The 144,179-nt window shown below is 37.5% G+C and overlaps 5 protein-coding genes across 12 annotated transcripts; 3 read left to right on the forward strand and 2 right to left on the reverse strand.

Annotated features, from left to right (window-relative positions):
• Window positions 1-6,619: 6,619 nt before the first annotated feature.
• Window positions 6,620-9,972, forward strand: LOC306862323 (claudin-14-like). Of its 3 annotated transcripts, none has more exons than XM_079405072.1 (3): window positions 6,620-6,882; window positions 7,824-7,938; window positions 8,694-9,972. In XM_079405072.1, exon 3 carries the CDS (start codon window positions 8,727-8,729, stop codon window positions 9,540-9,542), a length of 816 nt encoding a protein of 271 aa, XP_079261198.1. In that variant the 5' UTR covers window positions 6,620-6,882; window positions 7,824-7,938; window positions 8,694-8,726; the 3' UTR covers window positions 9,543-9,972. The 3 variants fall into 3 exon arrangements, with proteins under 3 accessions (XP_079261198.1, XP_079261200.1, XP_079261199.1); XM_079405074.1 differs by lacking the exon at window positions 6,620-6,882 and adding an exon at window positions 6,998-7,073; XM_079405073.1 differs by lacking the exon at window positions 6,620-6,882 and adding an exon at window positions 7,189-7,467.
• A 1,349-nt stretch (window positions 9,973-11,321) lies between these two features.
• LOC306862222 (RNA-binding protein 41-like) lies at window positions 11,322-16,207 on the reverse strand. The gene is made up of 7 exons (XM_079404955.1): window positions 16,147-16,207; window positions 14,787-14,903; window positions 14,358-14,559; window positions 14,030-14,234; window positions 13,455-13,942; window positions 12,691-12,838; window positions 11,322-12,283 (listed from the first exon to the last, which is right to left on the reverse strand). Exons 1-7 carry the CDS (start codon window positions 16,152-16,154, stop codon window positions 12,096-12,098), a joined length of 1,356 nt encoding a protein of 451 aa, XP_079261081.1. The 5' UTR covers window positions 16,155-16,207; the 3' UTR covers window positions 11,322-12,095.
• Window positions 16,208-16,605: 398 nt separating this feature from the next.
• LOC306862223 (Krueppel-like factor 8) lies at window positions 16,606-56,064 on the forward strand (the record flags this gene model as incomplete). Of its 3 annotated transcripts, XM_079404956.1 has the most annotated exons (7): window positions 19,557-19,840; window positions 24,429-24,613; window positions 37,933-38,037; window positions 45,954-46,416; window positions 49,495-49,606; window positions 52,082-52,224; window positions 52,551-55,830. In XM_079404956.1, 6 exons carry the CDS (start codon window positions 24,569-24,571, stop codon window positions 52,730-52,732), a joined length of 1,050 nt encoding a protein of 349 aa, XP_079261082.1. In that variant the 3' UTR covers window positions 52,733-55,830. The 3 variants fall into 3 exon arrangements, with proteins under 3 accessions (XP_079261084.1, XP_079261083.1, XP_079261082.1); XM_079404958.1 differs by lacking the exons at window positions 19,557-19,840; window positions 24,429-24,613 and adding an exon at window positions 16,606-16,851 and having other exon boundaries at window positions 52,551-55,829; XM_079404957.1 differs by lacking the exon at window positions 24,429-24,613 and having other exon boundaries at window positions 19,379-19,840; window positions 52,551-56,064.
• A 1,374-nt stretch (window positions 56,065-57,438) lies between these two features.
• LOC306862094 (Krueppel-like factor 5) lies at window positions 57,439-70,172 on the reverse strand. 4 transcript variants are annotated; one of them, XR_013783527.1, is made up of 5 exons: window positions 69,878-70,144; window positions 64,437-65,223; window positions 64,266-64,325; window positions 64,048-64,161; window positions 57,462-58,775 (listed from the first exon to the last, which is right to left on the reverse strand). XR_013783527.1 is itself a non-coding variant. In XM_079404725.1 (4 exons), the coding sequence occupies exons 1-4, from the start codon at window positions 70,010-70,012 to the stop codon at window positions 58,597-58,599; spliced, it is 1,167 nt and encodes a 388-aa protein (XP_079260851.1). In that variant the 5' UTR covers window positions 70,013-70,172; the 3' UTR covers window positions 57,439-58,596. The 4 variants fall into 4 exon arrangements, 2 of the variants coding, with proteins under 2 accessions (XP_079260851.1, XP_079260852.1); XR_013783528.1 differs by having other exon boundaries at window positions 64,437-65,229; XM_079404725.1 differs by lacking the exon at window positions 64,048-64,161 and having other exon boundaries at window positions 57,439-58,775; window positions 64,437-65,229; window positions 69,878-70,172.
• A 63,308-nt stretch (window positions 70,173-133,480) lies between these two features.
• Window positions 133,481-136,174, forward strand: LOC306862345 (brain-specific homeobox/POU domain protein 3-like). Its single transcript, XM_079405108.1, has 2 exons — window positions 133,481-133,780; window positions 134,212-136,174. The coding sequence occupies exons 1-2, from the start codon at window positions 133,661-133,663 to the stop codon at window positions 135,118-135,120; spliced, it is 1,029 nt and encodes a 342-aa protein (XP_079261234.1). The 5' UTR covers window positions 133,481-133,660; the 3' UTR covers window positions 135,121-136,174.
• The last annotated feature ends 8,005 nt before the right edge of the window (window positions 136,175-144,179 follow it).

The raw sequence follows: 144,179 nt of genomic DNA on the forward strand, positions 1-144,179 counted from the left end.
CAGAGGTGTAAAAAGTACTCAAAAATTTTACTCAAGTGAAAGTAAAGATACTCAATGAAAATTTTACTCAATTAAAAGTACAAGTATCTGGCCAAAAACATACTTGAGTAAAAGTAAAAAAGTACAACTTTAAATTGTACTCAAGTATTAAAAAAGTAGAAGTACTTTTTTTCTGACAGACATACAGAAGTTTTGTTAAAGGGAGAAAAATACAGGTTTTTCAATTCAAATTTATTTGTATAGCGCTTTTCACGATACAAATCGTTGCAAAGCAGCTTTACAGAAAATTTAAGTTTCTACATTATATTTAGGAGTAAGTTATTGGTGGTACAGTAAAAATCATGCAGTTAGTTAAATTATATATATATATGACTTTAATTTATGAGATAAACACAAACTAAGATCTAAATCATCTAAACTAAATCATATTTTTTCATATATGAGTTCGGGACGTCCAAAAATGACACTTCAAAAATTACACAAAGTGAATATGACAGTAACTCATACAATGAATCAGTGTCTTCTTAAGTGAAACAATGAAAATGACAAATACTAATATTTTAAACGTGACCGTCGTGTTCACTTTGTGTTGTTTCTGAAGTGGTTCTGTCCCCTTGCATTATCTGGACTAAAAGTCTTTGCTTGTGTTCATCTGAAGAAAGAAAGTCATAAACATCTGAGACACATGATAATCTTAATTTTTGGGTGAAATATCACTTTTAATAACAATGTGATACAGAGGTTAGAAACTTATTCTAGACAGAATGTAAGAATGGGTTGAATTAATGAGGAGAGTCATAGAATTAAAGTCCAAATTTCTGCTCAATGCGTCATATAATGACACATTATTAATACAACTTATCCACTACCTGGTAAGAACGTCACTAAACATGAATTATAATTAAGTAAATATACAATGTTCATTTAAACACTTTTTTGAGATTTGTAACATTTAATTAAAAAATATTAATTCCCACAAAAATATTAATTGTATAAAAAATTTTATCACTGATTTTATTTGCACTCATTCTTGTGCATTCAGCCAATATATTACACAGCTAAGGGCTCTATCAAAACAAAGAATAATGAATAAACTTTTTTTGGGGGGGGAAATGCAGCTACCTCAACATGCTTCCTCAGATTTGATAGTGAACTTTTGAAGCCAGACATTGACCTGATGAAAGTCATAACTGAAGTAGAACTGTGTGCTTGATGTATGAAAACAATGATCATTAGTTCTCATGTCAAGCAAGCACGTTTGAGCTTCCATTTCCCATATTTAATGTGTATAAGATCAAATAAAAATGTAATGTACTTTTTAAGTTGAAATCAAATTGTAAGGAGTAAAAAGTACTGTTTTTTTCTTCAGAAATGTAATCAAGTAAAAGTACAATTAGTCAGTTTAAATTGTACTTGAATAAAGTAAAAATCCCCCAAAATAATACTTAAGTAAAGTAATCAAGTAAAATTATTCAAGAATTTTACACCTCTGTTGGTATAGCAGACATAGCCGGCTGAACGTACTTGTATCATTCTCTTTAAGTGCTCTTGATTGAATCGCTTTTGCAACTTTAGTAAAGATTATTCTTTAATTTATACAGTCAAATATGCAATGCTGTTTTACATTTGATTTATTCAACTGTACCTAAAAACTAATGCTATAGACCTAGTTTATAAATACTATATACTATTGTATTTATTTGTGCTGTTCCTTGTAGTTGGATAGATTATTCTTATTTTCTTTATTTTTATTTGACAATATATTTTTTCCATAAACATACCGAACCGTACCGAAACCATGACTATAAAAGCGTGATACATACAGAACCGTGAAAAAGTTCCACCCCTAGTCCCAACATTTCTGGAATTCAGGTTGTAGTTAAAAGTGAGAATTGGTCCCTAAACTATAGTGTTACTATATAATTATTGTTTTATAGTTAAACAATTTCTGAAACAAAATTGAAAAAAATAAAATAGTTTTATGATAACCGATAAGCATAATTTTTTATCACTATTTCTCAAAATTTAAATATAGATACAGATATAGATAGATAGCTAGATGATCACTGATGAATATGGTCCATGCAATATCACATGAACCAAGCTAGTCAATAATGAAATTATCATTGTCAAAATATCATTAGCTATTTTAGAGTAATTAATTGAGAAATTTCATTATTAAAAATACAGGTTCTTTATTGATATCCGTGGTTCCCTGAAGAACCTTTAACATCCATGGATATTTTTCATTGGACAAAACAGTTTTTTTTATTATTATTATTGTGGAAAAAAGGTTCTTTCAAAAAATGTTCTTCTCACTATGAAAAAACATGGTTCTAGTAAAAAGCTTATTCTATGGCATCACTGCAGAAGCCTTCTTTTGGAACCTTTATTTCGGAGTATAATATTATTAATAAATTGCTCACCAGAAGAAGTGTTGAAGCACAGTTTAAAAATGGTAATAGATTTGAATTAATTGATGCGTCTGCATCTGCTAAGAAATAACCAATAACAGAGAAGCCAATGGCTTTTTTTTTGCCATTTTTTTGTATATTTTTGAAAATATATTTTAAATATGTTTTTAAATATTAAGCATAAATGTAAAAAAAAAACACTAAATAAAATACAATATTTAAAAAAAAAACATTTAGAAATATATTTTGGTAAATGAAGGTTGAAACTAACTATTTCAAAAATATATTTCATTGAGCATCACTGTTTGCAAGATATGTTTAGGATATATTTCAAATGTATTTTGGCCACAAAAAAATTGATATTTTCTGCCATATGTGGTGTAGATCAAGGTAAACTTATTGATCTTTGTAGCTTAAGTGTGATATCATGATTGCTTTAATATTTACAACCCGAATTCTAGAAATGTTGGGACGTTTTTTAAATTTGAATAAAATGAAAACTAAACGAATTTTAAATCACATGAGCCAATATTTTATTCACAATAGAACATATAGATAGCATAACAAATGTTTAAACTGATAAATTGTACAATTTTATGCACAAAATGATCTCATTTCAAATTTGATGCATGCTACAGGTCTCAAAATAGTTGGGACGGGGGCATGTTTACCATGGTGTAGCATCTCCTCTTTTCAAAACAGTTTGAAGACGTCTGGGCATCGAGGTTATGAGTTTCTGGAGTTTTAGTGTTGGAATTTGGTCCCATTCTTGCCTGATATATGTTTCCAGCTGCTGAAGAGTTTGTGGTTGTCTTTGATGTATTTTTAGTTTAATGATGCACCAAATGTTCTCTATAGGTGAAAGATTTGGACTGCAGGCAGACTCTTCTACTACAAAGACATGCTGTTGTAATAGCTGCAGTATGTGGTTTTGCATCATCCTGCTGAAATACACGAGGCCTTCCCTGAAATAGACGTCGTCTGGAGGGGAGCATATGTTGCTCTAAAACATTTATATACCTTTCAGCATTCATAGTGCCTTCCAAAACATGCAAGCTGCCCATACCCTATGCACTTATGCAGCCCCATACCATCAGAGATGCTGGCTTTTGAACTGAACGCTGATAACACGCTGGAAGGTCTCCCTCCTCTATAGCCCGGAGGACACGCCGTCCGTGATTTCCAACAAGAATGTCAAGTTTGGACTCGTCTGACCATAGAACACTTTTCCACTTTGAAACAGTCCATTTTAAATGAGCCTTGGCCCACAGGACACGGCGGCGCTTCTGGACCATGTTCACATATGCTTCCTTTTTGCATGATAGAGCTTTAGTTAGCATCTATAGATGGCACGGTGGATTGTGTTTACCGACAGTGGTTTCTGGAAGTATTCCTGGGCCCATTTAGTAATGTCAATGAAAGAATCATGCTGATGAGTGCTGCAGTGTTGTCTGAGGGCCCGACGACCATGGGCATCCAACAAAGTCTTCGGCCTTGTTCCTTACGCACAGAGATTTCTCCAGTTTCTCTAAAATCTTTTGATGATGTTATGCACTGTAGATGATGAGATTTGCAAAGCCTTTGCAATTTGATGGTGAGGAACGTTGTTTTTAAAGTATTCCACAATCTTTTTACGCACTCTTTCACAGATTGGAGAGCCTCTGCCCATCTTTACTTCTGAGAGTCTCTGCCTCTCTAAGACCCTTTTATAGCTAATCAACCTGTAGCAGGCATCAAATTTGAAATGAGCTCATTTATTGGATAAAAGTGTAAAATTTCTCAGTTTAAACATTTGTTATGTTCTATTGTGAATAAAATATTGGATCATGTGATTTGAAAGTCTTTTAGTTTTCATTTTATTTAAATTTAAAAAACACCCCAACATTTCCGGAATTCGGGCTGTATGATTTCTATCACTGTGTAAACCGTTAACCAACATTGCTTTAAGCAATGACCATCTAGTGACCTTGTTCACTCATGTGCTTCTCACACCTCTCATCTTATCTAAGGAGGTGTTGAGGTGACACCAGCCTTCACACTACAGCTCATGGCCATTCTGCTCACTTTCTGCTCCAACACACATGCCCAGGTCAAGACACGGAGCCAGGGTGGCCATTCCCACATCAGCACCTACATACTCTTGACCTGGATGCTGACCTCAGATGTACACACTCCAGCACCCTTTGTTTCAATAGTTTTTTTGTCACACAAAGCCATGAAAGTTTTTGTGACCACTATTTGAGGTCAAAGAGATAGTTTAGATAAAGAACACAATCAACAGAGTTTTCAGGATTAGGTTGTGTTCTTGAGTGATAGGGTGCTAAGCCATAGCCTAGATAAGGAAAAATAAATGCTGATTAATTAGTGTTTAGCAATAGAATGCAATTAATTGGTGATACAGGGGCAGACCGTGGTTCTCAAATGGAAGGTTACAGGTCTGATCTAAGGGGAATAATTAGCTAGAAAAAAGTTTTAAATACATTTAAAATATATAAAGGTGCAATATATTGTGTTTAATTAATATTATAAATTAATACTTTTTCAGAAAATGTGCATTACATCGATCAAAACTGACTGTAAAGACGTATAAAATATTACAATAGATCTCTATTTCACATAAATGCTGTTCTTTTGAGCTTTCTATTAATCAAAGAATCTTGAAACAAATGAATTCAGGTTTCCTCAAAAATATGAATCAGCACAACTGTTTTCAACATTGACAATAATAAGAAACATTTCTTGAGCACCAAATCCAAAAGATTTCTAAAGGATCATGTGTCACTGAAGACTAAAAAAAACTATCTATCTATCTATCTATCTATCTATCTATCTATCTATCTATCTATCTATCTATCTATCTATCTATCTATCTATCTATCTATCTATCTATCTATCTATCTATCTATCTATCTATCTATCTATCTATCTATCTATCCCTAAAGGGCAGAGAAAAACTTTCCTATGCATATTATGTTAACATCAAAGGAAATAACTTATGAAAGATTAAATACGATAAGTAAGGCAAAACCAGTGAATAACCACTAAAAAAATAGCATAATCATGAACTCACGTTTGGTGAATTTGATTAAAATTTGGTGGATTTTTCGGAGTTTTGTGATTTGAAGCTTCATCCAGTGTCTATAGCACAAACAGTGTAGAGTTTATGAATTTCTCAATTAGAGGTTTGTTCAGTATACTGAGTTTTGTGGTGATCATATATAAATAAATATACAACATCTGATAAATGTAAATGAGATCATGGTAGGGTCAATGTGTGTCTAGAGATGAAGCGTGCAGGTGCTGGTGTGGGAACCTGGTACATGTCAGTATGGAAAGAACAGAGGAGAAGTGAGGGTGAGAGAAGTGTGTCTATGAAGGTGTGAGGACTGGTGTCATCCACACACACCTCCACAAATGAGTTCAACAGTGATGTGGTGAGAACAACAAGGTGATGGGATGGGACATCTCTGAAAACTGGCTTGCTGTATGACATGGATTGATGTTCGATATCTTATAAAAAAGACTTTTCATTTCAGCTACACTCTCTCATTTCCTGTGCAACTTTAGAAAAAGTCATCTTAAGTCATTTTTGATTCATTTTACCAGATTTTTTCAGTTTCCCCCCGATATTTATATCTAGTTTCCTCCTACCAACGCAGTTTATAAAATAGCATACTATAACTCATTATTTCAGTGTGTTTAACTCTAGCTTCAGGTCGTACGAGTCAAAGTAGGTGTTGATTAGGGAATAAACATTCAGACTCAGACTATCCTGCATTGTGTGTATCTCCACACCTCTGAGCTCATTTGTGGAGGTGTGTGTGGATGGCACCTCAGTAGACACACTCCTCTCACCCTCTCTGCTGTCGCTCTGGACTGGCACCTCATCCTCCGGGTCCAAACACAGTATCACCATTCCCACTACAGCACCTACACATCCCACCCCTGACCTGAGAGACCTCACTGTGACCCAGTGTAAATATCAGTCTTATTTCATCGATCATTAATCATTTTAATAACATTTAGCAAATTTGAATAATATTATTAAAAAGTTATTTGATTTGATTTATAGATTATATATATATATTTTAAAATAACTATAAAATTAGTATCAATAGTTTATTTTACTTTTAGTGCGATTTGGTACCTACAACCTGAAAACATTATAAATTAAAGCTACAAATTATAATGTTCAGAGTAATTTTGGTCGCATAAGTGGACAAACATGTCCTTGTCACATGAATCTATTGTTGGGTCACGGTTAACCCTTCCAGTAAATGGCTGGATTATTGGTATAATCTCATTACAGTGAGGTGATTTAACTGCGATTGAGTCAAGGGTTCGGCTGAAACCGGCTCAAACTATATCTGTACACACACACACACACACACACACACGCACTATTCTGTGATGTGATATTTCTGCAAAAGGACACACTTTTTGTTGACTTGATGAAATGTCTATCCAGGTACGTCTATGTTTGTTACACTGCAATTTCTGCATATTAATAAGTAATTGTTTGTTGTCTATTACATACAAATGATTTTAGAGCAAATCAGACAAAATGAATCAAACTCTTCTTTACAGCAATGTCCTTCTATGTGGCACATAGTTGGTCTATGACTTTGACTTACACTTTTAATAAATTACACAATAATGGTAGGTATTCATTTATATATATATATATATATATATATATATATATATAATACTATTGTGCTGTAAGCTTTTTTCGTTAAGTTAAATGCTAGTGTTTATTTTTTATGCAACAGTTAGGCTAGTTCCGGTCATTGAATTTGATTGGTCGTCAGCAGCATAGACATATAAAATATTTATTATGATTATGGTCAGCAGAGCCGTTGACGTGTTTGTCTTTTTAACGGCTTTGTGTGGTTTTTGTGTACTTTGATCGAGTCATTGAATCATTCCGAATCAAATGATTCGTTTGATTCAGCAGCACTGCTAGCCGGTTCTTTCTGCTGTGGCTGGTTTTCAAATATTTTCGTTGGTGGAGAAAAATAGACGACATATCTGGCAATATTGGGATTAAAATGTTAGTTACTCAATATCGGCTAACTGTTACTTGTTTATTAGCCTACATAATTGTATAAAAGCAATATCACTAACTAGCAACTAGCCTAGTCGTTTGATAGATGTATGTTTAATACATACAATATAATATATATAGCCAATAATGAAAATGCGTCGTTGTAGTATAACATTTAAATGTTATAAATCACAAAATATCTAATAGAGTCATTTTTACACTTCTGAAAAAAACAAATAACACTTGATTACTCACTGTGATTGATGCTGTCCTTTCCCACAGTGGCCTTGTTTTTGGGATGAACACAGAAAAGGTCATTTTTGGGGTGAGCAACGAGTAAATCTTTAACTTTTCTTTTCTAGAGGTGCCTATGTGTACATGGACAGGGGCAGCTCCTAATATCTACAGAGCAACAGAGATGGTAGGAGCACAATTAGAAGGACTGGGAACACAAGAACAACTGGAAACATATGTAGTGTGAGTACACTTGCCCCTCTTATTTTCTTGTGAAAATAATATGCTTAAATTTGAACTGAATGTAAATTAGCTAATGTAGTTTGTTAAATGTTAAACTTTTTTGACATAAGTAGGACTAAAGTACACCTTTATACATAATTTTATAATTTATTTTCTTTGAAATATGGTTAACGTGTACTGCCGAATCTATTGATAAGAGTTTATAGTAAACTAAAATGTACTTTAATGTAATTTCTGTTGAAATTGGTGTGTTATGGATTCAAATATATTTGTAAGTAAACATTTGTAATGATGTTGCAATTCGGTGCATTTAAAATGTATTAACTTTAAATGTATCGAATAACACACTTCATTTTAAATTATAATAAAGTACTTTACAAGCATTCTAGTAGTTAACACATCAAAATAAGTGTACTTCTTTAATACATGATAAATCATAATTTAAAATGTACTTAAAGTAAAACTTTTAAATTTGACATGATTACAAAGTGCACTTCCTAAAAGTGTACTTAAGTGTGTTGACAAATGTCATGAAAGTGTTCTCTCTTTAAGTAAACCTAAGTGGCATTTTATTCATTAATATGTTATCTGTAAGCACAGTTAAAAAAATAAAATAAAACAATACTATTAATATACTTTTAACACTACAAGTGCACATTCATTACAATTTAAGCACACTTTTTTTCACAAATGGACTTCTTCAGCTGAGAAAAATAGATTTATTTAGCTAACGTGTGTATTATTTTCCTTTACAGTAATCAACCAGAAGTTTTTTTACAGTGGGCGACATGGCGATAGCAGCGCTGGAGTTGATGGGTTTCTTTTTTGGCCTCTTTGGCATGCTTGGGACCTTTGTAGCCACTCTTCTGCCATATTGGGCAACGTCTGCACACGTTGGTCCCAACATCGTGACGGCGGTAGTCAGCATGAAAGGTCTATGGATGGAGTGTGTGTATCAGAGCACCGGAGTCTTCCAGTGTGAGACCTACAACACTCTTCTGGGGCTCACTACTGATCTACAAGCAGCCAGAGCCATGATGGTCATCTCCTCCATCTTTTCCGTCATGGCCTGCGCGGTATCCACTGTTGGCATGCAGTGCACCGTCTGCATGGATGGCTCTTCAGACAAGAGCAAGGTGGCTGGGGTAGGTGGTTCCCTTTTCCTCCTGGCAGGGCTCTTGTCGTTGATCCCTGTGTCTTGGAAGACCCATGAGGTGGTGCAGACCTTCTACATGCAGAACATGCCAGCCAGTCTAAAGTTTGAGATAGGTGACTGCCTATATGTGGGCTTGGCTTCTTCGCTTTTGTCCATGCTAGGTGGAGGGCTGTTGAGTGCATCCTGTTGTGACAATTTGGATGGTAGCAGAGAAACCAGACACCATTACCCCTACCCTGACCGCACCGGACAGCGTGGACCGTCCCATTTGATGCCCTACCATCCAGCCACGCTACATTCAACCACAAACCCCAACCTTGCCAACAAGAACCAGACCCTTAACAGCCATACAAGCACTAGTACCCACTCCACTATGCCAGCTCAGGATTCCAGGAAATCGGCTCGGCTTAACACAGCGGCCGGGTATGACGTCACCGGCTACGTTTGAGGATTTGTATTAGTTGTTCTGTACCATTTTTCCTAAAAGCACACAAGTGATTAATACTTGGACTGTTGAAAGACTCTTATAATAGGCGGGATGCTGGATTAAGGGTCAAGAGGAATGGATACACTGCCAGAGAAAGAGCAAATGTGTTTGATTGAATAGGATATGAGTTGCTTTTAGTTTCTTTTGCCAACAGACATTGCTGTTCTTCTTTTGTCTTTTCAGCTGCCCTCTCATAAAGCACTGTGTCAGTTAACCTTGTTAATTGCACTTAAAAATTTGAACTGTTTTTGTATTCTCATGTAGTATTTTGCATTGTTATTGTTTTTTATGACTGTTTTATTAACATTGTTTTAATTAGTTAATTACAGTAATCTTTATTCTTTATCTTTGGCCCCAAACTCTTTCCATAAAGCTCTTCTATTTTTTATTCTACTCAGCAGACACAGTAAACATCTCTCAATAGGCTGGTCAGAGGCCAACAGCTAAAAATCTTTTATGTTCCTCTTCCTTCCTCAGAAGCACCATCATAAATACACTATATTGCCAAAAGTATTGGGTCACCCCCTTCTAATGAAAATGTTTAACTACTTTAGTAATTTCTATGAGAACAAATCTTAATGTTTAAGCATATAATGATATTCTAAGGAATTATGTGCTTCTAATTTTATAGCAACAGTTTGGACAGGACCCTTTTCTATTCTAACATGACAGTACCTCTGTGTATAAGGCACGGTTCAAAAAGACATGATTGATTCAGTCAGTGTGGAAGAACTTGACTGGTCTACAGAAAGCCAAGTCCTGATCCCAGCTGAACACCTCTGGTGTGACTTTATATGCAGACCTGGAGCCAAAAACTCATCACCAAACACCAATGACTTGTACATTAGGGTACTGTCATTTTAGACACGTCCAAAACTGTTGCAACAGAGATGGAAATACAATTTTTAAATACATGAATTATGTTTCCATCTTTGTTGCCACTGTTTTCTTAGTGCCTTTTTCATTTCTAAAGAAGGGGGTGTCTCAACACCTTTGTCCTTATAGTGTCTATACAAGTCATTTGTGTTTGGTGATGAGTTTTTGGCTCAAGGTCTGCATTTAAAGTCACACCAGAGGAGTTCAGCTGGGATCAAGACATGGCTTTCTGCAGACCAGTCAAGTTCTTCCACACTGACTGAATCAATCATGTCTTTTTGAACCGTGCCTTATACACAGAGGCACTGTCATGTTAGAATAGAAAAGGGTCCTGTCCAAACTGTTGCTATAAAATTAGAAGCACATAATTCCTTAGAATATCATTATATGCTTAAACATTAAGATTTGTACTCATAGAAATTACTAAAGTAGTCAAACCTGTTCATTAGAAGGCGGTGACCCAATTAGTTTGGCAATATAGTGTATGTGATGATCTGGGTAATTATCCAAGCACCTGTACTGTATATTTTATAGTAAAAAAGTAGAAGGATGTGTTTTGAACAAGAGGACAGAGACTTCTGGTATACTTTGTAGTCCAAGAAAATTATGCTGGGCCCCAGCAGGAGTTTTCAAACCGGGGTCCAGGGACCCGCTAGGGGGCTGCGAGTGAATGTGAAAAACAGTGTACATTTAAGTAAAATAAATACATTTTAAAATGGCAAATAAATACTACAGTACTTAAAAGTTAAGAATATATTAAAAATATAACTGAAAAATATTTCCTAAGTAGTAGCTAATAATTAGTAAGATCTTAAATACTGCATTTACAATGATTTTTGTTATTTTACATTAATTCCAGCATGTAACATAGAATAAAAGCTCTTTATTTTTTTCATCTAATGTGCATCATGATGCAAAATAGGGAGAGGGAAAGAGGGAACTGCGATATGAACCAACCGTTTAGAGTATGAAATGGAGTTGGGGATGTGTTTTATGAATGTAGGTGCTGGCAGTGATTTAACTATCCTATTTGACTAAGAATAAAGAAAAGAATAGAGTGCATTATTAATGATTTAATGAGTCTTATGTAAATTTGCACATCTGTAGGGTGGGCTGAGCTTGTGATTCAATGGCGGCCCCTGCTCAAGTATTTGTTGTTCTAATGAAAGAGACACAAAAAAGAAAGTGCAAATGGGTCATTTTTTTTCACTTAGAATCCCAAAATGTCCTGCGCTGGCAACCACATTCAAAACGTGTAATTATGTTTATGTTGAGGTGACCTTATCATTTAAACAAATGATTTACAGTGAAGGCACTTGAACGTATAGACAAGCAAACAGCAGAGCTAGTGTACAGTCTTGCTGTGCTGCTGCTGGTGATTGTAGAATCATCCTGGAATGTCCTTTAGAATAATAATGTTTTATTAATATTTTTTTAGACATACATTCATAGCTCAGGACATGATGTCAGTAATGGAGAAATAGTGACAGCTGGTGGTGAACAAGCATTTCTTGAAATGCTTGTTTTGGGAACAGTCTGTCAAAAATTCTCAACGTGATTTTATTTCCAAATAAATAGCATATGAAATTAATCATTTACAATATTATTTACAAATAAATAAGAGCCTATCAAATGCATCTAGGCAGGTTTCTCGTTGCAGGATATTTTGTTCTTTTGTACTGAAGGGGTGTTGGGATGTACAGGGGGTCCATCAGTCTGTGCATCCGTTTCTTTACTTCTCTCTCTGCCAAACTCAATGATCAGTGGCTTTTCAAGCAGCTTGTAGCCATTTAACAAGTCTAGAGCTGCCTGGGCACTTTTGACGTCTGTGAAACACACAAAGGAAGTTAATCCAGATGTTATATAACAGTGGCAAAAAGAGGTTCACTTTCTGTATTTCCCTCCCAATTGTCCGGACAATACTTTTTTGAGAATAGTTAGAAATTACTATCTAGGCAGCAGTAGTACTTAGCAAAAGAAAAAGTCATATGTATGACAGAAAATAACTGTTGCATTCTCGTTTTAGCAAACATCTATTTAGCTGCTCATTGTGTTTCTGCAACTGTTAAAATGATGTCCTGTGGTCCAGTTGGAACCAAGCCAGGGCCTGCAGTCCACTATTTGAGGACCCGTGTTATATTATATAACATGCTGCAAATTGAATTTAAGCCCTATATGCTGGCTTGTTATGGGGGGGTAATGATGCACAACTTTTGTCAAATCTTTCTCTTACCAGAGAATGTAATGAAAGCTTGGCCCTTGAGTCGGCCAGTCAGCAAGCGGTACAGAATGGGCTGTGTGTCGTCTTTCTGAAACCTTGAAAAGAGAGCAACCAGCTGAGCCAGTGATGCCCGTGGACTCACGTTCTTTATGCACAGGACCTACACACACACAAGAGGGAGAGAGAAATGTTGTAGTCTGATGTCTAGAAATATCTTTGCATATATGACCATTCAAAAATTGGGATCAATAAGATATATTTTTTAAAGAAATTAATAATATTCTTATTTTACAAGGATGATCAATTGATCAAAAGTGACAGTAAAGATTTCCTTTTCAAACAAATGCTGCTCGTTAAAGAATTTTAAAGACACAAAAATATTAGGCAGTACAACTGTTTCAATACTGATAATAAGAAATGTTTCTTGAGCACCAAATCAGCATATTAGACTGATTTCTGAAGGATCATGTGACACTGAGGCCTGGAGTAATGCAGCTGACAATTCAGCTTTGCCATCACAGGATTGTAATAATATTTCACAATATATACTAATAATTTTTTTTTTACTTTTCAAAAAGGGCAATAATAAACTTAATTAAAAAATCTTATCGACCCCAAACATTTGAAGAGTAGTGTATATAATATGGCATAACATGATATAATACAAACCAATCTCTATTTGTTGTATTATACAGATATCATACTAATGTGTTATTTCTTTCGTAGACATTTTGTAACATTTCTAAAGCAGTTATGTTACTGTTATCCACACTTACATTAGATGGCGTTCCTCTCTGGTAGTTCTTATATCGTGGAATATTCCGTATGCTCTCTACAGTCTCCCGATTGTTCTTTATCTCTTCATCTGAAATTTCCTCTATCCTTCCACTTACAGTAACAGGCCCATCATGGCTTTGGGCAGAAGATGCACTTAGAGTGGCAATGGACTGGCTTAATGTCACTTTCATAAGTCTAATGCTTTTTTCTTGAGACTGAGGTTGGTTGACAGTGTCAGACACGGGGCTTGGTTCTGTGCATATGTGTTTGTCTTGGGTTGGGCTGGAATCATGGACTGTGTGAGTTTGTGATTGGACTGGTTTAGAGCTTGGCGATTCACACTGGATATTAGTGACAATTTTGGGTTGCAGCAAACGCTCTGAAATATCAGCAACATTTTTGTTCTGGTCTTCAAGAAAGTCTTTATAGAAATGGTCCATTGAGCTTGCGGATGTCGCCGCCTGCTGGCTGACTGGTGACTCTTCCTCTGTGGATAGAAGATAGAGCAAGGTTTCATACAGCAACAGTCAAAAAGTGACTAAAATACTACTTAGTATTACTGTATTCTGTTAACCTCTATGGTAAAGGGCAGTGAGGAAGCTGCAGCGGTCACTGCCTTGAAAAAGGGCCTTTTCGATTTCCATCTCCCTACGGGAAAGTGGCCGACTGCTTGAGAAACGCTGTGGTCTGGACAGCAGCTCCGCATGTGCTGCCATTTTATCCCGGATGGCCTGCAGACGCTCATTCTTCACCTCAGGTGCCACACAAACACCTCTGCCCTGAGAAAATTATGAATTGGGTCACATTGCATTGAGTGACTAACCTCCTTTAGATTTCTTACAATTCAGAATCTCACCATTTAGAACATGTCATGCTAAACTTGATCAAAATTAAGATCAGACCTTCCAAGAGCTTTCTGATTGATCCCTGCATCTCCATAGCTCTATCTCAGCATCTGTAAGACCCAGCTCTCTCAAAGCGGCCAGTTCCTGATCCCCGTCCTGCAAAGCCTGGAACTGGGACAGACTCCTCACACCAGCTGCCTGTTCCCCAAAAGGCTTGTATACTGCTGCTGGAGCAAAGCATTTCTTCTTTGCGACACACCTATAACAAATTAATATGAAAATGTGTAATGGAGGTAAATAAATAGGCACAATAAACAATAAAAAAAAATCAAATAAACTAATAAACAAATATTGACCAATTTATGTTCTAAAAAACATAACTCGGTAAAATAACCAACAGAGACCATCCAAACCAACTTATACATTGTGCGCCAGATTAAAAATTAATTGAAAATCTATTAAAATTCTTAGTAATATTTAACTTACTGGTCAATGTTTACATCTGTATCTAGTTGCTGCAGCAGCAGATTGTGCAGTTGTCTTTGGCCCTCTGTCTCTTGTTCTTCAGGGATGGGCACATCATCACAGGCATGACGAGTAATACTGAAAAAAACAAAAAACATTTCTGTCAACTGTTTTTCCCCTTTTCATTCCAGATACAATTAACTTTAAATTCTTCCCACCCCAAATGCTTTCAGATTTTTGTAAATTTTAGTATTTTTTCTTCAACCAGCATAAATTAAAGACAGTAAATCCATGTCACTATCATGATTTGTAAATATAATTAAAGTGATATATTTTAATAAAATTTTTAGCATTTCTTTGCACTCCTGTGTTCATGAGGTATAGTAAACGATCAGCTGAAAATTAACATGTCGAATTGCTTTATTTTTCCATTTTAAAAATTCATTTTTTATGTTAAAATGTAAAAGAAATTTGTGAAGCGAAGTGTTTGTTTTATTTGCTGGAAATGGTTGCAATTTAATTTTTAATTTCCATTTTTTCCCTATTTGCAGTTTAATGGTCCTACATATATTTTACAGTCTCTCAAAACAAAACAATCAATAAAAAACAATGCACACACACATATATGTGACCCTGGATCACAAAACCAGTCATAAGTAGCACAAGTATATTTGTAGAAACAGCCAAAGATACACTATATGGGTCAAAATTGTCCATTTGTCTTTTATGCCAAAAATCATTAAGATATTAAGTAAAGATCATGTTCCATGAAGATATTTTGTAAATTTCCTACTGTAAATATATCAAAACTTAATTTTTTATAAGTATTATACATTGCTAAGAACTTCATTTGGACAAATTTAAAGGTGATTTTCTCAATATTTTGATTTTCTTTCCAGATTGTCAAATAGTTATATCTCAGCCAAATATTGTCCTATCCAAACAAACCGTACATCAATGGAAAGCTTATTTATTCCGCTTTCAGATGATGTATAAATCTCAATTTCAAAAAATTGACCCTTACGACTGGTTTTGTGGTCCAGGGTCACATATATCAAATATGTTTTTCCCCTAAGCAAGCAATTTATCATTAAACTACTAACTTACGTACATGTAGAAATTAGAAACCGGTAGACCGTAACAACATTGCGAAAATCAACTCTATCGCAATCGGCTAACAGTTAGCTAGTGATAAAACTAGATTTAGCACGAGAGATATCGGCTCGTATCATATGCCACTGAAGGAATAAGTCTTTCCATGCCAAAATGCGGTCATAGTTTAGTATGCAGTAGTATTTTATTTTATTATTTGCAGTAGTAATAAGTATTTTCAGATCCGAATCAAACATTAAAACATAAAAAAACCTCAATCCTCCCTTACCGCTTCATGTTTACATTATGACCACACTTCCTGTTTCAACAGGAAGGACGCTTCTTGGGAGCTGTAGTTTAAATCAATAGACAAGTTAGGCATCTCACTGCTATGCAATTAGCAAATATCAGTAATTTAAGACGGTAGAGTATCACGACAAACAAATATAAATGATAAAATCATACTTTTTTCAAATTTCAATTTATTTTGAGTTTACTGTCCATTCTCACACAATGAAAAATACATCAGCCTCACCAAAAAACTCTTCGGTTTCACAAACACGGAAGCTAAGGTGATCATTTTATGATTTAAAAAGCCATTAAAAAGTATTGACGTTACAGCCATGAGCACATTAACATTTGATCTCCCACATTTATGACCCACCCAGTCATGGAGAAACTAAAAGGAGGTTAATATTATTTCTAAATATGTGAAGGAAAGCACATTGTTATTGTCGTCTGTATTTAAATGTGGGGGAAATCAATCAAACGCTGTGCCATCCCATTCCTGTCTCTGCACAGCCTCCCAAAGGATCCCAGCATCAGAAACGAATGGCTGAAGTTTCTCTTTACCTACAGTCCTACATTAACAATCTGTTCAGCGCATTTCAGTCCGGACTCATTTGTGAACCTATCACAGTTTAATGCACGCTATGCAAGTAAACTCTTACTGAAGAGTGCCGGGGAATTGGATCCGACACCAAATCCGCAATCGGTCTTTTTTTACGCGTGAGAAACCATACACTGTATTTACTCTTTACTCCTTATATAGCTTCAATTTTCCTATTGCACCCTTAACTTCCTGTTTCAATAGGAAGTGAGTGTAAGTGAAGTGGATTATGGGAAATGTAGTTGAAACCAACGGAAAAGGTAAAACACTTGAGAGATAACAGCTTTAAAAGTGATCATATCTACTGACCATTATTTTAAATCTTTTAATTACATTTTGAAATTTAGGCATATATATAAATAAATATTAAAAAAATCTTTTAAATATGGAATGTCATGGAAAATGGGAATGTTGCTAGAACTGTATATATATATATATATATATATATATATATATAGTTACAGTTCTCGCAACATTCCACATATATATTAAATGGCTTTTTTATATAAACTTCATAGAAACACCTGTCAATTATGTCGCCATCACATTTCGTGAAAAGGCATTCTCACATTTAAACAAATTTATTTAACCTCGAAGCATAAGAAAATTATATTAATATGTAAACTTATTAATTTAATATGCCAAAACTATATTAACATATGACCGCCCATATTTATGGCTCACCCACGCCCTCTCATGAAACAGTATTCTTCCTCATGGAAACCAAAAATAAGTCAGCTGGCATGTATCTGTGGAGGAAATTCATGAAACATTGTGCTATTCCCGGCTGTAGAATAACATCTGCATCTCGGCATTGCCTTCCAAAGTATCCCAATAGCTATTAGAAACAAGTAATCAATGACACTTTGGCTGAAGTGTTTTTTTTTTTAATGAAGTCCCTAAACGTTACAGTCTGGACCTGCTGGTTTATTTCATAGCAGCCTATTTTGTGAACCGCTCACAATTCAATGCAGGCTTCGCATAGAAACTGAAAGCACCAAACCTGCAGCATGTTAGTAATTTGTTAAAAACTCTTTGAACGGTCTCTTATAACAGATTTGTCCCTTATCATAGGAAGTGTAGTTTGAAAGGAGTGTGGGAAATGTAGTGGAAAACTGGGGAAAAGACATAACAGTCCTCTGCAAAGAAATATGTTATTCATCAAGACCAGATTATTATTGATAATTATATAGAAACACTTTCAATCATGAGGGGAAATATAAAGGAGGAAAATGAATCAAAACAGATTTTTAAAATGCAGGGGCATGAACATGTTTTTATGCAAAAAAACAACAACAAAAAACCCCAAAACAAATAATGATCCTTTTGCAAGAGATTCATTAATATTGTGAGAACTAATATAATGTTATAAAAAATATGTTTTTTCCATATAATATATATATATATATATAATAGTTTAATAAAATCATGAATATGGTAATTTAAGGTCAAAAGAAGTTATCTTTATTATTTGGTTTTAGGTTAACTTTATCTTTTACTTGTTTGACTAAGACTGTCAGTGGAATAAAATAATAACTGTTAATCTCCTCATTTCCACAGATGCAGAATGAAACTGTAACCACATCAAATTCGGTCAGTTTTCATTTTTTATGTTTATTTTTGTAAGATCCCTTAGTGGCCTCTGGACCATAGTTTGAAAACTCTTGATCAGTGTTGGGTAAGTTACTCTAAAAAAAAAAAAAAAAAAAAAAAAATTACTAGTTACTAATTACATCTTCAACAGGTAATTAGATTACTGTTCAAATTACTCTCTCCAAAAAGTATTTAATTACTTTCTAAATCCGATATCAACCTCGACAATGATAAGGATAGACATGAAACAGTTCTTTTAATTCTTTCAAATAAATAATCAGAATCAGACATCATAATTGATAACTACATAAATGATTCTGGTCACACTTAGATTAGAGTCCAGTTCTCACTATTTACTGTGATTGTTTCCTCAATATTCTCCTAATTACTGCTTATTAATACTTAGTAAAGTAGTTGTTAAGTTTAAGAATTGGGTAAGGTTAAGGATTTAGAATAAGGTCTTGCAGAATAAGACATTAATATGTGTTTTTTAGTAAGTAATAATAAACTGTCAATATCCCAGTAATATTCAATAGTGAGAAGTGTTACCAATATTTTTATTAACTCACCAAAACATTTAAAGTGAGAAGGGTACATAAAAAGCATGCATTTTAAGGTTAGACTTTCATTTTGATGTTAAATTTACTATTGTATTGTGTAAAAATGTTCTACAGTCTATTAATTACATAAGAAGGAAAAGTAATTAAATTACAGTAACTAATTACACCCAACACTGCTCTTGATATAGACTTTTGTCTTTATACAGCTACTTATATTAAAGCTTCTGCATTTTAGACAAAAAAATTAAATAATAATAATTAAAAAAAAATATTGGGGCATAAAGTTTTTGTATGTTTTAGCTTACTATATGGGCATTTTTGTCTTCAAACTATAGCTAAGTAATCTTCCATTCTCATTTACAAGCCAAAAGTCAAGGCAAACAATGAATGCTCATGTGGGGGGCATCATCTCGAACTCATGCAAAAAGACCACAATAGTTCAGCTCTGAACATCCGGTCTAACTTGACGTCATTAGGTTAGGTGACACAGAGTGCGATGAAGATTCTGAGGTTCTGTATCGCGCGCCGCTGCTGGTTTGGGCTGCACACACACACACACACACACACACACACACACACACACACGCGGGCTGTGATTGACACAGTGAAGGGGTGGGGACGCAGGGTGGGGTCAGCAGCAGGGAGAGGCGGAGGAGAGACTCACAGCTCGAGCCCAACCCTGAAACACGGCAACAAACACACACTGAAAGACGACCGGGGCGACGCAAAGAGGGTTTATTTCTCGACGCCGGGGATATGATTTCTGTGATCCGAAAAGGCAACGAGCGCACCTTTCTCCTCTAATACTGAGGTGGAAAAACTGACATCGAGCTCACTGTTATTCAAATATCACCCCTCCCGAGCCGATCGACCCCCCCTCCACTCCACCCCTTCACCGCCGCTTAGATACCGAGATGCACACGGAGACTCGGAACAAAAAAGTAAGTCCGTTTATCGTTCGCTATCGACTCATTTGGCAACGCAGCCGGTTGCTTTGGACGGCTGTCGCTGTCCTATTTCCATTCTGCAGGACTCCGCCTGAGTTCCTCATCTATGAGCAGTCACCCGGTTTCGGTTTGCTCGCCGTTAACCGTAATGAGCCGATAAGATCTGAGCTGCTGGGTGATTACTTCACTCCTGAGCCCGTGCTTATCCGAAAGCCTCCTAACGATAACGCTGGTGCATTTGAAATACTTGTGCAACTTGTGACAAAGTCGGTGTGTGGCACATCTGTCAGAGCCGTCGCTTATCTGCAGTGCTGTTTTAAAGCGGCGAAGGAAGGAAGGAAGCGCGCTGAATGCAGCTCGCTGGAGAGACACCATCTTAGCTGCTTTCTTAAAGGGACAGCAGCCTTGCATTTGCATGGGATGAAGAAATTCTCTTATATTGTTGCTGGCCTGTGATGCTGTATGCTATTGCCTTTTGTCATCCTCTTTCAGTTGTTAAAGGCTAAATATCAATGTGTTGTCGGCAGTTCATTGTTTATCAAGAGACTGCAGCATGTTTAGGACTGTAAGTTACTGAAAACTGTCATGAACATCCCATGATGCCAAGTAAGGAAGGTGGTCACATTTGTAGAGTATTTGATACTGTGTTTTGTACTAGAACTTTTAAGTAGGTTACATTGATAGCTAGAGATAGCTGCATGTCTATATATATGGTCAGCTTGTCACTGTCACAAAATAAGACCTAACAGGATCAGTGTGACCCAGCATATTGTAAAGAGGTCTTCGATGTGAAGGGGTTATTTTGTGATTTTGTTTGGTCTGTTGGTTGCATTTCAGAATGATTTACAGAATGAACGGTCATTTATACAGCAACGACCCAGACAACGGTCATTATTCAGAAACATTTGACAGCAGAATGCAGTGATTGGCCAATCAGAAGAGGTGTATAATTGATTAAAAAAATGATATATATATATATATAAATGGATATTGGATACAACTATCATCTCAATATTAGCCAAATAGTTTGCAATTAATTGGTCTGCCTGATATTGATCCATTACTGCAAAGAAGCATTGTTAAGAATGATTCTAATTAATTAATACACATTCAATATATTTTAATATTTTTGCAAAAAAATAAAATAGATATGTTTAACAGATAGATATTAAGATGGTCAAAAATCTTGCCATTTTGATCCATCCCTACAAATATTAATTTTTAAAATATAAACTTTAGTCAGGCTGGCACCACATTGAATTTTTGACAGAAATGAACACAAGGCTGAAAGGGATAAACGTACAGTGCATTCTAAGGACTGTACTGTTTTCAAACACTATACTGATTGTTTAGCTGATGAAACGACTTTCTATCCCGTACCGCATTAAATTCAATGTGGCGTCTAACCTGTCTGAGGTCTATTGCATCTTTTAGTCTACTCTACCTCTGTAGAGCTACCTGTTAGACCTAATTAATGTAATTGCACACCACTTTTGCCTTTAATATGGCATATTCTGCAGCTGAACTCATTCTTGGGACCAGAGTCTCCTGCATGAGTCGTTATTGACGGAGTCAGGGAGGTGAGTGGACTGAGGCATTATCACTGGAGGAACAGAGAGTGCTCTGGGTGTGCCAGATAGCTGGTAATCATTAACATCTATGGACAAACTTTGGTCAAAGTGGTTAAACGCACAGCTACCCTCTGTAGGTCTCAGCCTTTGGGTTTTATCAGGGTGACATCACTTCAGGAGGGTGTTATAGGTTTAGGCTTCCATTGGCAGCCTAATCAAGCCAACTAGCTGGGGGGTGATGTAAAGTGCATCTGTTTTTAGGAGTTGAGACAGTTAGGGACAGCCACTGTCCTAGAGCACAGTTATTTTTAGGAGAAGGGTGCAGTCGGCCCTGGGTGAGACTGAGGTTGTGTTTTTGCAGGGTGGCAGTGGTGCACGCCTAGCAGTTCCTCTCACTCCCTGTCTTAAATCGCCTCTCGTGTTATTGACTGCACTTAACCTGCGTCACACCCTTAACCCGTCCTAAAGCTTAGCTCTAAAAGTGCAACACAAATTAGTCAGTGTTCTGTTTTGTATAAACTTGATTCTGTATCATAAGAAGTAGAACACTTCCTCATTAGATTTTTGAGGTAAGTCAACAATATTTTGATTTGATTTGATTAACTTTATTAATCCCAAAGGGAAATTCACATGTCATTTCATATGGTGTAATGCCTCAACATCACTTGCTTTGTTGACCATGGCCCCTCTTAAAAGCCCATTATTTGTACTCTGTGTTAACCATATTATGAAGTTAGACAGACTGGTAATAGGACATTGTGCCACTGACACCTTCAGTTTAGGCCTTGTATTCTGAATACAGAGTGTGAATACAGATAAAGGTGGGACAGCCCAGCTTGTCTTTTACGACCCATTAATACAAGGGCATAAAAGACTCTCACACTTAGATGTAAAATCCTTTCATATTCTTACACCCTACGGCCTGGGGTCAACATTGCACCTGTAGATCTGAAGTTTTTCCTGTTGTTTATTGGACAGTCTTGGGAATCAAATTTCTATTTCTGGCTAGGGACCAGTCGTGTCTCTCTGTCACTTTTTTTAAAGAAATGTTATTCAATGTTGTTTAAAGCATATACATCTATTCTTTCAACTTATTCCATTTGATAGCATGCAGACAAAATACTTGTCCAGTGTCTGTGCTGTTTCTCTCCAGAAGTTCTGAGCGATAAGTTTTTGTAGGTGTTTACACTGCAGTTATTTAAATCAATGCAAGCGTTTATTGTTGTTGCATTACCACTATTTAGTTGTTCTGTCTCCACCATTTCTTTTCTGACTGTGAAACAACAGGCCACTTGTTGGCAACTTGTGGACTAATTAATAGGTGTGCTAATGGCGAAAGTCACATCTTCCCGGGTGTATGCATACCTTTGTGAATGCATGAAAAACAAAGTATATTTTGGGTTTAATTGACAAGCTTCAAACAGATGCATTCACATTTCTGTACGTTTTAGCATTTAACATATCACATGTTTCTGAAGAACATCATAAGAAGAAGCAAAATTCTTTGCAATGCTGAGGGGTTTTATAAGGTTTTCAAGCCTTTTTATATTCTTGAGAAAAGGAAATTGTATATATTCTCAAAGAAATTACAAATGAATCAGCCCTCAATGCCATCTGTAGATATGACAGTTCACTAGATGCAATAATCCAGACCTAGCTTGAGCTCAGAAAAATGACAATTTTAGTACCATTGACTTCAATGCTACCATCTGCCCCTTCATTCCGTTCTGTTTCTTGTCATCTTGGTTTCTGATAAGTCTATATTATATACTAATATCCACCATTTTTAGCTCACTGGCTGAGCACACGGTACTGAAAGGCCCTCAGTATTAAGTTAGTGAGCTAAGTGGACAGATTTAAGGTTATGTTTTTGGTCCTCCACTTTTAACACTGCTTTGAAATAGAGTTCACAACCCATTTTACATCCGTAATGTGACATATTTCCAAGTTAAACAGGATATTCAGTGAGAGAAGAGGGGTGGGACTTTGATTGGATCCTGAAAAGTGGTGAATCATAAAAAATGAAAAATAAGAGGGTTTGGTGGCATCGTTTTAGAGATGGAAGAAACATATTACTTTTGAAAAGATAGTTTATTTTCAATAATAACGCAATATGACCATTAACATGAATTAAGAAAGTAAATAGGGATGCACTGAATGATACCAATGCTAGTATTACAGATACTAGTACCAATACATCTGTTTACTAAACAAATTAAGCCATGTAATATGGTTCATATGCTTTTGGTTTCTCTACTAGGGCTTCTCTACTAAGACTGACGGAAAATGAAAAGTTGCGATTTTGTAGTCCGGTATGGCTAGGAAGTATACTCTCATTCTGGTGTAATAATCAAAGAACTTGGATACCATGGATGCAGCAGGCGCAATGATATTACGCAGCACCTGAAAGTAGTCCCCAGCTAACTAGTTATGATATAGCTGGGATCTACTTTCAGGCGCTGCATAATTCGCAACTTTTCATTTTCCGTCAGTCTTAGTACACGATGTAACTACAGAAGAGTCAAGTTTTAAAAAGGAAAAATATCAAAACTCTTTGGTCATTTTTGAGCGAGATGCTAACGGTCTAATCAGATTCAATGATCTATGCTAAGCTACGCTAAAAGTGCTACCGCCAGACCCAGAGATCGGCTGAATGGATTCAAAAATGGTAAAACTCAACTGTTTAACTCTAGGGGAGTTGGAAAATTAGCCTATTTTCAAAAAAATAAATAAAGTTCCTTTAAAGGGTTAGTTCACCCAAAAATGAAAATTACCCCATGTTTTACCCACCCTCAAAGCATCCTAGGTGTATATGACTTTCTTCTTTTTTCAGACGAATCCAATCAGAGTTATATTAAAAATTATCCTTGCTCTTTCAAGCGTTAGAATGGCAGTAGACGGGACGAGTCCAAAAGTAGTCAAATAAAGCGACTCAATGCATTTTTGTAAGAAAAATATCCATTTTTAAAATGTTATAAACACTTTTCTCTCACTTCTGCTAACTGTCATAGGCGGAAGCCGTTCCGGTGGACGACGTAGGTGTAGCACACTTGCCGGTGATTATTGATGAACACGGAAGTGCAGAGGAGAGACAGCAAAACAAAAAGCTGGTCAGGAATTAGAAGCACAAAATGAGGATTTGTAAAGAAGAATGTCGGAGGATTTCGATATAAGCCAAGAGGAGACTGGAGCTAAAGTAAGGAAACTTCGCTTCCTTTGCTCCTGTAAATAAACTCACGAGACTAGCATATCTCAAAGGTGCGCGCTACGCATATGTAATCTGCCTGGAACGGCTTGTATTTATGACAGTTAGTGGAAGTGAGAGAAAAGTGTTTTAAACATTTTAAATATGGATATTTTTCTTACAAAAACGCATTGATTCGCTACAGGAGGTCTTTATTCACAGGTTTATTATGGATGGATGCACTTTATTTGACTACTTTTGGAATGTTGAAACTTGGAAGAGCAAGGATCATTTTTAATATAACTCCGATTGGATTTGTCTGAAAAAAAAGTCATATACACCCAGGATCCCTTGAGGGCGAGTAAAACGGGCTAATTTAAATTTTTGGGTGAAATAACAAACCGTTTAATAAGGTCCAGATTATTTTATGCAACAGTAAAACATGGCTGTTCGCTTTCAGAAGTTGTAGTGATGCTTTCTTTTTGAAACATATGCTGGTTGTATCATTTTTTAAATATATTTTAATTTAAATCAATGTAAATAGATTTTAGAAGAAGAAATATCGTATCGCATATCGAATATTGCATTTTTATATTGGATGCTATTATATATTGCATCTATTTTGCATTGCAAATATTGCATGCTATCATATATTACATTTTTCTTAATGTGTAATCTGCAAGTACCAAAAATGAAAGTGTTGGTATCATACTAATTTTGGAAGAATTGGTAATTGTGCATCCCTAGAGTTAAATAAGGCACATTTTATTTAATGTTGCTTTGAAATAAAAATTAGATTAAGTTCAGCAAAAGCATTGAGAATGTGCTGGACTTTGTTTGTTGCTGGTGGCAGAAGAAACGAATGTACCTCAGATAAAATCAAGGTCTTTTCTTACTTTGAGAGCTGCCCGAGGAGGACTCGGTTGTCCAAGAGAGCAGAGGAAGTGAGGGACCAGCACACTGGCTGGAGGGAAAATGAGACTGAGAGGTTAAAGGGGACATGCAGCGTTACGTGGTTTACCTCCCAGACCTAAAGGAAGTAAAACAAGTTAGAGGTGAGGTTTTGCATGATTGGGGGCTCTGAGGTGTGCTTGTGTGTGTGGTATGGGACTGTAAGGATTTTGTCCATGTCTCCCCAGATTAGAGGCGATGTGACAGAATGACCCCCTACCATTGCAGCACAATCATTAACCAGGGAAAGAATCCCGTCCCCATAGCAACCCCTGCAGTTCTGCCAAACTGTCTGCAATGAAAAAGAGGGAGCGGGGGTGGGGTGCACAGGGTGGGGAGGGTGTGTCTCAATGTGTGTGTGACTATTGATGTTGGAAACAGCATGCGAGCCATTGCTCAGAATGTGAAAATTAAGTGATTTGCAAAACTAGTTGCGAAGCTCTATTTTCCTGAAGCCCCCGCTAAACGTATGCAAATGCTGAACATTTGCATTAGCCTTTAACTGTAGCTTAATTATAAGGAGAGAGAGGGAAAATTGTGTCCGTCTTGAGCAAATTCTTCCAAGGGAAGTACAGACTATCCACTCAGGTATGTTCTTTGGGAATTGCATCTTGAGTATGCCTTTAAAGTTGACATCACCAGCTCTCTCTTGCTGTTTTTCTCTCTCGGCGCAGCTCTGCAGCAGAGATGAGATGGCTCTCAGAAAGAGAGAAACTTCTTCCTTCCTGTCTTGGGTGCTCATCTGCTTCACGGGCATTAAATGGCTTGAGACGTTGAGGTTTGCATCACATTTGCAAGGCTACATTTCAGCCAAGCATCATGTGAAGAAACTTCATTTCTGCACGTATGCAGGACAGACCTTTCTTTTTTGAGTAAAAGAGGTAAAGGAGGTAAAGGAATGAGCATGTTAGGACTGTTATGTATGTGTGTGTGTGTGTGAGTGAGTGTGTGTTTTAGGGTGGGGAGGGCTGCCTATGGGAAGTAGCAGCAGAGTTTGCGTCAGAAGGGTGTGGTGAGATAAGTTCACTGCTATGGTGACTGTGCCAACCATAACGAGAAAGTCCTACGTGTGGGTTTGTTTGAATTTATTTGCAGCCAATGTACAATCCTAGCCATCACAGATGGTATTCTTAAAGAAACAGTACAGCCAAAAATGACAATTCAATGACAGAAATCTCTGTTTATTATGACCACTCTGACAAGTTTAAAAAAGGACCAAAAACATTTTGAAATAGCACTATATTAAAAATCTCCTGAAATTATATGACTAATTTCGTGACTACAAAGTGCTAATGCTATTGCTGTTTGATATGTTTTTTTTTTTTGCATGTCTTGTGTAAGGGTGCTCTGATCAGGTTTTTTTTTTTTTGCTGGAAGAAACGGAAGAAAAATTGACAGCAAAAATAATGTTACTAAAAAATTTTCTACTTTCAGTTTTTTATTTATTTATTTTTTACTTCTTGAACTTTCTATTCATCAAAGAATCCTGAAAAAATGTGTCATGGTTTATAAAAAATATTAAGCAGTACAACATTGATAATAATAAAAATAAGAGGTTTCTTGAGCACCAAATCAGCCTATTAGAATGATTTCTGAAGGATCATGTGACAATGAAGATCGGAGTATAGGAATAAATTATATTTAAAAAAATATTCAAATAGAAAAGGTTATTTTAAATTGTGGTAATATTTTATAACATCATTTCTTTTACGGTATATTGATCAAATAAAAAGTTAAATTAAATAAATGTAAAAATATATTTTTATAAAGAGAGGCTAACACAACAATTATTATTCAGACAGATAGGCTTATTAAGAAAAAGCCTACAATGCTAGATTGACGTTAATTTCTAACCCAGGGGTTTTATTAATTAATAATATTTTCTTCATCAGAATAACTTCAGAACACTTAGTGTGTGTATGCGTCACGTAAGATTGCAAAGTATCAAATAATAATAGAATTTTCATTTTTCTGAGTGAAGTGTTAAAATAGAGTGGTGTCCTTCTTTCAGACCCTTTGTAAGCCCTGTGTTTCCTGCTTCAGCCATTTAGTTTGCCTTGACCTATTCAGGTGATTCTTACATTGGTCTCAACTCTCACCTCAAAAACTCCTACGGTTGTCTTTTCGCAGCTTGCTTCTTCTCGTTTCATCCCCCAGCAGACTCTTCTGAGCCAGGCCCCTTCTTGTTGCACACAGCCCTTTTGTTCCACCACGACTTGTGTGTGTTTGAGGGTGACACGATGCTGTCTCACACATCTCGCTGAAGAGGAAGGGTGGAGTTGTAGGCAGCCTAGCAGCTTCACTCAAGGCAAGTCTCTGCTTTGGAGCGATGCAGTACTGAATCCAAAGATTTCCTATTTTTTGTAATCATAACCCATGTGCTGACCCAAAAGGAGCTGGCTTTTGAATTTTCTGTGTTGAAAAATTCTGACGAATAGATTTAACTTTACATTATATATAAATTTACATTACATATGCATTTTAGTTTACGTATTGTTTAAACAATTTCATCCTTTGTCACATTTACGGCGGTTACATTTATCGCGGTTTGGCTAATTTTCACAAGAGAAAGCTAGTCAATTTAGTTTCAATTTCATGTGTCTGCAAAACGTTTTTCCACCCACATTTCGCGACTGGTTTAAGTTTGTCACATGCTACATTGACCAAAAGATAGCTGCTTGGTTTGAAAGTGACTTCTATGTGAGCTGTGCTTCATACATCGCTAAACTATTGACAAAAGAAAGACCTTTTTTTTTTACCTGGAAAACTTTAAAATTTCTCTAATGGGACACTACCTTTAGTGTGCAGTGATTCTAAAATAAGCAGCAAAGTGGGCCAGACCTTATGGCAGTTGACAAAATTTAGACTAATATCAAAGTGCAATGGTATTACCATCGGAAACTATCACTGGCACCACAGCAGTACTTTCTAAGGACATAGTGCTTTACAGAGAGAAGCCTGACACACAGGGTGGTCTTTGGCCAAAGGGAGGCCTTGTACCTTTAAGAGGCTAACGGAAAGAACCAGAGGGTAGGACAGAGTCCTTGCACCACAGCCTGTGCTCTGTGTGTGTCACCAAACCCTCTGCCTGCTCATCCCCCTCACACACCCCATGCAGCTGTGACCTTACATGTGTATCCTCCCCTTCTGCCTCTTCCTTTCTCTCTCTCTCACTCTTTTTCTTTCTCTTCTTTTGCTTTTGGACCGATGAGTTGATTACACGGAGGGACGCGGTGACAGCACTGGCTGGTACACAGAACAAGACGTGCCCGAGGCCCCAACAGACTGCATTAAAATTACACTGTTCTGACATATTTAAAAAACAGCGGCAAACATGTACACGTACACACAGATCCGCACATGCATACACAACCAGAGACCTTATTTTCTTGACAAAAGAGTAGTCCCCCCCCCCCCAAGTGCTGGAGAGGCTGTCTTCTTCCATGAACACTAAAGGAAGATCTCATTTGTTTTCGTAGTTGGTCCCTGAACACCTTATTTGGCAGTGCATGGAGTTAGTGGAGCAGATCTGAGAAAAGCAATGACAAAGTAAGTTTACTTGTCAGTCAGTTAGTCTCTTAGAGTTTGGTTCACTTCACCCTCATAAACTTATTTTTACAGCTTACAAGAATGACATCAAATAGACTTGTCAAGTTTTAGCATGTTTTTACATGTAAATAGAGCTTGCATCCTAGAAAACTAAGATACTGTTACTTTACATGAGTGAAGATGACAGTAGAGAAAGGTGTAAAGTTACCATACCAAAAACGAGGACAGAAAAATATTCACAGAAACATTTTATAGAAAGCAGAGAGAACTTTATATTTAAAGTTTAACACAGTTGAACTTCCTATGCTAACATATTTCCTATTGAAACAGCAAGTCGGGATGGAATGTACTGTTGGGTTCTTTCTGTTTTATATATAAAAATAGCTTTAAGCTTATGTAACAGCTGTGAACCATTATTTGCTACATGCTATTGCTAATTTTATTGGACAGAAATTGGTATACTCCTAGATGAGTCATCATTTTGATGCACATAACTGCTAAAAGTGACAAAAATCCAAATATACCTAAAAAAATATATACCTGCTAAATGTTAATTTACATGAGCACATAGATCATTCCTCAAAGCCAAAAAAAAAAAGAATGTGCTGCATTCTGCAGAACAGTTTTAGCATAGTTGATCACTTTACATATTGGTCGAACAGCTTCCTCTTGTCTTAAGGTGTGGCCACATTCTCTGTTGCTTGGCAGATTTTCTCAGGGGAAATACAGTCACGATTGGGAATTTCACATAAGGGAAAGAATTAATAATAATTATGACTAAAACATTTTTTTTGAATATAAATAAATGTGAACATTCTTTGTTCAAACCAGGAAGTCATACACCACTAGTTTGCTTGCTGAATGCGAAAGTGTGTCACATCAGTTAACCAAGCAGCTTACCTGACATCCTTTAGAAAAGCTAAGTGCAAAAAAGCGCTGTCAGTGGAAGTGTGCAAATTAATGACTGGAAGGAATCCTGCAAACTAATGTACACCAAAATGTAAATTATGTATAAACAAAAAAGGTTGATCAAGCAAACAAGAGATTTTTGCCTACTAATTCAGATTAGGTTAGATTATTCCATCCTTGGAGACAAGATTTCACATCACTACTCTACCTTTGTATTCTCAAGTTTTGCTATGTACCATGTCACAAAATCTGATCTCAAATCAGTTTCTGCTGTCATATTTTTTGTGTTTACTCTGTATGAGATGAGAAAAAAGCTGATCTATAATTTTTATTCCTCTTATTTGAGCTTAAGGCTGGGACACACCAAGCTGACTTCAAAAAACTAGCAGCAGCAAAAGCCGACGGTGTTGTTTCCTTCCATCGGCAGCGTCTGGACCAAAAAGCTGCGCTTGAACACGCCGCTCAGACTACAGCCGACTGCAAAATAACCCATGCATTCTGTGCCTGTGTGAGAGGAATTAGCTGTCTATATCAGCAGTTATAAATAGTACATATTCCTCATTTAAAAGAAGAAACCGAAACCAGGATATACAGGATGTAGATATATGAAACGTAAACAAAGCAGCACTTGCTTAACATTTTGAATATGTAACTTTATTCATTTTAAGCGGCTCATGTTGTTATGAAGATATCCGCATATCGAAATACTTGGGAAAGATCACGAAACATTAGAATAGCCTTCTGTCTGTGTCGCCTTCATTTACTTGTTTTCATCACTTTCGATTTAATTCTCAGGCACTGACCCATTTACTAACCTGAACATCCAATCAGAGTTCTCACTCATGCTGACAGCCCCGACACCGATTCAAACTGCCCCTGACGTGAGCCGAGGTGTGAAACACACCAAACAAACTAGCTCGACAGATGCTCTAAATAATAACAGTTTATTAATAATGCAAAAATAACGACTTTATTCAACAATTCTTCTCCTCCTCATCCCGTCTGCAGCAACGCGCTGCCATTGTGGAGAAAGTATCACAACGCATACACTTGCTTCCGGTTCATGTAAACAATGCATGAGCTGCTCTCTCCACAATGGCGCCACATCGTTGAATAAAGTCGTTATTTTTGTTTTCTTTGCGCACAAAAATTATTCTCGTAGCTTCGTAAACTTCCGGTTGAACTGCTGATGTCACATGGACTATTTTACTGATGTCCTTGCTACGTTTCTGGGCCTTGATCATGGTAGTTCCCTTGTTCTCTATGGAGGGTCAGAGAGCTCTCGGATTTAATAAAAAATATCTTAATTTGTGTTCCGAAGATGAACAAATGTCTTATGGGTTTAGAACGACATGAGGGTGAGTAATTAATGACAGAATTTTCATTTTTGGGGGAACACACCCTTTAATGTAGGCCAGAGTGCTGAACCAGAAACAAGAGTTACTGTAGTTAGTTAACATTAAGATTGAAATTTTAAGTTGTATTTATTGAATCCTCGATGTGCTTTGTCTGGTTGGATGAGTAGCTACAATATTTAGTGCAATAATATCACTTTGGAATAAAATCTTTGAACATGGTGGATAGGGCTGGGTATCGTTCAAAAATTTTCGATATCGATACCGATACCGATACCTTGAGTTCGATACCGGTTCCTGAACGATACATTTTTCGATACCAGTTTTATGAAATCAGTTTTAATAAGATTACATTATCTCAAAAAACTATTTTTTTTAGCTTGTTGATATTTATACAGACTCAAAGCCTCATCTCCTGAGCACAAAGGAACAAAATATATCCAACACAATAAATAAATAAATAATTTTAATAAAGTTCAAATTGTTTTCAGTTTAACCATCTGTTAGGCTACGTTTACATTAGTGCGTGTTCATTTTAAAACACATAGCTCAGACAGAATCATCATTTCTAGGTTGTTAAAGACTTCAAGAAATTTTAAATCTTCATCCACTTTCATAAGTGGGTGTTTTATTTTCTTTCACCATATGTTTTATTGTTATTAAATTCTGGTGTAGTATGTCTAATTATTTGAATGCACAAAAACAACTTAGTTTATTTAAATGTATTCTTAAAATAGCCTTATGAAATGTTTTATTTTTCCTCTGTGTTCTGTATCTGGTTTTCAAATGAAGACATAAAACATTAATTTAATTTATCTTTAAATTATTGAAAATCAAAGTTTATTTATTTTGGCAAACAAAGGGGGGTTACTATTAAAATTAAAACATGGAATAACTGTTGTGTGATCATTACAAAAAAAAAAAAATTATAATTTTAATAGTAGCCTAGTAGTAGCAGTATGTACTGTCTGCTGAACAATATTAATATATTTCTGCCGCAGTCTTCCAAGTTAAACCGAACTTTTATTTTGACGGGTTGCCTGGAATACCTTTACAGTTCTGTGTGTATATGCTATGACGCTAGTTTTACTCGAATCAAACGGTAAAATGCTCATGAAGTGACTTTCAGAGCAGGTCTGGAGATGTTGTTCATGTCCTCATTTAGTTAGGCGGCAGACGCTGAAATGACCGCAAGCGTCACGCGAGCTTCAGTCTGTGTATAATAAACAAACCGCGCGATATAGAGAGCAGACTGCTCCGTGCGCTTTCGAAACGCTCTCGCGGATGTCAAACACTGATCAATCAGCACCGCGCCGCTTCTAGTCAAACATACCTAGTGCTGCAGGATTATTGGCTCACTGACGGTGATGAGATTAACCCCTTAGGTATCGAAATTTGGTACCAAACGACAAGACGTTTTTCAATACTCGATGGTATCGAGGCAATTCGGTCGGTGCCTAAAAAGTATCGAACTCGATACCCAGCCCTAATGGTGGATATGAGATACTCATTTTTCATGATGGAAAAAGGAGTCTTGGATTGGCTGTCATCTGCCACATCTCATCTTAAACTTGGAATGGTTTCACTACTAATTTCCCTCCTACTTCCATTTATAGTCATAGTCACCTTTATTTATATAGCGCTTTTAACAATACAGATTGTGTCAAAGCGCTTAACAGTATCAAATTGGAGGATAGAGTGTCAGTAATGTATAATAATAAGATTAAAGACTCAATTTTCAGTTAAAGGCATTTCATTATTGAATTCAGTGATGTCATTGTCTAGCTCAGTTTAGTTTAAATAGTACCTGTGAAATCAAATTGACGATAATCGCTAGAAATTAAGGGTCCCCAACTAAGCAAGCCAGAGGCGACAGTGGCAAGGATCCAAAACTCCTTCTGTGACAGAATGGAGAAAAAAACCTTGGGAGAAACCAGGCCCAGTTATTTACCTCAATGATTCAATGAAAGGACAAGGTCCTAGATTGGGGCAGCTCCTGCACTTTGTAATTTTGGCAAAGGTTTTACTTATGTACTTACAGCGGTCAGAGAAACTAGCTACACAACAGCAGGGGATGTGGAGAGGCCCTGCCTTTCCTCCCTGCTGCTAGGAAAACTGTCCCACACCGCTCAGAGAACAACTCCTACCTCCCTGCCCCCTCCGCATGTACTTCTCCTGCACCCTCTCAACCACTCCTCCTAGGGGGTCCAGTTGGGCCTAGCCGTGGTATGGAGCATGAGCCAACGTCCAATCTCTGGTTACACGATTGTGCAACATGCAGCTTTGAACACCCTTTCGGCCCTTCAGAGCTAAAGTCCTACTTCCTTCTCAGGGCCTCATGCATTATGAGTTTAGCCCCTTCTAGTCCTAGTAAGTCCCAGAGTAACATTCTTAAAGAGCAACAGTTTATAACAAGGTTCTGTTAACCTTAGGTGCCTAAAAAAAAAAAAAAAACTAAAACTGGAATTCAAGCCTGGGAAGCCCCTGATATTTTTTTGGAAGTGCCCAAGAAATATAATGCGTCATGGCATTAGGGCTGGGTTTGTACTGCTAACTGTTTCTGCAACAAATGCAACGGTCAATAATCTGGTGTGGTTTCCTTTCTTCCAGGTGTTTTTGTAAGAAAAACTTCTAAAAGTGTCCTGTGCTTATATGACTTCATCTGCATTTGAAAGCAGTTTTGGTTCAATTTTAGGACTTTTCCTAAAGGAATTGTACACAGTAAATTGTACTTTCTGATAAATCTTGCATTTCCATCATGAAACACCTGAAGTAGAAGATGATTACTTTTAACAATTTGGCATTGCACTATTTTTTTGTACTAGTTGCCCCAACATTTTGGTTTATATCATGTGGATTGTAGTACCGGTTCACCCAACCAACCTCCTCTTTCGGTTCCTCCTCTCCCCTCACGATGAGGATTGTTAGGTTCCGATAGAATTTCTACCATTGTTCAAGAAAGCCAATAATTCCTAAATATAAGTACCAAAGTCTGACTCTCTTTGGAGAAGGAGGGATGGACAGAAGGGCATGCATGGTGAGCTATGCAGTCCCAGACGGCAATTCTACCCTCACCGCACTGGGGCGGGGACTGGTTGCCAAGGGGGCTTGGGAGCGACTGAGTGAGAGAGAATGCTATGACCCAGATTGTGATGGTTCTCTCTTCCTCTTCCCCTCCACCCCCAATCATTGCTTCTCTTCTTCACATTTCCCCGTTCTTTTGTTTTCTACTCTCTGCTACTTTGTGTTTTCTCTCTAATCCTTGATGTTCCCTTTCTCAGTAATGAGAACCCCATCCTCTCTCCATAACTTCCTGCTGGGGCATAGAGGGACTGGGGTCACACCCACCCCACCCTCTTTTATTCCAAGAACTACCCACATCACAGCCTTTATACACACACACACACATACATACATATGCATATATTTACAGTGGTGTGAAAAAGTGTTGGCCACCTTCCTGATTTTTTATTTTATTGCATGTTTGTCACACTTTAATGCTTCAGATCATCAAACAAATTTAAATATTAATCAAAGATAACACAACATGCAGTTTTTAAATGAAGGGTTTTTTTTATGAAGGGAAAAAAAATCCAAACCCACATGGCCCTGTGTGAAAAAGTGCACCCCCCCCAGTCCCCCCACCCCCGTTAAAACATAACTGTGGTTTATCACACCTGAGTTCAGATTCTCTAGCCACACCCAGGCCTGATTACCTGATTAGCGACGACTCATCCAAGAGGTCACGAAAGACCCCACATCACCATCTAAAGAACTGCAGGCCTCACTTGCCTCAGTTAAGGTCAGTGTTCATGACTCCACCATAAGAAAGAAACTGGGCAAAAATGGCCTGCATGGCAGAGTTCCAAGACGAAAACCGCTACGGAGCAAAAAGAACATAAGGCTTGTCTCAGTTTTCCCAGAAAACATCTTGATGATCCCCAAGACTTTTGGGAAAATACTCTGTGGACTGATGAGACAAAAGTTGAAGAACAAGAAAAAGAAAAAGAACATCATACCAGCAGTAAAATATGGTGGTGGTAGTGTGATGGTCAGTGGCTGTTTTGCTGCTTCAGGACCTGGAAGACTTGCTGTGATCAATGGAACCATGAATTCAGCTGTCTACCAAAAAATCCAGAAGGACAATGTCCGGCCATCTGTTCGTGACCTCAAGCTGAAGCAAACTTGGGTTCTGCAGCAGGACAATGATCCAAAACACACCAGCAAATCCACCTCTGAATGGCTCAAGAAAAACAAAATGAAGACTTTGGAGTGGCCAAGTCAAAGTCCTGACTTGAATCCTATTGAGATGCTGTGGCATGACCTTACAAAGATGGCTGAATTACAACAATTCTGCCAAGATGAGTGGGCCAAAATTCCCCCACAGCGCTGTAACTGACTCATTGCAAGTTATCGCAAACGCTTGATTGCAGTTGTTGCCCAACCAGTTATTAGGTTTAGGGGGCAAGCACTTTTTCATACAGGGCCATGTGAGTTTGGATTTTGTTTTCCCTTCATAATAAAAAACTTAATTCAAAAACTGCATGTTGTGTTTACTTGTGTTATCTTTGATTAATATTTAAATGTGTTTGATGAACTGAAACATTAAAATGTGACAAACATGCTAAAAAATCAGGAAGGGGGCCAGCACTTTTTCACACCACTGTACACACACATATATATATATATATATATATATATATATATATATATATATATATACACACACACACACACACACACATACTCTGGTAAATGCTTCCTCACCAATATACGTCATCATCAGGATTTGCCAGTGAGCGAATGCTGCTCTCAATCATTGAAGTGCTCACATACTTCCATATTGCCGGAGCCGGTCTTGTGTGTATAACTTGCAGACAGAGTCCAAAAGTCACTTTCTGACAGTTGTGGGTGAATTAAGAAAAAAAAAACTTATCTGGCATTAAATTGTATTTTGCATTATGCTTTAGAATAAATTAAAAGATAATATACATGTTTATCTTTTGGGATTGTTTACATTGGTATTATTTAGCAGTGTTTTCATTGCATGTTTGAGACACTGTGAGTCTCCTTGCCCCAGTCTAGTTGCAGCTAAAACAGAAACATAAGCGTGCATCATATTTTCATCTTCGTGGCTCTATGCAAGGAATATTAGACATTGGTGTTGCCAAATAGAGTTTGAAAGTAAAAAAAAACTTTAGGCATCATACATAAACCAATGAGAATATTTCCAGGACAAAGGTCTTGAGCCTTTTTTGGGATTCCTTAATGGATGGAAAGATGTGTGGCGCAAGATCCTATCCCCTGCAGAGCCCCATCCCCCGATTTCATTGGCTGAGAGAACTTTTTATGGGTTTCATAAAAGTTATTCAGTGCTCATTAGAAATGCTAGAAAACGGTTTTACTGTGTATTTAGTTTTAATATTGAAAATTATATGTTATTAATTATTAATTGTTAATGTCTTTCAAAGCTAGAAATATTAAAATGGACCATTTTCAATTTCTTTGTGGTTCTCAAAAGAATCAAAAGGTGTCAGCCCATCATTCGTAACATTTGTCTTAAATGCGACAGTTCCTGCCCGTTACTGCCCGTTTTCAAGTACCACAATTTTATTTACTCTCCAAAGCCATTTGGTGAGTGCTTTTTACAGATGTTCTGCTCACATACAGTGTGCATGAAACGTTGGATAACGCTGGTGTTTATCAACCATCTCATACAACATTAGCCATCAAAAGGAATGCATATATGTGTGTTCACAGTGTGTCTGTGCCAGGTTGGGAGGAGGGGCACATTGAGGGCGGCCACACCCCAGTTTATGGGGGGCCACACCTCTTTGTGGAATCTACTGCAGCTGGGTCACATGACCCCCACTCCCACCCCCATGCCTAAGCATTACCACATTTCTCCCTTGCTCTCTCCACTAATACTGCTGCTCTACTCTGAGACTGGCCTGCTATTCGGTCTTAAAGAATTGGGTGTGACTCGGCTTGGCTCGAAGAGGGAGGCGACGCAGGATTGCTGACTACTCCTCCCTGCTGGTTCAATCTTTTTCTCCTCTTGTCTTTCTCCAGCTGGTCAGTCTTTAGAACCATCCTTTTACCTCTAATCTTGTCTTCTACACATTTGCCTTTAAGTTTCTAAAGGTACCGTATATGTAATATCTAAAGTACCTTTAATGCAGTCTTTTTGCCTTTCTCTTTTTTCTCATTTCTGTGATTCTCCCTCCATCTTCAAACATCCCCCCACATTTGATTGACCTGTACCTGATTTCCACTCATCATCTCTTTTGTTTCCTCCTCCCCCAACTAACTTGAGCTTAAGAGGCTAACTGTCCTCTGACTCTTCTCACATTGGTCTGGTGAAGATCATTAACATTACTCTCTCTGTAGTCTCATGCTAACTTTTCTTTCAAATTTAATTCTGAACTCGTGTCACTTTGTTCATGCGGATTGTAAATTTCTGAATCTGGTCAGAGGTTAGCATTTTGTTAACTCATGAGACTGTTGGTAAGACTACAACTTGATGCTCTGATTAGTTCTTAAGTGTTCTCTGTTTCTCCTTCACAGTGTCAGACGAGTCCGAAGAAATCCACTGCAGCCACCTCTGAGCCTGTTGAGGAGATGCCATCCATACAAATCAAGCCGGAGCCGGAGGAGGTGGCGTGTATGGTGGTGAGTGAGCTTTTGTAATGTGGCATATGTGTATGTGGGGGTTAAATTTAGTGAATTTAGTGAAGCTTGGAGTTATTGGAAAGGGGTGTGGTTGCAGTGTCACTAAGATGAAGTCAGTGGACCTCAGAGTTGCTCTAGACTTGGATCTCCACTTTCTAGATAAGGCCAGGGCACACCTAAATGTTATTCTACAAATGCATGTAATACGATCCTCTGGACTATTTGACTATTCAGGCATTAAAGTTCAAATGAAACCGAGGTAGCGACAGATCTTTTCTTTCAATAAAACATCTGTGTGAAATGGATTCTCAAAAAAGAGAAAAAAAGTTCGGTAGGGACTTGCTTCTTTACATTGGTTGTTAGGGGTGTGCGATATGACGATTTTTGATCGTGGACGATAAAAATGTCTCCACGATCTGCTTTTGAAGAAATATCGTAGTATCGCGCTACCGTGCACATTGTCAAATACAGTTCTGGCGCCGCCGTCTCTATGTACTGTACAACACGACATACAGCAGTAGAGTTACTCAGACAGGACACTGCACTTATTCGCGATCGCAAAAGTACATTATTTGCACACAAGCCTTGCTGGTTAAATGTTTAATTCGCGCGCTGGTCTGACGTGCGCTTGTTCTGAGCACATACACCTGAAGCACGCGCACTAAAACGCCTGTCTAACAGCGCCTGATTACTCAACTAAGTTATATTTTGCGCTAATACTGTCAAAACACACAAGGTTTACATACAGACTGAGTTGGTTATCTCTAAAATGAAAGTAAATAGTTAAGAGAGAAACGGATGCGTGCCTGTACTGTATATTAGATGCGTGCAGCTCTTAAAGGGACAGGACACTAAACATGCTGTCGACTGTCATTAAAGGGATAGTTCACCCTAAAATTTAATTTCTGTCATTATTTACTCAGTGGAAAACCAAACAGTTGCTGGTCTACATTGACTTTGATAGTAGGAAAGAAAAATCCTATGGAAGTCACTGAGGACCAGCAACTGTTTGGTTTTCCACCTTCTTCAAAATGGCATTTATAAATGTTCAGCAGAAGAAAGAAACTCATTCCGGTTTAAAACAACTTTTGAGTAAATGATGATATAAAAATACAACATTATGACAGAATTGACAGACAGATGACAGAATATTAATTTGTGGGGGAACTATTCATTTAACGTTAACAAAACAACAAAACACAAAGAGAAAAATCCCTCACTATTCTTGACTGAAAAACTTTAATACAGTTGCTTTAGGAATCAGTCTATCTAGTGTTTTATTTTTATATTTGTTCATTCAATTTCATTGAATGCTCTGCTAAATACACCTATTGTACCTGGAAATAAAGCACTGTTTGTTTTATTTGTATATTATGTGTATTTGTAATGTGTATCTTTGTTCTTATTTTTTAATAAGAAAAATAAAATAATGACAAAGATTTTTTATCTTCACCCACTTTGGCCTAAATATCTGCCATGCATCTTTGTCTTTCTAGTTTGGCTGTAATGCTCAGACAACTTGTAAAACCAAAATAGTAAAACTAACAAAGAATCGGGATAAAAACCGTGAATCGTGATATTTCTATAAAAAATCGTGATATGATATTTTTCCCATATCGCCCACCCCTATTGGTTGTTGATTGGATGGAGGGAGGTGTAAATGTGATCTTGCAGTTGATGGTCGGAAAGGAAGGGGGGGTGGGGTGGGGAGGGGGGTTTGCAGATTAAATGACTGGAGAAGTCCAGCATACTAGAGGGAATTTGTTTCATCAGAAGATCAAGTTATGATAGTTATGACATTTTAATAAAAAATTATGAGGTAATTTTTTAATGTAACATGCATGGATGAATTGGTCACATCGTCCCCGTTAAATTAAAATAGGGTAGAATTTTGTGGCTTTTTGTCCATATCTGCTTTGAGGCATCTTTGTAGATATGCATTGAAAATTTTGTTTTCTTCTGGGAAAACAGACCAAAAATCTTAATGACTACACATTTTTTGTCCAATCAAATGCTTTCTAGAATAAAACAAATCGCACAATGCTTGTCCTGGTTAAAAACCAACCAATTAGACAGGAAGGTGTTGTCTGAGCGAGATGTAAGGCGACCAGCCAAAGATTTTTGTGTGATGTTTACTTTCTACCTTGAACCCTTGCAAACTTTAACAAATACTCTATCAGAAAAGCTCATAGTAGCTGCCATGTAATTTATAAACGTTTCCTAGCAGACCAATATAAACCCGTGAACCCTGACCTATGGAAATTGTGCCAAGTCAGCCAATCACAGTTTGTTTTCGAAAAGCACTGCTGCAGATATGCAACTCATATGCGACTGAGACCAGGAAAGAGCTAAATAAATTCTTTGGAGACAGCTCCACTTATCAGTATTCCTTAAATCAATGATTTGTAGCTTGGAAATACATTTTTTTTCCATTGCTAAATATACAGGAGAGCATGAAGAAATAGAAGAGTGATCATTAACAGGAATTCCCTATGCCGGACTGTATCTTACAATCTGGAGTTCCTCATAAGGAGTCATAACATAATATTTTATGTATTAACATTACTCCTCCAGTGCTCTTTCCTCCTCACTTTGTTGTGGTATATTTGTGTACCTTTCCTTTTGTGTCCTTCTATCTTTCCTTCCAAGTCTCGCCAAGGCCCTAATAGGATACATAGAGGGAGGCTTCCGTTCTGCTGTAGTCATGGCAACGGGGCTCTGGCGGGAGTTGGAACGACTGTGATGTAGCCTCCCCACACCCCTCTGCCTGAACACACACACACACACTGACACACCACCCCACCCCCCCACAACACTCCCACTTCCTCACCATACACTCCTAAAGCCGTAAGACACACACAGAACACCACATACCTGCAGGGTTACACGCATGCTCGCATCCGCATACACCATACATGCTTGCCATGCACTCACTCTGGAGCTAACGGGAACATTTAGGCCCAAAGATGTGCTCCACACCCTTTTATTCTCATCCTCTTCACACACATACTGCCTACTCTGTGTCTAATGTGCTTTTACCCAGCCGACTTGACTCAGAAGCAATGTTTATTATACAACAGCTTTGCCACTGGTCAGAAATCTGTAGAAAGATTCATTGGGGAAAAGTCAAAAGCAACTGCTTTTCTTCATCGAGTTGTTCAGTTTGGGAAAAAGTACCTTGGAGTTGCCGTTAAGATCTGCTGTTGATTTCACCTGCACAATTTGCTACGGCAGGCGGTTGTGAAAAGGAAGTTAGGGGCTCGCCGTCGGTTGCCAGGTATTTCAAATTTGTGCGCTCAAACACATCACAGTTGGAGTAGGTCTTCGTAGACAACATGACATTGTAACCCGGTAGGTCGATGAGGGCCAGGGTGGGTAGTTGGTGAATTGTTTGTAGGAGAGGCTACATGACACTCCCTTTCAAATGCTAGGCAGGGCCATAAACCTGGACACTAATATTACCCTCAGCTACTACCGTTTCCTTCCACTCCTATATTTTATCATCCGTATCTGTACACCACACCTTGCAGAATCTGGTCTGACTTAACAACATGCATCCTAAACCTGCAACGGGCTGTCAGAAACTCTTGAGCTTGAGTTTAGGGTAGGATACACACTGGATTTTGTGTCAAGCGTGAATCCGGTCTGGTTATACTGACATTGAGTGGATTTAGCCGGGATGAGAGAAGAGAGTTATTACAGGGCTAGGTTTGCCTATGAACTTCAGGCAGTGTACTGGGGTCTTTGACAGTGGTTATCATTCTGACAGTTTAATGGTAGACTGGAGAGACAAAACAAGATGGGCTCTTATTTATGTTCTTGACGTAAGCAGACAGAAGTCTTACCGCTTTAGGTCTTTAAAGCAGCATGTACCAAATGTTAATTTCCAGCATAATGAGCAGAGCTCCAGACAACCGGACTAACATTTGACTGCAAGGATGTCAGGAATGCCGGTAATTGAAGCCTACATGCCATTGTTTGAGTGTGTTATTAGTTAGTCTATAACATTTTCAGTGTCTTGTGGTATCAAGAATCTTGATATGTCACTGGTATTGGTATTGGTTCCTGAAATTGATGACCATATTTGATGGTGCAGTATTATGCTTTTACAACATAAAATAGTTTGCATAGGGCAGCACCAGTGCTGGGTAGTAACTGATTAAATGTAATTTGGATTGCATAATCAGATACTAAAAATTGAGTACTTGTAATTGATTTCAAAGATTGCATTTCAAAGTACTCATAATCAGATTGCAGTTACTTTTCTATAGATTACAAGATTACATATTATTTTTTCCCCCTCTTAATTTACTTATATACATTCAGTAAGTGTTCCAGTTTTATGAAACTGCACCAGTACCAATTCAGGTGACTATAATCACACATAAATGGAGAGGTCACGCAATTAGTTTACTTTAACATTTTTATGATTTAATGAATTATTAGTTTTTCATCACCTCATGAACCCCATGCAACCCCAGTTTCAGAAAACTTGATGTTAATAAATGTTAAATGCACTTTATGAAGATAATAACGGAGTGAAAATAAATTCTGATGGGTTAGGTCAAAAGTAATCCAACAGTAGTCAGAAAACATGACCTAATATGTGTAATCCAACAGATTACTTACTACAATTTCCGTTATGTAATTTGTAATCAGTAATGAGCTACAATTTGTAAGTAATCTACCCAGCACAGTGAAACACCATTATCATATCTTGAGTAGTAGATGCAGCCCCTTCCTATTTTTGTAAGACGTAAAAACAATTGTCATTAACACGTAGAACTTCATGATCCAAGACAGAAATGCACGTAGTTGCAGTCAGTCATTTGTTGTTACCTAATTTGCAACAGAGCTTTTTCATCTCTCAGTACTGTGGTGGAATGTAAACTCTCCTGGGAATATTATTAATGGCCAATTTCCCCATTAATGGTTGTCGGTACGGTCAGCAGAGAGTCATACTGCCACCAGTCCATCATTCCTAACAATGTTCACCGGAAACTCGCATAATAGTTCTAGTTTCTTTCTCTTGCTCTCAATTTGTTCTGCATTTCTACACAGTGAGAAACAGGGAGCGGTTCTCTCTGCGCTGCCAACCTTTACCATGAGTAGTTGCTCTTATGTTTATGCCAATAGTTTCTCACTGGACTACTCTGTTCATATGTTGGCTGTTATTTTGTTTTGATTGGTTTGTCTGTGTTTTACCTGTGCGATTTGTTTATAATGCAGTACATCCACAGCCAGATCTTCTATCAGCTTTGTGTAGTGGGAGGAGCAACAGCAGACTCAGTGGGTGTGGCATCAACAGAGGAGCTGGTGTCCTCGTGAAGGCAGGTAGTGTCAAGGGATTGTAACCCAGGTAAAGGGAGGCCGAGTCCCTTTATATCAACATAACTGATAGGCTATTCAAAATTGTAAGCAAGTGCTGCTTTGTTTACATTTAGTATATCTGCGTATATCTCTTATATCCTTGTTTCGGTTTCTTCTTTTAAATGACAAATATTTACTATTAATTACTGCTGATATAGACAGCTAATTCCTCTCACACAGGCACAGAACGTACGGGTTAGTTTGCAGTCGGCTGTAGTCTGAGCGGTCCAGACGCTGCCGACCCGAGGTGACAGCACTGTCGGTTTTCGTCGCTGCTAGTTCTTTGAAGTCGGCTTGGTGTGTCCTGGCCCTAACGGCCATGGTGACGAGACTCCGTTTAATTCAGGTGTGCCTCATCACTCGCCACCTGTCCTGGTTGTTACCTTGCCTGTCCTCTCTCTCACACCCACACCTGTCAGGAACCTGATGAAGGGCGGTGATTTAAGGGATGGGGTGTGATAATAATAAGGGGGATGCCGCTGTTCCGTCACATTTGTTAATTATAAGGTAACAATTTTGTTTTGATGCATCATGCAACACTGCCATAGTGTAGCCAGTAGGTTACCGTTGTTGTGTACTGTCTTGGCCCTTTAATATTAATTTATTGGCTCTTTTATATTAGACTCAAACATGGCTCATCGACTCATTTACAGCACAAATCACTGTTGGATTGTATACAGTTACCATATACCAAAAATCCTGGTATAAATCATTGTAATAAGATTTTGGTCTTATAGGTACCATAATTATTATTACATTGGAGACCCAAACAAATGTTTGTAAAGTTGTCTGTTTAATTTTCAGAAAAAAAGCCAATAATGTGGTGACTTTGGTGTTGATTTGTGAAGAAACCTGTTTGTTTCTCACAATTAGTTTATGTTTTGTTTGCGTTAATCTAATTAACGCAACCCATACGTATAGCTAATATGAATGTTGTTGTAAAAGATCTCACAGATCAAACACAATTGGTTTTGATAATGACAGCCACAAGGCTCGTCCTCCTCACAACACTCACTTGCTGCCGCAGGCCTAGACAGTTTCCTACAACTGCTAATAGATATTGAACACACTCAATTAACCTCCCACACAGCACGCTAGTGATAATTGGGTCATTTATCGACGTTGTTCTCCCGACTCCAGCGCTACATCTTTATGTGATTTCTTTGAGTTTGAGCAATGGAAAACAACTCAAGACGACGAGAAAGGTGGAGTGGATGAAGGGTGGGGATGCAGAGAGAGTGAGGTGGCAGGGTGGAGAACTATAGAGAGACTGAGAGAGAGGTGGGCGGGATCGCGAGAGAGAGGGAAAATGAGTCAGCTGATATACCTCCCAGTTTCCATGACAACCGGAGGCCTTTCCCACCCACTCTCCCCTTATTCTCTGTGTTTCGCTCCCACCCCGGCCCACTCGCTCTCGTTTTCTCTCACTCGTTTCCTCCCAACACCTCCAGTTACACAACTCAGCTGTATAACCTCTGTCTGTACCTGTCTTCCCTTTGTTGTTTTTACTTTATTGTTTGACGTCATGAGAACTTGCCATGCTGAAAATGTATTATATTTTTGATATAATACATATAATACATGTCATTTAAGCATGTGAATTGGAAAGTTCAGCTTCAAGTTGAAAGATCTCATTGCAACAAATTGACATAAAACTGTATTATTAATGCGGGCATTACTATAATTCCCTAATACCTATGATTGGGTATTTAGAGAAAAAATGTAGATGAGCATATAATAAAAGCATAAAATAATAACAATTTTTTTTTGTTGAATATTTTGACAAAAGCTTTAAAATGTCAATATTTCATTTAAAAATATTTTAATTGGTGCCTACAGCAAGCAGGATGTGAAAGAAAAATCACTTTTGGATAATCTGAATAGTGTTTTTACATCCTTAGAGTTCCCATAGACTTGCATTGAAGAACGAAACAAGAGACCAGAATATGACAGAGACCCAACAACTGCTAAGCAACGTGCTAAAAACCACTCAGAACACTTTATCAACCTCATAGCAACACCCTGACAACCACCCACAATGTCCTATCATCATGGAAATGTGTTTTGCATGGATAGGCAGCACAAGTTTAACGTTTTAAGCTCAGTGTTCCATTGCTGATGCTGAAAACACACCATCCTCTCTGTTTGCATGGTGGCATTCAGGAATTAGTTTCAAGCTTTTCATTTTTTATTACCTCACCGAATGCATAAGCACACAGGCCTTAACGTTACTTAGAAGTCTCACTGCAGAGGGAGTTTAGTGGGTGTAGCTTGCACACACACACACACACAGATCTTTGTGTATGTGTGTATAAATGTGTGTGTCTGGGCTTGGCTGTGTTGAGCTGGACTTGTGCCAGCTTCAGGCCTTCTCCTCTGCAGCACGGAGGCCCAATCTGGCCAGCCATTGTTCCTGTGTTTTGTGGAGCAGCTTTCTGTCCTTCGTAATCTCCTTCCTCGCCTCGTTTGCTCTTCCATATTCGTTCCTTATCTCCCTTATACCCTAGTTTTCCTCACAGTTTTCTTCTATTTTTGTGCTTCTACAGAAACAAGAGCCGTTAGACGATTGTCCCGAACCTACAGACCTCAAAATCAAATCCTCGCCCCCTCCGCTCCGTGACATAAGCACTCAACACAACGATGATGACCAGACGGAACCTGTGGACCTGTCCCTCAACAAGCCCCGCCTCTCCTTTCCGATAGCCACGGTAACCTCCACCCCTGCGAACCCGCCTCCTCAGAACATCACGGCGAGCGCCACCATCCCAGCGGTGCTGTCGCCGGGCTCCATCCTGGCGTCCACGCAAGGGGTTGGAGGTCAGCAGATCCTGCATGTCATCCACACCATACCCTCCGTCAGCATGCCCAGTAAAATGGGGCAGCTACAGACCATCCCCATAGTGGTGCAGTCCTTACCGGTGGTCTACACAACCGTACCCACAGACGGAGTGGCTACTGCCGCCATCACAGTACCTCTCATCGGAAGTGACGGCCGGTCGGAGGGATCAGGTAATATGGCTGTGTCCTATCGCACATGCTCAGCTGTTGCATGAGCTTCCACAACCTCATAAATCTACATAATAGCTACAGTTCTTATTCAGAGGCCCAAGATCAGTTTAGAACATAATTCAGCATTTGTAGTGTTAAATTAGATGAATCTTTTAATGCTTTTAAAACCATTTACTCGCATCATTAACATCGAGAGCTCTCATAACCATTTTGTTGAAATCTAAAAGGATTAATCTCATCATTTGACAGCAACTGTAGTCTTATTTTCCAAATATTGTCTATTCTTTCCTCCTCAAAACTACTAAAAGTCTCATTAAGGAACCTGAATCATTAAATGGAATAGGAGCAGAATCATTAATTACTTTACAATCCCCATCCATATTCAATCGAGTGACATGCTCTTACTCGAGTAGACATGTTCTTGTAGGCATGCGTGAAGTGCCATTGAAAAGCAAGAATACAAATATGAGCCTGGGATGGATCTTGTCTCCTCTTTTTGAAACTGTTCATATGGCACTGCTGATCATCTGTCCGCCCATTTCCTTTAGGCGGTCACACCCTTGGTCTCGCCCACTTGAAGTATCGTGCCGTTGCTGTTTAGTTATCAGCAAATAGATGCTGCTTCATATAAAAGACACAAAAGATGGTTTCAGGGTGAGGCAGATGCAAGCTTAAACTTTTAATTAAAGGAGATAATAAAGCAAATCTTACCTGTCTTTATTATAAAGCTGCTATTAAATAGAAATTGCTTAGTAAAAATGTACACGCTGTTACAGTGTGAAAAGGGTTTTTTGAGGTTTCTCTTTTTGTTTTAAACGAACATGTTTCATCAGCTTTTGATGTTTAACTTTTAAGCAGGACAAATTATAAAACTTAACCATTGTAGCATAGTTTCCCACAAGTACCATAGTTACAATGGATATTAGTGGTCTTGCTTGGCACTATTATTATTTCTCAGTTTTAGGGGTTTGTTGAAATTCCTAAACAGAAGTATTAAACTTTGGTGCCTAATTTGTCCCAAGACGAAACTGTGGTTACTGTGATACATTGTTGAGAGAGGAACCGTCAATATTTAGGTTTAAGACTTCAGTTTTCTTCCCAAAAAGACTTGCATCTTTCCATGCTTCACCCCTCTTCAGAGTGAAATGGTTCAGTCCACTTTTTCTTTCCATTGCCCTTTTAATCTCACAGCTTCCAACCTCCCCTGAAAGACACCATGCAGGTCTTGGACCGTAATAAGAACATTAAAACACACAAAAAAAATGCTGAATGAAATGTGCTGAATGTTTTTTAATAGGGGAACCCCACCCAAATAAAACGATGAATGCTTGTTTAACACACTAATACAACCCCAAAGTCTGAACTCAGGGAGGAGGTTTTTTTCTTCTTTCGGTCATTAACTTTGTAGCTCCGAGAAACCCAGTTGAATGTAATGGACACATTATGAAGGTCAGTGAATTGTGTTATTTGGGTGGGGACCATCTTCAAAGAGACCGTAAAGTAGATCAGTTTCTTTTGGACTCAGTTTATGGGAAAACTACCAAGGTGGAGGACGCAGTGTGCTTTATTGAACAGGCCCATAGCACCCCAAATAGTTTCTAGTGAGAGGCTGTATGTGAAGAAGTATCTGTATATGGGTTTTTTGAGTAATGTGGGGCAGTTGGGGTTGGGGAGAGGAGACAATTAATGAATGGGCAGCACCCTTCCCCCTTCGTTTAGAAGGTAATCTTTGATTACGCTGGGGCTTCTACAAATCATCTCCTCTGTGGTGGGTTAAAGGTCACGTCCAGAGATCTCAGGCCAGTACTTAACTATCCACACCCTGTGTCAATATGGAACATGTATTTATCTTGTAATATTTTTTTTCCTCTTTTTTTCTTTGTCCTGTGTCTGGATGCCAAAAAACACAAAGACTTCTCTCAAATGTATAATAATGGTCTGAATCATATTAGGTCCTGGAAGTGATGTTGTTTGAATTAAACTTTAGTCAGGAAGGCCTTTCTGTATTTGATTTATTGGCTTGTTTGAGAAATGGACCCAGTGCTCTACTTACACCTTATTTGAGTGGGAAGCTTTTTAAACAATCATAACATATGAACAGAACAACATATACAGTGGGGTTCTAAAGGTTGAACTCCTTCGTATAAATTATATTTAATAAAAAATGTTCATTGGTAGGATCTGCTCATAAAAATAAGAGCTTATTTTTATTCAGAACCACTTCCATTAAAAAACAAAAAAACTATATTGGAACCAAAAATATCGGTCAGCTCTGTTAATGATGTGCATTCTTACATGCATACAAAAATGCTCTAGTGGCAACACAACACTATTGAATCCAATTTCCAAACAAAGTTATTCTTTTTATTGAATCAGAGTGACCAGTATAGTCCAGCCGATTGCTGAACTAATGACTCTTATAACTTACTGTTATATGGTGGGACTTACACTTAAATTAGTGTTACTGACATGTTGTTCTTGTGACAACATGCAGTTAGAAATTTCATATCATAAAGATCATATCATAAATTGAGAGCAAATGCATAAACACTGATATTTCAAATATCGTTGGTTTTATTCTAATCTAATATATTCTAATATAGGTTTTATTCAATATTTATTTATTTAACTTTTTTCAAATAGCTATTTTTTTCTGGATTTAGTTTGTTAACTGTTTATATTAACTAACAAGATAAAGTAAAATACAGACATCATCTTGTTAGTTAATATATACAGTTAACTTAAACTAAAACCAGAAACAATAGCTATTTGAAAAAATAGAATAAAACCTATTTCATGTAAGCTAGTTGCAAAGGCCGCATTTCTCATTTTCATTTAGTTTAACTTGATGTACTAAAGTAACTAAGACTGAAATTAATAAAAGCTATACAAAAAAAAAAAAAAACTGATAAAAGACAAAAATACATATGACTTTAAAACAGAAAAAATTAAAAAAACGAATTCAAAATTTGAAAAATAGTAATATTAATAAAGGATACTTAAAAAGCAGAAATTCATGTTAATATTTCAATTGATAACACTCAAATTTCTCTTCTTTTTTCTTTTTTTCTTTTTCAGTGCGTATAAAGCCAGGCTCAACTTCTCCAGTCGAGTATCAGTCTGAAAGTGATGCTGAGAGCGGCACAGAGTCTGGATCGGCCTCTTTCAGCACACAAGGGATGGAACCCAGGTGAGAGAGAGTGTGTCTGCATATCCGAATACATCTGTATATTTCATTTTTGGTATATATATATATATATATGGTAGAGCGTCTGGCATCCTGGTGTAATGGCATCACTGCACCACTCCTCTGGACGATTATGTAACCTTCAGCACACTGGAGGCCCATGGCTCTTTTTGTGTTGATTATAAGCTGGATGCATCCTCTTCTGTTGGGTGTGTGTGAGTGTGTGTTGCTGGGCAGGGTTCTCTCTAAACTGGGTGTAAACAATGTTACATAACTTGCAATGTCGTCACACCTTTGAAAGCGGGAGTAAAATGCAAATAAGGACAGACAGAAGTGGCAGGGTAATGGGGCAGGATGGAGAACAAGAAGGTCTTTTGCCAGCGTGTGTATAATTGTTCACATGATTGCTGGGAGAGAGAAGATTCGATGGAAATTAGTTGGGAGAAAGAGGGGAAAGGGAGTGAACTGGTTTGCAGCCAGGGAGGGGAAAGGAAGAGGCTGAGAAAGAGAAAGAGAGAGGAAGGAAAGGAGGGGAGAGAGACACGGACTGAAAAAAACATCGCAGGGGAGGGGGGATTGGAGCGGGAAGGGAAAGGGAGAGAGATCGGCATTGAACTGGAAGCTCTCCAGCTGTATGGAATTTAGATACACATACATGGCTGCCCTTCAGCCCTCCCTGGTGGCCAGTTAGGATGGTTGCACCAGGGGTCGTGCCATGGTGCTATTTACCCATATTAGTCATACTTCTGTGATGCCCCAGAATCATTTTAAGTAGCGTTTTTACACTGCCAGATTATTATATGTATGCATAGTAATTAGAGGTTCATATTTGATTTTATTGGTTTTATCATTTCAAATCAGTAAGGTTTTTAAAACCGATGTCAGATTTGCTATCTGGCATCCTTCGCACTAAAATAAATACCTTTAAACACTTTTAAAAGGTTTTTATGTAACATAGTAAAAATAAAAATAAGCCAAATGTAAGTTAAGCAATGTGTAATTTAAACTAAATTGCAACTAAAATAATGGTTGTTTCCAAACAGGTTTCTCATCCTGCATCTGTAGTTGTTTAGACAAACAGGGCTTGGCGATATGGCTAAAAATTTTCATCTTTTTCAATATATACATATATATGTATGTTTGTATGTATGTGTGTGTGTGTGTGTGTGTGTGTGTGTGTGTGTGTGTGTATATATATATATATATATATATATATATATATATATATATATATATATATATACACATATACACACACACACACAGAGCTGGGTAGTAACTTCGAAAATTAAGATTCCAAAGATTAAGTACTTGTAATTAGAGTAAGTTACATTTTAGAGTACTCGTACACAGACTACAGTTACTTTTTTATGGATTCCATGATTACATATTATTCACACAATAGCAATAAATTATTCATAAATGATTGATTCTCCCGAATTTCTCTTTTTCATCTTTTGCATTTTCCTTTCTAAAATAGCCTAGCGATTATATACATATTATATATGAATATATAGTCCAGTTTTGTGGACATTCACACAGAGATCAGTCATTAGTCAGGTGGCGACAGCATTTGACCACTGGATTTACTAAAATAATTTCAGGTTTGAGAAGGGTTTCAACATTGCATCAACTACTGATGAACACATTATTTTTTATTTGAATTATTACTCTGCAGGTTTTTTTTAAACCATGTATTATTAATTAATGCACATATTCACATTATTTCTTAGTTACATGTAATGCAGGCATTCCAAAACGTTTTGTCATCTAAACCTTATTCACCGAATATATTTGCTTTAAGTACCCCTGAGATTTTAAAATAAATATTTCAATAATTAAGTATCACATTTGCATAGTACTTACTGCAGTTTACAAAATGAACACAACAATAACATTTTAAAATCATATGTAGTTAAAGGTTCCAAAATAAAATTAGAAAAAAACAGTGCAATTAAAAAAAAAAAAATCTGTAAAAAAAAAATTAAATCTTTCTATTGGCATTTGTGCTTTTTTATTATTATTGTCAAAGACACTGTACCTTAAAATGTTACATAAATTACTAAAATGTTAGACCATGTAGGCTAGTAAATGGAACACCCAAGAAGGGGTGATTCATTTGAAAACTTATTGGCATCACCGTGCAGCAACAATTCACCTCCAGATTCTTCTGAGGAATGTCCAGGAAACATTTTTGAAAACAGTTTTCATGTGTGGTGCCATTAGTGCAGAAATGCCATGCTTCACCTTTAAGAGTTTTGCAATACAAGTTTTTATTGTATGGTTTTATTGTATCGTCAAATTTGATCACTGTAATCCCAAGGATGTTTGCTAGATTAATCAGTTTTACTCATGAATATGTGTGTACCTGCCTTCACATGCTCAAATGCTTCCTTAATCTTTAGATTAGCGGATAGGTTTAGTTATGACTTAAACTAGTCGCCACACCCTAATAACTAAAACGGGTTTTGTTCTCAGTATGAATACAGATGTGGACATCCAAGTTGACCCTGACTCACCAGACATGAAGAGAAGGCGCGTACACATGTGCGATTATGATGGCTGCAACAAAGTCTACACCAAGAGCTCGCATCTAAAAGCCCATCGCAGAATACACACAGGTATACCTTTTTCCTTGTGTATATATAGTCACGTCAGCTTTATATAGTGCTTTATAGTCACTTTTTACAGTGATTAACAGGAAAATAGTGATTCAGTGATGCAAGCAGAATTCAGTTCTGCTGTGAAGTAGCTCTAAAAAGAATAGTAAACAGTCATTATCGAGTTGAAATCTGTTTGTTGTTGATTCAGTTAGTTCAGTAACTGTGTAAAGTCCATCGTTAATGGAATGAGTTTAATCTATAAAGCAGCACTGGAGAAAACAGTGATGTCATCATCCAGCGCAAATAAATGTGTGTAAATATAAAATGTGTATGTTGATTGACAGGTGAAAAACCATACCAGTGCACATGGGAGGGCTGTACCTGGCGCTTTGCCCGCTCGGATGAGCTGACGCGGCACTTTCGCAAGCACACCGGCATCAAACCCTTTCGCTGCACCGACTGCGACCGCAGCTTCTCCCGCTCTGACCACCTGGCACTTCACCGACGGCGCCATGTCATGATGTGAAACTCTTTGTGCCCCTCCCTCCCCAGCCCTCACCTCCCTGCCTGCTCCTCAGGAGACATGCACGCCCATCCGGGGATTCCAAATGCTGTTGATGTCACCTCCCCAGTCTCCAGATGTGAACATATGTGTTAAATATGGAGGTATAAGGGGTGGCACGACCATATTGGTGACCCCTACTGGTCAGAACATGGCTGCAGTTTTCTGCCATGCTTCCAGAAGCCACAAACCACCCGTCCACTGATGACCTCCACCGCCATCTCAATGCCTGATCATTAGCCGTTACTTGAAGGGACTACAAGAAAGGCATATTGCACGCAGCACTGCTATAACTGTAACCGAGAATGTTGACTGGGGAAGGTACCCCTTTTTGTGATGATTCTTTTAAAACAAATACAGAAAAACATGAGAAAGTAAAGGATTTTATGCAAGATGGTGAGGAGAAGGTAGAATTATGTAATAGGTTTGATCATTTTAATGAGATGGGTGGGTTGGAAATGCATCTACAGCTGCCTTGTTGAATTCTTACATTTAATCCAAATTTTTGTTGTGCTAAATTTGTATACACACGCTCTACATGTATTTTAGAGTCTGTACGTTTCTGTGTGGAGAAAATTGGTATAGAGTGCATTGTAAAGATAGCTGGAGATGTACCATGCCCTCTTTTATAGTGCTTTTCCACTGGATGGTACTTTTTTCAGTACGACCTCAGTTGAGGTTCCAAGCGAACCGTACCGTTACCAAAACGTGACGTGTAAACTCTGATGATCACTGATTGGACGGAGAATATCGTCACTGCCTGCGTCATTGAACTTGCGAGACGAGACAACAGACCCGATAGATTTAAATCAGCACAGCAAGTGAAGGATCAAACGCAACTATTTTGAATTAGCGCACCTTTTTTAACAACCAAAAAATGTCTGTTTCGTTGTCTGTTGAGGAAGTACAGACGTTCCTCTCATTGATAGTTGAGGAGCGGATCCAGCGAGAGCTTGATGGGGCGACACGGAATAAAAAAGTTTTTCAGGAATCACAGCAGTAGAGGCGGCGCAACTATAACGACGTGAATAATCCCACCCACTGTAAAGCGGCACTAAACTGCAGTGGAAAGGCACACCGAGCCAAACTGAGCTGTGCCGAGCTGAGTCGTCCCATGCAGTGGAAAAGTGCCATTAGAGTTTACTTGTTTTTCCTTTTAACAAATCAGTTGGGGTCCTTTCTGATATCTACCCTAACCCAAATGAGACGTAGAGGCAGGGGGCTGACAAGACTGTGAATTTTTTTACTTTTTTTTTCTTTATTAGTACGTGTTGTCTAAGCATCTTTCCAAAAATAGTTTGGCGCAAAAAAACAGTATTTTCTTTTTTTTATTGCCATTAATGGCATCTAACAGAATTCACACCCATCAAAAGGTGTTCTTTATCTTCATCTAACCTTCAGATATTATTTCATAAGGCTGTGAAAAAAGTTTGAAAAAAGAAGCATAACTCGCAGGGAAAGGGGGAGCTTACTAAATTGGGGTATGTGTGTGTGTGTGTGTGTGACTGTGTATAAGCACACTTGTTTGCATATTTGTAAAAAGGACATAATCAGAGATTTAATAGTAGAGATGTCTAGCCCATCAGAGCCTTAATTGAAGTAAACAGGTTTTCGGAGTTCCTCAGGGTTCGATACTGGGACCCTTCTTTTTTTGAGGCACCCTGAAAATCCCTATTTGCACCTAGTTCACAGTGACAAAACATGTCTTAACAGCTCCTGCCCTGATATGCATGATATCCAAAACTACCCCTCAACACCCCCCTCTCTTCCCCCCCAAAAATGCTGTTGATGTTACTTGACATTAGTGTCAAGAAAATGTTGGACACAGTCCACATAAATCTGAGAAGAGGGTATCTTTGACATATTTCTTCCCTCTAGCTAGCGCTCATAACCATGGTCATACTTTCAGTTGCTAGCAGATTAAGTGCGTATCAAGCCTTTTTTCAGAAGCAATGCTTGTTCGATTCCAGCCTTTGAGAATTAAGTGCATGTCTGCAGCAGCTGCACGACCTTCAGAGAGCAATGCATTCTTAAGATTTTGTATCGTTCTCTCGCTTTAACTCAAAAATGTTACTAAGCACATCTTTCTAGAAGATTATATGCATTTGATTGCGATCCTTTCTTTTTTTGAACTGTTCATAGACATGCAGACAATGAATAATTAAAAGAGTTAATGTACATACTGTATATAATCTACAAAGTTCTTGAATAAATGTAACGGGTGGATTTCTATTTTTAACACTGACTAGATAATGTGAAATACTCGTTTTCTTTTTCTTTTTGTTGTTTCTTTAAAATGTAATTTTTTTTTTTTTTTTTTATCCCTTGAAATGAGTCCCCTATGTGTTGTACACCCCAAAAGTGTTGCATGGAGAGTAGTTTTTATTTTATTTTTTATTTTTTTGTGAAGTCGGTGAGCATGTCAAAGTGTTGATGCCCTGACAGACGTGGCCTATAAGCACTGATAATCCACTTGAAATCCATGAAACCACGGCCATTCGTAGCATGGCCTATTTCCAATTAGTATAAAACATGTTGGTAAACGTGTTGTATCTTCATATCATCCTAAATTGCCATTATTCTATTCCAAATTGGGATTAGGAGTCGGCCATTAACGTTATCAATGTTTAAGCGCCCACGACTGAAATTTGTGACATCCTTGTTTATCTGAGCACATTTGCATTCGTCACTTGTATTTGATTTGTTTAAAATAGTGTGCGACCTTGTGCTCGAATCATGAAAGAGTTTGGGTTTTGTGTGAGTGTATGTGTGCAAGTGTGATTATCATTAAATTCTCTTTTAAACTTTCAGAATCATAGGTATTTTATATTGAATGCAGTAACTTATGGGCCAGTACTATATTACTCAGTGCAATGCAGTTATCATTATAACAAAACAAGTAATTAATGTTATTTCTTTTGTATTTGTACAGAACAAGTGTGTAAAGATCAGCGAGGAAAATGCAAGCTTTTTGATACTGTGAGAAATGGTGTTAAAAGTCAGTTTCCCCTGTACAGTTGTGATTACCCACTCTTTTTATAGAATAAAATGTTTTTGGTGCAACGAGATGTGTTGTGTATTATAATTCAGATACAGTCTAGTTTGTCTAATGGTTTTGTAACTGATTAAAAAAACTACAGGGTATTTCATTAAGATCACTATCCTAGTAGGATACTTATTTCTAATATGTCCTGCTTGATAAAGTCACTCACGCTTATATTAATCTCATTAGAGAGTTGACATGCTCATTTTGTTTGTTCGAATGCATAAATGATCTAAATAAAACAATTCAGTGTTCAGTGTCTTTGCTGTGCAGCCATGTGGCGGTAGTGAGATGTCCTGCTGTTGTTTCAGGTTCAGTCTGTCGTCTGGCGTCCTCTAGTGGTGCACAATGTAAATGTCAAAGCACTGTGGTAGCCAAGTGCAAAATGTCAGTGTCCTCTTTTAGTGTCTTATCATTCCACTTATATCAAGTAGGTAAATATGTATTATGGAGAACATTTTTATCATTTTGTCAATAAAATTGCCCGGCATGGTCTAACCATTGGAGTCAAAGTCCAACGTTGTAAGTCGGTCAGGACTTTAAAGTTCACATTAAGTGGTGCTAGCCCTTTGTTTGTTCCTGAAATTATATTACCCCAGTGTCTGGGGGGATAAATTATGGGCAAAACACAATCTTTATGACACTCACTTCTCAACTGGTGCAATAATGATTAACACTGACCTCTACAAGCGATGCGCATCGTTTCAATTTCAGCAAACGAAAGCCGAACAAATGACATTTAACCAATCTGAAATATATTTATTTTAGTTTTAAAGACGTGAAACTATCTTTATTTCTGTCGAGCGGTGCAAGAAGCAGGGCAAGTTTGAACTGGATTAAGCTCAGTTAACACCTCTTTAAACATATTCTCAGAAGAGTTTTACTTTTCCTCAGAACAGTAGCACTTACTATGTTTTGAAATGGTTTACATATTTTCATCTCCACAGAACACATGCTGTACTACAGTAAAATGGGTGTTCCCCTCATATATCATCGTCTGTTATTGTAGGCTGGATTTCATTCAGTAAATTATCTTATCAGATTGTAATTAGAATCAATTTCAGCTAAAAGTTGTTCCCCACCCAGTTTTAGTCCTTTGCTAACTGCAATTGTTAGTACGATTTTTTTTCTATAAGCTGACTCACTGTTTTAACAATATAACGTTTAACAATATAATTTAATACTTAAAACAGGCGTGCCTGCTGTTTAATACAAAATTTGGCGAAATTTGGAAACATGTTTTCCCTTCATGCCATATATAAACAATTTAAAAACGATATAGCCTATTTCCTCAGCAGTTATGTCTAAGTCAAGGTTAGAACAATAATTAACTACAACAGTTTGAAAACTAAAGGTAATCAATTCTTAAATACCTTACTAGTTTTAAAAGTAGCTATAGCCTATTTAAATGGTCTTCTATGATACATAGATGCATAAGCAAAAGTCACCTTCTTATATATTTCCAAGAACATTGTTGCTCGTAAATATAACATGGCTAACACAGAAATGTCTGTTTCCATCACATAAGTAGGCCTATAACCAGGTATATATTCCAGTAAGGACTTTATTTCCAACCCCGGGACCTAATCATGTTAGCACAACACTATGAAAAAATAACTACAACAAGAAATGTAATTATTCTTTTATTTTCCAAAATTCTGTATTCAAACAAATACATACAAAATGCTAAACTGATCACTTAGTATTCAAGATCTACAAACTCTATTTACCCACATTCAAAAAAAAAAAAAAAATCCCATTTGTTCATAATAAAAACAATTATCTTCAAAGAGTAAAGTATTTACAAGACGTCTAACTACAGTATGTACAGTATTTTTTGATCCATCAGAGTTCCCCTCATAAGTGAAGGACATGTACACAAAGAAAGGGAACTTGAGAACTTTTAAGCGGTTATAAACTGCGGTCACGATGCTGCATAGAGCCCAAGACGGGTCTCAAGGGCACAACCAAAAGCAAATGCTACAATGTCCACAACTAATATGAATAATTTGTTCTTGGGAAAAGTGAGGGATTGATGCACTTTCTTCATTTCTTGTACGTTTTAGATGACAACGCTGCTATTTCGGTGTGCATAAAACAATCAACTGTCTTGTGAAATACATGTGAATAGCTAATATTCTTCTGGAAATTTGGCACACATGCTCAAATGCTTTTGTGAGCTCATTTGTCTCATTCATCAGCCTTTTTTCTGGCATTCAAAGAGACGAAATGTCAAACGGATGAGTGATCTGAGTGATTTTTTTATACAGTCTCATAAAGATCTGTATCCATGGATACACAACTGTGAGAACAGCAAACATTAGAGTTACTACGTTTTTATCATAGCATCTTACCCAAAAGCAAACAGCTTTTTGTGAGGGGGAAATTCCATATAAACATTGTATTATTGTAATCCAAAATTAACAATTAACTATTACCTTGGAATCAATAAATCAAACTTTACATTTCAAGTTATTAGGAAGACGGTCCCAAAGGAACATTTTCAAATTTAGTCAGACAAAGTGGATGAAGGTCAAGTATAAAACTCATAACATATTTTCACATTAATCTACAGACATACACACATACAAAACATATATACAGTAGTATACATTCTGCTGGAGCGCTTTGTTGTGATGTCCAGTCCTCTTCATGACAGTATAAATGTCTGGATTGCTGGTACGGCAGAGCTTTCATTGGTTTGATCTTCGTACATAACTGACTGTGAAATATTTAGAACAATAAAACTGTTATAAAAGTTGAAAAAGTAAGGAGGTGAAGTTCTTTAGTTTTGATGGCGCTTCATGTGCAGCGCAAGGTGGTCTGAACGAGAGAAGCAGCGACTGCAGGCGACACATTTGAAGGGTTTTGCGCCGGTGTGTTTGCGGTAATGCCGCGTCAGTTCGTCCGAGCGGGCAAAACGCCAGTCACATCCTTCCCAACTGCACTGGTATGGCTTCTCACCTAGAAAAATCACAACAAAAACATTGTGTTGATTTACTTAAAAACAGCTACATGTATTAGTTTTCTGTTGCAACATAATTTATTCCTGTGATGCAAAGCTGAATTTTCAGCAGCCATTACTCCAGTCTTCAGTGTCACATGATCAGAAGGAAAGCATTCTAATATATTGATTTGGTGCTCCATTATTATGTTGAAAAAGTTTTTGCTGCTTAATATTTTTGTGGAAACCTTGTTTTTTATCAGGATTCTTGGATGAATAGAAAGTTAATTGATCAAAAGTGACAGTAAAGACATAAATATGAGAAAAAATTACTTTCAATGTAATGCATTCTTGCTCGATAAAACTTATTTCTTTCTTTCTGCTATAACCCATAGCTCATGGAAGTGTATCATGGCTTCCATAATACTATTAAGCAGTTAAAACAATTTGCAACATTGATAAAATATCTCGAGCAGAACAGATTTCAGAAAACTTCCCCAAAATAGATGACTGTCATTTATTTTAATACAAAGCAACATTTCAAGACCAGCTTAAACATTCTACAATGTGTATCGTGCCATTTTTAAATGGCAGTTATAGAGGAATTAGACGTGTATGTGCTTGTGGTTTAGAGAGTAATACAACTCCTATGTGTAAACACGGAAGTCAATCCCATGGTGCTTAACACACGCTGATAAGATCTGACATTGTGAGGTTTGCCACAGCACTGAATCCTGAAAAGCCACGTTCAGAGTGAACAGAGTTTTTTTTACCATCCATAAATATTTCTTACCACCCATGAGTTTCTTAAGAAATCCCTATACAGAAATACACAACATCATATATATATATATGTGTATATTTGTGGGATGCAAAGTTAACTGTTCAGCAGCCATTACTAGTTGTCAGCATCACATAATTCATCATAAATCATTCTGACTTGGTGTTCAAGATATAGTTCTTATTAATATCAATGTTAAGATACCATGCTGTGTAATATCTTTAATAAATAAAAAAACTCAAAAGAACAGGATTTATATGTCTTCACTGCACTTTTGATCAATTTAATGCAAAATATAAATTCCTTAAACCAAAAAAAAAAAAAAGTTACCAAAATGTATAAAGTTACCAACCAATGACGTTTTATTTACTCGACAAAGACATTTTTAACTTTCATTTGTCACTTAGGACTCTGATTACAGTCCAATAAACACTAGTTTTCCATAAGAGGTGTTTAACCATATAACATCAAACAATAATTGTTGTTTTGAAACACAATGTTTCAGTTCAACCTACTAATTTCGCCACCGGGAAACTACACAGCTCTCAGAAATAACTGAAGACAGCACAAACTTCTCTGAACAGCGCTGAAAGCTGACGCTTTTAGCTTAGCGCTCATCCCTCCCCTTTTTCTATACATGAAACCAGAATTCAAAAGGAGATGAAAAAATGTCCTCTTAATCTGGCAAAGGCTTCAATAGCTCAGGGTCTTGAAGAAGTCAATGCACCCCTTCAAACACTTCAGACAACAGAGGTATTATTTGGTTAGCTGGAGGTTGGGCAACGGTTAATCTGTTATCGCTAAAGCATTTTACTGCTCACGCAACCATTATAAAGACAAACATTTGGAAGTTGAATATTGCTAATCATCTATTTCACCATCATAAGAATATAAAGAACAACAATCAGTATGAACCTGTAGTCACTCAGAACCACAAGCAATACTAATCAATAATGACAATCGCTAATAATCACCACAAACGTGCGTGGATACCCATAAAATGGCAATTGTACGGTTTTTATCAGTGGCTTCTGTTTGAGGAAGGTGGGCAACAAGTTCCATTACTAAGATAATATATAGAATATATTCTGTAACATTCCTGTAAAGCATGTTTAGATATGCTCCACCAAACTGGCAGAGTTTTTTTTTTTTTGAAGAGCTGCTAGCATAATCCAAGATTACTGCGTAAATGACAAAACTAACAACAAGGCTTGTATTCAATAGCTTTGTTAGAGCACATCTAGTACATCCTGACATACTTTTTAATCATGAATAGAACATATCATTCCTGAAGACATCAAAATGACACGTTTTATCGGCCTGTTCCAGCTTTCATCTGTCAGCACGGAATGTTCTAGAGCTCTTAAACTGTTGTTTGACAGCTTTCAGAGTGGCGGGATCTTTCCCAACCCCCAACATCTATTGAAACACAACTCCACACCATGCCCACCTGAGGAGTGACCACCTGACCTGTGACAACATCAACACACCTTACAGCTGGACAGAGAGCGAAACAACACAGGCTCATCAGAAAAAAACGTTGCTTTTTGCATCATGTTCAGTTTTATCTGAAACATATGAACATTAATTTGACAACATTGGTTGTAGTACATATCGCAGTAGTTCTGAAATTAAATGTCCAGTAAGATTGCTAAATAATTAATGTGATAACAACATGTTGAACTAAACTATTGAAACTATAGAATAGGGAACACATATTTACTTTTCCCTGAACAAACTCCTAATATGCTGCTTATTAATAGTTAGTAGTTGTTATGTTTAGGGATGGTGTTGGATTAAGGGATCTAAAATGTGTTCATGCAGAATAAGGCATTAATATGTGCTTTATAAGTACTAATAAACAGCCAATATGCTAGTAATACACATGCTTATAAGCAACTAGTAAATAGTGAGAATTGGTCCTTAAAATCAAGTGTTACCAATAGTTCTGACTCTAAATTCTGACTGTATATTCTATAGCTATTACTCTACAGTCTATGCTAAAATGCCAGTTGCTGCATTGCCGTTAACAGCCTATTTCATTAAACTTCACTTTTATCAAATAATTTAGTTTGATTTGATTTTATATAGAGTGGGAATTTGATGTTTTAGTGGAATTCACTATTTAAAAAATAACCTATAAAAATCAGAATTTCAAAATCTCAAAAAGCATTTTAAAAACTGGCAAGTCAAGTTACAAAAGTGTTTTATGGACTGAGATGAAAAACAGTGATATGTGACATATTCTTTGCTTTTGTTTGCCAATTTTGTTTAAATGTCTTTGATTTACCTTAATTTGGGAGCTTTACTCAGTAAATATGTATTTACATATCACTGTAATTAATTTATTGTGATAATCATGTGATTGTTTTATATATTTTTTTTAATTAACTGACAGCCTAATTATAATACATTTAACTACTTATTGAATATTAGTGTCTTTTAGTGCAATAAGCCACAAGGCCATGCTTTACAGTGATTTTACCACGGTGGTTTTATGGCAAAAAAATGCCCCTTAACTGTGATAAAATTTATGTAATCACATTGCCCAAATCACTGTAATTCTTTAGTTTTATCTATGCTAACACCTTTTGCACAGTTGCAACATCTACTCAACTTCACAATGTACCACATGGGAGCATATGTTTCTTACGAAGCTTAAAGAGTTACGAAGATAACTCTAGGGTGCTAGTGAGTGAGAGTACAACAATAATAATAATACCTCAGGCTACAGGGAATCCCTCTACATTCTCGGTGACCACCCCAAAATGATTATAAAAGAATGAAGAAAGCGGTCACTAGGCAGAAAAGGTGCTTTTATTAGCTTAACGTCATGTGAACAAAATTACACCCATTGGTGTTGGGAGAGAAGATTTTTTTTTCATTTTAAAGTGTGGAGGGATTGCAGTGGGTTTCATTTTACACTGAGCTGAACACATTGAAACTGCCAAGTTCTTTTCTCCCGGCAGTGCACTCCCCCCCCAAACGCAGACAGAAAAAGCAGGAGGAACAGGTTTCCCCCCTCGGGAAAGCATGCAGGGCTTGTAGAGGCATGCAGACACAATGTGTATAAAAGCATGAAAAGAGAGTCAATTAATCTCTCCCTCCACCCTGTTCTCTGTCTTTCTACATCTCTTGTCCTTAGGCTGTCATCTCTGTGAGAGCTGTTGCAGCATTTGTAGTTTTTGTGTTGATGGTGCATTGCAACTGGTCAAGTAGTAACAACTGCTTCTAACTTTAGAAGAAGAGTTAGCTCGACATTATATTAAACTTGTATGACTTTCTATCTTCTGTAGAACACAAAAGGAAAAAGTTTGAATAATGTACCTGCCATTCTTTTACATGCAGTTACAATTAAGTAAAAAAAAGATTCAGAGGACCTATGAATAACTTATAACCTATGACGTCTTTTGAAGGCATGACATAGTTTTGAGTGAAAAACCAAATGTAAGTCATTATTCACTAATAATCTTCCCTTTTAGTGAGCCTTTAACTGATGCAAATAATTACCCAAATAATTTGTTTATATTTATTTATAATAACACTGAGCTTTTCAGTTGGTTTGAAAGGAGTGGTGTATAAATGATATGAAATAATCCACGTAAACACTGGAATCTATTTTCTCAATCAGATTTTAAAAAATAGTGCCATGATGCTTACATTCAAGCTAGCTTTCTCCGGTTCTGAACAACACACATGTGCAGAAGTTTAGTTCAGAATACATGTAAGGCACATGTAAACGACTATGTGAACCGGAGTGCAACATTTAGGGTTCATATAAACAGAACTTTCAGAATCTGAAATCGGATTCAATCCGGATAAAGAAAACTAGTGTGTAAACATACATACTGAGTGAGCGAGCTGAATTGGCTTAGTTTGGATTAATTCACAAACTAATCATTTTGACTGCCCTAGGGAAAAATAAATTCTAAAATGTATATGAAATACATTTATTTAATGTTAAGTAATAATATTAATACATTTACATATTTATGTACTTAATAAAAATACCTTGAAATTGTACTTTTGGTATACTTAAAGTCTGCTAAATTGGAACGACTAATTGTGTACTTAGTGCACTTTAATTGTGCGGAAGTGGTGCTGAAGTCCAACTAAAGACACACTGAAGTATATTTGATTGTGCTAAAGTGGAACTATTGTAAGTAGTCCTATACTTCATTTAAATACATAATTCAAAGATCATAAAATCCTTATGAATAGTGACATTAAAACACATTTTAGGCTTAATATTAAGAAATGTACATTGTGCACATGTAGTACTCCAAATAAATTTGAACTAAAATTTTGATGTCAGTAAGTCTCGAGCAATATGTCAGTAAATATGTTAATAGATTTGAACTATTCTTATTATGAAATAAATGTTTTAAATATATACTTTTTTACTAGGGTGGTTTTGCAAACCGTATCAATCGTTCAAAGGAATTGTTTCTTCACAAATCAGACACACAAATGTCAAGATTACAATACAGTACATTTAGTTTGTTCCTCACCCAAAGCTATTGTATAACATCAGAAGACTTGTGGGATACTTTTCACTGTTCGTGAAGCTTGAAAAGCCTCAGCTTTTTTGTAATTGCATGGAAAAGTTCTTCAATTTCCCCTTTCTCCATGTTCAGCAGAAGCAAGAAAATCATATAGAGTTAGACTGACATTGGGGTGAATAAATAATCATATCATGTCTATGTTAGAGTTTGATTTGATTTCTTACCTGTGTGAGTCCTTTGGTGCGCTTTCAAGTGAGAGCTCTTTGTGTAAACTTTGGAGCATCCTGGTACAGAGAAAAATTGCCCAGATGTTAGTTGACAAACGTCCCTGATAATCTCTGCCGGATGGCATGGCACATGTAATCCAAAATTATTTACTGGAATGGCACACTAACCTGGGAAGTCACAATGATGAATCCTTCTCTTCTCCAGCTCAGGGTTGTTCCGACGGTTGTATCTGGGTCCTGTGAGGACGCCCTGACCGTGGGCCATTAGCATGGAGTGAGGGGTCATCTGTCCAACCTTCATTCCAATTCTAGACTGGTATGGCGGGGGAGGGAGAACAGAGGTAATGAGCTCTGCTTGGTTCTCGGGACTGCTGGGCTGGGAATTGGGGGGCGACGGAGGCAAACTGTGCGGCTGGGGTGAAGTGTAGAACGACTCGCGCATGACATATTCGCCAGATTGCGTCGTCAAGGTCACTGTGTTCAGGTTGAACATGGTCCTGCCGGATGCACCGATTCCATTCATCGATTGACTCTGGGAGAAGGTCATTGTGGTAAGGTCACTACTGCTGACGGGCATCTGGTAGACCGCCGGCTGCTGAGGGCCGATGTGGAGCTCGTCTGTGACGTTTATGTCAGGTTTGATGAAGAGGCTGTTGACCGTCTGGGGCACGCTGAAGACGGAGGTGAATTCGGGGAGTGTCTGAATGCTACAGGGTTCGTCCACCCCTGGCTCAATTTTGATCTGATGCACCTGAGGTTTGTTTGGACGATAAAGGCCCGTGCGAAGGTGTGTGGTATTGGGCAGGATAACGTTGATGTTGAGACTATAAGGGGCTGGCTTCTCATCGGCAAAATACTCATCCACCACTGAGGCGCTTTCCCGACGATACTTCTTATCCGTAATGTTTGGGGAAACCAGTGGGGTGATCTGGGGCAAATATTTATCCATCTCCATCTGTGTCTGAAACAAACAGAAGATGATTATAAATAATACAGTAAAGTACCTTTAAACACTAGTGTACGTTGCTCCTGTTAATTCAGTTGGTTATTTCATCCAAATGTATTGTCATTGTGTGCAATCAAATTCAATTTGTAAAATCGAAGTTACTTAATTCGTTTTAATCATTTTTATCAGCCATAACCAGATGTACAATTGACAGGAAATTGATTTGAGCATTACTTTTTATATTATTTAAATAAAATAAAATAAACATTTGGTTTAATTAATTTAGCAATTTAATAAGTAAAAGTTATTTATTTATGACTTCTTGTTTGCTACAAAATAGACAATGACCCTCTCTATTTTGGCAAAATGCCTAAAAATAGTTTGTTGCAGCGTAATTTATTTGATTTTTTTTGCATCTAGTAGGCATAACTAAATAATTTTAAGTTTTAAGACAAGACAAGATCAGAACCGAAACTGAAATCTTGATTTAATTAAGTTCACTGAATGTTTTGATTTTTGATTGCATGCAGTCCATGTCGATAGATTTTGCATGTGTTTTGGTAATTGGATTAGCTGCCGTCAAACTGACATGTTTGCTCTGCCATTTTACCCTTTTCACTTCACCACAACTGTTTAAAAGTATGTATTTGAAAAAGGAGATCTGGCAAGCATATATGTTATTGTCTTTCACAATTGATTTGTGATTGCAGAGCCAGGTACAAGCAGTGGGAGATCATTCCCTGCTTTAACCGTGCACACAAAGGCAAGTTCAACGGAGCAGCTCTGCACAGTGCTCCGATGCAGCCCAGAGTAAACAGAAACCTCATAGGTGTGGCAGCCATGAAGGATTGGAACACAAAGCCAAACCAAAACAGTGACATGTGATAGCAAGAGGAGATATGGGCACAAACAATGTACAAAAATAGAACTCTAAAAACGAGTGCACCCTGGAGAGCCATTCAGGTGCAACGTTGCTGTAAACTCCCGAGACTGATAAACGAGGGCATTTGTGCGATAATGAAGAACCAGATTTACCAAACCAGTCAATTGGCAAGTCAAATGTGTGATGATGAAATGGTTAGCACATGCAAAAACCTGAACAGCCTCAAAACCTGTCTTGAACAAAACGTTCAGTGTTTACACAATCTGTAATGACTGCAGCATGTGCTAACCAATATAACCCCAAAAAATAAGGCCACTAGTGAAAATACTTATATTTAGCATATTTCTAAGGCACGTATTGCATATAAAATTATGTTTATATTTTATAATGGATTTCAGAATGACTTTGGTATGGCATCAAGCTGCATGTGCTACATTCTTAGAAACATACTCTTTGTGTTCATGTTGGTTTCATGATTCTTTTTTTTATATAATTATATATTCATTTTTTACATCATTTTCATCATCAATTAAATGACTTGTGGTGTAACTATTAAGTAAAATGAATAACATTTGGAATTCACACCTTGAATACATGTGAGCACATAATTCTAATCTTTATTTCTTTAATTCCTAAAAGATTTGAAATGTTATATATTTAGAGAACTATACCAGAACTAAGAATACAAGTTATCTTTTTTTAAGAACTTTAATGTCGTTGCAGACATTTGGACCCCACTTAAAACACACAGCTGCCTTTATTGTTGACCTTATTGCAGTCATTATATTTGACAATAAACATTTCAAAAGCACTGTAATATCCAGCTGTCTGAAGTGGCAGCTATGTCAACAATAAGGCATGTATTGTCAAAATGCATTTCCTTGACAACCCACTGATGTGGTTTCATGTACAAATATCTTCATCCTTTCAGGTAACTCATACCCTAACATGTGAGGTCATGTACTCTCGGGGAATATACAGTACAATGAATGCTGACGCTTCTGCAGCTTTTCATATCGCTGTGGATGAGCCATTTATTACAGACAATTGTACTCTCACAGTGTTAACGTCACCAATTCCACCCTCATCCCCATCAGGCCAGCTTTGGAAAGTTAAAACCAGGTAATTAATGGAAAATAGCTTTCGATTTATCTCCAGACCTGGCAAGCGTACCGCCCCTGCCCTTAGTCCTGGGCACAAACAGGCCTTGTGTTGTGTGGTACTGGCAGAAAGGCAAGTGCCCTTGGCTACGGCTTCCATTGGCCTTAGAGACCCGGTTCTGTTCACTGGGTTTATGTGAGGAGAATGAATAGCAGCTGAACCCTGGCCCAAAAACCGAGTTAATGATTAGAGAACATTTACAACTCCTAAGTTATGTATTTTAGGGACCGATAACGGCTGGGAGCCGAGTTAGGCATAAAAATAATCTTTGAGATAAATAAGACAGAGGTTTCCGTGTTGCTCAGTGACGTTCATTGAAAATATGTTTCACTTTCTGAAATTCTGAAAATCTGATTCACTCTTTAAAGGATTAGTTCACCCAAAAATGAAAATTCTGCCAACAATTATCTCGCCCGCATAATGTTCCAAACCTGTATGACTGTATTTCTTCAGGCAAAAAAATAAAATAAAATCATCCAATGAAATGAAAAACTGCATGAAAAACACTAAGACATAATTTAATAAAAAATATAGTGTTTTATTTTTTGGTGAGTAAGTGATAGAATGCATAAAAACGTCAAATATCTTATCCGTAAAAAAAAAGTCTTATTATATGTAAATGAGCACATGAAGCTCAGAAACGGCATGATATTTGTCTTCCGAACTGTTTCTCTGACATGAGATTTCGCAGCTTATTTCAGAGTCCAAATACCCTGTTAGCCCAAAGACCTTTTTCCTAATTACAACACAAAAGGTCTTTGCCTTTGAAATAATAGTCTTTTATGGCCTAAAAGGAATTCAAAAAGATGGAGATTCGTCCACAGATCCCTATAAAACCAGACTGATAGGCTTCTTGTCTGTTTACTGGAGCCATAACAGCACAAATCATCCGATGGCAGCAGCAAGAGAAAACAAAACCTTTGAGACGAAAATTATGTTTTATGGCTTTGGGGGAAATAGATAACAGTTGTTTTGGCTTTTCAGGACCATGACTACTGAAGGAACCATCTTGGCTACTCTTCACAGCAGTGGATATGACTACTGACCGCTGGTTTTGTAAGAGAAAATTAAAGTAAATTACTGCAATAGAGATGCGTGACACTGAAGACGATGTGACACAGCCATATCTTATGATTAGATGTACCAAATCAATCATGTAATTAAGATCAGCTTTATTTATAATCATGACTTTTGTTGGTTTCGGATTATTTTAGCAATCTAGTTTAATTTAGACTATGATTATGACTCCTTTAATAGCAGGTACTTTTCTCAACAAGTACTGGGGGTCATGAGGTCAGACATGTGCTTCTCGTCACCAACCGAAAACAAGGGAGCAGTGACCATGCGAAGGCCCAGGCTGTTTTCTTTAGTGTAGCCGACAACATGTTCCCTGTGGCCATACGAACTTTTGAAGGAGTGCAACGAGGTCATCAGTCATTGGCTCAATAAACTAGTGGTGTTCTAGCTAGGATGCCATATGAGCCAACACAGCACATTCGATACACATTTCAGACCCAACCATTTTCAGCTGTCATTGTGGACTTAGATATGATCATTAAAGCAGAAAATAAAACATAATAGAAATGTATAGCAGAAACATATGGCCATTGTGATACATTAAAGGCAGTCTGACCAAAGGAAAAGAGCAAACTATAGAGAAATCTGATTCTGGAAATAAATTCTAAACCTGTGGATTAGGCTGAATTTTTCAGTGGGCAATCTTTAAACTTTTGACTAACAATATCCCTGTTTTAAATGACACTATGATTTCTACATAACTTCAAACTGTGGATTGAAGTCGCTGAGCATTTGTATTGCATTGCACCTCACAAAAAACAACAAGGTAGTAAAAGTAAATGGTTGTATTCTTTGATTCCTTTGCTTTCGAGTACACTATAAAGTATACACATTTTACTCTTCTAGTGTAGCTTGTTTTAAGGGCCTGAACTTGTGTTAATATCATAGTATTTCCATATAATATATTCATAATAAAGTCAAGTCAGAGTCAGGTATAAACTAGACTATGTACAGAACAATATGACGTCAGTATTTATTGCAAAACTGACATGCAAATTTAAAGATAAATTTGTGTTACTGCATAAAATAAAAAATTGTGTTAAAGACATTAGTAACTTCACAAGTAATCTAATCTAATTCACAAGTAACATTGTTTTTGGTGTCTTGGTGTTAATAGTAATACTAATATTCCTACTAATAATACATTGCATAAGCAACTATTCATACTTATCATGCTAAATTAATAAATATAAACAGAATGAGAAACATATAGCAGTTTAGTTGACCCTTATGTGAAAATGTATCATGCACACTTCAACGAGAGCAGTCTGATAGCGATGCCTGTAATATTTTCAATATTTCATAAACAATACTTCATTATATATATATATAAAAGGAAGCAGACAATTGCATTACAGAAAGCCGTTCGTGAAGATCGTTTTTTGTTACTGAGCCAAGTGCTTTCTCTTTAAAGTGCATATGTTCTAATATATTTTAGTAAGGTTTAGACATTGAAATATTTTTGTTTTCCAGATACAGTGAGACACCACAGAGCGCCTGCTATACCTGAGCCATTTTAACAGCGTTTGTTGCTATTCTTACCGCGGGTTTGACGTCTTCAAACACAGACGAGTCCTCCGGCCCATCCGCGCTACACATCCGCACGGGTTTAAGCTGCGTGAAAACCGCCCTCTCTTCTGTATTCGGAGCGCCGACGGCCAGTCCTACACTTGCCATTTCTATATGCAAATATCGAATATTATATTTTAAGATGATTTTTTATTTACGAATACACATATACGGGATTATTGTAAACGTCCTTGTCGTTACATCCAGACGTGCGGTGTATCCAAAACCCCTCCCTGTGTCACTCAGGTAGCCTTACCTGTTGTAAAGTATCACGTTGTAAAAACGTAGTACATGAGTGACAGTTGCGTTAGCCATTCAGAGCGAAGGAAAAAGCACCTTCTCCAATCACAGAGCAGGTGGGCGTGGCTCACCTGAGAGGTGTATAACATTTGAGGCGTTGCTTTTCTGTATACCCATCAGGAAAATTATCCTAAGGCTTTCGTATTGTAAACAATGTAATTCGTTGCTCATTATGAAAACGAACTTTTTTGTGATGAGAACCCTGTTTAGTTCATGAACAAAAATATCATGCTATTAAATGGTCTTAGCAGGACTCCTAAGTATGGTTTAATGGCTGGTTTTGTACATCAGTTTATCATCCAGCTATAGACAGGCTGGGAGACCAGCAAACAACCTAAGCTTGTTCGTGTATTTTTATTATTATAAAATAAAATAAAAAGACTTGCCCGAGACATCATGTTCACTTAATGAATTTAACTATTTAATCGCAGTTGACTAGTTGCAAGTAAACTTAATTTAGATTTAAATGCTGCATTTTTTATTTTACATTATTCATAATTAAACAACATTTTCAGCTTGCATAAATAAATATCTTTTATTAGTTCATTGTCTGGCTCTCTCTGTTGTAATAATATAATTCCATAGCTCCTACACAGACATTACATAAGACATTAGTGCATATTGTAACATGCCCATGTATAGTGATTATATTAAAGCAGACTAGCTTACAAATGAAAATATGTAAATCTCACTTCACCTGTAAGCTGTTATTGTTTTGTCTGAAGTTTATCTCAGGCTGAATCAAATCAGAGCACGAATCAGTTTCCATCAGATGCCTCACACAAAGTACCAAACCAACCAGTTATATTTATCTTGATGTACAGATTCAGAGCAGCCATTTCATTGCTCCGTTAATTTCTAGAAGCAGCAATGTGGAAGAAGGATGAGAAAAGGTGATGGGTCGGAAACTGGATCATCTGCATTCCTCCTGTTTTATCAAAGAGCCTGAGGACAGTCGGGGTCAGTCAAAAACAGATGTGGCCACTGCAGGTGTCACTGTTTAGGGCCAATTCGGAGGGAACTGTAGTTGTGTGAGAGGTCAGACAAGGTGGAAACACCTGTTCCTGTGTTTAAATGGGGTTGCTGCATAACGAAAGTTACATGATGCAAAGATTCACTGAGCTCAGTGCAGTATGCCAAAACCTGCCATGCATTGTGTAATGTGCACATTATATAATGTACATTATGTAATGCTGAAAAGGATAGTAATGCTTAATTTGATGTACAACCCGAATTCTGGAAATGTTGGGACGTTTTTTAAATTTGAATAAAATGAAAACTATAAGACTTTCAAATCACATGAGCCAATATTTTATTCACAATAGAACATAGATAACATAACAGATGTTTAAACGGATAAATTTTACACTTTTATCCACTAAATAATCTCATTTTAAATTTGATGCCTTCCACATGTCTCAAAAAAGTTGGCACGGGGGCAACAAAGGGCTGAAAAAGCAAGAAATTTTGAAAGGATTCAGCTGGGAGAACATCTAGCAACTAATTAAGTTAATTGACATCAGGGCCTGTATTCATGAAAAATCTTAGTGCTAAGAGTTGCTCCTAGTAACAAAATTCTTAGAAATGTGGGTGTTTCCTCTTAAAATTAAAGAAAAGATCCTAGTAAAGAAAAAAGTAATTCACCCTTAAAAGAGGTCTTAAGGTCCAAAATTGTTAGGAGTACGGACGAGGACTTTTAAGGGGCTTAAGAGTTTCTTTAGCAGTGGAGAAAATGGACAAAACATGAAGAGGGAGAAGAAATGTGTTGCACATAATGCATGACAGTGAGTTAATAAGACGCTACACATTAGATTGTGCAGGGATCATATGTGTGACCGATCTTATTAGATACACGCTAACAACTCCTACACCGCGCTAAAATGCCATAGCGCCAGAAATGGACGTAATCACTACATTAACATATTTGGCAACTGGAAAAATGCAACTATGCAGCAGTGATGATTTGGGTCTGTTACAGCACTTATTAGGCTATGTCTCTGTCAATTTCCTATAAAACACGGTAAGTATGACAGCATGGTAAATAAAAAATAAAGAATATATACATATATAATGTGTGTGTGTGTGTGTGTGAGAAAGAGAGAGAGAGTGAGAGCGAGTAAGTAAAACAGGAAAAATGACACCTGTAATTTCAAAGTGAAGGCTTATAATATATCCTACTCTCAAAAGCGCTCTTTTATTTCCTTCTTGACAACCAACCAATCACCGTCTTCAAAAGACTGTGTCATAGCTAGCAAAGGGGTCAGCTCCGCCTCCTCACTAAGATAAAAGTTTTTTTTTTTTTTCCTAACTCAGAGTTGCTCTCAGATTGGTCCTGAATCACTTTTAAGCTAAGACTCCTAGTAAGACATTTTTAAGCTAAATTAGGAGCTAAATTAGGAGGATTTTAGGAATACGGGCCCAGGTCTGTAACATGATTAGCTATAAAAGGGATGTCTTAGAGAGGCAGAGTCTCTCAGAAGTAAAGATGGGCAGAGGCTCTCCAGTCTGTGAAAGAGTGTGTAAAAAGATTGTGGGATACTGTAAAAACAAAGTTCCTCAATGTCAAATTGCAAAGGCTTTGCAAATCTCATCATCTACAGTGCATAACATCATCAAAAGATTCAGAGAAACTGGAGAAATCTCTGCGCGTAAGGAACAAGGCAGAAGATCTTTGTTGGATGCCCATGGTCGTCGGGCCCTCAGACGACACTGCAGCACTCATCAGCATGATTCTGTCATTGACATTACTAAATGGGCCCAGGAATACTTCCAGAAACCACTGTCGGTAAACCAGTGGTGTAATTTAACGAAGTAAATGTGTTTTTAGGTGGGGCCAATTAAATTCAAATTCCAACTCATGAACTTCAATTAAGATTTTTGCCCAACCCTGGTCTTCACATGATATTAAACACAATTTAAAGGTACAATTAGCCCTACAGCAGTCTTTTAGACACCTTTTTACTCACTTTTACTGTTTCAAACATGTATGCTATTGTTTTCTATGCAACACAAGAGGGAATATTTTGAAAAGAACTGCACAAAAATATTTGAAATATCTCCTCTTGTATTCCACAGGAGAAAATAAAACATAAAATAAATAAAACTTCATATTATTTAACTGTAATATAACCACTGCTTTATCAGCTGTAACAATCATCCAACATCACTTAACATTTAATCATGTAAAGAGTAAATACAGAAACCTTTAAAACATTTTGAAACCAATAGTGGCAAAACGGGTAAAAATATCTGCCACATAAAATCACCGGTGTCCTGAAAACATTCTGAAAAAGAATCACTAGGATACTGAATGTGTGCTTATCCAGAATTGAGTACACTAACTATTAAAGAATCTCGCCTGAGCACCTTGAGAGTGGCATGTGTGCTTGTGTAATCAACAGACCTGTCTTTGCCTGGCTCGTATCAAATTTGCATGGTTGATGGATTGCGGTGAGTTTCAGTGTGTGGTAACTAGTGCTCTGCCTGCTATTGCTCACCTTCCTGGGGTCAAATTACATCAGCCGCTCTCTCACACACACTCCCGAACACATGCGCTATGGAGCAATACACAGGTATCCACTCGTGCTGTGTTTCGATGCCGTTTTGCTTCATTTATATGCCTCATTTGTCCAATTGCAGTGTCAGAGAGTATGACAGATGTCCTACCATGAACATTCACCATTTAGCATCTTGTTTTTTGCTGCTGGAAAATCTCTCTCAGAACATTTTCACAGTCAACAGCACAAAATGGCCTCACAACAACTCTGTAAATGAATATCTGAGCATTGAAAGTAACTGATGCATTCCGGGGGCCAGAGAGCCGGTGCCGGCTATGGATTTGAGAGCCAAATGTTGACTGAGGGAGGGTGTCCTTCAGTCCTGAATAGGCCCTGATTGTTCTCCCCTATTGCAGCACTGCAGCTAAAATGTGTACTTTTCAATAAGGTATGAATCAGCATTGATCTAAGCAAACCATGCAGCGCTATCCAACTGTGTACACACCCATACTCTCATTGTGAAATGACAGAATGAGTAGTATGACAAAAGGTGAAAAATATATTTTTTTGTTCCTCCGGTGAATACAAACTATGGCCACTTTCTAAAACACAATGCTCATATGTAGAAATGCATTACGGTGTCCTATAAATCACGGTTGGGATTTTGTGCTGTCTGTACACTGAGAGCATTCAGAAAAATTAGTAGCATATGAGCTCTATGTCTCTCTCTCTCTCTCTCTCTCCCATGCTTTCTCATATATAAATACATACACATACAAAACAATATATGTCAAATCTAAAATATGACTTACTTTTGCTTCTGGCTTTGAATATCCTGAGTGACAGGATTTTGAAACCAAAACAGAACCAAACATCTCTCTACATCTGTGAACTTTTCAGGAGAATTAATCTAAAACTTAACATGTTCAATATGGACAAAGTGTTTATTTTTTTTGTATATTTATGAACTAATTTCTCAGGTTCACCTAATGTGGCCTTCACAACGAGTTAAGCTAACCATTCCATTATGACTAACCAGTTGCTGTCAACTCAAATTTGCAATTAAAATGCTGTTGTTTTCATTTCATGATTTCAGTTGAATTGGCTAAGAACAATAAAAGCTAAGCATTATTGAGACTGGACAGGGATTTTTTAAGTTCCTAGCATGCTTTGTGTACAACTGGATGCTATAAATGTAAAAAATGTTGAAAATAGATTTGATAAGCGCGAGACTGCCCAGCAGGAACACTAATCACCATAATGGTGAGCAACTGTTTTCAACAAAACAATATGTACACAAAAAGCAGTATTTTTATCTTGTTCGGTTTATTCAGTTTTGTTTCAAATAGTACACTGTAATTTTGTAAATTTTACAGAAAAATCCCTACAGTTAATTGGTTAACTGTAAGTCACCTTATCATATACAGCGAAAAACTTGCATTATATATCATTTTAAAATGCTATCAAAATGATGTTTTTTTTAAGTAAAAGCTATGAATTTATGGTGAAAAACAGTAAAGGACACTTCCAGAAGTCATCGTGTGACACATTTACTGCGTTTTAGCCTGATAAATGTTTTGTCTTTGTGCACATAATAACCATGTTCACTGTCTATATATGAGTATTGGCTTTGTTTAATGACATCCTTACAATGAATTCTGATTTATTATCTTGCACCACCTCTATTATGATCTTTCTACAGTGTACATTACAATTGTGAATATGTAAGTATATATAACATTATTTTAAGTACACAGCACATTAGTGTTTACAGCGTGTGTCTGCAGTCATAAGTTTGACAGAAATAATTTTGTCCAGGTCTCAGGGACTACTGTACATACAGTATGTGAAGATTAGTAAGGGTCGAGCAATGTTGCTTGTGAATTTCAATAAGGACACAAACAACTTTTCACATCCACTGCAGTTCTGAAAAGAGACACCTGGATAAACAAAATGGACAAAATCACAATAGTGCAGAAGGACTTCATATAGGTCATTTGAAGCTTTACAACTATGTTGCAAACAATGTGAGCTATTGTAAATCTTGAAATTAAAGCATTTGTTGCGATATTAAGTAAAGAAAGTTTGTTTTAAACATTATGATATATCTTGACCATTAATATAATGTGTTTTTGACTTTCAGATGGTCTGTTTCTTGTAAATTTTAACCAGATTGTTCACTCTTTTTTTGTTAAAAAAGACTTCAAAGATCCTATTGATAGAAAGGCAAAGACCAAATATCAATACACAGAAAAGAACTGACTACCCACAGACCTTATATTAATAACTGTTATATGAATCACAAGGAAACCAAAGGGGTTAATGAAGACATATGTTTGCTTTATGCTCTAACAAAATGATTTATGTCCATGTCCATTAAAACGTCTTTGAGATCAAGCAGGATGTTGAATATAACTTTAAGGGTGTAGTTGCGCAATTCTGAGCACCGGAATACAGTGGGAGGTGACCATATATGGGCTCAGGAAATGCTGGAATTCCTTCAGGTGAGATAGGGAATGACGTTCAATGTAATGGGGTCAGAGAACGAGGAGTTAAACGATTTCTGTTCCCTATCAATAAAATATGCAATTTGAAGTCTTTCAACATTTGACACGCCCATCTGCAGTACACGAAGTCACAATGACCTTGCGTGAGAAAAGCGAAGCTTTACTGTCTACATGTCACAATCTAACCAACCGCATATTTTTTGAAGCAACTTGTGATAACAATCATGTAATGTGCGATTTTGTGCATTTTCATGCGTTTTTTTTTTAAAGCAACTTTATGTCACCCGGTTTATACAGTGGTGTGCAAGAGTGTGAGACCACTAATGCTTCTATTTTACATTATTTAAATGTTTTATGTTATATATTAACACAAAATTTAAAAGGTATTATAGTTTAAAAACCTGTAATATTGAGTCAATACACAAACTAACACATTTTTACATGTGAACGTTTATCTGATTTTGTCAGGAATTTAAATTCAGCGGTTTTTACAGCCGTAGGCTGTGCAGCGTTGTGGCATTGTGAAACTCATTGATTGTTATTATGAGCGACGACACACTGAACGTTCCAAGATGGCGGCACGTCAACGAGTCTGGAACGGTTGAATGTGGCATCTACATATGCTTCCATAATATATAGAGCATCAACATATTAATTTTTGTTTATTAAAAATGTTGATTGTTAAATATTTCCAATTTACTTTTTAAGTTAACATTTTTTTTTTATTTGACATTTTTCAAAACTTTATTTGCAAATTACGTTTGGAATTTGATAGATATTCAATGTGTTTTCAACCTTTTGGATCCCACTGTGCATGTCACCTGTTACAGCGGCGGACTTGTTTGCTGTAGTCTTTTAAATAGTATTCTGTCCTTGTAGGCAGTAACCATCTGTTACACACAAGTTTTTATAGCATTGCCTAACTGGTCAATAATATGATGCTTAAACTTGAAAACCTGCTTCGCAAGGACCAAAGAAGGACAGTTAAACCTTTTACAATGCTGTTCCTCCAATAACAATAAATAACATACATTTAAATGTAGAATTTACAGAATATAATCTATAAATTAATGAAAACCGATCACAACAAAGAACTTAACTTTCAGATGGTTTGCTAAGGGGAAGTTTGTTGTATTAATTGACTAATTCAATTATTCGATTTTCATCAGAAAGTATAATCCCTTTACAAGCGGAATTTCTTAAGCATCTGTTTGCTCATAAAAATTGATAGGTACCTAATAATCTTTTTTTTTTACTTTGTTGAAAAGACATATGTCTGTGTGTGTGTGTGTGTGTGTGTTTGCATTTGCTTTTTTGGTCCCACAGTGTCAGATTACCTTAAATCCAGTGTGAGAGAAGGCTCTGGGATCAACTCTCTATTGTTACTCCATAAACTAATAACAATTGGGCCAGGAGATTCCCACACTCTATGTCTTAAAAAGCTCTTTTATTTCCTTTTTCACCTGTATCCTCCTGCCCCCCACATTAACTGGACGAAATTCCATTTCTCTGGAACAGCAAAGAACCTATTGTAATGAACACTAAACGTCACGATTTCAAGCAAATTCTACGCCAAATGGCAGTGTTTGCATTTTAAGACAAGTTTTAAAGATCATCTGATGATATGAAAGATTTCATTTGAAGCGTCGTCTCTTTTTAGTGGTTGGTGGGTGGATTGCAGCATTTGGAAAATGTTGAGTACAGAGAATATGCCGGAAAACCCACAGACTGGAATTATGGAGAGAGAGAGTGTTTGTGGGATAAATGCAAAGGTATCTAGGAAACATGGCTCAAACAATAAATAAAAAGATCTTTCTTCTGATGTAACTTCAGGATGTCAGTCAAAAGATTAATTGCGTCAACACATAGAAGATCTGGTCTGAGAATCCTATCATATTGTATTGATGCTCTAACAGTCAAAAGCCTCTAATGGAGGCTGTAATGATCTCATTTTTAAATGGCATTGCATAATATCATTTAGCATCCCAAAAGGAAATGTCAGTGAGAACAACGCAGAAATGTAAAGAATAAAGGAGTGTAGACATGGATCATGAAGCAGTGTTTAACACTAATTATTGCCCATTTGGAACAAGCAAGTCTTCCATCAATTAAAATAATCAGTATTTTTGTCCTATTTTCCTTTAAAATACCTTAACGTAACAGTTTTATTTTACATATTATTTTAACAAAACATAGATTCTCTAAATATCTCATGCAATTTATAATAAAGCAAAAATACTGATTAAGAAAATTATAGTGCTGGAGGAATTCACACAAATGGCCATATGAAACTGTTTCCTTTTGGTTCCTGTTAAGACATGGATTTAAAGGGTCTAGAAGGTACTTGCACAATGGCAGGACATGTAGACTTTCCACTGAACAAAGAGCGGCCTGTTGTTTCAGTATGAATCATGACTGAAAGTAAACTATTACAGTAAGTGAAGTCGACCGGATCTCCTGGGCCTGAGAAATCAATTAAACTATGGTCTTTTTTGTCCATAAGACTATCTTTGGTATCTCAATCCAGAGCTAGTGATAGGGTATTTGAGATGTGACATCTAAAGTATAAGAACAATTATAAGCAGTATCACCAGTAAAACAAAGTCCTGGGTACCAGTTGGTGGTAGTGTTCAAGTTACGCTAAAATACACATAATTGTGACAGGTATGAGGCAAACTCCTTTTCAGCCCGTTACTGTGTATATCATTACTCAGCAACCATACAAGCCAAATATTGACTTTAGTTTACGTAGTCAGGGATTATATCTTTAAGTAGAATGTTGGCACTTACTAAATGTGCCTTATAAAAATTGGGTAGCTCTTTCTTTTATGTACATTTCCAAAAATGGGGGGAGAGTGATGTATAATTATGATGTGAAATATTTTTTTTGCTAACTCTCCGAGGTTGTCCTACCTAGAAAGTTCTAGATGGTTCTACTCTGGTAAAAGGCGATTAACAGGACTTAATTAACAGAGTGATAAATACTTGCAGTCACCAAAAAACATTGAACTGTCACATAGTAAGATTGCATCATCAGCACACTTTCAAATACAAAACAGGTCCAACCTGTTTTAACTGTTTTAAAGGGTAAGAAAAAAATATATTTAAAACCATTTAAAGAAGCAACTTTCAAACATCCATTTTTATTTTATTTTATTATTATTTTTTTTTTTAGATGTCCTTGTTACAGTGTATTTAAGAACTGAGTAATATTACATAACTACATGCACTTACTATAGGATTAGGATGAGGGTTTGGTTGCATGTAATTATGCATAATTTATTGTTATAATAATAGTGAGTACATGCATGTACACAGTACACCGTAAAATAAAGTGTTACCATTTTAGTTTCATTTTATTTTTTATTTTATATTATTTTAGTTTAGTTTATTGTGCAAGTATAGCATAACTCATCCTCATTGAAGGACTTTCGTGGCAATCAAAGCTTTTTTCAAGACGTTTCTCACAGCTGGAGGTATGATAGTCCACCTACTTACGTCAGGAGACTCCATTCAGAGCTAATAGCAGTGGGCGTGAACAGTTGTACATTCTTGTGGTTTTAGTTTTGCGTGTGATTTAAATGTTAGCATGTCATTTTTTCATGGTTGTCCTGGCAACGTGAGTAACACAGGCTCAATGACAATGTCAACAGATGACTTGCTGAACAAATGGAAAAATAATTTGACGTAAGAGGAGTGAATTACCTGTGGCTTTTGTTCTTGTCAAATTCAGCTGGATTTGCCCATTGAAAGTAAGTGAATAAAAGCAAACAAAGAAAAATTATATGATAAAAAGTAAAAACACGCAAAACACACCCACACTAATTGTATAAAGCCTAATAATTAATTTTAAGTTGCAACAGACCTGTTAAAACAAGCACATTTAATGAATTGTTTTATTAAAAAACCCTAAAACAATGCATAATTGTGTTAACATCTTCACCACTTAAACATGGCAACGCCATCTTGATATGGTAACATCACATTACCCTGCCACACAACAGCCGAACAAACATGACACGTACAAAGCGTGAGGTAAACCGAGGCAACGTGTGACAGCCAAACAGCATTTACTTAAGCGACAGGAGCTCAGGGAGCACTAGTTAGCCAGCTAAGTGCTAACTAGTGTGGAATTTCAGATGTGCTTTTGTCTCGCAGCACGAGTGGCGAGATGCTGTTTCCTCACTTAGATCCTTGGGTCATTGTGATGCTGTCGCAAGGTGCGAGAAGTGATAAATTATTTCAGCGCCTGCATCTGTGGGGTCAGCTTTCCCATAGGTGCCACACAAAACACGGTAAAACAAAGGCTCTAATGGCAGAGTGAGACACAACGGCAAACTGAAAATGAGAAGGGGTCTGAATTAGCTTTTGATTTGTGCCAGAGGTGTCGTTTTTCTCCTTTGGGATTTGGTGGGATGGTTAATGGTGAACCGGGATACCACCTAATGCCGCCAAATCTTGGCTGTGATTAATTGTTAAAATAGTCATGTGACATCAGTGGTTCAACCGTATTGTTACATACGAGAATACTTTTTGTGCGCAAAGAAAACAACAATCCACATCACCCTAGCGCCATTTTGGAGAGTTTCTGTGTGTATGCTGAACATGTTGTTCTAATTTGTGTTCCGAAGATGCACATAGGTTTTACGTATTTGGAACGACATGAGGGTGAGTAATTAATGACAGAATTTAGCAAGTCCTCAAAACAAATTAAAATTGTCATAGACATTTATAAAGCAAATTTCTTAGTAGATTTCTCCTTGCATTTTCCTTCTTATTAGCTTCGCATAATAGCTTAGCATATGCAGAGTATGAAAATGTAGCTTTGAGCATCTGGCTGGACATGATGGTCTTACCACAGAAATATTCATTTTCTTAGCAACTAACTGTTTGAAATCATCCCGTGTTGACAGATCATGACAAGAGAGTTAAAGAAAATTTACGCCTGCTGTATGAATATGCACACTTTCCTGTAGGAATTAGCTGTGACTTGTTTGGACACGAGGTTAAATATTTCTCTTCAGGTTCAAAGAAACCACAGCAGTCTATGCTGCCGTTGTGTCATTGTGTAGACTTTGATATTAGGGAAGTATTGTCTGGTAATATAGCACATTGGATGTGTTGGTACAGGAAGCAGGTTCCCTTTTGCCAACAGACTTAATTCTACATAACAATTAAGAGTTAGTCAAAGCAGGCATAACTCTTTGAGATGAGAAAACGAGGACATCATTTATTAAAAAAGACAAATTGTTTACAAAAACAAATAAACATTTTAGTCTATATATACAGCCTATTTATATTGCCTAAACATAGCCTATTTATATTGAGAAAGATGTGGCCTGACAAAGCTTATAATAGAAAATTTACCACAAAAAGTCACATTAGGGAAACTGGGGCAATTGTGTGACACTGCAGACATTGTGTGTTTAAATTCAAAGTCACTAAAGATTTAGTCAGCATAGAAAATATGGACAAAGTTCTTCATAAAGTGAACTGAACACCTTTTTCTCAGACAGAGAGAGAGAACTCTAAAAATTATCTTCCATTGTACACAGACATGTTGCGTTTTGTTTAATGCTATAATCATGCTGTATGAAATGATGTAATTAGCCTCTGTGTGCCTTTATGGTACCTAAATATTATTTTATCTTCAGTAAAAATATGTAAAGAAAGAGCACAAACAAAGATCTTAGATCTACAAAGACGTAAAATCTATAATCAGTCAAACATGATAAAAACTTTCAGTTGTAGAATGAAAAAATTATTCTGTCCGAAAGACACAATCAGCATGTCAAGTAATAATGAAATAACACTTAGCTAAAAATGTTTGGTTTCTAGAATGTTTTGGGAACATTAGTTCCCTTTCAGTCGGCCACTCCGAGTCACATTGGGATCTCGCCAGAGACACACTTCGAGTGTAACTAAACGAGCCAATGGACATTGGCATGCGATCATTGCATCCAGCTGCCGCAGATCACAGCGTGAGCATAAGAGGCAGCAAGTGCACCGCATTAATTCATCCTTTCGCTTCGGAGCCGAGCGGTAGTGGTCAAGCTACTGCTCTCCAAAAGCATTCCGGAGAGTGTTTCTGAACGAGCGAGTGCGGACGTTACGGCGCAGCAGCGGTGGTCACGTCGGACGGGAGGAAAAAAGATCGTCTTCCGGCTGACAGCCACACTAAGAATGTGCGGTGGCCAGCTTAGTGCTTCAGCACTAAGAGCATTTCTCTAAAAGAGTAACACGGGTGATCGCGTCTTTTTATTAAAGATGTCTTATCACCCGTGCGTTTCTGGGTGTGGTCGTTTCCTGGCGCCTCAGGACCGTCACGATTGCTGCCTCACGTGTCTGGGCATTCAGCACGTGTGCCATTCTTTCCGGAAGTGCATGAGGAGCTTACAAGATCGTGGAAGGCACCTTTTATTGCCCGAAACAAATCTTGTGGCTCCTCCTCCCTCACCACCCTCGATGGTGGGGCTGCTTTGGGGTATTCGGGCATCCCCTCGGTGGAGCAGTCTGTGGCCATGCAACTATGTCCAACAGCCGCTACCACCCTGCGGGGTGACCCGTGTCTCCCCTCACGGGCCTGTAAGTATTCGTCAGGTCTAACTGGCAGTGCTTATAGAGCCTGTGGGGAGGCGGCTTCTGCCCTCCACGCCATGGCGTTACTGCAGGTCCACCAGGCCAAAGCCCTGAAAGACCTGCACGAGGGTGGTCACGACCTGGCGGTTCTACATGAGCTGAGACAAGCGACCCAGAGATGGAGGAGACTGCTCGTCAGAAGACGGTGACCGCACCACTCCCTCCCCCGGAGGAGGGCCGGGTGGAGAATCTTTTGTTTCGTTTTGTTTTTGTACCCAAAACATTAATAAAAGAGCGATTTCCTCAATCTCTGGGTCTCAAGAGGAGGAGAGTTGTGAACCGTGCATCACGGGATAGCTTCCCTCCTCCTCTCTCGCCAGGCAGCGGGTGGTTGCCCAAGAGCACCCCTCCTGCCCATTCGTGGAACCAGGTAAGGGTGGTAGCACTCGAGTCCCCGCTTCAAGTCGTCAAACGCCGGGCTGTCACAAGCCTCAAGCCGGGTTCCTGTGTTTCCTCCCGCACGAGGAGGAATCAGGTGAGTGTTACACTACACACCCAGACCCCGCCCCCTGCCGTCACAGGCCTCAGGGCGGGTCCCTGTGTTCCACCTCGCTGCCCCTCCACGGGTACGTCGGTGGCCCCGCTGGCATGGTCGCTTGGAGCCTGGCTAGTGCTCCCCAGTCCGTCTCGGTGGCTCCTGCGGTCCATCAGACTCGGCTACGTGATTCAGTTCACCCGGCGTCCCCCCAAGTTCAGGGGCATGCGGTTCACTTCAGTCAAGGCCATCGATGCCCCTGTCTTGCGTGCGGAAATCGCAGTCCTGCTGGCGAAGGACGTGATAGAGCCGGTCTCTCCAGCCGATATGAGGTCGGGGTTTTACAGCCCTTACTTCATTGTGCCCAAGAAAAGCGGAGGGTTACAACCGATCTTGGATCTGCAAGTTTTGAACCGTGCACTTCACAAGATGCCATTCAAGATGTTGACACAGAAACGCATTTTCGGGTGCGTCCGTCCCCTAGATTGGTTTGCAGCGATCGACCTGAAGGACGCGTACTTTCATGTCTCGATTCTCCTGTGTCACAGGCCATTCCTGCGGTTCGCGTTTGAGAGTCGGGCATATCAGTACAAGGTCCTGCCCTTCGGGCTGTCCCTTTCACCTCGTGTCTTCACCAAAGTCGCAGAGGCGGCCCTGGTTCCCCTGAGAGAACGGGGTGTGCGCATCCTCAACTATCTCGACAACTGGCTCATACTTTCACAGTCTCGAGAGCAGTTGTGCGCACACAGGGACCTGGTGCTCAGGCACCTCAGCCAGTTGGGCCTTCGGGTCAATTGGGAAAAGAGCAAACTCGTGCCAACGCAGAGGATCTCTTTTCTCGGCATGGAGTTGGATTCGGTCAACCAGACAGCACGCCTCACCCAGGAACATGCTCAGTCGGTGCTGAACTGCCTCAAGTTTATCAGGCAGGGCGGCGGTCCCACTGAAACTCTTTCAGAGGCTCCTGGGACATATGGCTGCAGCTGCAGCCATAGTTCCACTCGGTCTGCTCCATATGAGACCACTTCAGCACTGGCTCCATGGCCGAATCCCGAGGTGGGCGTGGAAATGCGGTACTCACCGGGTTCAGATTACACTGGCCTGCTGCAAAACCTTCCGCCCATGGTCAGATCCCTCGTTCCTTCGGGCAGGAGTGCCCCTGGAGCAGGTATCCAGGCATGCTGTGGTATTCACAGATGCCTCAGCCACTGGCTGGGGAGCCACGCACAATGGGCACGCAGTGTCAGGGGTTTGGACGGGTCCCCAACTGCGTTGGCATATCAATTGCCTAGAGCTGCTGGCAGTACGCCTTGCCTTGAGCCGCCTCAGAGGGCGCCTTCAGGGCAAGGACGTTCTGGTCCATACGGACAACACTGCGACCGTTGCGTATATCAACCGGCAAGGCGGTTTATGCTCCCGTTGCATGTCGCAACTCGCCCGCCACCTCCTCCTCTGGAGTCAGAAGCATCTGAGGTCCCTTCGTGCCATCCACATCCCAGGAGTGTTCAATCGGGCAGCCGACGAGCTGTCTCGAGCAGCACTTCCAGGGGAGTGGAGACTCCATCCCCAGGTGGTCCAGCTGATTTGGAGTCGGTTTGGAGTTGCTCAGATAGACTTGTTTGCATCTCCAGAAACCACCCACTGCCAGTGGTTCTACTCCCTAACCGAGGCAACGCTCGGCACGGATGCACTGGCACACAGCTGGCCCCAAGGCCTGCGCAAATATGCGTTCCCCCCAGTGAGCCTACTAGCACAGACACTGTGCAAGGTCAGGGAGGATGAGGAGCAGGTCGGCTGACTCCAGTGCAACACTGAGGCCCCGGCCTGGCTATGTGCCCAAGGTTCCTACAGCTGGATGCAATGATCGCATGCCAATGTCCATTGGCTCGTTTAGTTACACTCGAAGTGGATTGGTCTCTCTGGTGAGATCCCAATTTCGTCGGTCATCCGATGTGACGTCTACGTTCCCTCCCTCAGGGAACGAGAGTTACATACGTAACCGAGACGTTTCCCCTTGTGAAAAAGCACACTTAAGTATACTTTTATAAAATGTACTTAAATAATATACTTTAAAAGAACACACATAAGTGCAAATTAAATGTTATTTTTGACACTTAAATACATTGTAATTGTAATTAACTGCAAATGTATCACATTTTAAAGTGATATTAAATGCAATAAGTTGAACTTTTGAGTAATTTTTTTAAACAACTTAAGTGGTACTTTTTAGTACATCTTTATATGTACTTTCATAATTGTTTCTAATGTCTTTAAAATATGGTTACTACTAATGTACTAACAAGCAATTAATGTTAACTAAAATATACTTTAATGTCAGTAAAGAATACACTTAAGCATGAATTAAATGTAATATTTTCGACCACCTAAATGCACATTATTTGAAATTGATTGCAAATATATTAGTTTAAAATTACATTAAATGCAATTAGTTGAACTTTTGAGTGATATTTTTGAACCACTTAAGTGGGACTTTAGTATATTTTATATGTACTTTGAAATATGGTAAATATGTCATTCTCAATACGCAATTTATGTGAACTAAAATATATTTAAATGTCATTTCAATGTACTTCAATGTTATATATCTCTGGCAATGAAGTTGAAATTTAGTATAGGCTATTTAAAATTTTATTTAAAAAAAAATCTCTTAATAACCTAATTACAATCAACACAAACACAAAATGAAAACCCTCTACATTTATTGACAAAACAATCAATAAAACAAATACAAAAAAAAGCTTTTTGCTGATGCAACACAATACACAGCTGCGATACTTTAACTCACTTCTTAGAAAGAGTCTGGAGAACAATGCAAAATCACTTACATAAAAAAGTACCTAATCTCGCCATCATAGAAAACATCATTCTGTATGATGTATAAGCCCGTTTCCTCATTGGGGACCTAAAAATGTCCACAAGGTCAAAATTTACTGGTATTACCATCCTTGTGGAGTCATTTGGTCTCCATATCGTATAGGATTACTAACACACAAACACACACTTAATAAAAATAAAAAAAATCAAGAAAATTATCACTCGTACAACAAATGAGACCTTATTGTAAAACATTACTAAACTGTGTTAATGGTATCCTCAGTTTCACAGACAAGGCTTAAGACCAGCCCCAGACTAAAATCTAATTCTGAGCTGTTTCAACTGAAAGAAACTTGCACTGACTGATCTTTAAAAATATCAGTGCCTTTGTTTTGTCTCAAGATGAACACCAGTAATGTTTTTTCTAAGGCATGTTAATGAAAATGACTTAAATGTCTTAATTGAACTATGGCCTAATCTTGGTTTAGTCTAAGCCCTGTCTGTGAAACCAGGCCATAAATTCTCAAACCTTTACTAGCACCAACATTAAACCGGACTGAAAGGTTTCTTCTAAAATCTTACTCCAGCATTAGTGAATGCAAGTTTGACTAAATAAATAAAGTTCCAAATGAACTTGCTGGGAAGTGGTGTTTGTCAGTGTCGCAGAAGCTCTCCATCGGCAGTAAACTTCAAAAGTCATGAAGCTGCACACCATCTCTCCACGGTCTCTGTGAACGGAAATGCTCCATTGCAAATTCATTGAGGAAAGAAGAACAATTGTTATAAAACATATCCAGTCATTATAAATGGTTCAGTTGAGTGAAAGCAATAGACACAGTTGCAGTCCAAAGTTTGTATACACCTGGCAGTATCTGGAAAATGTTAATCATTTAAGCAGTAAGAGTGTTAGAATCATTAAAAAAATTCTAATTTCTGCTCTGATGAAGCAGTTTATTCTTCAAGGTGTATGTAAACTTTTGACCACATCTGCATCACCTGAATTACGTCAATCATCAGGGCAACTTCGTAGAAGAATGCTGGGAGATGTTCCTTCAGATTTCCCACAAACACCAGATTTCCTGATCACACCATCTTCACTGACACTGGGCATTAAAAATAAATAACATTTTTACAAACATTTTTTATTCCTACTTTACAGGGAATAAAACATAACTTTATCAATTACCCAAATATAGACAAATATCCCAAAATATATGAAAATGAAGAAAGGTACCTTAAATTTTTCCCCCTCATCTTGCCTTCCAAGCTTCTCTCTTCATGAAGAATGTTCCTGTATTTACCACGACTGACACAGCAAAGCTGCTGTCCTCTTCCTTTGGTTTGTTACCTGTAAAATATAAGATGATTAGAGGGGGATCTGTAAATGCACAGGTGGGAATGTATTACTAGCAAATGGAAAAGATTCAAAGCATTTAAAATTAAGGGATAGTGACTTAATATAGCACTTTTAGCTTGTCATGTGTGATCAGAGTGAGCTGACTTACTTCTAACATCACGTGTTTCCACACTGTATCTCCAGTAACAAATCTGCACTGATCCTGCAAAATGAAGAACTCCAGATAAGTACAAAAATATTACATATTACAAACACAACCAGTAATGGAACATCTCGCTCTTCAAATGCAAAAAACAAACAAACAAAAAAACAACAACACATTAAATATTACAAGATCGGGTCTTTGAATTTTGTTTAGTGAAGTTATATTGAATTTTAAATCATTTAGTTAAAAATACAATATTGTATTTTCAGCAGCCAAATTTCTTCGTCACATGGGATAACATTCCGATATCAGAATGCATTCATAGATAAATTATAGGACACGATTAATTCACCTCCCGAGTCCATAAAGCAAGAACTGCCGGGTGTGAAAGCCGCAGGAATGGTAAGACTAAATTAAGAATAAAGAAAGCTTATAACAAGATATACTTACTTGATTCTTTATCTGCGCTAATAAAGTCTCACCTGTAATCATCCAAACGCGCTGCTCCTCTGTTGTCGTTTGATCAGCGAAGCTCCTTCACGCGTCGTGACTCCAGAAACATTACAGAAACATTTTTCAAACTCTGCTGAAGTAGCATGCTGGGGGCGGCCAAGATGGCGTCGTAGCAAGATAGGGTTTCAGGAGCTCTTAAAAGCTTTGCTCAGATCCCGGGTTTTTTTAAAAGATATATTATGAGTTAAGTAGCCTCCTTTAATTATCTTCTTTTTCCTTTGCATTTTGTTACTATTTGAGCTTTACTGAAGAGGCTTTTGCCAGCTAGTCGCTAATAATAATAATCCACGTGCTTTTGCTATAAATTGCTGTGTTGTCTTGCGAATATGGCGGACAAAGAAGAAACTCTCCTTGCTATGCACAACTATGCAAGGAGAACTATAAACGCTGAATTGGATGCAGGTGTTGGACAGGCTGAGTTCACGCTTTTACCCGATACACCTGAACCGAACCCTGCAAAAAAAAAGTAAACCGAGTTCCGACAGTCCTTCAGTGAGTGATGGCATGCTAATGAGATTCATGCAGAGAATGGAGGCCATGCACGAAGAAACTTTGCGCCGAATTCAAGGAGTGGAAAAAACGGTAGGCCTACTTGAAAACTCAAACTCTATTAAGCAGATAATCAGCTCCCTCGAATTCCACGGTGAACAGGTGAAGCATTTGAATGATAAAACTGAGGAACTGGAAAAGAAAATCTTAAGATTGGAGAAAGACAACGTTGAACTTCGTGATAAGTATAATGATCTGGATGCGTACAAGAGAAGATGGGATCTTCGCGTCGCTGGTATTCCAGCCAGGTCTCCCCGAGCATCGCTGCAGATCTGCCCCGTGGAGTTGACATCGCTCACAGGCTGGGACCTCGTTCTGCTGCAGAAAGATCCTCTCGTCACATAATTGTCTTATTTTCGTCGCTGTCCCAGCGGGACAAAGTTTGGAGAGATGCCAAAACGTCCGTCCTTCTCAGGGAAAAGAAGATCTTTCGCAGAAAGACAAGGATGCACGATCTCTCCTGTGGCTGACGGTAGAGAAGGCGAGACGGAAAGGAAAGAGAGCTGGCTTTCACGGTCCATTTGCTGTTATTGAGGGTAAAAGAGTGACTGCTAAAGATGCAGCCAACACTTAACATGTTGGAAATGCTTATTCAACAAGCAACTGTTTCTTCTAAATGATTAGCTTGAATAAGTGTAAGAATTTCTTCTATATGATTAGCTTGATAAGTGAAAGAATGTTTTTCTTATTTTAATTTTTTAATTTTTTTTATGATATTTTAAATATTTTTCTTTATTTATTTTTATACTTATATTTTTATTGTTGATTATTTACTTTTACTTTGGGCCCTTAAATCTGTACTCGAAAGCTGAAGTTTAAGCGTAGTCTTTGTTATTCTCTGAACTTAAATCTGAACACCTTATTCCCAGTTGAGCTGTTGTTGTGGTTGTTGCTCTTTTTGGAGGATAGCGATTGAACGAGTGTACTCTTTTGGTTCACTCAAACTTTGTTCTTTTCTTGTTTCTTTTCTATATTGTTCGTGGTTCATGTCATTGTCTTTAATATCCTTTAATGCCAGGGGCCTCAGGGATCGTGTCAAATGAAAAGCTCTTTTTCTGTTTGCTAAAAAACACAAATCTGATTTCTGTTTTCTTCAGGAAAACATTTGACTATTGATGATTACAAATGGTGGAAATCTCAGTGGGGTAACGATATTTGGAGTTCACACGGCACCGAACACTCAGCTGGTGTAAGCATTTTGAGAAACAAATTTGGTGGGGATATATTAGGGTCAGAATAAAATAGCTTAGGTCATTTTCATTTATTAGTCATTTCACTTAACCAACAAACTGTAATTCTCGGAAATATATATGGGTGGGTACAATAATTCTTTGGATAATGATTTTTTTTAAAACAAATTAGATGATAAGCTTATATATTGGACTAATACATTTCCTAATGCATTTTTCATTCTAGGAGGAGACTTGTCATTTAATGTGTCATTTAATAATTCTTTGGACAGATATCCTCTAAAAAGGACCACTTCTTCTAGTCCTGCACTATTAGACCTAATAGACAAGTTTGAATTGGTGGACATTTGGAGAGAGAGATGCCCTAACAATTTAGAGTTTACTTGGGCCAATAAAAGTGGTTCAAGACAATCTCATATTGATTATTGGCTCATATCAAAATGTATGTCAAATTTTGATCTGAATGTTGGCATTCAATGTACCCTGTTGACCGACCACAAAACTATCTTTATTAATACCCCTTTAATGGCAGATTATGTAACAGGCCAACACAGAGCTTCTTTGTGGAAACTTAACAGTTCACTGTTAGAATTACCAGATGTAAAAGGATAAAATTAAAGAATTAATTACTAGCTATTGGAAAGCAGCCACAATTCAAAATTATTTTGGTAGCAATTGCGAGCTTTTTAAGTTTGAGACAGGTGTTTATTTAAGAAAAGTTGGAACACTTTTAGCCAAAAAAAGAAGGGTTCTTGAAGACAGCCTAATCATGAAATTATCTCAGTCTAATAAATTTGATTGCATGTCTCTAGAGGAAAAATCTGAAATTGCAGATTTGCAAATGAAATTGGATGAATTGTACTTATCAAAGGCTGGGGTGCTTATATAAGATCCAGGAAAAAATGTCTCGAAGAGGGAGAACTCAATTATGCATATTTTTGTTTTAATATAGAAAAGTGTAATTTTACCCTCTCAACAATTGAACAATTTTGTGTTGATGGCAAAATTGTTAAAGATCCAAAGGAAATAGCAAACTACAGTGCCAATTTTTATAAGAATCTTTATAGTTCGAGGTATTCAGAGCAGACAACATCCTCATTTCTAGACTCTAAACTCTAGAGGTTATATCTGAAAGTGATAGATTTTTCTGTGATAGCATTGTTACTCCTGAGGAAGTACAAAGAGCGATTAAGAGTTTGAAAAACAATAAGTCCCCAGGGTGTGATGGACTTACAGCTGAGCTGTACAAATTATTTGCTGATGAACTTACTCCATTTTTAACTCAGGTTTTTAGAGAAAGTATTGAAAAAGAGGGTTTACCTCCTACATTGATGCAAGGTATCATAACTTTAATTCTTAAACCTAAGGAAGATCTTACCAATTTAGACAACTGGCGACCCATCACACTCCTTAACAATGACTATAACATTTTCACCATAATATTTGCTAAAAGACTTAAAGAGTGTTTGGATACTGTCCTGGATTTTTATAAAGCTTTTGATTCAGTTCAACATAAATTTATATTTAAATCAGTGGAAAAATTTGGTTTTGGTGAATAATTTTGTAAGGCGGTAAGAACTCTATATTACTGTAGTAGCACAATTAAATTAAAATATGGTACTTCTCTTAGATTTTACTTGTCACGTGGTATTAGGCAAGGGTGTCCATTATCCCCTTATTTATTTTTTTACTAGTTTCCCAGATATTCACTTATATTTCTAATAGTGGTCTTCATATTGGTCTTAAACAACACCTTTAAAATAAATTGGATGATAAACTGCCCTCATCTATATGGAATCTGATCCCTATAATGTTGTTTTTTCCAAACTAGGTGGTTTAAATCTCTTATTAATCTGTAACTATAACATCATGAAAATCCCTGTCAAATGATCTCTTTTTCATAGGCAAATGTTGTTGGCTTGGTCCCTCATTTTTAAACACAATTTTACACCTCACTCGTATCTAATCTGGAATAACAAGAATCTACTGTATAAACACAAATCTCTTTTTTTTGAAAATTGGTTTAAAAATGGTATTATTTTTGCGTCTCAGCTTTTCAATCAAAATGGTACAGTAATCTGTAATTATTCTGGGTTTTTAGCTAAGCATGGAATTCCTGTTTGTCCGAAAGAGTTTGCAATTGTTGCTGATGCAGTGCCACATGGGGTTCTCATGCTTTTTAGAGGTCTTTCTTTTCCAATCTCATGTCACTCAGTGGATCTTTGTGAAACATTTGTTGGAAAACAGTGCCTTTCGTCATCCATGTCAAAAAACAATAAGAAAATTAGAGTTTTGTTTCAGATGGAGTCTATTTCTGTGCCTTATGTAATCTCTTATTGGAATGGTTTAGTAAGTGATATTCCCTGGAAGAAAGTTTGGTCATTACCACACAAATATTTAAGTACTAACAAAATGAGAGAAATTGCATTTAAGTTGATTCATAGAATTTACCCGGATAAGTGCTGTCTTAAAAGACTTAAGAATGATATTAAGACCAACTGTTGTCCTAATTCATTGTGTAGTTAGACCAAAGACTATTGTTAGACTCATTCTTGACTCATTCACCTAACTAAAAGTCAGTGCAGTGTAGCCTAGTCTAATTAAAATCAAATGTATTTGAATGCAAATTAATTTTGTTTAGATCTGTTAAACTTTAGCTTGCAATTAATGCAATTAAATATGTTTAAGAACAACTTAATGATATTGAAAGTATTCTGTACACAGATGTAAAGTACAGTACTATTACAGACAAATACAGTACTCTCATAAATGACACTGTATGTCAAATGATATATCGAAAATTAAACTTCATAGAGTTCATAGCGCAAGAGCTGGTGATGAACATTTCAACAAGTTTTATTGGAGTATACTGAATAAGAAAGTGTATTTAAGTTTAGAAGAAAAATACATTTCAAATGCCTTAATGTACTTAATACTTAACAAATGTAATTATTGTTAATAATTAACAAATGTAATTTTGAAGAACACACTTAAGTTGAAATTAAAATCAATTATTTGACATGTGCTTTAGTATATTGATAAATATCAAAATAAGTGTACTTATTTAAAACACAATAAAATCATAATTATGTAAAATGTATGTTTATGTAATACTTAATTAGACATTATTATAAAGTGCATTATTTAAAAAAGCACTTAAGTATGTTAAGACCTATTGTCATTAAAGTGTACTCTCTTTAAGTACACTTAAGTGGCCTTTAATTTAGATTAGATTATATTATCTGAAAGTGCACTTTTTAAAAAGTATACTTTTAATAACTGAAGTACACAAAAGTACACTTTTACTGCAATTAAGCACACTTCTTTTTCACAAGGGTCTGGTTATAAAAAATACAACATAAAAAAATAAACGTTGCAGTTCAATAAAAATAATGATAATAATAATTAGAAATGTTTATCTGGATAGACTTCTACATCCTCCATTGTAGAAATCTCTTTTGTTATTGATGTCTAGTGTACTTTGCTTTGCATATGTTCTCATACGTTCATGGTTTAAACGCAAAGGTTTAAGGTGAATGACAACGTCCCGATATTTGAGGGTGTGTTTTGGTTGGGTCACCCTCCCGTCAGACAGCAGCTGTCCGTGAAGAAGACTAAGGCATCTTTGTGCCACAGGGATGACAAGATTACCATGAGCTACTAATGGCTGCTGTTGACGCAGAGCCAACATGGAAATCATAGAGCCGACTTTAGAGAAAGATGAGCCGTGCTGAACGCTGTGGAACCATTGCTCTGTGTATACTGCTGAAAGGATTATGTGCACAATAGCCAATAAAGTAAACTAAAACTCCAATTCAAACCAAATTTATTTTATTTTAATATTTGCTATACACAAACTCAATGCTACTTACGCCTAACCAAGCCATTACAAGCAATTTATAGATTTTTAATTTACATTACTTAGACCATTAATTAAGTTTTCATCCAAACCTGACCCACATGCACTCATTTTTGGGCTATTGCTGTGTTGTCCAGACATGTAACGCTTACACTGATACTTTTACGCCATAAGCTCAATCAGTGACAGGTGAAGATGGACTAGACACAGACACACAGTCAGAGTATTACATCGGTCATGTGAAAACACATCAATAATGCCTGTTCTCACAGTGCAGTGCTTTCACAAGGGTGGATACGTAGTGAAGATGGAGCGGATAAATACACTCTCACACACACACACACACACACATATATATATATTTTTTTTTCATAAAATAAAGTACTAGTCAGTCATCATTCCATTATGGATCCTCTGTAACCCTGTTGCCAACAAATTTCTTTCTGTATTCTATAATTGCAGGATTTTTTTAGCAGACAGCATCAATTATAGTTAGATTTTAAACAAAAATTTGTTAAAACATGAAAGTACGCATTAAAAATATTATATTAGGTTAACTTCAATCAAAGCTACACTGTAAAAAATATGATCAATATGTCACGACAACATGTGTTGTTACATTACACTGTAAAAAGTGATACATTGACTTAACTTAAAAAAAATTGAGGAAACCTCTTGCCTTAAAATTAAGTAAATAATAATAATAATAATAAAAAATAAAGTTAAGTGAACTTGACAATTCACTTAACTTATTTTTTAAAATGATTATTTACTTAATAATTAATAAGGCAACGGGTTTCCTAAATTAAGTCAATTTATCACTTTTTACAGTGACTTTCTAATCTAATCTAATCTAATCTAATCTAATCTAATCTAATCTAATCTAATCTAATCTAATCTAATCTAATCTAATCTGTTATTAACCTAATCAAATTTATCATTATTAAAATTGTATTTAGTAGTGTTTTTATTTTATAGTTTTATACTAATTAAAGATTCATAGATTTATTACTGTTTACTTTTAACTTTTCAATACCTCTGACGTGAAGTAAATATTTACTTATATATTTAATTATCAAATTATAATCCATTATCTACAGTCTTTAGTATTTTGGAGAATAACAAATACTTATAATATTAAAAACATTTCTACCATATACAAATCATTATAATGTATATAATATAAAATAAATCTCCAAAATGTATTGTAATGGATAGTGTTGCTAAAATATCTATTTAAAAAAATTAAATAAAAATCTTAAATGTAAATATGAAATATTGCACATTTCAAAATCCAAACTCTGGGATCAGCTGATGTGGTTGCATGACCTCATATGTTAAAACTACTGAATCTTAACTCCATGTCCATGATTACTACACCCTTGGGTTGTACCCATATACAAAAATGCTGCATCTATTCAGGTACACAATGTAAAGAACAATAACGAGTAAAAAATTTGAGCCACACCTTCAAAACAACCGTTTGGAGAAACAGTTTCATTGTACAAAAATGCACAGCATTTATATTAGTGAAAGTTGATAACGCCCAAAACTATAAAAATGACTCCTAGACTATGATAAAGGACAGAATTCAATAATCACAAAGGCCTGCAAAAACCTGCCCATGTCAGTGTTTGATTAAAGAAACTGACCTGACAAAACTGGCAAGACCAACAGTTAAATGTGTTGTTTATCACTGTTGTGTTTTAATGTACATTTGTATTGTAGATTATACAAATCTCAATCCCGACTCAAGAAATCAGCAAGATATACTGTATCAGCAACCCAACTCAAGCAGATAATGTGCATCACTGTCAACTATGAGGATAAAAACACTGTTAATCCACTATAGAACAGGCACCTTTGTCCCGTCTGACCAGCAGAGAAGCTTAAAGGTGCTGGTTTGTGACTTAAACTGTTTACTCAGTGTCCCGAATGAATTCTTTCATTGTGTTCAGACACATGAGCGCTGGGGCTGCTTGTCTTCTCTTGCGTAGTGGAAAAACAGAGTAAATAACATCAGTGAATACTCTGATTGAAAAACATGATGTCTTTCCTTTGTTTGATAATGTGTGGTCAGATTTGACATGCATGCATTGTGTTAAATACATCTTCAAAAGTATGTAGTTACTATATATATATATATATATATATATATATATATATATATATATATATATATTTCTAACTAGCCTAAAAGACTCATTTAAATATACCTAATATTGACATTCTGGCTGCATGTCAATTGACTTATCCCTAAAAGTATGTTTGCTAGTGAGTACAGTGCTGGTGAGAAAGTACAGTACATTCTTTTGAGTCTGTAGTAAGCCATTATTGGGGACATCACATTATGTGCCATACTATTTATAGCTATTCAAGCATTTCTCTGCACTTTTTCAAAAGAAAACTCAACAGTGTCCAAAGCATTGCACTTTCTGGCTAACACTACCCTCTGCTGTACAGCAGAGAAAATGTACAAGTACATGACCATTTGTTGATGTACACATTAACAAACCAGCTTCAGCAAATTTTTCTCACAACTTATTTTTGTAGGAGATTCTCAACGTTTTGTTGTATAAACTCAAAAATCTGCTGAAGCTGGTTGCTTTAAAATTTGACTTTTTTTTTTTTTTTACATTGCAGGTATGCACATGAATATTTGTTGCCTCATTCATACTGTATGCTGAAACAAAACCTACATTTCATTATTTCAAAATCAACTGACACACAACATGAACATCTGTGCCAAAGCTAACTGGAAATACTGGCTTTGTTTGACAAATGCCATGCTGAAATTCCCCAGAAGACACAATTAAACACTAACTATAAGTCCTGCATTACTCAGTCTGATAAAATGTCACAGTCCCGAATGCCATACAGATGTTCACATCATCACAGGAAACCATTCACTTCCTCAATAACTTCACTAGGCTTTTTGCCAGCATTGATTGCACTCAAGTAAATTTATTGAGAAAATGTTTTCAGCTATTTCCACACCATGCACACACACACACACACACACACACACACACGCACGCACACGTACACGCAAGAAAGATAGTAGCTTAATAATGACGAAGCATAACTTGCAATTACGGGAAAAATAAAACTGTTGTAATTTTTTTTCTCTATAAGGAAGAATTGATATCCTGCAATGTAATAAATGACTAAATTTATGAATAAGGAAGTCTGGAGAAGGGACTTTGCCCCAGCATTGGATCTTTCATCCAGACAAAGAGCAATGATGAATGGAAAGACAGACAGAAAGATTGATAAGATAAACATATTTTAAAAACATGAAGAAAAATGTACTAATTCAGACTCCAGGAGAAGTTTTCTGAACAAAGTGCTGTTGATGGACACTTGAGTATTGATCAGCTAGTGTTCCAGTGTGTTAGTGAGCTAATTCAGAAAAATCTGCTGTCTCTTTCAATATGTCTTGGTGTGAAGCCATGCCGTCAGTCTGAAGTGAAGAACAAGTTAGCGTGTGTAATCTACAAAAAGGCTATTACTCTTGGATAGCCAGACTTTTGACTATTTGTGCTTTCATGTGATTTTAGGGCGAGTAAGTTTAAATGAATTGCTCTAGCCATAAAGATGAAAGATATATGCAAAAATTAGTGGAAAATATCTTTAAAAATGTCTTATGTCCATTTAAAAGTACAGGTAATTAAATTATTTCATAAACATGATATAGTAAAATGTGGTGAAGAAAATGCACTATAAATCTTGTGCTCTACAGGCTTTCGTGAATCTAAAAAGTTCCACATGCAGTGACAGACACAAACATTTTCTATTCAGTAAATCTGATAGAAACCACATTTATGTCATTTATATTACACTTGAGTTCTGTTCTGTGCTAAATTGGGTTTACATGCACTTTAAAAGTTCACTTTCAGTTGGACTAAAGCAACTTTTAAAAAATAATATCCTAACAACTAAAGTTTAAGATTATAATGTTGATTATAACTGCTCAATTCTTTCCCTCAATAATCACATTGCTTGCATTGTACACAGTTTCATTGATGATGTGCGCACTTCAGCATTATCGCGTCGCTTTGTTGCAGTATAGACACGGTGATAGATTTTAAATGTAAACACCCCCACTCTAGGAAACACACATGCACACAGTACTTTGGATTCAGTATTCAGCAGTGTTGTCTGTGAAATGAGGGGGTAGGGAGAAGTGCTCCCTAAGGCTCAATGGATTAGACACATTCTCTCTGGAGGGGTCATTAGCCCACACTGATTATCTAAAGATCCAATGACCTACCTCCTCCCGCTCTGGACACCCCTCTCCATATTCAACCCCCCATGGGGTTCAGGTAAAAAGAGCAGGGGGTCTGGACAGATGAGGAAGCCCGTCATCTGATATCAATGTCAGTGGAAAAAGAAGGGATTTTGTTTTTACACTGAAAAATTAAAAACAAGACAAACATGGCCCAATAAGAATGATTTACAATAATATAATATTAAACACAAGAACGGCATAAAAAAAACAAAAGAAATCGACCAATACATAAGGTCAAATGCAAAGAAATAACTGAACAATTAAAAAGTGGTTAAAATATTATTGGTCATATTTTTTAACAAACCTCTTGTGCTGCAAAAGGTTGAAGAAAATTCCATAAAATTACACTGAAGAAGGGACGTAAGTCATCATTGGTGACCATAATAGCATGGAAACGTTGAGGTGAGCTCTTTTGACTCTTTTAAAACAGTGAGCAACCACTTAGCAACCACCAGAAAACCATTAGCAACCATATAGCAATGTGCTTAACACCTTAGTAAACTCCCACAACACTCTAATAGACCCTGTACAGACTGTGATTTGTGATGACGAATTTCCACAATAACTTTATTAATTCGCTAGTTTTTAAGGGAGTGACTGAAAATGTTGCATCTTCATCCTTTTTCCAAAGTTTTGGGAATGCAGTAGTAGGGTTTTTCTTTTGCTGTGGAGCAAATGTTGGAGCAAATGTTGGAGCAAATGTTGGAGCAAATGCAGAAATTATGTTTGCTATATAGCACTAAAAGTGGTTTTTGGCTCATAGGGGAACCACTTTTGGTTCTATATAGCACCATATCTTTAAAGGTGCAATACAGAACCTTTGTCAAATGACAAAGAAGCACCTGACCTACATTTCACTGCTGGTTATACTCTGTATAATCGTGTATGTGACAAATAAAAAATCTTGAATCTCTTGAATCTTGAAATGGTGCTATGTAGAACCATAAGAGGTGCCATATTGCACTGTATTTCTTCAACAAAAATGGTGCCAAACAGCACCAATAGTGGTTCTTTGGCTCGTAAAGAACCTTTAAAGGGGCTTAACAGGTTCTATATGGTAGCGGTGCTATATAGCCCCTCAGTCATGCCAAAGAACCGCCGAAGAACCAAGATTTGGTGCTATACAGCGGCAAAAGTGGTTTCCCTATGATTACGAGCCAAATAACCAATTTTAGTGCTATATAGCACCATTTTTTTTTAGAGTGTAGTTTATAACTTAACATGAAAAATAAATAAAAAATCATGCCAAAAGCAAACACAGATTGCATTTTCTTCTGAACATGTAAAAATTCACAGATCAAATGCACAGATATGACTTTTATCTAATAGGTATCTAGATTAATTTTAACATGAATAAATAAATATATAATGAACAAATATATTATTATTCATTGCTAATTAATGTCTGTTCATAATATGTTCAAGTCTCTTATGCTCACCAAGAATGCATTCATTGATAAAGAAATACAGTAATATTGTGACATTATAATTTGAAATGTGTTTTCTATTTTAACTGTTTTAAATAGAGTAATTTATGCATTCAGCCATTGCTCTTGACTTCAGTGTCACATGATTCTTCAGAAATCATTCTAATTTGCTGATTTGGTGCTCAAGAAACATTTATTATTATTATTATTAATAATGATGAACTTGTGCTTTTTAATATTTTTGTGGAAACTGTGAAACTGTTTGTTCAAGATTATTTTCTTGAATATAGAAAGTTCAAAAGAACAATCAGTTATTTGAAATTGAAATATTTTGTAACATTACAAATGTCTTTTCTGCCATTTTTATCAACTGAATGCGTCCTTAATGAATACATTTACTGACCTTTCTGACCTCATTGAACTCAAGGTGTTTTAGGTTAAACCGACTGTCCCTTTTCTTGCATCACCAGCATAATGTCTCCAGGTGGCAGTAGTTGACCAGAATTCAGTGACTGGCCCGACAGCAGAAAGTTGTCTCTTGTTTGTCAAAAGAAGCACTTGGCAAACAGCCATTTTTATATTAGTGACATTTAATGTGGGCTAATTAGCACCTGCTGTTCTCTTCATTAAGATCACTCAAGCAGTCCCACTGAGATACTCTGCATCACATTACAGATTGTCAACATTATGCCAAGCTGCTTAATGAAGACCCCCCCTTCACCACACACATACACAAACACACACATGTATATAAACAAACACATAATGCGTCACACTACCGCTTTGCCTTGCCATGCCATAATTGTTAGGTAGGCATGCAAAATTTGTCGTATGAATTCACATGCATTTGCACTGCTTCTGCTTTTATTAAGAGATCTACATTCATATAAGCACCACCACACTTCTCTTTACATGTGAGCAAGATAGTAAAACTAATATGTTTCAAAATCTTTTGTACGTTTAAACTAGGCAAAGGTAAATGTGAGCATGCGCTGTAATTCACTCTGTGCTATAGCTGCATGGCACAGAGTCAGTGAGGGTTCATAAGGGCTGGAAGTCCAGAGTCTTTCCTGCTCTAATCGCTCCGGCACCATTAGCGCAAATCCATTAGAGCACTCGTTCATTCTCCATCTTCCCCACCCCTCTCTTTAGAGCACCTCTGAGACACTCACAGACCTCTGCAGCTCACTGCACACAAACAGGTGCACGCCTGCGTTTATTTTCTGTTGCACGTGTAGGCCTAGGCCTATTTCTTTAGAATTTAATAGAAATTTTATGAAATACAAGTCACTATGCAAATTAGTAGCAGCATATGATTCGAAGAGAAAAGTGTGCTTTAAAACTAAAATAAATATCAGAATACCTTATTCGGTTCGCTTAAGTGCAAGTTTGTGCAAAACCTGATGATGATACTCTCCAGCGTGATTTGAGAACGATCCAAAGAGCGGTGCAATTAACTTTTAATTACTAAACAAACTTTTTATTTAATGTTTAATTTGTGAGCTATAAATATTTTTCTACAGTTTTCAAAATCTTAAAACAGATTTTAAATACATTTTTAAATCCCAGATTTTCACTGTGGTCTCAGATTTCCACACCACTGTGCATATTTTTTGGCCTATCTGTCACTGATAAAGTAGTGTAGTGAGGACAGGAAAGAGGAACTAAAATGATAAATGTTCAGAGCTGGATTCAAACGTGCAGTCTGAGAGAGCACCACAGCTTAATGTGTCAGAGCATGTGCACTATCCCAGGGTCTGCGAATCCCCAAACCTCCTTTTTATTCACTTTATTCATTTATTTTTATTTTTATTCACACAGTAGATCTGTTTGGATTCTCCGAGGCATTGGTGTACACACTGTAGAAGTTCACTTCTTCATTTCCCTACGTTAGTAGAATATATAACATTCAGATTTCAGAAAAGTTCATAATTTCACGGTCATGTGGCTTTTGAAAAGGTCAGAGTAGCATATTACAAGAATTTGAAAGGAAAAATAGAGGTTAATTACGGAATTATTATTTTGGCATGCCAATCATTGTGATCCATGGGATGCCAAACATAAACAGTAAAGTCAATCTCAGCAGACCAGGAGCATTAAATAGAGTTGTTGACCAGAAATGACAAGAAAAAGTATTATTTTGGAAAACCTTTATCAAGATATTCTCCCTTTCATGATAGACCTCACAGCTCTGTCGGCTCTAAACAGCAGCCTCGGCGCTTCCTGAAGCACTGAATTGAGTTTGAAAACTTCCCAGCCTCTGATCGAATGCTTCAAAACAGCAGTTTGTCTTAAATATGGCTGCAGACGCAGATGGAGATGGAGTGCCTCTTTGTTCCAGCACAGCGTGTATCTGGTGTTACATAAGTTTGACTCGACACCTGTGCTGGCATCCCACGAAGCCTGCTACGCCATAAAGCCGAGGAAACATATTTATTTCATCGTAAGATCAAGCCTTGTCCCTGTAGTAAAATTCCCATACAGTGTCAGCTTCTGAAGATACATTTTTCATAGGGCACCATGTGCCTTTCTGTCACTCACAGCTGCAGGGCACTGGAACCGCAGGATTATATGAGGGGAGGGCAGAGGGAGGACGAAAAAAGGGAAAGATTAAATATTTAAGTCTCACTCTTCCACAACACCAGGAGCCACTTGTTCGGCAGTCTCAAAAGAAAGGGGCCGAAGCCCCAAGATCAAGGTTGGGTGCCGGGGTCACTGCCTTGTGGACTTTGGAGGTAGAAAATCACATGGGCTGTCCGTCAACCCAGGCCTAATGATCTCCAGCAATGTCATTATTCTCAGCGGCTCGGGACTGTGATATCGAAAGGCCTGATTGGGAAGGATCACATGTGCAGGAGTGAATTTGTCATGCCGATGCTGGTGAATTGAAAATGGAGGCCAATGTAGCTTGTCACATAACACACAACAGCCTGTCAAAACAGTGACACTAGAGTGAGTTGACTCACTGAGCATCATCAAAAATGAATCGCTGCGTGATCTTGACATGCTGCCACACAAACGCAAGCATGAATTTCCATACATAGTGCTCGGATATCACTAGATGGGGCTCGAACCTGTTTAGTCTGTTGTGCCACACTCGTAGCCATTTGAAAAAATTCTTCAAGGAATGTATCGGGTTCAATAGAAGCTCAATCAATTACATTTGTGGGATAATGTTAATTACCACAAAAAAATCAATCATCATGGTGTTGCGGTGAAGCAATTACAATGCAGGTAAACAGGGCCAGTTTTTGGTAAGTCTAAATGCTGAATTAGAAACTTATAATTTTATAAAAGCACTTGCATTAATTGTTCTGTTGCAACTTACGTTTAAGCCTATTTGAGCTGCTGTTTTTACGATTCCACCTATTGCGAAGGCTGGTGATTTTTCACACCGAAACAATATTTCGAACTGGTAACAAACTGTTATTATTTCACTGGTGTTATTATTCTAGTTATTTACCTATAAGGGCAAATGAATCACAATTCTAATGCAATCACAGAAAATAGCTTGTTTCCACATTGCAAAGTAAGGATAGCACCACCTACTTTAAAAGACTTGGACCAAACACATCAACAGATAGATTGCATCCCGGAGGAATCGTATAAGCAGCAACTGAGACTTAAAATCAACCAATCAGCCAACCCCTCTACACTTTCATATTGAAATAGTATTTTGCCCTAAGTCCTTGCACTGCTTTTTATACGGGAATTAATGGATTATCCATATGATACACATTCAATGGAGTGGTTTCACTATTATTAACACTAAAAATCATTTTCTGCCTCACCAAAGAAGTTGCAAAAGCTGCTGATCCCTCCAGTCTGGAAAAATGTAAATGTAATTCATGTCAGAGAGAGTTTTTTTTTTCTGAACTTGAGTGAGAGGCAGAAAACAGCAGCGAAAGGGCTCCATTAATGGGACCCAGGCTAAGGGCCTTAAATATTGCATACACAGCAGAGTGAATCATTTCCACCTCTCTCTCGCTGCAGTAAGCCCTACGAGTAACAGCCACACAGGTCCAGAGGTCTCAGGTCTTGTTAGAAGGCCAAACCTGACCTCTATAATACTTATTTTTTTCAGTGCACAAGATATAGTTTGATTTACACTAAAATGCTCTGTGAAGCTGTATGTTGTTTTATGTCAAGCATTAATCTATCACAGGCTATCAGTCATTATTTATTGTTACTTTTATTAATTAATTTAACGTTAAACATGAGTGAAATTAAGACCCCCAGGTGAGTAGAGTGAAAAAATAACTAAATTATATCACCATACTTCCCCAAATGATTGATTATATTAAAAATTGCAGACACTGCAAACAAGTTTTCTGAAATGTTATGTTAAATATGCAAACAAGAAATTATCTAATTAAATATGCACTAGTTTGCATGCATTTCTAGAACTGAATTTTTTAACACTGGATGAAGCCAAGTTCAAACTTGTTTAATTTTTGGATGACATTGGTTTTACTGATTTTGGTATTCTCTTTTTATCATTCCATAAATCAGAAAATACAGCGAGGGGGGAAAAAAGAATAAGACGTTAAAAATAAAATATTGTATAAAATCAGGCAAATAATATATGAAAACCCCCTCACAATATATGGAAATAACACTGTAAAGTTAGTGCGTTTAAGTGCTACTGAAGTGGAGATTGTTTGGGGAAAAAACTTATTCTGAGAAAACGGCCTTTTAAAACTACGTATGGTAATTGAAATCTACAGACGCAAATAGAGAAAGTGCTATAATCTAAATACTTAAAAGTGTACTTTGGATGTTTTCTTTCCACTAGTCTGAAACAACATGTTATGAAATGCCAACCACCCAAAATGTCAAAACTGACCCGTGCATGAAGAAACAATGTTTTTGCCTATAGTGGTTTGTCTTAAAACAGTATTCTACCTAATGTCAACTTGACATTGTGTTGTACTAGTCTGTCATTCATCTGGTTACTGATACATCACACCCACTTTAGACAAAAGAAAACAACAACACCTTGAATTTGCAACTCTAAATGTGTTGCTGACTATATTTTAATATGAAGCATTAAGTGAATTATAAGGAGAGACATTAGAGACCACAATAATTTTCAAACAAGTACGGTAACACTTTACAATAAGGTGTCATTTGTTAACATTAGTTAATGTAACGTGAACAAACAATGAACAATACATTTATTACATTATTTACTCATCTTTGTTAAAAACATTTGTTCATTGTTTAGTCATGTTAGTTCACAGTGCATTAACTAATGTTAACAAACACAACTTGTGATTTTAATAATGCATCAGTAAATGCTGAAATTAACATGAGCTTAAATGCTGTAGAAGTATTGTTCATTCTTAGTTCATGTTTACTAATGTTATTAACTAATGAACCTTATTGTAAAGTGTTACCGGTTTTTCTCTACCAATACACCAAAACAGACTGTTGACACCGATAGCGGACAGTTTGGGTGGAGGTAGAATGGTTGCTGGTAAATAGAAGGGCAGGTATGAATAAAAGGTGTGTCAGATAACCACACAAAGCTGACTGACAGCAGCTCAACATATGTTTTATTGGCCCCAAATTGTTCTTCACTCCTCACTAGCGTGTATAGAATTCATTGAAATCATCAGCCTCCGGTGAGTTGTGTGCTTCACCCCGTTTTGTTCCCTTTGTACACACACTTAGTAGGGCTCTCCATCAATCCCTCATTATTAAGCCACTGGTGTCGTTACCCAACCATCAGTTGATCAATAAATGAACCGTGTCGATGGTTGGCTCCCAATCTCATCGTTTCTATGGAAAAAAAAAAGTGACTTCCCAAGAAAGTGCTTTGAGGTTTTTAAACACAGATGTTTTCTATGCAAGAAAATTAGCTTTGGAATATGCTTTGATTTCATAAGCTAGCTCGAATAATGCTTTATAAAACAGACCATTCTTGTATTTCCAGTCCTATATGACTACACCTCCCAAAATTAAAAACGAAATTTGATTAAAATAAGTGTTCAGTGTAGTTAGTTTTAAGTTGCATCTTCCACAAATGATTTGCTTTGAATTTAAAATTCAAGCATCAGATATGCTACACCTCAAGAAACTATGGCAAAGCAAATTATAATCCAAAAACCGTTAGTGGCCAACATATTTGCATGAGGACTCCTATTGAACTGTCAGGGCGTTCTGGGGAATCACTGGTTTGTGGTTGCAGTTCCTCTTTTTGTTCCTCTGCAGGGTTAATCTCAATTTTTTATCAACTTGGGTTTCTGGCATTGTCCCACTTAAGTTGACATGACCATATTAACCAGCAGCTCTCATGCTGTTGTTGCGCTTATAGGGATTGACTGGCTTCAGGGCCTAAACATGCCATTCTGAGCTCAGTCTATATTCCACACCTGTGGTGGAAATGACAATGAAAATGTGACATGTTATTTTCTTTTCCAGTGAGGCACAACAATGAGATTACACCTCCCATTTCAAATCTGTCACCTGTCTATTATTAGGCATTTGTTAAAAATATGGAGCCACACTAAATGCAAAGTCTTGTTCATGCAATGCAAACATGATGCTTTGAACAAACATGATATTTATGTGTATACTGCACAAATCTACGTCTTCTTTCAGCTATACTAAACATCTTTTATTTTTAATTAATTTTTTTTAGAAATAAAATATACAACAAATAAAACTAAAACAAAATGCATGTTCATTTTCATGCAATGCACAGCATGATGCTTTGAACAAACATATTTATGTATACCGGCAAAAATCTATATACATTTTCTTTCAGCTATTCTAGAAATCATTCATTTTTATTTTCATTTATTTTTATATAAATAAAATATTTTTGTTATTATTTAATAACTTTTTAATGAATAAATAAACAGTCTAAATAAAATAAAATACCTTACCCATACTTATTTAAAAGTATGAATGCCTTTGTAAAATATCAACCAAGTGGCATTTATGTTAAAGTACCATAAAAAAAGCACATTCCAAGCAAAATATTTCACAAAAACAAATTTGTTAAGCTTTAAATACCAATAGATTTACTATTAAATATATATTTTATATCTACTGTAATGCAGTGGCATTCAGACATTTTCAGCATCCAACCCTTTTTAGGGCCACTGTGTTTCCCACCTAAGTGAATGTGTGAGGGTTCATCTATGAAGTGATTATTAAAGACAATGTTCAGAGTATTTTGACAGGCTCAATTAATTTAAGACCCATTAACCGGCAATGTTCCAAATATGCCCTCACTATTTCCAGCCCCCCATGTGCAAATCATACAGTATACTCAGAGTTGTTTAGATCTATCATTGTCAACACTAACATTCATTAATAGCCTTAAACGACTGCTATGTGATGGAGTCTGATCGGGCTCCCTAAGGATCTTGCTCTGTGATCCAGGTAATTCCGGATCACGGCTGGATGACGGAGTCTCGCTAACAAGAGGGGACTGTGTCATCCATCTTGGGAAGTGCTCCACAGATTTATTGATCTGGCAAAGGTGCAACTCCCATGAAAGCTGTTCCTTGACAGATTTCTTACCGAGTGCACGTGGCGACAAAGCTCTGGAGATGTGTTTCCTTGTCCCAGAGATGACAAGGAATGCTGTGGCACTTGGGGGACGGTTGCTAGATGTTTTCTTATGTCACGACTAGGCCCCTGCTAAGCATCTCTGAGCCACAACCTGGAATCAAAGTGGACAAATTACACTTGGCCAGTCGATAGTGGTCACAAATAATCTAGATGCACAAGTACTTATTGGCACAAGCTTCAATAAACCTGCATGAGTGGATTTGAATAAAATACCGCCATTAATCAGCATGCTTTATCACTAACCACAGTTTAGGACCGGTGCCACTGTTTCTTACTATCAAACACTGACTGAATCTCGAAAATACATGAATAATCCCTTTCGGATGTGGACTGTAGGGCGCCACATTTGTTTGTGGCTAATCAGCCATGCATTAGCACTTTGCTAACAATTTGATGCATTTAAACCAATCTGGGAACAGCACTGGGCGTTTGGGAACGGGGCTGAAACAATCTGTGATATTGATCATTTTGAAAAATTGTATTTGAATTCTGACATAAAATATGAATTTTGACATAAAAATGATTTTGATTTCTAGGTCACTAATCAAATACACAACAAAGGAGATAAACCAAAATGAATAACTATGATTTATGTTGATAAATATTTTGTATTAAATTAGAAAATAAAGCATTTTCAGTTACACTTTACAATAAGGTTAAATTCATTAACAGTGTTAATGCATTATGTATATTATAACTAACAATGTCCATTTTTTCATCATTTTTTAATCTATGTTAATTAATAAATACACATACTGAACATACATTATAGGTCGAAAGTTTGGAATTACTAAGATTTTTTTAATGTTTTAAACATATTACAATAATTTCTGAAGGATCATGTGACACTGAAGAATGAAAAATGCTATAAAAAAAATTCAAATATTTTTACTGTATTTTTGATCAAATAAATGCAGCCTTCGGTAAAACGGTAATTTAAGAAAAAGCAATTATTTAAAATCTTTGACTGGTACTGTAAATCTATAAGGAGAATTGCAACCCAGTACAAAAGGTTTATTTATTCATTCTTATTTATTTTTTAAATTCTGACATTTGAAAGACAATGAAAGGATATTCCTTAGAAAATTAGCATCTTTAAGAGACACATGAATCATATGGTCTTGTGACTCGTTTCTGTTGACCAACAGCTAACTCACCCTAAGGGCTCAACAATAGTGAAACAATGCATGTAACTGACTTTACAAGCCAGCAGACAGAGGGCAAGTCCTTGAAAATTGCAGTTCAAATTGCCCACCAACGCTTCAGTCATTGATTTGCCTATACCTCACAAAAGAAAAACCAAGACAATGCTACAAGCCACGCGTGGCAAGACAGAAGGTGTAACTTTGCACACTGTCCGTTTGCCCACACAAAGAGTGACAGAGAAAAAAAGAGCCAGAGAACAGCAGGAAAAGGGAGATGACTCACTTCATTCACTGTCAGGCTTCAAAGTACTCTTGCATCTGCAACAGCTGCTCGTCTAACACGCTCAATGTTTTCAGACAGATTTCAGCGAAGGCATTTCTGCGCTCATCGAATTTATATCCTTTTGTCAATTTGCCATTCTCTCTAATTGTGGAGCTCTTTCTTGTTTTGTCCAGTGTTTGAAACCAGCTGCCTGAGGCAAGTTAAATAAGAAATTTGAACAGAAAACAAAAATATTGTGGATCAACTCAAGGGTTAGTGATCAAGAAAGACTAAAGGAGCTCTGTGCCTCATTAAACTTTGGGAGTTATTGAAAACAATGTATGATGTAAATGAAAGAGAAACGTCAGTCTATGTCGTACATCACAGAGATTAGTGAAAAAGTTCAAAAACACCCCCCCTCTCTTTTTTTTCACTGGTTTGAGGGTCTATAGTGCATGGAAACATTAGAAATCCAGCATCTTTTTTCTGCTGACTACACATTTATTTACACTGATCTATTTCATTTAAGTCATTTTAAATGGTTAGTACTATGGCTAAAACTTTATCTAATGCACCCTATAAAGGGAATGCAGTATAAAAGTCCTCCTACATCAACGTGATCTGTAATTTGTAAATTTTTGTACATATGTAGTACAAGTTCTAGTGTAGTTGTAGTTTTGTACATATGTGTAAAGTGTAGTTCTAGCACACAATGTATGTAACATCAATGTATGGATATATTTTAAAACATTCAGTGTATTATGTCCGCATAACTTAAGATAATTTTTTCAAAATCTTCTCTCTGTATAAGTCTGTATAACATACGGCTTTGTTAATATAAAAACATTTTCTGTATAGATTTTTCACATAATCTGTATTTTGAACTATGCATTACATTATGGTTTAGGGTTAAAGGAAATGTCCATAAACACAAAATTTACTGGTAATTTTTTTTTTACAGTGTTTAAGAATTTAATATAATTAATTCATAGAATGCATGATGATTTTATCATACGATTTATTACATATATTTAATGCAATGTAATATCAACTACAAATTTTAATCAATTCCATTCCCTTAAATGTATTCAATAAGTTATTTATTTATTAATTTCTTATTTATTTATTTTCATTCCATCCATTTTCTTCTGACATATACATGATATTTACTGTTAAATCCATAACATCAATGTTGTGCTCACAAGTTCAGCTTAAATCATAATTAAAATGTCACCATAAAACCTAAAATCTGTTCAAATGAACATAATCTAAATATTAAAGCTGTTCAGCTGTGATTGCTGTCTTGCAAACTGTCAAAAGAACAGAGACTTACATACATACATTGACAAAAATACATTTAGCGATTTTATACGCATCTACCCAAACATAAAGAAATGTATTAATTAAACATACTGATAATATCAAGAAGAACAATTCAGTTTGCTTTGGACCAAGCAGTAATACAGAGCAAATTCGACCGATGGAAATGTCTCTATAAAAGACGGCTGAGGTCTTTAGCCCTGTGAATGCAACTCTGAGCCTGAACAACAGCTCCAAATGGACTCCTGCAGTGGCAGTTTTGTAGCTGGTCACAACGGCCCATGGGTCCTATTGTATCTCCGTTCTCACTGCTGAGAAGTGCGAGCCAGAGGTCAAAGTTGAAACGAGACTTGCAAAAAAACTCCTAGTTTCACAGCTGACCCTTTGCGCCCCTCTCACACAGGTTCCTTTCAGAGGAGACCCAAAACACAGCGACACACAACACACTTTGTTATGTGTCAGATCAACTGTAGTTTAATGACTAGGCTAAGCATCTAATTAGATGGGGAGAGAAACCATCCCGACATGGTCGATGCTTCACCACTTCGGCCAGGCAACTGGTGGCAGGCTTCCCAGCTGACAGGGCCCCACGTGACCCTATAGGGATGGCCCTGGGGGTAGAGGCCCCCTGGACGCCCATCATATGGCAGGCCTGAGGGGAGTGGAGGAGGTGGCTACTCGAGGGGCAAGCCAATAAAACTAATAGAGAGAGTTACTGTCAGACACTGTCATCGAATTCCCCTCAGGGTGGCTTCTTTGATCATCTCACCCTCTTAAGTGAGATGATCAAAGTGGGAAGTCGTGGCCTAATGGTTAGAGAGTCAGACTCGTAATCCAAAGGTTGCAGGTTCGAGTCTCGGGCTGGCAGGGATTGTAGGTGGGGGGAGTGAATGTCCAGCGCTCTCTCCACCCTCAATACCACGACTGAGGTGCCCTTGAGCAAGGCACCGAACCCCCAACTGCTCCCCGGGCGCCGCAGCATAAATGGCTGCCCACTGCTCTGGGTGTGTGTTCATGGTGTGTGTGTGTTCACTGCTGTGTGTGTGCGCGTTGGATGGGTTAAATGCAGAGCACGAATTCCGAGTATGGGTCACCATACTTGGCCGTATGTCACTTCACTTCACTTATGGCACTCACTCCGTTTGGCTGTGAGGTCTGTTTCCAGCTGTGCTACTAGGTAACACATTAGGATTTCCTCTCAAAACTTTCTATTAATTCCAAAAAGCCTTGAACATCCAACAGCATTTAAACATTCTACACAAGTGCGCACTACAAAAGAAGGTAAAAATGCTTTCAGAGAGAGATAAAATACCACAAAAATCACATCACTAGTGCCCACTGATAAAACAGGTTGGATGCAACAATTTCAGCTCCCCTGAAATTCTTTTATGAAGCCTTAGATGAACCTCATCCCAGATAACACAGCCCACGTCATTCAGATGCACACTAATACAACCCGGTTCTAGTTCTCCCCAAAAAAAGAAATGACCAAATTGAACATTTATTTGACCTGCCACACAAATGATTGCTTCAAATTACATTGCCATCGCCATGCAAATCCATACTTTGAAGTTCAATTCATTTTCCTCAGCAAACACAGACACACACATTCGTTGAGCCGGTGTGATACACATTTATTTGTGGACGTTGGCAATTTATTGAAGTTTTGCTACCTTGTTTTGGTTCTTAGACTCGGGGTCGGTGCTCAGGCTTTAGAGAAGTTTCAAACCACTGACAGATGGGAAGAGAATATCAGTTTCCTCTTTTCTTCCAGCGAAGAGGATTAGGAAAGGATGAGAGCAGGAGGTGGACTGATTAAAGACACAAGAGCAACAGAATGACCAGCTCTTAGAGAAAAGCATTCCACAACACAAATGCCCTGAAGAGAGGGTCTGCAGGACATTAATAACTAATTGACAGAGAGAGAAGCATTTTGTGAATGCTATCAAGATAAAACACACACACACACACACACACACACACACACACACACACACACCAACCCTACACCTAAACTTAGCCCTCACAGGAGACTGTGCATTTCAACTTTCCCAAAAAAACCTCACTCTGTATGATTTATAAGTGTTTTGAAAAGTGGGGACATGGGTCAATGTCCTGAAAAGTCACCTTCACCTTGTAATACCTGTGTTATTATACAAATTTATGTCCTCATTTGTCACAAAAACGCACGCGCACACACACACACACACACACTAAGGAACAAATACATAATAATATTAATAATAGCATTAATATACAACAAATCATGTATCAACAATAACACTGTATCATATTCAGTATATTTTTGTATAATTTTCCAGTGAAAATATCTAAAAATCCTTGAACCAAAATTTTATTACAATTTCACTACAAAATAAATTTTCTTGAGGATAAACACTGCATAATATATAAAGGCTTGTTTTCATAGACTGTACAGGTTTTTGAATATAAGTGTATTTTGTCTTCCAGTACTGGAAGATTTGTTCACTTGGATTGGATTTAAATTGTTTATACTTTTGTACAAGTGGGAAAAAGATAATTCCCCAGAAAACAAGTGTTGATATCTTATGCAGTGTTGCTTCTCAAGCACATGCATCTTGTTTCAATGATATTTAGATATATTTTAACTAGAAAATTAGACAAAAATACTTACTAAAAATAGTTTTTTTTGCATGGTATAAAGTGCCTGATGTACTCAATAGCCATGATAAAACTTTATTTTACAATCCTGTTCCATGTGTGCATGCTTTGTACTTATTATAGCAATTACAATAACTGGGTAATAACTAACCCTGAACCTAACCTTCCCAGTACATTCTTGGGAAAGTACACTGTAACTACACATACTGTATAAATAGAGTGTAACCCTATTCTTCACCTTCACCTTAGCAGCATATTTGTTGTATCGACAGTATATTTACACAGTCATCTCCTTTAGACATAATACTATCAATACTCCAAATCCCAGTGTGGGACACAACAGCAAGGTTTCTCAGCCCAGCTGCCCACATTTAAGCAGAGCGCTTGTTAGGCTCGTGTTGATGATGTTAGCATGCTGGAGCTCACGGCGTCCATCCCCGACTGCCCTCTGGAATGCCCTCCTGATTGTGAGAATGTGTAACGAAGCAGTGCCATTTATTATACATCAACAGCATCACTTATTCATCTGCCCTGTCTGTCTGTAAACACTTCAACAGCCTCTGATCGACACGGGCCTAACCTGTGTGTGTGTGTGTGTGTGTGTAGGAGAAAGTGAGTGAATTCACACCGTTATACACATTTTTGTTAAATGTCTGATGTATTGTTTGAGCTACAGATGGTTCAATAAGTTGTCAGCATCTTCTTCAACATATATCTGTTCTTGCCAAGATGGAGTTAGTGGCATTAATTATTTAGACAAAACAAAGTCACTGTTTGTTTACTGCTTAAGCTGAATAGTACTGCTCGATGTATGTGCACATACTTGACTAGTTGGACATACTACTAAAGATAACACAGAGGTAGACTTGTTTAACAGACGCTCCTCCCTGGAATAACCTTGGGTTAAGTGGTTGGACGAGAGGGAATCTCAGTCATTTTCAGGTTCATGCGTCTTCCCTGTTACTTCATAAAGGGAACTGTGTTGATCCTCGTCCACTGTCAGCGCTTCCCTGTCAAATCCAAGAGAGCTTATCCAAGCTTAGCCTCGGCTTATCCATAAGTGCAGCTAATTATTCAATAAATGAAACAGCTTGCTTAAAGACCGGAGCGCTATCATCATGAATGACTGAACAGGAATGATTACTTCTATCGTAAAGGAACTTAACCGTTGTTAAATAAACCTAGTGAGATATCAAATTTGATTGTGAAAAACAAACTTACAATTACAGTTTTTCACACTTAACTTTTTACACATGACACATTTCTCAATACTTTGAATTTGTACTTTTTCAAAACCCTTCACACAGTTTTTTTTAACAGCTTACAGCTTGACACAGCAGTAAATGTCACATGCAAAGCAATTCATGTCCAGCATCTCATCTCATTCTTCCATAACACTTGCAAAGGTTGTCACCCAACAAACACAATTTGCTACTCATAACACAATACCCTAAAAAACACAACAACAGGTAGCATTATACAATGATTTATCGTGTAAATTTTCTTCAAAACAACAATGACAGCTGTTTAGAATTCACTGCAGTGTTACATGGTCCATGTTTACATTACAGTACAAAGTTATTCCTAAATTAGCAATTGTAAGTGTTTGTCCATATTGTAGTCAAGACTATCAAATGATTTGTAAAAAACGGCAATAAAATAACAATTTTTAGTTTTCTTAAATGATTTCATGTCCTTATTTTATAGATTATGTTATCTCCCACAGCACACACACATTTGAATTTGCATTATATTTGCATTATAATCTTGTACAAATATAGACCGTTGTGCTGCGTGTGCCGAGTGTTTGATTACTCTAATTTAACTATAATTGCTGTACTTTCTTCCTCATCTTTTCAGGTATCTGATCTTTTAATGTGTTACACAAGAAAATAAACAGTAGAAGGGAAAACACATGGGTGGTGAAATAAACCGTAAGGACGGAGAAACTAGAGACCTTATGTTCCTGTCTGCCCCTCTGCTTCTGTCAATGCCTTCCTTCTTAATGGTCTCTGAAGTGCTGATACAGTATCTACAATAACAGCATTTTAATGTGTGGGTGAGTGAAGGGACTTGAGCATTATTGTGGATGTTATACAAATCAACAATATTGAGTTTGTGACAGAGACAGATACCTCAGAGATAGAAGCCATTAACATAGGCAGCAAGTGATAGATAGATAGATAGATAGATAGATAGATAGATAGATAGATAGATAGATAGATAGATAGATAGATAGATAGATAGATAGATAGATAGATAGATAGATAACATTTTTAATATTTTGTGTACATAAAGCACACAGCAAGTGCCACTGGTGGTAGCTCTGTTAAATGCAGAAGGTTTTTCCTCTGTTTTCTCCCTTTACCTTGCTCATCATTAAAAATTAACAACTCCATTCCCGGCTAATTGTTAGCAACAAGACAGAGTGTGCTGCCTAACAGAATTAAATTAACCCATTAGCCGTTGTCTCCATTAGTTCAAAGGAACCTAGTTGGTTCATGCGCATATTTCATTTTCTCACTCACTTTTTCCTCCCTTTTAAAAGTATTTATTTAGCGTGCTCATTGTAGTCATTTACTTATCCTCGTGCCATTCCAAACTGGTAGAAAGTCAATGGGGTCCAAAGCAACATTTTGGATCCCACTGAAACATCTTTCAAAATAAAGTAATTCAGGTTTGTAACAATACTTGTACTTGTTAACATCAAGTTTTGTACGCACAATCAGTGTGTCTGCTTTAAAATCAGACATTTATGATGTTTTCTGTCATGTTCATTCAGATACATGTAAACTGGGTCATATCCAAGCACCCCGGTGTGTCACCCCCCACCATCCCAGCTTGGGAATTCAGTGAGGTTTTTCAATTGCAGTTTATAATCACTGATTATTAAACGCGACAGCATGCCTCTGTTCCACTGCATCTCCCTCGACATCAACACACAGAGAAAAGAACAACAACAGTGACAGAAGTGGGGGCATAAATCAGTGGTTTGGCGCATCACAGCCTTTGATAGACTAGCACAATCACTCACTCAAAGAGGAAACAGATCTATGTCATCCCAGCTGAGTTCAATGATTATATATTGACAGGGAGAAATGCCCTACTTAATCCCCACTTTAGCTAGCCTGATGGAAGAACCCTTGCGATGGTCTCAAGTGACCAGATAAAGAGGACTGTGGCAAGATCATCACTTGAGTCACTGTGCAGCTGTACAGATATATACAAGGAAACTGTATGTACTTTCTCCAAACTAAGTGTTATAAATCTTTATGTTCTTCATTAATTGTGCAATAAATAATTAAATACTCACAGTGGCATTGATAGGATTGTGTGTGTGCAAATACAGACTGGGCCTGGCCGGCACACACTTTTATTCTAGTGCACATTTTAGGGAAGTTTTATTTTTGAAAGTCAATTTCCAAACAGTTTTTTTTTTTTTTTTTTTAAATACAAAACCAGTATCTATATAAAACCCATAGTTGCACAGTTGTTGTTATAATTTCTCCACCACCAGCATTATTATTATTATTATTATTATATACTTAGACATTTTAACCCTTGCACAGTTTTTGTTTGCTGGGTGATACAGACATTTGAGCCTATGGGGAGGAAAAGTAAAAGAGGTAGGAAAATAAACAAAACAAAATAAAATACAGAACAAAATAAATGAATTAATTGAGACAGAAATAATAAATGCATATAAAATAATAAATTATATCAAATAAATATATAATACATAAATATTCATTTATTAAATGATAACAAATTTAATATAATATTAAATTATAATAAATAAATATTTGATATTATAGACAAGATGGTCCCTGAAAATATTCGTTAGTTACTCATCAAGTCTTACGTAAAATCTCATAAACTCATCAACTCGCATCATTTCTATCTAAAAGTAACAGCACAACTTTCACACATTATTATCGTGGGACATACAAAATTAATCATAATAATAATAACATTGATAATAAAATATTTTAAGGACATTTTAAATATGTAAAATTATTTAAAGTCAATTATCTGAGTTATTTTTGATGTTTTTGTCCATTTAAATGGTTAAATCTGCTGTGTGCATTTTTTTTCTTCAATTAATTTCACTCTTAATTGCACATAAATAACTAAAAGTAAGCCATTCGTGGCAGTTTCTCCCAAAAGTACAGCAATGTGGCTGTATGGTGTTTGTTTGAGTCACCTGACATCTGACGTCAACATCTGGCTCATCCATTAGCATTGGGTTTGGGGTGCACTACCTGCCTACCAAACATCTGTTTGATACTACTAGTTGTGCAGAAATTGCATGCTGCAATCATTGCTGCAATACCTTAAATATACTGTAGTATAGTATTAGGTCTATATATTCCTTAAACAAAATGCTCCAGCTTTCATAACAGCAAATAAATTGTCTTTGTGTGATGGCCACACACGAAAGGGGACAATAAATGTGTCACTCCTCACAGTATTGTCACAGGGGGGCAGAAAAAGAGGGTCGCTGGAGACCCGTCTCTGGCTTGTCATGTGCCAGACTCAGAGCTGAACAGAACCCTGGTCTACTGACCCGTTTCCTGACGGTCCAGGGGAATCCGCATTCAATACAAGAAACCGCTGCAACCTGCCACTAATGAAGCACCAACCTCATTAGTCTTTGCTTTCCTTGTCTTTGCCGACTCCAAAATGTCTCTCTGCTGTTTATTCTCTGAGTTTTATGAGTCAACTCTGTTGTGGTGAGTGGGTAAAGTGGTTAAATTTGATAAATGAGGCAATCTTTAAATATTAATTATGCATTAATTACATTCATAAGACAAAACAAACTCCCGGTTAAAGATTCATGAGGAGCCAGCTTGGCTTACTTCCTATTCTTTTGTCCAACGCAAACACTGCGAGGAACTGAAGGATGCTGTTTTTCAGCAGTATAATGCACAGAAAAACAGATTTCGCTCTTTGCCATCTAAGTGTAGACTGGCAGAAAAATAAAAAACAAATTCATGGGTGAATAAGAGCTGCGATATTGTTCCTGCCCTCTGACCTATGACCCCCGTTTTGCTCCTCCATCTTGAATTACAGCACATGGCACTCTCCACAACCCCATGACCTCAGACAGACATAAAGTAGCAGTGAACGCATCACAGAGAGAAATTATGACACCAGCAATTTTTGTACGTGGGTTGAGTTTTATGCGGCATTTCTTTGAGCTAAGCACTACCCGCCGCTTCACACCAAAATAAGTGTGTCTTCATAACTACCGCTGTCTCAAAGAAAGACAGAAACTCTGCACCTCATCTTGTAATGTGCCCCTCCATCCCATATCTCTCTCTTGTTCCTGAGTTCAACCTTGTTTCCTACTCTAATAAATATTTCACCGGTGGAAAGTTCAGTAAACAGAGTCATGAAGGGGTGTGAGCTGCTGGAGAGAGGAGTCGTCTGGGGAACGGGTTCGGCAGGTGGATCGGCCCCTGTGGTAGCATTAGAGCTGCTTGGGAACACCTGCATCCTCTCCCAGCAGCATCAACATCCGTCACTCATATTCTCTGTTATGATACCGAAGGAGCTTCATTTTCTATCACAGTTGACGCCTTACGGTAGGTGAGCGTACAATTTGGTTTAACACGGCCAAATTGTTGTTGCTCCTCCGTTCAGCAGTAATAGAAATTCTCCTTTTTGTTTGTTCATTTGAAAATGAATATGTCAGCATGCATCGCCTCTGTTTTGAACCTTCCGTCTTCTGTCTGATGAGACAATCAAAGGCACAGGGCCTTAATGAGAGCATATCTCACAGAAGCTAACGTTCTCCCTTCAGAAGTTTGGTTTTTAGCTCATTGTTTTATCTTTAGATTCTGAACTCTTTATAAATCCAGGCCATTGCTTGATTAGTTTTGTTTTGTGATTTCATTTCAAGCGAACTCTATTGTACTATTGTACACTTGCAACGAAGCTCAAAGGTTTTGCATCATACTGTGTAATTATGTGCTAAGTCATAACATTTCATATCTTATACGTATCTTCTTTTCCATATCTTTCCATATAAAATAACATTCAATCCTATAACATACCATATAAATTTGAACACAATGAAACCATTATTTCAGTGAAATAAACAAATAATTGTAATATTATTGCTATTAACAGTTGACAACATTGGTAAATATTATCAATAATATACTGTAGATGTGAGTAAAAACGTAGCATAAAAAACAACAGTAGTAAGAATAACAAAAAATATTATACTAATAATACTGTTATTATACTACTAAAAACAAAAGTTGTTAATATTATCTTTATAATCACAATTAACATTATAATTGGTGTTATTACAAAAATAACAATAGTACAAGAATGCCAATAATAGTAAATATTATGACAATAATTATAACGACGATTATGATTATTATAACAATAAAAATAACAACAAAGATGCAACAATTTATTAATTTGTTAATTACAATAATCATCATATTTACTATTTGTTGTTTCTATTATTTATTTATTTATTTATTTATAATAACAAAAGTATAATTTTTTTTATAAATAAAAAAAGTTTCAGTGAATGATGCATTAGGTTAGAGATGCATTTGTTGTTCAGCATGCTGGGGACCCTGGGTTCAAATCCCACCCTAATATATAATTTATTTAATAAATTAAGAAATGAACAGCTTTGACTTTATAATGACATATAATAAAAGCTCCTGCTTTTCACAGGGAAAATGTCAAATGAGTCCTATATACAGTATACATACATATAAACCATTGGATAAAAACGTCTACTAAATTAATAAAAGTAAATGTACATGTAAATGAGTTTTAAGTTGGGTACAGTAGATGAATTTTCAGTTGAATCAAACTCCATTTGTTTAAACTGCGACTCCATTGGTCTGGACAAATGTGAAGCTTTCAACATATCAAAATTTCTCTTTTTTTATTTTTATAAATATCATTCAAATTAATTATCAAAAATGCATATAACAAATTTTTAGAAGATGCATTAAAAATTGCTTTGAGCCACCCAAATTAAAATACACGTCAACTTTTAAAAACTGCTCATCTAACTAAAAAGGGGCAAAGCCAAAAATAAAGCCCATGTTCAGTTCAACGGGCACTGGTGGGGTGGAAGGGAAAGACAGAGAGAGATGTGTGCGTGTGACTGTGGTCGGGCCGGTGGGCGCGTGAGGGGGGCCGCTCAGGGTGCGAGCACAGTGACAGCAGTGAGAGCTGTGCTGAAACAGTAGCCGACCCCGGCGGGCCAGCCACACAGGCTGTGAGTGGGCCCTTGCTCCAGGGAGGATAATTGGAGCAGCGCAGGCAACATATGGCCTAGCAGGGCAGCCTGCTGCTGCAGCAGCTGTGGACTGGTGCGAGAGATCAGAGACACATTAAAGCGACTGTTCCCCACCCCTTCCCCCTCGCTCTCCATCTCTTTCTCCTTCTATCTCTCTCTCTGCCTTCCATGACTCTGGTACTCCTCCCCCAGCTCTCTTCCTCTCTCTATAAACGCTTATTTAAATGACAGCTCTTAACCGACCCTCCCTCCCCCAGCCATACTCGCATGCCCCCAGGCAGCTCTTAATGCAGAGGAACAGGGGAAGAGAGACAGAGAGAGAAAGAGAGAGAGAGTGGGGTGTGCCGCTAAACTTCTCTTTTTTTCTATCTCCCTCCATCTTGCCTCTGAGACGTAATGAGAGCAAAAGTGGTGGTTTGTTATACCTCTGTGTGTCTGTCTTCACCTAAGAGGCATCATCACAGGAAATAGCAAATGTCATGCAAAATACATGAAGCTTCTTCCTGACATCACAAACACATCAAATTGGCGGTAGCGCTGAGAGAAGAGGTATGACATCAGTTAACTGCGCACATAAACTCACGCTGCTGTTGATTTTGACAGGGATGGCCAACAGTGGTGTTTGCCTCGGGTGAAATTCCCTGGGAATAGCAAGAAAAGCAGGTAGGGTGGCACACATGTCTGACCTCTGACCTTTGATGGAAGGAACAACACCTATTTTGGATTTTTCAGTCAAATAGATTCACATAGACAAATGTTGAAACATAAGAGTCAAAAGTAAGATTTAACTGAGATTCATACTTCCCATCTTGCTCTGGGGGAATTTAACATGAGGTTAGAGGGAATGTATATACTGATACAGACATATTATATTCTAAAATGATTTAAACAGTTTACAATTATTATTAAATAGTTTACTAATTTTTAACATTAAACATTCATTTGTAGCGTTTATTACAAAGACGAAATAAATCACAATAATATGCTACTTTTTTAAACTTAAAAGTTTTAAAGTTCAAGTCATTCACCTTCTAAAGCAGGGGTAGACAATAAGGGAAATTTGCCACTGGCCCTCTGGGCCAGTGTCTTTTGAAGTTCACTGGCCCAGGTCAACACGTCGGGTATTGATCCCAATAATCACGAAAAAGAACAGTTTGCTTGAACAACATGAATAACATTTTTTTTTTTTAAGGTAAGGTTTAGTGCAAAGTGCAGCAAAACTGTGCAAAAACATGAAACAAGTGCAAATAAACCTATTGCATAGGATTCATTCTCTGTAGTCACACAGCAATTCATTATATTATGTTCATACCATAGGTTTCATACACGTTAACTTTTCTCTAACTTACTTGTCTGCATATGTGGGCATTGATCTGCAGAGCTCACAGTAAACCTCTTTTTCTTGATCGTAGCCCAGCTAGGGGTGGGCGATATGGGAAAAATATCATATCACAATTTTTTTTTTTTTTAAATATCACGATTCACGGTTTTATCACGATTCTTTGTCATGTTGGTTTTACAAGTTGTCTGAGCATTACAGCCAAACTAGAAAGACAAAGCCTTTCAAGGTAACAAAAAACAAAAAAAAACATGGCAGATATTTAGGCCAAAGTGGGCGAAGATAAAAATCTTTGTCATCATTCTATCTTTCTTATTAAAAAATAAAAACAAAGATACACATTACAAATACACATAATATACAAATAAAACAAACAGTGCTTTATTTTCAGGTACAATAGGTGTATTTAGCAGAGCATTCAATGAAATTGAATGAACAAATATAAAAATAAAACACTAGATAGACTGATTCCTAAAGAACTGTATTAAAGTGTTTCAGTCAAGAATAGTGAGTGATTTTTCTCTTTGTGTTTTGTTGTTTTGTTAACGTTAAATGAATAGTTCCCCCAAAAATAAATATTCTGTCATCTGTCTGTCAATTCTGTCATGATGTTTTATTTTTATACCATCATTTACTCAAAAGTTGTTTTAAACCTGAATGAGTTTCTTTCTTCTGCTGAACATAATTGCTATTTTGAAGAAGGTGGAAAACCAAACAGTTGCTGGTCCTCAGTGACTTCCATAGGATTTTTCTTTCCTGCTATCAGTCAATGTAGACCAGCAACTGTTTGGTTACCCTCATTCTTCAAAATATCTTCTTTTGTGTTCAGCACAAGAAATTAATAGAGGTTTGGGACAACATGTGAGTGAGTAAATAATGACAGAAATTACATTTTAGGGTGAACTATCTCTTTAATGAAAGTCGACAGCATGTTTAGTGTCCTGTCCCTTTAAGACCTGCACGCATCTAATATACAGGCACGCATCCGTATCTCTCTTAACTATTTACTTTCATTTTAGAGATAACCAACTGAGTCTGTATGTAAACCTTGTGTGTTTTGACAGTATTAGCGCAAAAGATAAGTTAGTTGAGTAATCAGGTGCTGTTAGACAGGGTTTTTAGTGCGCGTGCTTCAGGTGTATCCGCTCAGAAAAAGCGCACGTCAGACAAGCGCGCGAATTAAACATTTAACCAGCAAGGCTTGCATGCAAATAATGTACTTCTGCGATCGGAAATAAGTGCAGTGTCCTGTCAGAGTAACTCTACTGCTGTATGTCGTGTTGAACAGTATATAGAGACGGAGGCACCAGAACTGTATTTGACATAATGTGCTCTGTAGCACGATACTACCATATTTCTTCAAAAGCAGATCGTGGAGACATTTTTATCGTCCACGATCAAAAATCGTCATATCGCACACCCCTAAGCCCAGCCAATTCCAGCGGTCTCACCACTGGGGCTGAAACTTTCTCTGCCTTTTCTTTTCGTATTCCCTTTCGCTTTCCCTCAATTCCTCTGGTGATTTTCGCTTCCTTGCCTTCTCTTTTTTTACCCGGCGTTTGGCCAGGTGATGGGGGTTTCAGAAACATGTAGCCTAGCTTAATAGTAGCTATAGGTAGGTGCTGAGCAGCAGTGTGCAGTTTGCGCGCGTAACCGCGGGAGCGTCACGGAGCGCATAAACCGCTGCATCTGTAACTGTCGGGATCACGTAACGTGTTAGCGGTGGTTACCGAGACGATTTAACAGAAATCAAAACACAGAACCACAGGTAATTAATGTGAAATTAGACTTTTTTTTAATCGAGGCATTATTTTTACTGGCCCCACCGGGCTAGTGGTTGGAGCGATCTGGTGGCCCTGACGGTTTTAAAAGCACGTCCGGGCCACCGGGCCAATTATATTGTCGACCCCAGTAAAGAGTTGATTACAAAGTTATAAGTGATGTTCTCACTAATATATGGTCTCATCACCACCTTCAGTGAGTATTGTGCTGGATTTCATCAAAACGTTGAACAGGGGCGCATTTCTGCCCCAGGAGCATTGCTTACCCAGCTACCATATCCGCTGTCTCACCATGAAGTATTAATCATGTTTTAGGAGACAGAAACGACGGAACAGAACTATAGACAAGATACCCCCACTTCTCATGAGCCACTGAGAAAAATGTGCCCAAAACAGAAAGCAAAAAAGAAAAAGCGACTGCGATTCTTTCTGTGAATGAGAGCTTGGGAAAAAAGAACAAAGTCTGATATTTAAATAATTGATAATGAGGTGATGGTTAATAATTTACATGAACAAATCAGGGAAGGTGGTAAGTTATTAATCTTTTAGCTGCACACCTTGGCCCGACGGGCCGATGCTTCCTGAAAACGGACCATAGTGCGAAGGTCCGGGCCAAGGCCGGAGGGTTTAGGAGACCCCACATTTTCAATCTCGACAGACTGTTAAACCACCACTTGCTGAAAACACACCACTATAAGCCACAGGTATTTACACTAACTGATATCAGGATTATCTGAGAACCATAAAAAGGGAACTATGTCACACATCACTGCATTGATCAATTCTAGGGATCACTTATACAAATATACTAGATGTTTAATCTACAGGAGCACAAAGAAACAAAAAAATGTAAAGATAATCTTCATTTACTTCATCTCATGCCAATGAAAAAAGAGAAGCACAACAATATAATGGCCGTTATACAATTATTAGCCAATAAATGTGAATTTTTAATTTTGTAAGTATTGGTTCAAATATTAAGCAGATGTATCTGATCCAAAGTGATTTTCTTTTCTTTGGCACAAAGGTATATTGTTTGTCTGTATTCTGTTATATAATTAAATTATAATGTTTATTTTTTATTTTTTTATTTCAGAAGGTCATAGTATGCCTAAATTTGTTACATCATTTTGGGAAAGGAAAGATCAATTTTTAAATTAAAAGCAGACTTCTGCAAGACTTTTGGTTTCATCAGAAACACATTATGATATTGACTTTCAAGCCAAGTTTAAAAATGATAAAAATTGTAGCCAATATATCAGGTATCGGCTTCAAAACAATTATCACATCAGAAAAATATTTTCAATAACCCCCCAATTAAAATCACTTTACTTGTTTACTTGTTGATTTGGTCCGTAATGCAGAGGCAATATTTGCTAGGTATGTACATATTCAGTGTCCACAATTACCTAAAAAAAATCCCTATACAGCACATAAAGACTATATATGTTTATATGATGTAATACATCTGAATATTTTACCAAGCCAATGAAATTCTGAAATATGCACTGCACAAGACATTACAAATTCCCATAACGCTTTGGAAGGTTTATAAAGAAGGTTTGAATCATATGTGTGTCATTACCATATGATTAAAAGCCATAACAAGATAAGTAACTTTCATGTGGGCTGAAAGGAGCGTGTCGGCCAACCCTTCATATGCGGTGTATTACAGTGCAAAATAACAAAGGCCTCTTCTGTTGCAGCTGAGTGAGCAGGAGGTGCATCTGCTCGGTACACTAGCGCTCTCCCAAGCCAGGATCGGATGAACGGATGAGAAAGATGAGAAAGAGAAGCTGAGCACCTGCAGGACTCCGCCCACTGCACCCACTTTCCCCTGTCTCCCAACGCCACGGAGCTTCAGAGGTTGCCAAGCACCGGCCATGGTGTTGCCAAGCAGGCGCTGCATTATTTATGATGCTGTGTTGCAAACTCACAACCATCGTCCATACAACCTCATCGCTCAGGAAGGACGCAGCAGCAAAATACACACGGCCACGAATGTACCCCACACACTTTTGTTGCCCAAGTTAAAAAGTTCACTACATGCAAGATGAGAGACGTCATTCAAACCTTTCCACTAAGCCCTTCCGGCAAGCTAGAAGACAGCACTCACCTGTTTTCTGTTCGCGTGGCTGGTCTTGCTGCAGTCTTGTTGTTGTCTTCAATAGAGACGGTTTTCCAAGCATCAGTCTCCACGGCTGGACTGGGCCTCTGGTTTGGCCTTCCATCTGAAGGCAGCTTGTTCCGCGTTGAGTAATCGCCTGTAGCTATGAACCCATCAGAGTATTGACCGCTTACTGATGAATGAACGTCCTCCAGCTGGCACTGTGCAGACTGCAATAGTCCTTTGAGACAGTTAGGGTCAGCCATGGCTACATATCAGAGGCAATGTCCAAGCAAAGCATCCCAGGGCCTGGAGAAATGAAGTTGAAAACAGTGGCAGGAGCAAGCCACCGCTTTGAAAGGCAGACAGGAGAGTGTGTGCATGGGGAAGAGCATGGCTGGAAGTTTATATGTGTTCTCCCTGAACCAGGGGACTGAATAAATAATACAATAGATATTCCTCTGATGAAGTCTCGCAGCGGCATTCATAATTATTTCATTGTTGTGGTAATGAGAGCGCTGTCCCGCAGCACTGTCAGGTACGAGCACTGTGCCTCCATCAGGACTACTGCTGCATTTACAACGGATCAACAGACCTGATCGCTATCAATAAATATCAGTAACAGGAAAAAAAAATAAATAAATAAAGACTTACAGACTAAGGTAATTGCTGCCAACCACAGCATTTGTTGGGTATGGGTTGAGGTTAAAAAGTGATAGCTGGAGGAACATCTAGAGTGTGTGTGTGGTATCTGGTGTGAGAAAGTGATATGGAGAGTCTTTGTACGGTGGTGACATGAATGCCACACTGCTTGGGATTCAATGTGAAGTCAGGCTCAAGTCCACAGGGGAGGATCTGGGAAAAGAAGGTCAGGACACTTGTGTGCATCCATTCTTGTCTGTGCCTTTGCTCAAGACATGTGTGCACCAACCTTGGAGCGTTGGAGAAGTTTTATTTTGTGCTGAAAATGACATCTTAACCTTAGAATGCATAAACATGGTAAAATTTACCCAATATAGTTTTCAGATTTTTTTCTATGACATTGTTGAATTCCTTGACATGCTTGTTGGTCACAGGTTCAGAAATGCAGCTCTTTATCATTGTAAAGATTGATTTTCTTTTAATCTTGATCACAAAAAAGTGAGTTTATCACTTGTTAGGCCTCTTTCATACATATACTACCAGTTGAAATCACCTGAATGAATGTTCTCATGATCTAAAGGATCATAACCAAATTAAAGCCTCACACGAGCACATTATAGTTGTAATTCGATATCCTGAATTGCCCTTTTTTCATTTTATCCAATGTTTAAATTCTTTAATTCAGAAAGATAATAAAGAAAATCCACATATATTGTCTTTTCTCTGAAAACTATCAAATGCAATACAGGTCATTTTAACCACTTTTTAATGCATTAATGTAGCTTTTTGGGGTCATGCATTCTAGGGTTAAAAACGTATTCTGGTCTAAGTCGGTCTCCCATTCTGATCAGGCTCGTCTGTCAGGTAGCTTTAAACTTATTGCATCAGTCTGGCCAGGTTGGAAGACCATCTTAAACCATTTTAGACCAGCAAACATCCTAGGCTGGTTTAAGCCTTCTTTTCCAGCATGGTTACAAGTCATGATCAAAGCTTGGACCATGCTGAAAAGCTGTAAAATCCAAAAGTCATCTTCATGTGTACTGTTAACTTGTACTTCAGATGGAGTCTCAAAGTCTCCCTCTGGGATGGGCTTCTGGTTTTTGAAAGCATGACAAGGGGATCCTTAAAACCCCAGATCAGACAGGACATGCGAGGAACAGCCTGGGGTTTTGAGGAGAGGGTGCTCTCCGTCGCCTAATCCTGTTAGCATTGCAGGGAGGAGGGTGGGGAGCACAATGGCACCCCGTCCTGCACCAGCTGGGGTCCCGAATGCTCCTACTCGATGCAAACCCACCCCCTGTTCCCCAGAGCCCTTCGAAATCTGCTCTTCAATGTTCCTCATGGTGTTGAGCTGCTCAGCAGGCCACCTGCAACAATCCTCAATGCCATTACCTTTACTCAGAGAAAATATTACATTTGGACAAAGACGATTAGGCATCAACTGTTCATATCAGTAGAGGGAAGTGTAAGAGTCTGCTAGAATACATCTAGACACCATGATTCGAACCACAAGGTCAATTACAAGAGGGGTCAGGGTTACAAAGACTTCAATTCCCATCATATGGTACAATATGATACAATAAGTACTTAGTGAAACTGAGTCTGACATTTTTCTTGCATCAACATCAAAACATACATGCAGAACATTATAATCACAAAACAAAACTCAAGTCCTTCAATGTTGTATCTGAAACTAATCTCCATATTTAGCTTTAAGGGTGACTAATGTTAAAATGAGTGCCTCCATTTAACCTTATTAAATTGAGAAATTCCATATCTCTGGTTTGACGACAGCAATTCATTATTCAGGACATGATTAGGATCAGTGACAATAATGTTGGTCATTCTTAAAGGTGCCATAGAATGCATTGATACAGTATTTTTAAATTGTTCTCTGATATCTACACAGAAGGTATGTGGCTTAGGTAAGGGCAAAAAATCTCCAGAAACGATTTTACATGTCCATTTACAACCCTAGGATTTCTCCCTAGAATGAAACGGTCTGTTATTGGCTTATTTGGCAGGGTCATGAATAATAATGAGCTCTGCTCTGATTGGCTGTTTCACCGTGCTGCTCAATGTTGAGCTCTGCTCTGATTGGCTGTTTCACAGTACGGCTCATCAGCAAGAAGGAAGCACAGGGAGGAAAATATATATTTAAATACGTTCTCTCGCAGTTATATCGTCGGGTAATTATACTGTATATAAAACGCGGGCATCAGGGAGCCGTTATTAATATGCGAGGCATTGAAACTGCTTTTGAACTGGATCGCGTTATAGTTTAACTTTCAAGAGACGCGATCACACAAACTATGTTTACATTATGGAGCAACAGTACTTACCACACATTTCACAAGATCAGATGCTTGTCAGTGGTGCTCAGGATCTGTAAGTCATTCGCCATCATCCTCATCTCTCCTTACTGAGAGTGAAATCTTATGTACTGTCACAGGCTACCGCTAGCAAGGAGCTAACCATGTACCTTTAGTAGCTTGCGCGTTATTTGCTTTCTGTGCCTTTCTGAATACAGACACCAACCCATCCCTGCACTTCACACCCCCTGCACGGCCTGGAACATAAAATTTATTGTGTTATTTTCGCTGTTGTCCGCGCTTGTTTATTTACAATACCTGCAGAGCTTCTGATGGTTCGGCCGGCTTAGAACAAGGACGGGTTTATGCAAATGTTGGGGGCGTAGTGATCCCGACTGTTGCGTCACAGTCGGTGTTATGTTCTGATTCGCCTGTTTTTCAGTGGTCTTTTTTAATCACGAGATTTACATATGAAGGAGGAAACTATGGTGTTTGAGGCTCACTGTATGTCATTTCCATGTACAGAACTGTTATTATTTAAATATGCCAGGGTAAAGACAGTTTTTCATTCTATGGCACCTTTAATATATTAATTACTATGACATGTAGATTTATAGAGTTTCTGAACTGGTTGGCGTACAATCTTTTGATTCCATCAAAATTGTATTTGATGGAACAACTTCCTTTTTAAAAGAAGTGGATAAACACTTTTCCTGAATTTTCAGGCTTGCCCCAAAAGACCTGAGATGATGGAAAAAGTCCCTAAACTTCTAAAGTGAATTTCTCTAATGGGAGAAAACTACAAGACATATAGATATGTTATATTATGTATATGTTATCTCATATCCACCAGAGCTTTTGAAAGTACTCTTCTGGCCTTTCTCATTCGTCCACTATTTATTTCCTTATTTTTGACTCATTACTCACATCATAAAGATTCCAACATGTCTGCAACATCCCTTACACAAACTCCACTACAGTCAACTACAAACAAACCAGCAATCAACACAGCCCTCCTTTGAAGTGTCTGACACACCGAGTTAAAGCAGCACCATTTGAAGAGTCTAATAAGGGCAGATGAAGCAGAGGAATGGGGCCAGGACTTAGAGGAACGCATGCTAAAGCAGAGGGAGCAGGAGAACGGGGAGGGTGGTAGGGTGACTGGCGGCCTCTACTTAGACAAATACACCCACAATGAAGAAAAAAAAAATCAATGAGGGAGCATCAGTCGGCATTTCGGTCAACGCTCCGAGCGGCATGCATAAACACACTTGGCCTGAAGCAAAGACATTAATATTTCAATAAATAAAGAAGAAAGGAGATCCAAGACAAATGTTTCAGCTTTTGGCCCTCTTCCTCTTTTCATAGCTTCTTATTTGGCATCTGAACGAGTGGCTGACGGTTATGTAAAAGTCACACAACACATCTGTCTCAATGTGTCACATGGTTGCTCATACGCATAAAAAGTCTCTCTAAGATCCTTTTCTTTCTTTGTACTGCTCTGTGGGCTAAAACTACATTGAGATTTACATATCATGAATATGCCTTCACTATCATATTTACAGCATTTTGCTTGTTTATTTTTTTCCCTCCTTTGTTTTACTGTTGTAGAACCAAAAAAAACATGAGGGATGCAAAGTTTGATTGTATGCAAATGTAAAATTACATGCGCGGTGGAATTTTAGACTAATGCTGTCGCTGTAGCTGTTTCCTCTGAGGTTTGATTCAGAAGAGAGTGACAAGACACGGAGAGCAAACTCTCTGTGCTGCCTTTCAACAAAACTGCAGTTATTGTAACACATGCATGCTCAAGCAAATCGACCTATAAGTACTTTATTTTTATTTATTTTTTCCAATTGAGTTCAAATCATCACAATCAATTCCATCACATTGTTTTTACCTGACTAAGGTCCCAGGGGTCTTGGCTAAGGAGGGGGTCTTGAAGTGCAGCACCCAGCATGCCGGGGAACATGTAAACAGGCCTGTACTTAGCTTTTACACGCCAATGCAAGAGCACAAGCTCTTTACGTTCAACTGCTGTAGGGCTCTTCTGCATAATTCATAACCACTCAGTTAATCTATTGATCCAGACTTAGAGCGGTCCATCCCGTTTGGACGACGAACGGCAGGTAACAGCGGAATGGTGCAAAGAGAATGATGGGGTGCCAAGGAAAGGATGCGGATCATAGTATGTGAACACAGGAGGGAATCCAAGAAAGAAATCGGGGAAAGGAGTTAGAAATGAGGCATGAAATGCAACTACACCAAACTATTTGACAAGGCCCAGAAAAGGTTAGCAAGATCCAGTGATTGTATCTTTGCAGAATCGAAAAGTGAAAGCAAAGATCAGTGCTAAAGGGTAAACAGTTTTATTTGATTTAGAACAGTGAAAACAGAGAGAAATCCCTATGGAGAAAAATGCCTGGACCTGAGAATTTGTTCTCTAAGTGTGGAACAGAAAAATACAAATCTTCCCACCGACGCTTCACATCCCATCCAGGTCAGCTTACCATCTGTGTCGGCCGCCATTCATATTTAATGTCTTTTTGGCCACTGCCCCATCAGGTAATGAAGTTTTCCTGTTCACATTCTGTCCCATCTTTCTGCTTACTTTCCTCTCTGACTGGCAATGTACGAGTCTCCCCACCTGCCCCTCCTTTTTTTCATTCCACCAAATTCACTTAAATCAAGAGCTCTTTCGGCCTCAGTGAACGGACCCAAAACAGCAAACCCTCACAACCACCGCACGCAGCTCTCCGAGGCACGTGCTTGCTTCTGTTTTCTGTTATTTCCCAGGTGAGCATCTTGCACCATCCTCTAAGTATAAGACTAAAGTTGATCCATCACTCAGGTACCCAAAAACTTCAAGTCAAATGACAAGCAGAAAGACATCTTCTGCAGAGCTTCGGAGTGAGGAATCACCCCGTTTCGGTAACTTTGTTCCGTTAATTTGTGCTGGCAGACAATAAAATATTTACCAGGAACCCTAAAGGCAATTACATTAAAGTGCGTGCTTAGACACCCCTTCCCTTCGGCAGCCCCACAGTGTGAACCCGCTGATTTGGTGAATGGTCACATATCTACAATGTTACATTTTACACGCTATCAATAATTCACCAATCACGAAATGGGGGAGGCTTGAGGGGGCAAGAATGGAAAAAAAGAAAGTAAGGAGAAAGAGGAAAGCGAGATACATGTGCTCATGTGCACACTGAGCAGTTTGCCCATTTGTCTAACGTACCAGAAATATTTATTGTGGTGATGTCTTGCTTTCACTCTCTCTTCAGAGCTCTAGCACCACACCCACACTGCATCCCACTGCATGTGCACAAACACAAAGTCTGGTTATATTCAAGTGGTCAGTGCACAGTAAAAATCGAAGTGTCAGGCAAAGGCAGCAGAATTTTTTTTTAACTATTTCAAAGTGTAAACACAAGAAGCTCACCCCGAAAAAGTGTTGTTTTGACATTTGCTTTCATTGTATGGGCCAGGGGGACGACGACTTCATTACTTGATTTGTGGTAGAAGTGTAGTTTCTTGTTAGAAGGACATCAATTTTAATAGATCATGCCCTTGAGCAAAATAACATGCAGTACAATTATATACTATATATATAGTCTATTTTCTATATTTTGAGCTAATGTGGTTCAAGCTACAGATTTTGTAACTAGCTAGTTATTATCTCCAACAATGCATAATACAATTGTAGTTGTGTTGTGGGTTTTGTCATTGTATGGGAAACGCACCCCAGATCTTTGCTTCTCTAATTTTGTATATATATGCCAGAACATAACAAACAGTCTCAACACCTCAACTTATCATCTGGAGTAGGAATCCTAACAGCCAATACCACCAATTCCCCATTTCAGCATTAATATTCATTGAGGAAAATGTTCCATTAGCAATAATCAAGCACTTCCCCAGGCTTGTTTGCAGAAAACTCATCAGGAAAATGACTGCGACTCAGTGTCGGCAGTCTGACAGAGAAAGAAGGAATGACAGGAAAAGAGGGAATGACTCAATAGATTCAACAAGTATGGCTTGTATCATCTCGGCTCTATATATCGGTCTATCTCTCTATCTACATGTATAAGCTCACGCTTTGAGCTCTCCTCTCTTTCCAGACTGCCTCTCTCTCTGTTCTGTCACTTTTGCTGTGCCTCTCTGTCCGTCCCTCAGCATTTGGAGTCCCCAGTGACAGTGGTTGCTGGGGGAGAGATGGCAGCATTGATGCATATTTGATGAGCGGGTGCCAAGGCCTTGCCGGAGAGCAAGGCACGAGGGGACGATGTTGCTATCTGCGTCTGCATCTCAGGTTTCTGAGTCACACTCACAGAGACTCCTTCTTCCATTGTGGGCCTTTATTGTCCGTGTCTGGGGTTTCAGCACCAATTAGAGTGATAGATATATGGGTTCTAAACAAGCCAAAGCAGAGCAGCTTGCATGCACTAAAACCTGCGCAACACACAACCTACTTTGAAGAGGTGCTGATCAAATAGTCAAGTTCCAATAATGAAGTTCCCAAGTTAGCAGCTTCACTGTGTGAAGGGTAATGTGATCTATTCACTGAACCAAAACTTTTTTTAAACTACTGCAAGTATTTGGTTGTTTTCTTTTTAACCACACTTTTTCTTTAATTCATTCATTCCTGCAAATGGATAGTAGCACCAGCATTTCATTTGTCAGAGGTATTTGATTGACTGCTTTCATTTGTTTGACCAGTGTTTTTTTTTATCAATATTTAATTGTACATGGGCTCTTATCATCCCAGCCTATTTATGCTCTATTTGAGAATCCATATTGTGGTGCATACCACAAAGTAAATGAACAATAATTAATTCATGTACCAAATTGTTAAAGCTGGCCACATGAAGAAAAAAAAGTCACTTGCTTCACACAAAACAACAACAAATTATCTTAATTAAGAGAAATATTTAGAACTTGTATATATTCATTCATTCAAAGAACGATAATACATATATTTTTTACTTAGAATATACATCAATTATGAAATACCAATCTCTAGATTATTACATTTATTTGAGAATTTTTTGTTTTTATCCAAAGTGATTTCAAAGCGTCTGTTTAAGAACATTTTATCAGTTTGTGTGGCAAACGATGATAAAAGTTCATAAATTAGTCAAATGTATAAAAATAAAAATATATGATAAAACGTATAGTAAAAAATGTGCAATGACATTTTTAATAAGTAATTGCAATTTTATGTTTGAATCTTTAAACTATTATTTATCCTAACAATATAGATATGGTGACAGACATTTAAACTAAGAGCATGTGCACATAAAGATGTGTTCAACCAATCTAGCGCAACCTGTCAAAATCACAGCACCAATGAGAACACACCATGAGAGTTTCAGAGCTAAAGCCACGCCTTCTCTGCCCAAGCGCACACGATGGGGGACGAGACCAGAAACTCCAGAGGCGTGTTCACATCCCAAACTTACCAATAACATTTAAGGGTACTGCAATAGTAGTTGGGCGGGACCTGTACCTATCTAGGCGGGGCTAAAGGAGACAGCGTTATATTTTAGGTGCCTGCGTAAATTCCTACTGTATCACAGACATTGACAGCTCGCACCTGGCTACAGCTCAGCCAGAAAAGAAGACTTCTCAGGCATAGCTTTTCACATTTACCATCCAGATTGTCCTTGTTCTTCTAGGTAGACACTCTGCTTGGGCCGAAACGGAGGTAAACGAGGAAGACGAGAAACGACCCTCTCTCACCTCTGCCAAAATGATGTCCATGAATAGCAAACAGCCGTTTAGTATGCATCCGATTTTGCACGAACCTAAATACACACCTCTACATTCCAGTTCTGAGGCTATCCGACGAGCATGTTTGCCCACGCCCTCGGTAAGTTCAATATTTCATCTGTGTTTCTTGTTTGCGATTCATTATCACCGCAGTCATTTGCATTTTAATCGTAGCTATTAAAACTTTTTCTGCGCGTGATAAAAATAGAAGTGCATCGGTTTTGTTGGTGTAAATGCAGGTCTGTTTGAAAAACTGTCGCCCAAAAATAACTCAGTTTTAAAAACATATTATTAGACACTTTCCAACACAAGAGCAGCACTTTATTTAGAAATCAGCCATCATTTGTGTAGCCATTTTAATGCCGCTTTATGTGATTTGCAAAAAGTGTCTCAATTCTATAAAACTTTTTTATTGTAAAAACAAAACGCAGGCTGCGTAATCTAGTTGTAGGTTTTCTTTACAATTTGGCAACTCAAAACTGGCAGGCTGTAATTTGCTATTGATACTTACGCTTGCTCTCTGTCATATAGCTGCAGGGTAATATCTTTGCCGGCTTTGATGAGACCCTGCTCCAGAGAGCCGAGGCGCTGGCGGCGGTGGACATCGTCGCTCAAAAGAGTCATCCGTTCAAGCCAGATGCCACCTACCACACCATGACGAGCATGACCTGCACGCCCACGTCTTCTTCTGGGCACCTTCATCACCCGTCTGTGCTGACCTCTCACCACCATCATCATCACCACCACCAGCCGACGCAGGGCCTGGAGGGCGACCTGCTCGACCACCTCACCCCCGGCATCTCTATCGGAGGCATGCCGGGCTCCGACGTTTGCTCCACCGCTTCCCACCCGCATTCACACATGTCAGCAATCAACCACATGCAGCATCACCACCCGCAAAGTATGAACATGCACCCCCACAGCCTGGGCTCGCACACATCTCTGGGCGGAGGTGGAGACTCCGAGCCTGATCCGCGGGAGCTGGAGTCTTTCGCCGAGCGCTTCAAGCAGAGGCGGATCAAACTCGGGGTCACGCAGGCCGACGTGGGCTCGGCGTTAGCCAATCTTAAAATCCCCGGGGTCGGCTGCCTGAGCCAGAGTACTATCTGTCGGTTCGAGTCCCTCACTTTGTCCCACAATAATATGGTGGCCCTTAAACCTATCCTGGAAGCGTGGCTGGAGGAGGCAGAACGGGCTCAGAGAGAGAAAATGGCCAAGCCGGAGATTTTTAACGGCGGGGACAAAAAGAGAAAACGCACTTCAATCGCTGCTCCAGAGAAGCGGTCGCTGGAGGCGTACTTTGCCGTGCAGCCCAGACCCTCGTCGGAGAAAATCGCTGCCATCGCCGAAAAACTGGAGCTGAAAAAAAACGTGGTCCGCGTGTGGTTTTGTAATCAAAGGCAAAAGCAGAAACGGATGAAGTTTTCGGCTACGCACTAGGCCAGAATGATGTATTTAAATAAACTCAACCATCAGACATAAGAGTGAATAGAGCCGACAAAACTCTCCCCAAACTGGAATGGGAGCTGGGCGGCAACATCCCAGAGACAGAAAGCGTGCCAGAAGTTTGACAAAATGTCTAGAACAACACGCTCTGGAAGACGGGGGACGAGAGGAAAACCAACACCAACTAAACGTTGCAATTATTGTACAAATCGAGAATTGAATAATAATGATTATTCTCTTAACTCAAAATAACTCTTTTATATTCATCTGTGTACATATCTGTGAATACACTGCACCTCTTTGCGTGAAGAACGCATCACAATTCTTTTTTAAGGTTGGAAAGCAAGAAAGATAAAAACGCTGTTGTGCAAAGATGTCCCATTCTAGAAACTTTAGTGTTATTCTATATGCTACAGAAGAAAATCATGAAGGTTCTGCTGTGATCCATTGCATGGTTTACACGGCGTTAAGTGTTCATTTATCGTTTGAATTTTCCATTCATTTTGATGTATTGCAATAAGAGAGAACACGCACAGACGAACGCACGTACACGCGGACATAATTAATATACTTTTCTGTGTCTACCTCATGATTCCTGACGTCTCGTCTATTTTGGAAATAGGGCATAAAACTAGACTTTTCATTTTCGACACATTTTGGGTAAAATAGATAGAAAACACGAAGCGTTGTGTGTTGCTAATTTCACTTAAACGATGCACTGACAATCAAATTATTTAAGAATTATTTTGTGACTAGCTCCTTCTGCTGTACGTCCTCACTTAAATTATTATTATTACAATTATTACTACACTAAGTTTGTAGATGGGAACCTTTCATAACATATTCAGAGATTCATTGCACTTTGTAGATATGATTCCGATTTCTTATTTGTTTGGCCTATTTATATTTCTACGTTATTGATTTTGTTGTTTACTTATTTATTTGAGCTTAATTTATTTTGAATACCACACGTTTTATTTGTGAAAGTGTGCTTAACTGTGTCTGTGTACGCGACAGAAATTTCAATAAACCATGCACGTCTTACCTCAGTTACTGCAGTGTGTTATGTCCCTGAACTTGCTTTATTATTCTTTCTTATTTTGCTTAATATAACTAACCATCATATCGTTTTTTAAAGAGAAATACGAGATAATTTCAGGTACAACATTCATGATGATCATGATTTGTGTTGCCTAATAACGCGATAATAGTAATAGTAACGAATGAACTGATTATTCATTTTAGTAACGTCCCTGTAATTTATTTAAATAATCGATATAGTTTGTCCATGATTTTAGCCCAGCTTAAACTTATTAAAACAAACCCTTAGCATAAACATATAAAGTTTAACAAGCACGATTAAATACATCATTTATGTAGACCTATGAGGCAAATCATAACGTTATTAATCTTTCTGATAGACCTTGTTACGCAATTAGTCGGGCATCATCACTTATTTCAAGAGTTGTCAAGTCCGGGATCACTCTGGCGTTCAGCAGGTGGTTTTGAGTCCGTAAAACTCGTTATTTATGAATAATAAATATATGAATTGTTATGATAGCCTACTATTGATTTTGCAAGTGTTTGTTAAGAGGAAGATATCCTATTGCTGAACTGATTGTTCATGTTGTACAACAACAGCAACTATTAAAAATGCTATAAAAATAGACTATACATTTCTGAAAATACATATGAAGATTTCGAGTACAATATATAAATAATTAATATATAGCCTATATAATAGCCTAAGACACTTGCGCAAAAAGATGTGAGATTCTTATTTAAATAGAATTCATCCCCCAAAAAACAAAAAAGAATCGTGTGTGGTAAAGCCCATTCCCACGACAGTGTGCGTCAATTGTTTGATTTGAATAATGCACATACTGGAGGTCATCCGTTTCTTTTTGCTTATCCGGCTGAATTTAAAAGGCGAGAGACTTGTTACGCAAATCAGATTCGTTCCGTCCCAAGTCTTTAATGATTGAAGGCAGTGGAAAACTTATTTGAGATTTTAAAAGCGCATTTAATACAATAAGAACGATTGTTGTTATCAGCACTAATCGTTTATTCATAGTGTAAGGAAAAAAAAAAAAACACTGGCTATAATTCTCGCTCAAATCTGGAAACATTCATTTCTTGAAATGTGAGAGACAAATCTGGTATATGGTATTCAAATGTGCCCAAAATTGAGGATTTGCATAGCTCTCACCAAATCATCTACATAATTCTTCAACCGTGGAAGCCACGAAACATATAGATGTCAAATGTGAGGCAATATTTTCAATGTGGCACTGGTTACTTTATTTTATAAATTGCAGCTGGAATGAAAAATGTGTAAGTGTATAATTCTGCTCTTAGATTTACATTCCTCCCCATGGTTCCTTACAGTCTTGTGTTTTCCATGGAGCGGAAAGCGCATTTTCATAAATAGACCTTGGCCAAGCGCTGCGTATAAAATTTTAATGAAGCCAGAGTCTTGAGTGCAGCTCGACTGAGGGCCTTGGAGAATCAGCTCTCTGGTACATGACTATGGCTCCCTCTTTCCTCACAAACATTGCAGCAACAAGGCCCATTCGACTGGCTCAGTCCATTGCTCGGCGAAAGTAGTAGTCGAGGGCGTTATCAGAAAGACTGAGAATTACTGCAGTAACGTTTCATTTATTTCTCAGACTTTAAGCCCTTGTCTTGTAGCCCGACTGTGAGCACGGTCTGCGAGTAAATAAACTTCCCTCAGTGTTTCCATCCGCGTTGCGCGCTCCCCATGTTTTTATCCGCGTGTGCGCGCTTGGCGATCACATCACACCTCCGGCACTGGAAGCTCTAAATCAGTACAATGCAATATTTATCAAGCGCGTTAATATATAAGCCCAATACAGCGTTCAAGATATCATAGTTCTCACGTTGAGAGAAGCGCAAACTTACCGAAGCGCCTAACCTGTGCTCTGAGCTGGTTTTTGATCGGCGATTGGTGTGGATTTTGTGCTTAAAGATTCCTGATTATGAAAATAAGCAGTGGCGAAACTAAAAATGAAAATGACAGGGAGAGCACCACAAATTGATCCTGACAAGGCGAACAAGGGAATCTTTGTAACACTTGCTGTCTTTGGTTTGAGTAGCAGCGGATTAACGGTATAATTTGATCTCTCATGAGCATGCCATAGGACAGACTGGAATAATGCATATTCGACAAGAATTAAAACATGGGTGTTGTAATTAAGAATCTTGTATACTTAATCAAGCCTAATGAATGACTGAAGCAGCTGGAGATGATCAAAAGACACTGAGAAATCTGAATATTTGGCACTGATACAAACTGACTGATAGACCATCAAAACAATCAAAGCAGTAATATCTAACTCTCATGTAAATTGGCTCTTGTCCAGCTTGTATAAGAATGCTGTCACTAATCAAAATTAATGACCAGTTTCATGTTATTTAGACTTTTTAATTTAAAATCAATTGCAGGTCATACCAGACATTATTTTTATTGTCATATTATGTATGAATTGTATAATTTTACACATCAGAGTAAAACACAAGGACAAAATTTGATTGTGGAACTTTATAAATTACGTTTGTTATAGTTTAATTAGGTTTAGATGTAATATGCAACATAAACATACTGTAAAATATGTAAATTAAGCTTTTATGGTGTATGTGCCACACACACACACACACACACACACACACACACACACACACACATATATATATATATATATATATATATTGTTTTATTTATTTTTTTTTAACGTAGTTAAAAACAATGATAGATTAGACACATTTAAGAGAGGGATATTCTATTCATCCCTTGGGATAGAGGGCGAAATGTGAGACTCTTGTACATGTTGGATGATGGATTTTGATCGGTTAAAATAAAATTGATAAAATAATGTTGTTGACGTCACTCTAGCAAACTCTAGCAAAAACTATTTTGTATTTTTTTATCTTATGTTCTTCGTTCTGCTAAATTGTATGAAAATCAAATATTCTATAACGGGCCAATCCCCGTTAATCTAAACCTAAACCCATGAACCTTCATCTTTTTTGAATATGATGAATATGATGTTTCATAAGAATTTACAAATCTAGGAAAAGGCTAAACAAAAAGGGAAAAATCTAACACCACCCTTGAATTGCTTATAAGCAATCTAAATAATAAAACGTTATCTAATACAATTTCTCGTTGGTTCAGATTTGTGTTTATGCCCTCATTGACCCATGATGGATATTGGAGACTTCTTGAGAACACACTAAAATCCGCACGCATGCATTACGAGTGCTGAAGAGTTATGGCGTGGGAAGCATTATTTTTTAATGACCATATATGCTGCTCCTCCGGTGCAGGAGGATGCTTCCCCACAACAGAACGCGTGCTCATTCCGACACACAGCGGAACAGTTAGAAAGAGATAATAATAATAATAATAAAAACACTAATTAATTAATAATGTTTTTGTGTAATGTCTAAGTGCACTTAGGATATAACAATTCAAGAAATTATAAATGTGTGAATTGAATGCAATGTAAGTCGCTTTGGATAAAAAAATGCAAATGTAAACTTAAGTACACAGAGACTGTTGTTTTTCCTACGTTACTAACAATTTATTAATTTAATTATTTGTTAGGCAGTTTTCTTTACTGCTGCAGGGTTAATGCTCTATTTCTTCAGCACCACGGACAGCTCCTCGTTCAAAGTTAATTTCACAAAGCAGTGCAGAAAAAGTCTCAATTATAACATTATTCATTTTGTTCAATAATGTTAAAACAAACATCTCAAGGCAAAATCTCTCTATTTTACTTCGCTTGCGTAAATGCATTCTCGTATTCAAAAAAATGGTCAGGAAACGTGTAGTGTTCTTAACAAATATCAAATAAGAAATATAAATGACCAAAATTAAAACAACTGATTAAGTAGAACAAGTCGGTATTATAAACTAATGATATATTTCCTATATACATACACGTAAATAAATAACTGCATTATATTGTTAACAATCGAAAGTGACAACGAAAACGTCTATTAAGTATACAAAAGTAAGATAAAACACACACACACACACACACACACACATACACACATATATATATATATATATATATATATATATATATATATATATATATATATATATATATACACACACATTATATATATATATATATACATATATTCAATAGGATGCTAATATGCGTATTAGTTTGAGTATTAGGCATAATGTTGAAAGTATAAATGTACCCGAACGTCAAAAAAATCAAAAGGAGATCAGTTATTAGTCCATGCTGATGAAATAATTCCACTTCATATGTAAATCAAAACAGATAAAATTAGTTTCTCACATTTAATTCAAAGAAATATGTTCAAAGTAATGCGTATAAGCTTCTAATCATGTCCCATACATAATTTATTCTAAACTGACAAGATACCCTATCACTGTCCGGTACTACAAAATAAAATCCCGTTTGTAACCGGACACTAGTTAAACACATTCGTTTAGCTGAGGTACAAAATTAATGAAATTAAATACACTGACGGTGGATATTTTTGAAGATGCACCTCAAGTACATGCTTCGAAATTAATTAATCAAAGACACTAGAGGTAACACGACAGGTTCTTAAAATATTGGCATAGTAAATAGTTAAAAAAAAAAAAAAAAATAGGCCGTTTGTATTTAAAATTTAAGGTTGCCATTTAGCACAGACTTTCACTTAAGTATATAGTTAGTGTTCATTTAAAAAAAAAATCTTTGATCAGTCTTCATAGACTGACTAGTGAGGGTGAAATAGTCGGCGGATGAGTGCTGTGCACGGACCACATTCTCTGCCCTACATTTCTGCACTTCCCTGTAGACAGGCCTCATGTCCGCCTGCTGCAGAAACCCGGCTTGAAGTGCAACGTTTTTTTTTTTTGTATCGGCAATGAATAATGCAAGGCAAGAAGGCCAGCGAGTATACATTTAAATACCAATTTGCTTAACCAGTGTTTTCACCCTCCGCCAGCTCCACTCAGCCCAGTTATGGGGAGTTCGTGCTAGTAATTAAGAGCGAGGAAGGCAAACACCTTAACACGAGAAATATGATAATTAACGCAACCACGTTTGCTTCAGCAGTGCAAGATGTGTGCTTTTAGTATTTAAAAGTAGCAGCTTGTTTGTTATCTGCAATCATTTTTTTTAAAGATATTATCTATTTTCCTGAAATTTAAGATAAAAAAACAAACAAAAAAATTTACTAATAAAGGGAAAGTTGAAATGTTGCAATTAGATAGGCTATATTCACTTTGTGCTCTTTTCCTGTTAACTTAGATCTAATTTTAAGTAACTAATAACGAACTAAATAAACTATGAAGTTTACAGTTTTCATTTGATTGAATTACCGACCCCAATATTGCCGTCACTATCACGGCAACCTTTTACAGAGCGAATTAGTTTCAATAAATAAATAAAAATTGAAAAATGACAGGGAAGCCCTATTTTTGCCAGACATGAGTTTGATTTATTTTAAGATCATCAAACTGCATGATGGACAGGATTTGATTGTTTTAATTCTGGATGTATGTAGTGTGTATTTATGTATGAAAAATGTCAAATGGCTGCAAGCTACTTTTCGGGTTAGTAACTATAAGCATTATTAAAATATCCTCGAAAAAAGTGTCTTTACCATTAAACATAATGTGACTTCCACACCATCATTTCTTATATATAGGCTATATATCCACTTGAATCTTGAAATTGTTATTCCAGGAAAAGTTATAACAAATTAAACCGTTTGAAGAGGTTGTTTTTCAAGATTTCAAGAAGTTTCCGAGATTTTTCCCCTGAAATTTTCTCCACTGCATCGATAAAAACTGTAGTAGGCCTACAACTGTCTGTCAAATTTACACTGCTTGAACAAAATAAGATATTAGATATTCTAATATAGGCCTATGCGTCAGAATAAATTGTATAGGCCTACTTATAAATAAATACAGACTATACAAACCACTCTTTAACAGCGCCAAGCAATCAGGCCGAAGCTGCTCCTAATTATTATACACTGCAATCCCAAGCAAGTTTTACAGGAACGGTGATCAATTTAAACTCTTTCACACACATCTCTCGCTCGACTCTGCGAACAGATAGGAGCAGCCAAATGTGCCATACAGAGTAAACACAGCCAGTCGTCCCTAACCAATTGTTATTCATAGAAAGAATAAATATTTAATTCCTTCTAAGGATACCTTTTGTTAACAGAATTACCAACAAGCGTTCCACAATGAATTCACATTTTACCCGCGCCATTGTGGGGCCAGTGTGTGCTTGTACCTGTCGGTGTGTGAGGACAATCTGCAATAATAAAGAACCGAGTCGTGGGGCTTCCGTCCAGCTCTGACGGTGCTGGTATTTCTGGAAACGCAGGCTATTTGTAGAAGGACCAGAACTCGAGGACGCGTCTAGCTGCTGGCGCGTTGTCCTACACAGACGCGCTCTCTTTGTATTCACTCAGGCCATGAATAATGAATTGATGAGCGCTAATAAGTGCATCAACAGTCGGATTAATGAGCACGCTATCTATTAATGAAAATCAGCAATGACTAAAAGATTTGAAGTTCTCTGTAATTACTCGAGCTCTGGGCATGTCTGGAGAGGAAATCATCAGCAGTGCCTTTATTGTTTGTAAAAATGTAGCCTACACAGTAAGTCCAGAGATACACTGCACAGATTTAAAACAGACAAAACATGGCTAGACTATTTTGGCAGAGAGTTCTCAAAATCAAATGCCTGGATTGAGAATTACGGAAGAAGGCAATGTGGAAATCGAATCTGACATGCAGGCCCTTTAAAGATTTGACTGGACAGAATCCAGTTCATTTTAGTAAGTGTATTTGCTTGGACATCCACTGGAGATTTACTCAAAGACCTGTTGAAGACAGGGAGAGCACGAAAGTCTGTTGGTTTGCCATGAAAATTTAAACAGCCCTTGGCACACCTTTCTTGAATTTTGTGCGCGCTAATAAAATTCACCCTTTTGATAAGACTAGGATTAGGCGTGCGGAATTCCCTATGCATAATGGGGTATCACACAGAGCAGGAAGCCCCCTTCAAATCTCCAGTAGCATATTCAATACAAGGAGCTGAAATTGAGCGTCAATTGTCACTAGGTTAAAGCACTGCTTCAGGTTTGATTCCCCATTGCGTGCCAAACTCATTGAGGGAGATCAGTCTATTAAACATGTATTAGACTCAGCAAATTACAAACATCACCTTTGACCAGTTTGGGAAGGTGTTTCCTTGAAGCATAGCCCAATACCGATTCCTTCCTTAGAATAACAATACCATTGTTACCTCAGGTGAAAACTACTTCAGTTGGAGGACCTATTTTATATTTTGGCCCTGATAGCCTTCTGAGCAGTGTGCCAGCATACAGGCTGTTGAGCTATGGGTGTCCCGAGGGAAGTAAACCTTATGTAGCTCCACCCCTTTTCAGCTCTGCACACCTTGTCTCTGGTCTTCTGTTTGCATTTCCACAGCCTAAAGGTAAGGTCTACAGAATTTATGAATGAACCACTCATTTTAAAATCTTCCTGGTCTACTGACATTTGTTATGACATCCGTTTTGAACATTACAATGCATTTGGTAAGTTTTGTTAATTCTACAATAAGTAAATTCACTTCACCGGCTTACTGCTATATATGGCAACTGCAAAAACGGCAGGTCAAAGAAAACATTTTAAAGATGGCTGTGCACTCGTTTCTATGGCATCAGGTCTATAGCAGGATAAATGTTTAGAGGTAGGCTACATGGGAGACCATTATAACCCATTATATAACCCTTTTTAATTTTATATTTATGTTTAAACTATAGACAAAGTGAGATTTTAAAAAAAGGGAAAGGGAAGTGGTGTGTGGCCAAGTATGGTGATCCATACTCGGAATTTGTGCTCTGCATTTAACCCATCCAAGTGTCCACACAGTAGTGAACATACACCCGGAGCAGATTTGACTTTGTTTATTAAATATTTGTTTGCATGGAAGGGTAGAGTGGGGGAAAACGCCCCCCCCCCCCCTTAAGGA

Source organism: Barbus barbus (assembly GCF_936440315.1).
Source record: "Barbus barbus genome assembly, chromosome: 43".
Lineage (NCBI taxonomy): Eukaryota > Metazoa > Chordata > Actinopteri > Cypriniformes > Cyprinidae > Barbus > Barbus barbus.

Bases quoted from the DNA above. Each gene is read 5' to 3' on its own strand.
- LOC306862323 (XM_079405072.1), top strand. From the start codon at position 8,727: ATGGCGATAGCAGCGCTGGAGTTGATGGGTTTCTTTTTTGGCCTCTTT.
- LOC306862222 (XM_079404955.1), bottom strand. The intron at 14,560-14,786 runs GTAAGTTAAATA...AATTTGTTATAG, and splicing joins ACAGATGTAAACATTGACCA to GTGTGTCGCAAAGAAGAAAT. The intron at 14,235-14,357 runs GTCTGATCTTAA...TAATTTTCTCAG, and splicing joins AATCAGAAAGCTCTTGGAAG to GGCAGAGGTGTTTGTGTGGC.
- LOC306862094 (XM_079404725.1), bottom strand. From the start codon at position 70,012: ATGGCAAGTGTAGGACTGGCCGTCGGCGCTCCGAATACAGAAGAGAGG. The intron at 65,230-69,877 runs GTAAGAATAGCA...TGTTTGTTTCAG, and splicing joins TTGAAGACGTCAAACCCGCG to ACACAGATGGAGATGGATAA. The intron at 58,776-64,265 runs GTAAGAAATCAA...TGATTTTTCTAG, and splicing joins GCACCAAAGGACTCACACAG to GTGAGAAGCCATACCAGTGC.
- LOC306862345 (XM_079405108.1), top strand. From the start codon at position 133,661: ATGATGTCCATGAATAGCAAACAGCCGTTTAGTATGCATCCGATTTTG. The intron at 133,781-134,211 runs GTAAGTTCAATA...TCTGTCATATAG, and splicing joins CATGTTTGCCCACGCCCTCG to CTGCAGGGTAATATCTTTGC.